This window comes from Dreissena polymorpha, chromosome 7 (assembly GCF_020536995.1).
Source record: "Dreissena polymorpha isolate Duluth1 chromosome 7, UMN_Dpol_1.0, whole genome shotgun sequence".
NCBI lineage: Eukaryota > Metazoa > Mollusca > Bivalvia > Myida > Dreissenidae > Dreissena > Dreissena polymorpha.
Window position 1 is genome coordinate 109,994,924 of NC_068361.1, and position 131,672 is coordinate 110,126,595.

At 36.8% G+C, this 131,672-nt stretch overlaps 1 protein-coding gene across 2 annotated transcripts; it reads right to left on the bottom strand.

Annotated features, from left to right (window-relative positions):
• Positions 1–32,306: 32,306 nt before the first annotated feature.
• LOC127838470 (dyslexia-associated protein KIAA0319-like protein) lies at positions 32,307–120,277 on the bottom strand. 2 transcript variants are annotated; one of them, XM_052366254.1, is made up of 26 exons: positions 120,197–120,277; positions 111,659–111,800; positions 110,896–111,022; positions 96,619–96,930; positions 89,596–89,745; positions 81,939–82,487; positions 79,023–79,121; positions 78,257–78,357; positions 77,456–77,543; positions 76,533–76,622; positions 74,946–75,078; positions 71,600–71,664; positions 69,174–69,334; positions 66,254–66,377; positions 65,398–65,530; positions 61,316–61,467; positions 55,139–55,290; positions 50,579–50,717; positions 49,038–49,108; positions 47,536–47,639; positions 40,298–40,443; positions 38,659–38,778; positions 37,877–37,973; positions 37,584–37,690; positions 37,062–37,088; positions 35,814–35,944 (listed from the first exon to the last, which is right to left on the bottom strand). In XM_052366254.1, exons 3-25 carry the CDS (start codon positions 110,972–110,974, stop codon positions 37,081–37,083), a joined length of 3,180 nt encoding a protein of 1,059 aa, XP_052222214.1. In that variant the 5' UTR covers positions 110,975–111,022; positions 111,659–111,800; positions 120,197–120,277; the 3' UTR covers positions 35,814–35,944; positions 37,062–37,080. The 2 variants fall into 2 exon arrangements, with proteins under 2 accessions (XP_052222213.1, XP_052222214.1); XM_052366253.1 differs by lacking the exon at positions 37,062–37,088 and having other exon boundaries at positions 32,307–35,944.
• Positions 120,278–131,672: the final 11,395 nt, after the last annotated feature.

Here is a 131,672-nt window from a genome sequence, read left to right on the forward strand (position 1 = left end):
CCTTGACCTTTGACCTAGTGACCTGAAATTCAATAGGGATCATCTACGAGTCATGATCAATGTATCTATGAAGTTTCATGATCCTAGGCATAAGCGTTCTTGAGTTATCATCCGGAAACCATTTTACTGTTTCGGGTCACCGTGACCTTGACCTTTGACCTAGTGACCTCAAAAGGAGTCATCTGCGAGTCATGATCCATGTATCTATGAAGTTTCATGATCCTAGGCATAAGCGTTCGTGAGTTATCATCCGGAAACCATTTTACTATTTCGGATCACCCTGACCTTGACCTCTGACCTAGTGACCTGAAAATCAATAGGGTTCATCTGCGAGTCATGATCAATACACCTATGAAGATTCACGATCCTAGGCATAAGCGTTCTTGAGTTATCATCCGGAAACCGTTTTACTATTTCGGGTCACCGTGACCTTGACTTTTGACCTAGTGACCTCAAAATCAATAGGGTTTATCTGCGAGTCATGATCAATGAACCTATGAAGTTTCATGATCCTAGGCATAAGCGTTCTTGAGTTATCATCCGGAAACCGTTTTACTATTTCGGGTCACCGTGACCTTAACTTTTGACCTAGTGACCTAAAAATCAATAGTGGTCATCTGCGAGTCATGATCAATGTACACATGAAGTTTCATGATCCTAGGCATAAGCGTTCTTGAGTTATCATCAGAAAACCATTTTTTACTATTTCGGGTCACCGTGACCTTGCTCTTTGACCAAGTGACCTCAAAATCAATATGGGTCATCTGCGAGTCATGATCAATGTACCTATGAAGTTTCATGATCCTAGGCATAAGCATTCTTGAGTTATCATCCGGAAACCATCTGGTGGACGGACATACGGACCCTCTCTTCTTCGAAGGGGGGGGGGCATAATAATACAGTAGAATGAACCAACAAAGGAGGCAACTTGTTATGTCACAATTTGGCAGTGTATAAAAAGTGGTACTAATTTATCTCGCTAAACATGGGTCTAAAATACGTTTAAAAGCTATTTTCTGATTGGATGAAACAGTCCGAAATCATCCAATAAAATAAAGTCGAGATATTTATCTTGCGGAACATGCAATGCCATGCCGCATGCAAGCTATTAATAAAGTAAATATCGTAAATCAAAAAGTTTGTTATGTTTTTTTTCGCGGTCATAGACAGTGTTCCTGGCTGAAAACGATGCAATATTACTTTTAAATCATTTATGCATTAGCTTTTAGCAAGAAAGAGGTAGAATATTAGTGAAAACATATTTTTTTTATTTAAACTTGTGCCTGCTACAATTTAACGAGTGGTTACGGAAATTACCGATTGTACAGATGTATCGACAGACATATGCAAAACGAAAGAAAAGCTTGCATATTTCAAGTTTATCAGCCTTGAAATTACCTAATAATCAAATGAGAATCGAAATTATTAAAATATAAACCAGTAATGTTCATTAACACCAAAATCTTTGGGCACAATCATCATATTTTTGGAAACCGTGACGTATTGTTTTTTTAGAAACCGACGATCGGTAATTTCCATAACCATATGAAAAATTTCATCACTGACAAGTTTCGTTTCTAATGTTTTTCTCAAATATTCTACCACAAAATTATTGTATACCACTACACAAATGAATGACAAGTAATAATTCCTTGATTTGGGGGAGGGACACTGTCTATAAATGCTAAAAAAAGCATAAAGGCTAAACTTAAGTGCATACAATATCGAAAAATAAATCATAATTCAAGTGTAGACAAGTGTTCGTTTTAACCGATATATTCATTCATCCACATTGCTCAGACACTCAATTATAATGGGAATTATTACGAATATCTGACAAAAATTTGCATTATTTATTTTTATCTTTAAACTTCCATTTCATAAATGTTTTTTTTTATAAACGTCGTCAATTATTAATTGTATATAGATTTCTCTATAGTTTGAAAAACAATTAGGCAAATATTTCTCATGTAAGATAAAACGCAAATAATTAATCAAATATTCCCTTTAAATCAGTATGTTGGTTTATCGGTCAATAACAATATCACTTTGAACATTGAATTATTTAAAAGTTATAACAAACATTAAATGTTCTCCGAACAAATGATTCATAACACATATAACAAATTGATAGGAAGATATGAACAAATCAAGGTTGCTAGGTTGCCCGCCTAGAATGGTCCTGTTAGTATGGAAGTACTTGATATATAAATTTATTAGCCTGTCGGTGTTGTAAAGACATAAAATATTTTATGAATGTCTCAAAGCATAGAATTATTTTGCATTTAGTAAAAGAAAGGCAACATATAACCCTTAAGTGGCTGACAAGAACTTGTGGCGGAATACAACTAAAAAGAGGCATTATGCTTCTTGAAAATAAAAGTAAACATCATTATATATGAATTTTCTGATCAAAAGTGTTATTTTTAGTGAATAGGGGAAATACATTTTCAAGAATAAACAATATAATTATAAATATTTTGGCGAAGTGCATTATAGTATAATCATAGTACCAGTTTTGGTCTAAAAATCCAGTAACATTTTTTAAATTTCATAACCCCTTGTTGCAAAAAAAAATCATGAAAAATAGAATTTTCAGAGTAACCTATTAAAATAAAATAAAAAATGCTTTATTAGACCCTAGATATTATTTTTGAAATCATTTTTCATCAATTACAAATGTTTAAAAAAATTGTTTCATGCTACTCATGGTACCAGTTTTTTTGTCGAAAATTCATTACATTTTTTTAAAATGCGTTACCCCTTGTTGCCAAAAAAATCATAAACAATATAATTTTCAAAGATATCCTTTAAAACAAAAAGAAAATGCCTTCTTAAACCTTAAATATTATTCCTTCAAGCATTTTACATCAATAAGGCCAACATTTTTATTAAAATGATTTTCGGATTTTTTTTCTAAAAGTGTCGGGTAGGAGGACGGAAAAAAAAAGAAAAAGATGGGTTACCAAATATGCACTTATTTTAAAAATGTTATGGTATGAAGGTTTTTTTACTAAGCAACCACAGTGATTTTTTTCTACTATGTTGATGTGCAAAATGATCATAATCAGACTGTAGGTCTTGATGTGCAGTTTTTAAATTAGTTTGAATTTTAAAAATATCTTAACTATCTATATATATATAAGTTCAAAAGTTATGCAATCTTTTCACTTGTCTATAATAAACTTTTTGGTGATTTTTGATGTTTTTTTTTTCACAAGGAATCCATATGTTGCATTAAAAATACTTTATCTCCACAAACAACCAATAAGCAATTGAGGTTTAAAAGAAACATTTATAGTTTATTGTCCAGTAAAAATCAATACCGCAGACAAATACAAATAGCATAATAAAACGCTTTTCAGGGGTTTCACTGGCCCCCAAAAAGTTGTCGCCACTTTATCGTGGTGTGAAAACCGCCCGTAATTCAAACTTAATCAATAAGGACAATCATTTAAGGAACTTTACTACATTAATGAATAATGGCATTTACTATGTTTTTATTAGTCTGAGAAGTATGTTAAAACATTAATAACAATAAGTACCTTCATAAGTCTTAATATTAAAAGCTTTATTTTTATATAACGAACATTTTTTTCCACTTAATGATAAACCAGATAACCAACATAATATAATAACGTTAACAATAATGTAACAGTATGCTGCATAAATGTTTCAGAATTTTTTATTAAAACCTAGAATCACACAAATATATATCATCTGAAAGGAAAAATAAATCAAACATCAGAAAATAAAGCATCTCAATTCAAATTGTTAAACAGTTTATACATTTGGTCATTTGGACATGATATACATCAACTTCTGTTTATTATCAAATTTCACAAATTCTAAAACAACACCTTTTGTTAAAAGGTTATCTGTTAGTTGTGGTGGTTGATTTCCAGGTTCAATTAAATGAATATTTTTTCACATTTTTTTCTTGACAGAAAGACCCGGGATAATTGCCACCTTCCATTCTTGTTGTCTGTAATAACACAAAACATATTTGTACATACTATATACAACAAATCAACACATAAATGTCACTATCTTTTAACATATCCGAAATATAGTACATCGAGTGAAGGACCTACTTTTGATTTCAGAAATAGTTGGTATCTTAATTAAAATATATCGTTCCCAGAACATTTTAATAATGGAACTGTTAAACACAAATGCCTGTTGAAACAAGTTAACATGTGTTTTTGTCATGGTATTGATTAAAGAAATAGCGTCCCTAATAATCGTTATAATTATTGATCTTCGTGACAGTTTATCCCAGGATAACATAATTGATAGTTCAATGTCATAAAGGAGCTGTTAATCCGATAATAACCCCCATAAACTTGACTATTTTATTTGGACATTCATGGTTTGAAATCGTTTTAGAAACTGTTGATTTTGCGATTTTTGAACTTTTGGTACGAACCAGTTCGGAACAAAACCAAAGTTTCGTACCCATTAAAAATAACGAAAAAACACATATTATATGCACAAATTCGTCACTACAACTACATTAAACAACACATAAAATTGTATTCTCTAAAATATAACCGTATTTGTGCGTAAAATATGGAATGTTTAAAGTTGATAGGCGTAAATGTGTTTCGCATTTCGAGCACCTGTTAAATTAAAATCGTTCTTTTCTTATTGCTTTCATAATATTTTTTAGTCATTTTAATACTATCAATTTTATAAAATTGTAAAGAAATAATAAAATTTTTACTTACAAATCGATTCCATTCAGGATTTTATTTGACGGTTGCATAATAATTGGGAAATTAGCAGTCTTTGCTGATGAAAGCGTTGTAGCGTTCATCAACTTCTTGCACAAACAACGATGGCGTAGCTGTTGGTAAATGTACACGATGAAGGAGGTTCGCGTTTTAATGTGGGTTATGAAAACTGGGTTTATTATGATGATTTATAAGTCATTTGAACATTTTCTAAAACCCGGCAAGCGTTTCGTGTTAAAAAGCCACCTTTTGGCATCCGAAAAAAAAAAGATTTAAATTTTTTTTTTTTGCTTTCGTCAAAAATTGGAGTCGGCGGGTCCGAAAATCATTTTATTAAAAAATTCTGGCCTAATTATTTATGTTTAAAAAAAATCTTTGGTTCATGCTAAATACTGTTTGATATACTGTAAATAATGTAACTACACATCCAAGTAGTGAGTCCATCAAACTATTGCAACCGAAACACCTGGTGTGCCAAGGCACCAGCCGAAGTCAAATGCCTTCTGACTGCCTACTATTTATATTTGTATGCATTTGTATATGTTTAAAAAAATGTATAATCTTAAATGACATCTTCTGACCATGCATGTTCTAGATTTCAAAATCCAGGCCCTGGTCTGACACATTGGTTACATTAACGTTAAACTGTTACCAGGCTTCTGAATTTAATTAGCCAGGTCACAGGAAAAGGGCAGTCTAATCAGTATCCAATTAAACTATTTGTCATTGTCAGAAAACCGCTCTTAAGCAAACAGCTTTTTAAGCAACTGCAGGCTGAACTGGATCTAAACTGGCCACAATCGCCTTAATGTCTCTTTTACTGGGATACAGTTCATATAACTTTAAAGGGATCTTTTCACGTTTTGGTAAATTGACAAAAATTGAAAAAAGTTGTATCGGATTCGCAAATTTTCGTTTGCTATATTAGGAAACAGTATTACTGAACATTTACCATGGTCTAATATAGCCATTACATGCATCTTTTAAACGATTTAAAAATTATAAAGCAATGCAACGCGAAACGATTGAATAATTTGGGGAGTTATGTTGTTGTTGTTTAATTGTGTGAAACTACGAAGATTGCTTATATTAGGTATCAAATACGTCAACCATTTATACTTGGCAGAAAAGTCGAGCAGGCTAATGCGTTTTTACTCCAGGACTAAGGGGTTCACTGGTTCAAGCCCTGCGGCGGTCTACATTTTTTTAAAGAATTATATTCTGGATTTTTAACTGGAGCTTTTAAGATCCAATGCTTACATTTATCAATATAAAGCATTTTATGACTAACTTCAAAACATGTTAAAATCTGTGAAAAGGCCCCTTTAACATAATATCTACTCCTATAAATATGAGGTCGATATACATGGACTAAACGGTAAATTACGTCTAATTATTTGGACTATGATATCAACTACTTAAATAGAAAGAAGAAAAAATTCATACAAACCAGTAATTTGAGTAAAGAGTTTGTAATCAATGTTGTATTTCAGGACAGCTTGGTGATATGCAAATCCCATACGAGCTGTTGATATCGGGTATCATAGCCATTCAATAAGTCGCAAAATGCTCGAACAAAATTTATAAAGCAAAATGTGACTTAAATTGATAACTAAAAATACCAGTATCATCAGTATGCCAGTTTTGCCTTGTCAATCTGTCGAGATCCAGAAAGTGCTTCATTTCACATTGAATATATCCTTCGAATTCCATTTATTGTTGCATTACTAAATAGCGAAACAAGCCGATTTAAGCTGTAAGAAAGTTTTGACAAGAGTGTTATCAAGTCTCTCATGGGCGAAGCCATTGTTGTAGAAAGTGATCCATTCACATCGAATATATCCTTCGAATTCCATCCATTGTTGTCATTAGCGGAGATTTAGTGAATAAATAACTCATATTTCATAAATGACAGCTTCTACATTGCGAAACAAGCCAATTTATGCAGTAAGAAAGTTTTGAATCGAGACTCTCATGGGAGCGGCCATTGTTGAATGTTGAAACACGAACGACAACTCTGCTAGGGGAATGTTATCAATGAAAATCAACGATTAATCTCCTACGCAGTGGCGAATGCCCAAGGGATGTAACTGAAAAATCGAGTTATCTCAATCGGACTGGCTCGGTATTTTACATAGGTCGCCATTGGGAAGAATTGTTCGATGGTTATCATACCTTAGACGATGCTGTTCCAGCATCGTCAAAAATGGTTTTTATGCCGTATGCAGCCACGGATCCAAAAGGAGCTACCCAAATCACTATAAAGGTTTTATGGTTTTCTCATGGGCAGACACTGTTTCTTTTTACCAGACTGCAGATGCTGGCAGCATCTGGATTAAGACCCATTTGAGCACAACCAGGCTGATGCATTTTATTCTGGCAATCTTAACAAACCAAACATTTTGTCTTCAAATTTTTCAGCAGACAGACAGTTGAAAGGATGAAAAGGATGGGTATAAAGGACAGTGATATAACAAGGTGAATACCAAGTGTTATAACAAGGTGTATACCAAGTGATATAACAAGGTGTATACTAAGTGATATAACAAGGTGTATACCAAGTGATATAACAAGGTGTATACCAAGTTTCATGATCCCATCTGATTTACTTTGTGAAAATTTAAAATACTAAGTAGCCTGATGGTGAAGAACGGAAGGTCACACATCATCAGTTTAATACCAATATTCATTCAAGTATCTTCAGTTTTTGAGTGAGTGAGTGAGTGACTGGGTATTTTCTTCTGAATGAAGGCAACAAATCCACCTACAAGATAATCTCCTGCTGCTTGCATATCTCTGCATACTCTATCTGCTGCAGCTGAGAGGGCATGCTGGGCATCTGAGTGGGCTCAGGATAAAACTGAAATACAATACGTTACACAGAATATCACAGAATATCACACAGAATGACTTAGAGAATATCCCACAGAATTTCACACAAAATATCGCACAGACTATCATCCAAAATATCACAATGAGAATTACACAAAATATCATAAAGGATATCATATAGAATGACTTACAGACTAACTTAGAGAATATAACACAGAATTTCGCACAAAATATCTCACAGACAATCACACAAAATATCATAAAGAATATCTTACAGAATAACTTACAAATTTCACACAGAATATCACACAAAATAACTTAAAGAATATCACACACAATATCTGACAGCATATCACCCAAAAGATCACAATGAGAATCACACAGAATTTAACACAGTAAATAACATAGAATATCACACTAGTAAATTGTTCCTGGAGAATTATTTAGGCCATACTCTGGAAAAACAAGCTAATTAAGGTCGACACTTTCTGCTTTCTCTTTTTTTTAATTAAAAGCATTTGCTTTCTAAAAGATGAAAAATCTAGTCTAGATGGAAAGTGTTGTCCTTGATTAGCCTGTGCCAACTGCACAGACTTATCTGAAACAACATTTTACGCACATGCATTAACCCCTGTTTTCACAAAGCAAGGCTCATTTTATATGGTATCACACGACAGTTGAAGAATTGAGTGATAGCTCAGAAAGAGTGAATTAAGGATTAAAAGCTTAAGGTGAGCTTGATGAAGATCGACCAAGCAGTATCAAAGCAATTGCTAGCTGTACGTTGCATTGATGTACATTTACGATATTTCTACCTGCACATTTGTTTGCTGTCGCTGATTGGTAGCCCAGAGTTTGTCTGAGAATTCATCTTGAGGCATGGCCGTGATTCTCTCCCTTGTCTGCTCTCCTTTTTTCCTACTGCCTCCGTTGTCTGTAGCAACAGGGGAGTGAACTCTTCGCTGCTTCTCTGGGGACTCTTCAGGCAATAAGGGGTGAAAGTCGCCTTCCCTATTAATAGCTGCAACATACAGGAAAGTTGTCATTGTTTCCATTATTGAAATCAGCTCAAAACAAGCCGTGAACTATTAAACATTAAACCCGGTTTGCAAAGATTCTGAATTTTAAATAGGCAGCCTAAAATCATTCTCCTGTTTAAATACAGTGGGATTTTAATAGTCAGCTGTGGTCTATTGGAGATTGGTCACTTGCTTCAAATATAGGAACTTCAGAAACAAGTTTTATATTGCTTAATCAACTGTTTGATATTTTTTTGTGTTTGAATTAATTTTCTTTTGTAGCATAGAATATAGGATCTGAAAATCCATAATTTGTTAAACATGTAAATTTCTTATTAGAGAATATATGGCATCATACAGAAGTCAAAGCCATAACAAGTGTGTGATTTTGATAACGCAACAGGTGAAAAAATACAGTACAGGGTTTACCCGAACTCTTTAGTTTAAAAAATATTAAACAATATAGCACTCTATTTAACAAATTTAAGAACTATGTTTAGAACTATTTGCAATTTATCTTTACACTTGAAGGGAAGAAATTAGCTGGAAGCAGTAGACTTCACTCTCCTTAAATTACAACTTCTTTCATTAAAAGGTAAAAAAACACTCTTGATTGGATAATCTGCCCACATGACCGACTTTCAATTTCCTATTGAATCCACTATGTATGCAAATATATTTGTATAAATCCATGACCATGCTAAATGTTCATGTCGGAACAATTTGCCAATGACTTCATTGTTTTGTGCAAAAATTCACATCATAGCCTTTACTTTTTCAATTGCTAAATGCTGTCCTAGTTGGATCAATGTCAATGATAAAATGTTGAAGGTGATGAAATATATCAGCTATGGATGTTAAGGCAGATAAGGCATCATTCTCCCAACAGTTCATACACTAATGAAATGCCTAGAACATATGGTGTCCACCTCGTAACTGGGAGGTCAAGGACTCGATGCACTGTGGAAGCATTCTTTAACCCTTTACCACTTTGATACGTATTTTCATGCATTTGTAGTCCCTTAAAAAGTAACATTTAATTAAATACCTTTCTTACTAAATTTAAGTTTTAAAGGCTTCATTTCCAACCCTTAGTTACTGATGAGCAGCAAACAGCATAAAACCTGACCAGACTGCAAGTTACTTACAGGCTGTTCTGGTTTTGTGCTGGTTGCAAAAGCCATTTTGCATTTGCTTCTTGTGGGGAAAGGTTTAAATCTCCTTAAATACAACCAAGTACTGATTCTTACCAAGAAAACAGACTTGAGGGTGGTTCAATAAGACTTAGGCTTACAATGCAATCAGCTAAAATAAGAAGGTTTAAACTAATTAAAGTAGAGCACCACTCACCAGGTGACTGATTGTCCCCAGCCTGGTTCAAGGTCAGGTACGCCGGGCTCTCTCCCACCTCACCCAGGGAGCGGGTGTTCACCCACTCCTCACGCTGCGACTTGATACGATCCATGAGGCTACGCAGCACCTTCTCTGTGAACTAAAAAGAAAAAATATGTTAAAGGATATGTAATGAGTATTTCCAAGAAGAATACAACATGTTATTTGGAAATAATGCTTAGTGTCAAGGTTGGGTATGCTGGGCTCTCTCCCACCTCCCCCAGGAGCGTTCTTTAGATATTCAAAAAGACGCCATGTACTGATTCTAACCAAGAGACACAAGAGCGTTTCAATAAGACTAAGCTACGGAGCACCTTCTCTGTGAACAAAAAAGAAGACATATGTACAAGGATATGTTATGAGTATTTCATAGAAGAAGAATACTACATGTTATTTGGAAATAATGTTAATAATAAAAATAAGCATATCATAGGATAAGAGTACAACATTTTAGTTAAGAAATAAAATTCATTATTTGTAATTGTTTAAATCAATGGAACATAATGTTCAATAGTTGACTTTTTGATGATAAATAATTGTAATGCAAAAACTATTTTAATTTCAATTTTAACAAGAGATGTGTTTGTCAGAAACACCTATTGCGCTGCTTTGAAGCCATAAATTTGACATTTGACCTTGAAGGATGACCTTGACCTTTCACCACTCAAAATGTGCAGCTCCATGACATACACATGCATGCCAAATATAAAGTTGCTATCTTCAATATGTCAAAAGTTATGACCAAGTTAAAAGTTTTGACGCCGCTTTGAAGCCATATATTTTACATTTGACCTTGAAGAATGACCTTGACCTTTCACCACTCAAAATGTGCAGCTCCATGAGATACACATGCATGACAAATATCCAGTTGCTATCTTCAATATTGCAAAAGTTATTCAATATTGAAAATTTTTAACCAAGGTTGAAGTTTTTCACAGAATGACAGGCAGACAGACAGGCCAAAAAGGATTATCCCCCCGATCATTCGATCCAGGGGCATATATGTTAGGCTAAATAAATACACATATTTCAAAACTAGAAAAACCCTTAAACTTACCCTTAAATGTTGAAAAAAGCACTTCAAAACATATAAATTACTTGAAAGTTGTAATAAATTTAAGTAACAGTCTATAACAAGGCAAGTGTCCATAAGGCACAAATGGCACCAAATCTCCTTTTTGTCTAAAATTTCTGCTTATGTCACAAATAAGCCATTTTATTGCCCAATTAGGGGCATAAAAATACTGAAGATAAAAATGTATTTTGGAAAAAACATAATATTAAAAATGACCGCCTTGAAAATAATGGAATATTTAAATGTAAAATATTCCCTTACCCGACTGTTTCCTTTGTTTTGGCACATTGGTCATGTCCTGCAGCACGGAGGGCATTCCAGGCAGGGTCGGTTCCCTTATCGGCGTCCCAGTCTCACCGTTTCCCATCCCATCCTGGCCCGTTACGACCAGCGAGTTATCCTGACTTGGAATGAAAGGTCCTGACTCGAGAGCCATGCTCACGTCTCCTAGGCGCCGGGTACCGGTCATGTACTTATCCTCAAACTGCTCCTTCAGGTTGCGCTGCCTCTCCTCCCGGTCCTCCATGCGTGTGTTGGGCGGCTCAAACACTTGTTTCTACAGCGCAATGTATAAGCATGTTTGATACCTTTCAGTTTTATGGATTTTTTATTTATTGATTCATTACAACGAATTGTTTTCCCAAAAATTACAGCCTTCTTACAGGCTGTTTCTTAATGGCAAAAAGTAACATTTGTTGCCAAAAATATGACTGTTTTCCAATGTAATGGTTTATCATGCTATTTTCCCAATCCGAAAGGCACTGGCTGTAAAATATAAAGAAATAAGACCTGTGTTTGCGAAACACAATGCCCCCTAATGCGTTTTAGGCACACAGCAGCTATTTTAGAGAAAACTGTTAAGTCCAATACCCATAATTTTGCCAAATATCTGTGGACTGGAAAAAAAATCACACTTCATCTTTTTTTCATGTTGGTTGACTCACATGCCAAAAATCAGCTATATATCTGAATGTGTTTCATCAAAAAACTTCGGGAAATGGAATGACAAACAGTCTTACTGCTATATGCCACCCTACCTGAGGGGCATACAAAATCAATGCATTAACATAATGAAATAAACTGTGAACTCTTCAATAATTAAAGATTTTAAAAGTTTAAATGTCAAGAGAATTTTGTAGATCTGTGAGCGTTCACACAATATTTACAAAAAAAAACAAGAAATTATTCTTCTAAGGAAATGAACATCAGAGAGTCTTTATAAACCAGTGGCCTTTGTTACAATAGAGCTAAAATAAATACCAGGGTTAAAATTCACTATATCACTGGAAATGTCATAGTCCTGAAAACAGAGGAAAACATGAGTATGCACAGTCAATTAGAAAATCATATTATATATATATTCTTTCAACCAGCTGTTTGCCAAAACATATCTGTAATTTTTCACAGATTAAAAAATCGGTCCCATTAAAAAGCCATGACCCTAAAATGACTCTGAACAAAAATAACAGCAAACAGTACACTTGAAAACACCTGCTAACAAGATCACGTTACAAAGTGTTCAGTCACCCTAATTTACTTCCTGGCAAGTTTCCATGCAGTAATTTGGCAAAGAACTGTTTATAGGTTAAGTAAGGGCATATAAGATCTTATGAGCAAAAACTACATAAATGCTTGATGATTGCACTTAGATTAAGCTGGTTTTGCTCCAGTTAAAAGAAGTTAGTACAATAACATGCATTTTAATGTCCTTGGTGCGTTTTCTGTGGGGTCACATAATGATTCTGCATTATTCATACTATTTATAACATTTTAGCTTCTGTTGTTTTTATATTTAATGATCTTATGTGTTTGATGGTCATTCAACTGGCTCTCAATCTAAAACAAGTAGATACAAACACACCCTAACTCTGCATGTCTTACGATGTAGCAAGGTTCAGTTATTTTTTCATTGGAATAAGTTGAAAAAAGGTCTTACTTAACAGATTATACCTATAATTTGTCTTTGTCATCTTTCTTGTTTTTAACTTGGGCTTTTATGTTTCAAATTGTGCCTAAATGTTTCAATTGAGCTTGCATGTTACTATTTAGGATTGCATGTTACACTTTTGGCTTACATGTTTCAAGAAGGGCATACATATTAACTAAATTTGGTCTTGCACGTTACAGTTTTAGCTTACATCTTGACTTCGGCAAAACAAGCTTTACAAAGAGCTTACATGATTGAATTTCAAAAAAGGAAGGACAACTTGTGGGGATATTATGTGGTAAAAATTTGTGAACCCTGCACTGGTAAGTTTTTTTTAAATTTAACAAGGCTTGCTTAAATTTTCAGTTTTACTAATATATTTTTTCTAATGAGTGATAGCATGACAACTGAGGCCCAGAAGCCAGCCAGACTTTGGAAAAAGCCAAATTACGGTAAAACATCAAAAGGTTCAGAAAAAAATCCAAAAAATTGGCACTCCTGGACAGTGAAAAATTATGGCTCAGTAAATACTTTTGTTTGGCCTGTAAAACTGCATTCCGGTCAGTTATAATTTAGAGATTACAATACCTGATGTCCAGTAGTGGATTGACAATTGTGGCGAAGAATGATTCAGGGCTTGTTTGACCAAACAGCTCATAACAGTGACAGCACTACCGTACAGCCAACGCGGAACAAACATATTTCGCGATCCGCGGCGGCAAGGCGCAACGAGTCGATGCCGAGTCGGCCGTTGAAGCCGCGTCAGTATGCGGCGGCAAGTCGCATTTCGCCGCGAAGCTTCGCATCTGTCCGCCGAGACATGCCAAGGCAATCCGCGACATGACGCCGAGTCGATGCCCATCTTCAAATCAAAATCATTTAAAAATGATTAGTTAGTCAAAGAATTTAAAAGAACAATTTTAATAATATTTAAACTCACAATTAATTTAATGTGCGCGGATTCAAAATAGATAAAATAGTTAATAAAAAAACATGCTGTTGTTTTTGTTTTTAGTGACTGCATTCCAGTTTCTAAAGAAATTGCTGTAATCCGGATAGAAATAATTATTATTTTTAAAGAATTCATGCAAATAAAAAAATTGAATTTATAAAAACAAAACACGATTATCACGGGAATGAATTAATAAATTTGCAATAATCGTTTACCATTGTCATTTTTAGAATCGGCTAAAGTACTTTGTGTGCGTCTATTGCGCAGTTTGATTATTGTCTTTATATTAAACGATCAACAAACATATTTGTTTTGGGTTTTATTTTTACAACAACATGTATAAGCATACAAGCATATTTAATGTGTCTGACCAAGTTAGATTGTTTCCCGCCCGTAGTGTATGTATTTCACACATAAACAATGTCGCGTAATTATGTTTTCGCACATACCAATGGTCAAGACTCCAGCAGATAATTGCTTGATGTTTTTGCTATTATATTTTAGCTAAGTCAATTAGCAGTTTGAAGCCACATCAATAACCAACATTTAATTGTTGTTTTGTTAATTATCAGCTTATTATAACTATTGTTTGACTATGCGTATATAAAGTCGTTTCATTTTTTATATTATAACAGTCTATTATGTAAAGTTGGAATACAACATTCATTTTAGAATGGACTGTTTCAGCTTAATTTGCTTGGTTTTGACCATGCAACTGTCAGTGGTCATAAAAACAAAGATCAAAGCCATACAGTATAGAGTAATCAATTAAAAATGGATGGGCCTATGCTCATGCACCGCATGGTCAAATCCCCTTTGCTCATACACCGCATGGGCAAACCCCCTTTGCTCATGCACCGCATGGGCAAACCCCCTTTGCTCATGCACATGCGGTGGATGAGCAAAGGGCGTTTGCCCATGCTGTGTATGAGCAAAGGGGCCTTGCTCATACGGTGCTGAAACAGTCCATTCCAGAATTAATGTCAAATTCCAACTTAACATAATAGACTCGGGGCTCGAAATTAACTTTTTTTCTACTTGCAAAACATTGCGAGCAGCTTTAAAACCAACTCGCAAAATCAAAAACAGTCTCGCAAATTTTGCAGGAAACATAAAAAAGTTTGGACAATAATTTAGTACTATTAAAACAAAATAAAAACTACTTAACATACACATTTTATTTTTGCAATCATACAAAGATATCAGTTCTTTGGACCAGGGTATTGTTTTCAAATATAAGTGTGTCGTGTTCACTCAGAAAACAAAGTTTAAGTGTCAGTTTGGGATATGTTTAATGGGTTTTCAAATATTGAAAAAATCAGCTATGATATCGTGTGTTGAGTGCGACGTCACCAAAATACAAATCAACGGTTAACTTGACTTTATCTTTCGTATTTTTATTTCCGTCTGTAGGCAAAAAGAAACTAATTATGTTTGGCTTCGACGCCATGTCTGTTCAAGTTCAATGATCAAATGTGAATAGTCGACTGTTTCACGTTCTTTGTACCAATACTATCCGCGTATCTGTACTATAAGTATACCAATCTACATACAAGGTGCGCGCTTCCGCATACAGGTATTCAGACGTTCTATAAATTGACCTACGGTTTAGCGTTCATGACGTCGAGTGCATTTATATTACTAGTTTTTTTTCTCCACTATTTCTTTACTCGCAAAAAATACTAGTGGCTTAAAACTTAACTCGCTATCAGTATTTTTCACTCGCATTTTGCGAGTGTGCGAGTGTTAATTTCGAGCCCTGAGACTGTTCGAACATCATTTGTCCGTCTATTTTGCGGGTAAAGCTTCTGATAGCGGTAATTGACTTTGATATTATAAAAGAGGCCCGCTGCAAGTTAACAAATAATAGGGTAATAAATCACCTTTAGCGGTTATTGCCTTTGATATTTCTATGACCGAAAAGTTTTGAGTCGCGAAAATTAAGAAAAAAAGGAAACAGGTGCACGTAACTATGAGAATGTGTGTAGGTAGCAATTATAGTCTACATTCATAACGACAAAGCATGAGCGCGTGACGAAGTCAATAAATCTTTATAGCTGATAAGGTATTAAAAACGACACTTAGCTGGCGAGTGTTGCTTTAAGAAGGCGATAAAAGGATTAGCAATCGTCTATTCAGGAATAAATGTACACTGAATTGCAACTTTTATAACAAACTATAAATATTTTAAACAAGATGTTGGCTTTTTTTCTTTGAATAAGAACCATACGGTTATACCGTACTGTCGGTTTATGACAGCGAATCTGCTTTTATAATTGTTCGGACGTTACGACGTCAATGACATGCAACAATCTTTATTCAAAATACATTCATATGAATTTAATACGAACTGTCGGATTTGCTGAATGAACGTAATATCGGTTTTTGACAGCGAATCAGCTTGAAGACTTGTTCGGTCGTGACGTCAATCGCATGTGACAAGCTTAATTTACGAATGAACGAGATGCATGAGTAAACAATTTTACTAGCGTTGATAAAGTCATTGGTTTAGTTTAACAATATGAAATTAAATCAATTTATATGATATTATTCTGTATTATTCATTGTAAGTTAATTATGTTATTATAATTAGTTATCGGCAATGACAATTTGTTTCATACTGTATGCAAACGACTGGGTGGGGTAACGACGTTTCAATACGTGGAGCTATCCTACTCGTCCCGGCGTCGGTGTTCCCGTTGGCCAATGTTAAAGTTTGCGTACCACCTCAAATATTTTCTATATCCCTTGACATATTGCTTTAATATTTTGCATACGTCTTTACCAACATGGCCCCAACCTATAAACAAGAGCAGAAAACTGTATCAATCATTTTGTAAGAATTATGGCCTTTTTTCCACTTAAAATTTGCATTTTATTGATAAATCTATGTTAAAGTTTGCGTACAACCTCAAATATATGTCCTTTGACATATTGCTTTCATATTTTGCATACTTCTTAACCAACATTATCCCAATGTATAAACAAGAGCAGACAACAGTATCAAGCATTTTGACAGAATTATGGTCCCTTTTATACTTGATAATTGAACATATGGTTAAGTTTTGTGTTTTGGTCTATTTTACTCCTAAAGTATCATAGCTATTGCTTTCAGACTTGGAAAATTCGCTTACTATCGTAAGGGGACTGTAAAGGCAAGTTGCATAACTCTGGTTGGCTTTTTAACAGAATAATTGCCCTTTTTTGTCTAAGTAACTTTGAATATTTTGTTAAATTTTGAGTTTAGATCCACTTTACTTCTAAAGTATCAAGGCTGTTGCTTTCTAACTTCAAGTACTTTCTTACTATCATGATGGTACTGTACCTGGCAAGTTGAATTTGACTATTACCTTTAAATGACCTTGACTCTCAATGTCAATTTTTTTTATTTTTTTTGCTTAAATTGCCATAACTTCTTTATTTATGATCACATTTGATTCATACTTTGACAAAACAACACTTACCTAACATACAACAATGGACTCCACCCAAACCATCCCCCACCCCCCAACCCAGGATCCTCCCCCCCCAGAAAAAAATAGAAAGATCATCTATTAAATAACCACGCACCCACATTATACCCCCTCTCAATATTGGCTTACATTATACTGTTAAGCACTCCAATAGTCGAGCGCGCTGTGTTCTGACAGCTCTTGTTTTAAGATGGAGGCTCATTATACACAGAAGCTGAGAGCTCATTTACGTGCACACAATTACTATTGTCCTAATAATACACAGAAGCTGAGAGCTCATTTACTTGCACACAATTACCATTGTCCTTATAATACACAGAAGCTGAGTGCTCATTTACTTGCACACAATTGCCATTGTCCTTATAATACACAGAAGCTGAGAGCTCATTTACTTGCACACAATTACCATTGTCCTTATAGTACACAGAAGCTGAGAAGCCATTTACTTGCACACAATTACCATTGTCCTTATAATACACAGAAGATGAGAGCTCATTAACTTGCTCACAATTACCATTGTCCTTATAATACACAGAATCTGAGAGCTCATTTACTTGCACACAATTACCATTGTCCTTTTAATACACAGAAGCTGAGAGCTCATTTACTTGCACACAATTAGCATTGTCCTTATAATACACAGAAGCTGAGAGCTCATTTACTTGCACACAATTGTGATTGTCCTTATAATACACAGAAGCTGAGAGCCCACTAACTTGCACACAATTACCTTTGTCCTTATAATACACAGAAGCTGAGAGCTCATTTACTTGCACACAATCACCATTGTCCTTATAATACACAGAAGCTGAGAGCTCATTCACTTGCACACAATTGCCATTGTCCTTATAATACACAGAAGCTGAGAGCTCATTTAATTGCACACAATTACCATTGTCCTCATAATACACAGAAGCTGAGAGCTCATTTACTTGCACACAATTGCCATTGTCCTCATTATACACAGAAGCTGAGAGCTCATTTACTTGCACACAATTACCATTGTCCTTATACTAGTAATACACAGAAGCTGAGAGCTCATTTACTTGCACACAATTACCATTGTCCTCATAAAACACTGAAGCTGAAAGCTCATTTACTTGCACACAATTGCCATTGTCCTCATGATACACAGAAGCTGAGAGCTCATTTACTTGCTCACAATTACCATTGTCCTTATAATACACAGAATCTGAGAGCTCATTTACTTGCACACAATTACCATTGTCCTTATAATACACAGAAGCTGAGAGCTCATTTACTTGCACACAATTACCATTGTCCTCATAATACACAGAAGCTGAGAGCTCATTTACTTGAACACAATTACCATTGTCCTCATAATACACAGAAGCTGAGATCTCATTTACTTGCACACAATTACCATTGTCCTCATAATACACAGAAGCTGAGAGCTCATTTACTTGCACACAATTGTGATTGTCTTCATAATACATAGAAGCTAAGAGCTCATTTACTTGCACACAATTACCATTGTCCTTATAATACACAGAAGCTGAGAGCTCATTTACTTGCACACGATGACCATTGTCTTCATAATACACAGAAGCTAAGAGCTCATTTACTTGCACACAATTGCCATTGTCCTCATAATACACAGAAGCTAAGAGCTCATTTACTTGCACACAATTGTGATTGTCTTCATAATACACAAAAGCTGAGAGCTCATTTACTTGCACATAATTGTGATTGTATTCATAATACATAGAAGCTAAGAGCTCATTTACTTGCACACAATTACCATTGTCCTTATAATACACAGAAGCTGAGAGCTCATTTACTTGCACACGATTACCATTGTCCTCATTATACACAGAAGCTGAGAGCTCATTTACTTGCACACGATTGTGATTGTCCTCATAATACACAGAAGCTGAGCGCTCATTTACGTGCACACAATTGTCAATGTCTTCCTAATACACAGAAGCTGAGAGCCTATTTACCTGCACACAATTGTCAATGTCTTCCTAATACACAGAAGCTGAGTGCTCATTTACATGCACACAATTGTGATTGTCCTCATAATACACAGAAGCTGAGAGCTCATTTACATGCACACAATTGTGATTGTCCTCATAATACACAGAAGCTGAGAGCCTTTACTTGCACACAATTGCCATTGTCGTCATAATACACAGAAGCTGAGAGCTCATTTACTTGCACACAATTGTGATTGTCCTCATAATACACAGAAGCTGAGAGCTCATTTACATGCACACAATAGTGATTGTTCTCATAATACACAGAAGCTGAGAGCTCATTTACTTGCACACAATTGCCATTGTCCTCATAATACACAGAAGCTGAGAGCTCATTTATGTGCACACAATTGTGATTGTCCTCATAATACACAGAAGCTGAGAGCTCATTTACTTGCACACAATTGCCATTGTCCTCATAATACACAGAAGCTGAGAGCTCATTGACTTGCACACAATTGTGATTGTCATCATAATACACAGAAGCTGAGAGCTCATTTACATGCACACAATAGTGATTGTTCTCATAATACACAGAAGCTGAGAGCTCATTTACTTGCACACAATTGCCATTGTCCTCATAATACACAGAAGCTGAGAGCTCATTTATGTGCACACAATTGTGATTGTCATCATAATACACAGAAGCTGAGAGCTCATTTACTTGCACACAATTGCCATTGTCCTCATTATACACAGAAGCTGAGAGCTCATTTACTTGCACTCGATTGCCATTGTCCTCATAATACACAGAAGCTGGGAGCTCATTTACTTGCACACGATTGCCATTGTCCTCATAATACACAAAAGCTAAGAGCTCATCTACTTGCACACGATTGCCATTGTCCTCATAATACACTGAAGATAAAAGCTCATTTACTTGCACACAATTGCCATTGTTCTCATAATACACAGAAGCTGAGAGCTCATTAACGTGCACACAATTGTCAATGTCTTCATAATACACAGAAGCTGAGAGCCTATCGAACTGCACACAATTGTCAATGTCTTCATAAAACACAGAAGCTGAGAGCTCATTTATGTGCACACAATTGCTATTGTCCTCATAATACACAGAAGCTGAGAGCTCATTTACGTGCACACAATTGTCATTGTCTTGATTATACACAGAAGCTAAGAGCTCATTTACTTGCACACGATTACCATTGTCCTCATAATACACAGAAGCTGAGAGCTCATTATCGTGCACACACTTGTCATTGTCTTCATAATACACAGAAGCTTAGAGCTCATTTACTTGCACACGATTGCTATTGTCCTCATAATACACAGAAGATGAGAGCTCATTTACGTGCACACAATTGTCAATGTCTTCACAATACACATAAGCTGAGAGCTCATGTACGTGCATACAATTGTCAATGTCTTCATAATACACAGAAGCTGAGAGCTCATTTTCTTGCACACAATTACCATTGTCCTCACAATACACAGAAGCTGAGAGCTCATTTACTTGCGCACAATTGCCATTGTCCTCATAATACACATACGCTAAGAGCTCATCTACTTGCACACGATTGCCATTGTCCTCATAATACACAGAAGCTAAGAGCTCATTTACGTGCACAAAATTGCTTTTGTCTTCATAATACACAGAAGCTAAGAGCTAATCTACTTGCACACGATTGCCATTGTCCTTATAATACACAGAAGATGAAAGCTCATTTACTTGCACACAATTGCCACTGTCCTCATAATACACAAAAGCTGAGAGGTCATCTACGTGCACAAAATTGTCAATGCCTTCATAATACACAGAAGCTGAGAGCTCATTTACGTGCACACAATTGTGATTGTCTTCATAATACATAGAAGCTAAGAGCTCATCTACTTGCACACGACTGCCATTGTCCTCATAATACACAGAAGATGAAAGTTCATTTACTTGCACACAATTGCCATTGTCCTCATAATACGCAAAAGCTGAGAGCTCATTTACGTGCACAAAATTATCATTGTCTTCATAATACACAGAAGCTAAGAGCTCATTTACTTGCACACAATTGCCATTGTCCTCATAATACACAGAAGCTGAGAGCTCATTTACATGCAAACAATTGTCATTGTCCTTATAATACACAAAAGCTAAGAGCTCATCTACTTGCACACGATTGCCATTGTCCTTATAATACACAGATGCTAAGAGCTCATTTACTTGCACACGATTGCCATTGTCCTCATAATACACAGAAGATGAAAGCTCGTTTACTTGCACACAATTGCCACTGTCCTCATAATACACAAAAGCTGAGAGCTCATTTACGTGCACAAAATTGTCATTGTCCTCACAATACACAGAAGCTGAGAGCTCATTTACTTGCGCACAATTGCCATTGTCCTCATAATACACAGACGCTAAGAGCTCATCTACGTGTACAAAATTGCTTTTGTCTTCATAATACACAGAAGCTAAGAGCTAATCTAATTGCACACGATTGCCATTGTCCTTATAATACACAGAAGCTAAGAGCTAATCTAATTGCACACGATTGCCATTGTCCTTATAATACACAGAAGATGAAAGCTCATTTTCTTGCACACAATTGCCACTGTCCTCATAATACACAAAAGCTGAGAGGTCATTTACGTGCACAAAATTGTCAATGTCTTCATAATACACAGAAGCTGAGAGCTCATTTACGTGCACACAATTGTGATTGTCTTCATAATACATAGAAGCTAAGAGTTCATCTACTTGCACACGATTGCCATTGTCCTCATAATACACAGAAGATGAAAGCTCATTTACTTGCACACAATTGCCACTGTCCTCATAATACACAAAAGCTGAGAGCTCATTTACGTGCACAAAATTATCATTGTCTTCATAATACACAGAAGCTAAGAGCTCATTTACTTGCACACAATTGCCATTGTCCTCATAATACACAGAAGCTGAGAGCTCATTTACATGCAAACAATTGTCATTGTCCTCATAATACACAAAAGCTAAGAGCTCATCTACTTGCACACGATTGCCATTGTCCTTTTAATACACAGAAGCTAAGAGCTCATCTACTTGCACACGATTGCCATTGTCCTCATAATACACAGAAGATGAAAGCTCGTTTACTTGCACACAATTGCCACTGTCCTCATAATACACAAAAGCTGAGAGCTCATTTACGTGCACAAAATTGTCATTGTCTTCATAATACACAGAAGCTGAGAGCTCATTTACTTGCACACAATTGTCAATGTCTTCATAATACACAGAAGCTGAGAGCTCATTTACGTGCACAAAATTGTCAATGTCTTCATAATACACAGAAGCTGAGAGCTCATTTACGTGCACATAATTGTCAATGTCTTAATAATACACAGAAACTAAGAGCTCATTTACTTGCACACGATTGCCATTGTCCTCATAATACACAGAAGCTGAGAGCTCATTAACTTACACACAATTGTGATTGTCTTCATAATACATAGAAGCAAAGAGCTCATTTACTTGCACAAAATTGTGATTGTCTTCATAATACACAGAAGCTGAGAGCTCATTTACATGCACACAATTGCTATTGTCCTCTTGAAAATAAAATGTTATGTTCATCGCCCTGGATCACATTTCATATCAATGAATACATTTCCCTCTTTGAAAAGGGACTTTATGTTTTAAATATAACTGGAAATATTGTTTCCAGTGTACAAATAAAAAACTTCATATAAGCAATAACACAAGTGGTTAGCATGTGGCTATGATATTAATTAGTGAAAACATCATTTTGAATGATAAATAATCTTTCTTTTTTTCTTTGACAGTTTATATGTACATTTCAAGAAAATTTTAACATACCGTGACAGTTTCGATCCACCATTGGTGAATCTTCATCAGACTGTGACTTCGCGTGAAGTGAACGTCACAAGGCAGGCTTACTGCTGGACTGATTCGCAGCAGTAAACAAAGGCCTGTATATCTGTTACCAATAATCATAACGAAAAATCAACTTTTATGAGAAAAAAACCCATAATTCACTATCAAATATACATATAACAAGGTATTCAACTCAAAATCACCCGTAAACAGGGTGCATCGCTTTCAACAGCCATTACTTTATCAATTTTGCAGCGATTTTCACGATCTCCTTCTTATTCAATGCAGAAATGAATTTCCTTTCTGGAAATATACATGTCTTGCAATATTTTTACAAATGCTGGGTAAAGTTTTAAGAAAAAGCACGATACACAACTGACGTGACCTTCTTGACATCGATCAGACACGATCTAAGACTGAAATCTTCATGTAGTAAAAGGCAGTTCACGGACCTCGATACCATAATTCAATAAAACGTATGAAAAAACATTCTTACCGTGCTTGCAGTTACATTATGCATCAAAACTAGCTGTCCAGTGCAGCTTGAAACCATTGTTTACATACATTTCAACTAACCAACATTTTAAACACACGAGTGATTTCATTGGTCCAATGTGAAGGTGTGTGTTTACCCCTGAAGATTGCATTCATGAATCGGGTGTGATCGCTGTCAAGTAGGTCACGCGAGTTGTGTATCATGTTATTTCTTAAATTTTGACCCAGCATTTGTAGAAATATTACAAGATATGTACATTTCCAGAAAGGACATTCATTTCTGCGTTGAATAAGACTGGGTTCATGAAAATCGCTGCACAATTGATGAAGTAATGGCTGTTCAAAGCAATGCATACTGTTTTCGGGTGATTTTGAGTTGGATACCTTGTTATACATGTATAATATATTTGATAGTGAAAAAATTATTTTTCAGAAAAGTTAATTTTTTGTTATAATTTGATTATTTATCATTAAAACAAGAGGGCCTAAAAGGTCCAAAGTCGCTCACCTGAGTTTCAAAGGAATTGACCTCAGCTGTTCTGTGCAGCCCAAGATGTCACTATAACAAAATGTTCTTACCTACTTTCATGACAAGTGAACACCCTGGCAGCCACGTTTTCAACAGACCAGAACCATTTTCATACACATCCAAGATATCATGCAAACAAATATATTGACAAAGTTTCATGAAGATTCATTAAGTCCATATAAGGAAAATGCCCTGCCCACTGGTGGCCATGTTTTTCAAGCAACTGGAACCATTTTCAAACTTGTCCAAAATATCAATCGGAAAAAACTTCTGACAAAGTTTCACGATGATCGTACTATAAATATGGCTTCTAGAGTGTTAACAAGGTTTAACTATAGCTATATACGGAAAAATGCCACGCCCCCTTGGCGGCCATGTTTTTCAACCAAACGGAACCATTTTCGAACTCATCCAAGATATCATTGGGACAAATTATCTGACCAAGTGTCATGAAGATCAGACAATAAATGTGGCCTCTAGAGTGTTAACAAGGTTTTAGTAAAGCAAAATATATAGCCATATTAGGAAAAATGCCCCGCCCCCTGGTGGCCATGTTTTTTTAAGAAACCAAAACCATTTTCGAACTCATCCAAGATATCATTAGGAAAAATCTTCTGACCAAGTTTCATGAAGATCGGTAAATAAATGTGGCCTCTAGAGTGTTATCAAGGTTTTACTATAGCCATATAAGAAAAAATGCCCCACCCCCTGGCAGCCATGTTTTTCAACCAACCAGCATGATTTTTGAACTTGTCCACGATATTATTGGGATGAATCTAAATCTGACAAAGTTTCATGAAGATCGGACAATAACTGGAAAAATGCCCCGCCCCATTGGCAGCCATGTTTTTCAAGCAAATATAACCATTTTCGAACTTATCCAAGATATCATTGAGACCAATCTTCTCACCAAAGTTCATGAGATTGGACAATAAATGTGGCCGCTAGAGTGTTCACAAGATTTTACTATAGCCATATTAGGAAAAATGCCCTGCCCCTTGGCAGCCATGTTTTTCAAGCAAACGTCACCATTTTCGAACTAATCCAAGATATCATTGAGACCAATCTTCCTACCGAATTTCATGAAGATAGGACATTAAATGTGGCCTCTAGAGTGTTAACAAGGTTTAACTATAGCCATTTAAGAAAAACTGCCCCGGCCCCTGGGGGCCATGTTTTTTCACTGATCTGGACCATTTTCTAACTCGTCCGAGATATCAATGAAACCAATGTTTTGACCAAGTTGCATGATGATTGGGCAACAATTGGGACTTCAAGAGTGTTCACAAGGTTTCTCTATAGCCATATAAGGAATACTGCCCCGCCCCCTGGCGGCCATGTTTTTCAACGGACCGGAACCATTTTTGAATTCAACCAACATATCATTTAGACAAACATTTTGACAAAGTTACATGAAGATTGGGCATCAAATGTGACATCTACAGTGTTCACAAGGTTTTTCTTTTTTTTTATCCTAGTGACCTAGTTTTTGACCCAGCATGATCCAGTTTCGAACTCAGTCGAGGTATCAATGGGACAAATGTTCTGACCAAATTTCATGAAGATCAGACAATAAATGTGGCCTCTAGAGTGTTCACAAGGCAAAATGTTGACTACACACCACGGACGACGGACAAAAGGCGATCACAAAAGCTCACCATGAGCACGTTGTTCTCAGGTGAGATAAAAAGACAAGACAAACAGTTTATTCAATTTTTTTTTATTGATTTGTATCGTAATTATGTAAAACAATGTCAAAACGAAACATGAAATGTATATCCCTTTTCCTCTTGACAGTAATGTACATATTTAATATAATAAAGATGTACCTTCCATTTATAGGCAATACAAAAAACCCAACAAGAGATCCATATTTACACTATGTTTTTTTAATTGTATGTTACACAACATTGAATAATAAGATTTCAAAAAGTGCAATAATGCTATTAGCCTAAAACAATAATGCATACATTTCTAAATCTGTCAACTTGGTAAGACTTTGTAAACAAAACAATTTACCAAATTAGGTTCTTTATAAGTAATATTAAATTAATAAATATCACATACAACAATTTATTAAAAAATAAAAATAGATTGTGCATTTTTAAAGACATGGATTTCATAAATTCTTTCAAGTAAATCAAATTTTAAATAAATTGGCTTGTCTTCTTAATTATTGATCAACGGGGACAAAAATGGTTAATCTCATGTTAATGCTATATGGTAAGAGTTGATTGGATAATCCAAAACAAACATTTTTTGTTTAAGTTCGAAGTTTACTTTCCTATGCTTATTTTTGATTATTTTGGTACACCAAACGTTCCAATATTTTTTTGCACTTTTAAGAGACTTGTTCACAGTTTTGCAACATTTTCACAAAAAGCTGTTGGAGGACAGCACACTAAACTTTTTCTTGTTAATATTGGGACCATTTTAATATGGGTCATCCTTGTTGAAAGTTTGAATGAAACCCCTCAAGACATGCCTGAGAAACTAGCTAACCAAAAAACTTAAAGCAAGCTCAGATGTTGACATCAGGGCAAGTAGAGTAACTTTCCTTTTCTTCTAAAAGTTTAGCAAAAAAATGTCATAGATTAAACTAGAGAGGTAACAAGGTTTTACTAAAGCCATATCATAACAAAAGCCAATACCTCTGGTGGCCATGTTTTTGGTTTTACTAAAGCCATATAATAACAAAAGCCAATACCTCTGGCGACCATGTTTTTCAATGGACGCGAAACATTTTGAACTCAGTCCAGATATCATTAGAACAAATTTTCTGACAAAGTTTCATTTAGATTGGACAAAAATGTGACTTCTTGAGTGTAATCAAGGATTTACTATAGCCATAAAAGGAAAAAAGCCCCAACCCTGGGGACAGTTTTTGACACCCATTACCATTTTTGAACAGAGCCAATCTATCATTAGAACCATAGCAATATAAGGAAAAATACCCTGCCTCCTGGCCATGTTTTTTCATGGACAGGAACCATTTTCGAACTCAAACAAGATATTGTGAGAAAAAAATGTTCAACCAAGTTTCATGAAGATTGGACGATAAATGTCACAAGGTTTTCCTAAAGCCATATAAGAACAAATCCCTCTCCCCCTGGCAGCCATGTTTTTCATCAGACCGGAACCATTTTCAAACTCATCCAAGATATCATAAGTACAATAATTTTAATGTTCTGACCAAGTTTCATGATGATTCTACTTTAAATGTGACTTTTAGAGTGTTAACAAGGTTTAAATATAGTGATATAAGGAAAAATGCCCTGCCCCCTGGCAGCCATGTTTATCAACCAACCAGAACCATTTTTAAAGATATAATTAGGACATATCATTTGACCAAGTTTCATGAAGGTCTGACAAATAAATGTGGCTTTAGTGTGTTAACACTTGGCAAATATTGACGACGCCTTCTTAGAATGTTAACAAGGTTTAAATATAGCCATATAAGGAAAAATGCCCCGCTCCTTGGCAGCCATGTTTTTCAACCAATCAGAACCGTTTTCAAAGATATCATCGGGACAAATCATTTGACCAAGTTTCATGAAGATCTGGCAAAAAATTGTGGCTTTGGTGTGTTAACAAGGCAAATGTTGACGACGCACAACAAGCAACAGACGACGGACAAAAGGCAATCACAAAAAGCTCACCATGAACACCTTGTGCTCATATGTGAGCTAATAAGAATGAATGTATTCAACCTGCAACTCCTGTCTCAGAGAAATGGTAAGTACAAATATTATATATATATATATATATTGTTGATAATCATCAACTGAAATCAGACAAGAGGGCCTGAAAGGCCCAAAGTCGCTCACCTGAGATAACAAGATATTATTGGGACAAATCTTATGACCAAGTTTTATGAAGATCGGAAAATAAATGTGGCCTCTAGAGTGTTAAAAAGGTTTTACTATAGCCATATAAGGAAAAATGCCCCGCCCTCTGGCGGCCATGTTTTTCAACCAACTGGCATCATTTTTCAACTCGTCCAAGATATTATTGGGGTGAATCTTCTGACCAAGTTTCATGAAGATTGGAAAATAAATGTGGCCTCTTAAGTGTTAACAAGATTTTACTATAGCCATATAAGGAAAAATGCCCTGCCCTTAGGCAGCCATGTTTTTCAAGCAAAGGTTACCATTTTTGAACTCATCCAAGATATCATTGGGACAAATCTTCTCAGCAAGTTTCATATTGATCGGAAAATAAATGTGGCCTCTAGACTGTTATCAAGGTTTTACTACACTGTAACTCCAATATAGCGCGGTCAATGGGGTCCAAGCCGCGAAACAGCGTTATAACGGATCCGCGTTATAGGTTTTTAGCTCATTAACTGCAGGGCGCTATAAAAAAACAGGTATAGAATAGCCTATAATATAGGTCATGTATATTGCCATGCTGTGTTGACGCAAATACATGCATATAAACCGAATCGTATCGATAACAGTATACATACCGCTTTTCTTATGTTCACATTTATCCGATAATCCAATAAAATTGCAACATCACTTAAAAAATAATAATCTTGAACATTAATGACGATATATGTTTAAGAAATTCGTAAACACAACCGTACGCATAGATCTATATGCCATTTTCAGAAGTGTTAAGAGTACAGTGCATTATGGTGCAGATATTTCATTGGACGAGCGACTTTAAATTTAGATTGAATGCAATACGACTCATGTACAAAAAATGTTTTATTGCGTCATACGCATGCAAAAAACGTGTTTCCCGGGGACTTTCTGATACCGCGCGAAAATGAAAGTGAAACTCTGTTAACAATTGCCGGTACACTGCGTTCGCATGTAAATAAATCGTCTGCATTATTTAATTTCTTATACACGAACTGAAAGATTAAATGACATAATACTAGAATGATAATGAAATGACAGAAAAAGTTGTTTTAAACAGTAGGCAGTATATTTCACAGCCGCTCATTTAACATAGTCAAACTGCAACCATATCAAAGTAAGAATGTTTCAATCGTTTTGAATTACTTGAATTGTATGTAACTATCCCGCTTGCACTTAACTTATGGAAGTTATCGCACTGAACCGCTCTGATGAGGAATACATGTAATAAACACTGACACGCGAGTTTTTCACACCTTTATTGACATTACACAACAGATTAACACCAATTAGCTGTCGGTGTTGTTTAACCTCGAGGAGATTATAATCGGTTCAACGGACGGTTGAATAAAGCAATCAACATGACTGTGATTGCCGCCATCTTTGAATTGTCTGAAAATACATGAAGTTGCATAATACGGATTTGAATCAGAAATCAAATGGAAGGTTGGAGAAAAAATGGGATCCAAGCACCCTCCGCGTTATATTGGATTCAGCGTTATAACGGAGCGCTTTATATTGGAGTTACAGTGTATAGCCATATTAGGAAAAATGAAACCATGAGCATGTGTGCTCAGGTGAGCTAAAAAATAATAAAGTATGTGTAATACTTTTCATAAAAAAAAAAATATGAAGAAGTTAGGAAAGAGATGAACATTATTAGACATATAAATGCTGACTTAGAAAATAATTTCTACAGTCTCTCTAAACACTCTTTGCAATATATCAGACTGAATTAAAATTTGAAATCAAAGATTTGGAAGATATGGAATGTGTTTTCATACCAACAACTGACAACTAAAAACGAGATACCCTTTATCGCTGCCACATGTTACAAAAGAACACTAATCGGGCATGGAGACTTTTATTTGGTGCCTAGTCAATGGTAGAGTATAGCTTTAGCATGTAGCAGAAAAAATCATTTGTCAAAAGGAATGTTGCTATCAAAATTTGCTATACCTACAACAAACAAATAATATGATATTTAAATAAAGAAGATTTCATCGTCTACTATCAAGTGGTTGATGAGTGACAATACAATCACGAAAAGGTTATTGCTTTAGTCAACATTACCCCCCCCCCCCCCATTAAATTGCACACTTGCAAATAACTAACTATTATTTTCAGAGTTACAGAGCATCTCAACCAAGTTACAAAGCAACTCAACCAAGTTACAGATGAAACTCAACCAAGAGCGAATCCGATTTACATACGCACCTAAACCAGTTTACAGTGGCAGTTAATTTTGTGAGATGAAAATGAATGAGAAACAAAGACTGAGCAAAGAGCAAAACTGAACAAAACATGCCAAAAAGAACATACACTGAAAAACATAACATACAAAATAAAGCAACTTCTAATCTCAGAAGATCAGCCATCAAACATTCCAAGGAATGCAAATCCGTACCCAGCAAAGACATTAAAAAATAATTGTAGATTTACAGTTATGACCTGTAATACGCTTGTTTTTTGCAGTAAAATAGTTGAATGGTACATGCAAATTACTGTTGAAAATACAACCTCTTTAGAGACACACTAACCTAAAAATTAATGGCACGGAAAGAATGGGGAGATTTATTTATCTTTTATCGATGCATAAACACGGTTGAAATAGGTTTTAAATTTTTGTTGACATTTATAAGTCAAAACAATGATTTAAAATATAAGCAAATCCTTGGAAGGCTATAACAACTGTATTGCAAATAAAAAACAATAAAAACATGAATACATCGCAAATAAAACATTGATGAGCAGCTACGATGCTCTAACACAGAAAACCATGAGAAAAACAACAACATAAGAACATGATAGTAAGCATTCAGAGAATATTTAACAACAATTTTATAAATACAACTTTATTATTTTTGATGCCAACTTTATACATAAACTGATGCATATCAAAAGGACTTTATTTTGCAATTCAAATGTCATTTTAACACTAAATTGAGACTACAATATTTAATGTGGACATTTCAAAATTTTTGTTGAAATGGCAGAAAATAGCCATGTAAAATTAAAGCAGATTGGGCTAGATTTATTGCAGAGAAAAATTATTTTATACAATAGTGCCATTGCCACAAAGATACACCCCTTTGTCACAAAGATACACCCCTTTGTCACAAAGATACGCCCCTTTGTCACAAAGATACGCCCCTTTGTCACAAAGATACACCCCTTTGTCACAAAGATACACCCCTTTGTCACAAAGATACACCCCTTTGTCACAAAGATACACCCCTTTGTCACAAAGATACACCCCTTTGTCACAAAGATACACCCCTTTGTCACAAAGATACACCCCTTTGTCACAAAGATACACCCCTTTGTCACAAAGATACACCCCTTTGTCACAAAGATACACCCCTTTGTCACAAAGATACACCCCTTTGTCACAAAGATACACCCCTTTGTCACAAAGATACACCCCTTTGTCACAAAGATACACCCCTTTGTCACAAAGATACACCCCTTTGTCACAAAGATACACCCCTTTGTCACAAAGATACACCCCTTTGTCACAAAGATACACCCCTTTGTCACAAAGATACACCCCTTTGTCACAAAGATACACCCCTTTGTCACAAAGATACACCCCTTTGTCACAAAGATACACCCCTTTGTCACAAAGATACACCCCTTTGTCACAAAGATACACCCCTTTGTCACAAAGATACACCCCTTTGTCACAAAGATACACCCCTTTGTCACAAAGATACACCCCTTTGTCACAAAGATACACCCCTTTGTCACAAAGATACACCCCTTTGTCACAAAGATACACCCCTTTGTCACAAAGATACACCCCTTTGTCACAAAGATACACCCCTTTGTCACAAAGATACACCCCTTTGTCACAAAGATACACCCCTTTGTCACAAAGATACACCCCTTTGTCACAAAGATACACCCCATTGTCACAAAGATACACCCCTTTGTCACAAAGATACACCCCTTTGTCACAAAGATACACCCCTTTGTCACAAAGATACACCCCTTTGTCACAAAGATACACCCCTTTGTCACAAAGATACACCCCTTTGTCACAAAGATACACCCCTTTGTCACAAAGATACACCCCTTTGTCACAAAGATACACCCCTTTGTCACAAAGATACACCCCTTTGTCACAAAGATACACCCCATTGTCACAAAGATACACCCCTTTGTCACAAAGATACACCCCTTTGTCACAAAGATACACCCCTTTGTCACAAAGATACACCCCTTTGTCACAAAGATACACCCCTTTGTCACAAAGATACACCCCTTTGTCACAAAGATACACCCCTTTGCACATTTTTTTGGGGTAAAGATTGGACAAATTCTTCATTGATTTCTCAGATTTTACCCTTGACTATATTCTTGACCAACAACGTAGGGACTTATTGGTTATAAAGTCAGCACTGAGCATTCTTGTAACTACCGCACAGTTATTTCAAAATAATCTATTTGCTAAAAACTCTGTTTTGACCTTTGACCTAAATTTGTGACCTTGACATTAGACTTAGTGACCTTGACCTTTCACATGACACTTTGTCTCATAATACTGATCACTTTTGCCATGTTTATTGAAAATCCATCCATGCCTGACAAATGTATGCACCAGACAATGTGTTCTGTACAAATTTCCTGAATTTGACCCTTGACCTTGAGATGTGAGCTTTACCTTGCACCTGTTTTTACTTTGAGACATTGATGCTTGATGGCCCCCATCCTGCCCTCAAAGGTGTTTTATAAATTAAATTAATACAGCCTTTTTTCACAAACAAATAAAGATAGAAAAATAAACAAAATAATAATGACTTTGAAATATAACAACAACAAAAAGATTTAGAACCAAATTAATCTCACACCTAATGCAATATGAATGTGTGCATAAACGTTGCATAATAATACACCATAAAAGAAAACCGAATCTCTGAATAAATAATTGTGCAATATCAATGAACAACATAATGTCAACACTGAAATGTTCAAATAAACATGTATGTGTCGGCTTAAACAAATAAGTGAATGACACTTTAGTTGAATTTCAAACTGAATTTCAAACCGCAGGATTTGAGGACATGAAACTAACATCTAACAAAGACTGTTTTCTGACACCTAACCATATCATTGGTCCCTTTTATAGTGATAATATAAATAATGCGGTTACTACAATCCACCAATGCATATGCATCTAATGTAGGTACCAATAAAATTGCATCAAATAAACCGTCAATTTAATCTTACAGGGCAATCTATTTGACATCACGAACTCGCTCATTGACATCACAGACTCACTGGTCAGATGCTCTGTTTGTGGATTATATGTGTCTTGTTCTGAGAAAACTGGGCATTATGCATGTGCGTAAAGTGTCGTCCCAGATTAACCTGTGTAGTCCGCAAAGGCTAATCAAGGATGACACTTTCCACCTAAACTAGATTTTCTGTAAAAAGGGACTTCATTTAAACAAAAAGTACCATTAAAGCGGAAAGTGTCGTCCCTGATTAGCCTGTGCGAACTGCACAGGCCCCTGATTAGCCTGTGTGGACTGCACAGGCTAAATTGGGACGACACTTTACCCACATGCATTTTGCCCAATTTTCACAGAACAAGACACATATTACAATGAGTCAACATATATACAACCCTTCAATAATCTTGTTAAGACTTTTGGCAAAAGCTTTTTAGCCTGTTCATGTATATTGCTTATAAATGTAAACAATAAATAGACAAACAGTGCTTTCTTCAAATATCCTGTTAGACATTTGTCTTTTTTAAAGACAAAACAGACACATTTTAAATAAAACATACTTAATGAATCCATAATTTCAATTTAATAAATAACATAAAAGCAGACAAAGTTGTGTAAGTTATGGAATGAGTAAACATAAAGCATGTAATAATAAACAACAAAAAAATATATAAACAAATGGTTTAGTGAACCTATTTATAATGGATTTCAATGTTGCCCCACATATGGCAAAAGGTTGAATATGCATGAAATGACAAAAGTAACATAATAAGAGTGATGCTTCATAACATGTTCAGACATGGTTGTGTTTGCATTTGTCAATTGTAAGATTTTGTTAAGCCTCTCAAAATAACAAATCATCACATATATATTTAAATAAATTGGGATTGTCTCCCATTCATGAATAGAAGGCAACTAAAACAACTAAGTAAAAACTTTGAAAACATCTTTGCACAAAACATCTCAGCCTCACTATGAAAAAATGAGGTTTAATCCATGTGCTTAAATTACCGTCCCAGTTTAGCCTGTGCAGTCAGCAAATGCTAACCAGCGACGACACTTTTTGTCTTAACTGGATTTTCACACAAAAGTGACTTCCTTTAACCCCTTAAGTGCGGGAACCGAATTTTGAAGGCCTTTGCAAACAGTTTGGATCCAGATGAGACGCCACAGAACGTGGCGTCTCATGAGGATCCAAACTGTTTGCTATTCTGATAATATTCTTTGAAAAAAATCGAAGAAAATGCTAATTTTAGAAATTCAGCAGACAACATTTTAGCAGACGACAAATTTCCCAGCATGCAAAGGGTTAATATAAAAATAACAATAACAATTTAAGCTGAAAGTGTCATCACTGATTAGACTGTACGGACTGCACAGGCTCATCTGGGAAAACACTTTACAAATATGCATTAAGCACCATTTTCCCAAAGTAGAAGGCTCATATCATCAGTGAAAACAACATTTGTACAAAACTGCATGGAAACACCACAATTGTTCACAAATAACCAGTTCAGGGGTAGCTAGAATTGCTGAAATTTTGGCACATTTAAATAATATGTTAAGATACTTATGAACAGGGGTGGCAAATTTAAGTTAAATTATCACGCAGGTTGCCGCAAATTGCCTCTGTTTGCCTCACCGATCTGAAATATATACCAGCACTGGCACGAGTTCTAAAATTGGACTGTTGGCAACTGGATTTGCCTCATTCATGCTTCTTAAAACAGAGGAATAACTTATGTCAATATAACAAATGATAACTGCGTGGAACCTAATGTTTGAGTTTATGATAAAGGCATAGTCCTTGTTTAGGGTGAATATCTATTTATGTTCAAATCTTAATTTATCATAATTAAAATCGAGCACACATCTTATCAAAATACTCAACAAGGAGTATTGCATCATTCGCTAAAATGATACCATAGGCAAAGTCGAAATGAATAATATAGTTACAAAGTTATTACAACTGTTAAATTAAAAGTTAAAAGTTTTAACACTGAAAGAGCCTTTGCATATCTGTCTGACCATAGAGCTAAATATGAACAAATAATCTTACATATAAATTTGCCACCCCTGATTTGAGGCACTTTGTTTACATAAATTATATTTACAATCATATCTACCATACAATCTTCAAAATACCTTACTGTTTAGCAATAAATATAATTTTGATTTAACAAATAACTCTTTGTTTCTTATTCTTCTTACAAAATGCTTTTCATTTAGCCTTATACACCAACACTCCATGCATCAACCACACAACATTATTGTGTTTTTTTAACAAAATTGTGTGCGTATTAAATGACCAACGAAACAACAAAAACATGGATTGTTCCAGGATATTCACATTTTACATCAGTTATTTGTAAAAACAAGTCAGAAATCAAACATCACCACAACCTTTATACAACAGCAGTTAAGATTTCACGTCTTCAGTGAGTTCTTCAAATGTTTATTCACTCCGTTCAATTTTCCAATATGTCCATTAGTCTTTTTATTGTTCAAGAATATAGTTTCTTCTTCACTTGAGAACTCCGAGTCCGACAGCATCAAACTGCTGTTCTGCATTTTACCTGAAATTATAAATACTCCTTTGTTGACCCTTTCCCACTCAGAAACAAAGTGAAAATGGCTATATGCAAACAGCATAAAACCAGAACAGCCTGCGAGTAACTCGCAGTCTGTTCATGTTTTATGCTGTTTGTTGCTCACCAGTATCTAAGGGTGGGATATGAAGCCTTTAAAACTTGAATTTAGTATAAAAGGTCTTTATTTAAACATAACTTTGTAAGGCACTACAAATGTGTCAAAATAGATATCTAAGTGGAAAGGGTTAATACAGACACACTGATAAATAAAAAGTTAAGTAAAGGCTTGATTTCCAGTTATTCGCCCAAACATAAACCATTGTGAAGGTTTGTTTTTCTAAGATTAGAAATTGTGACCTAGTTTTGACACTTGTGAACCAGATTTAAAATTGACCTGTCTAATGTTCATCAAGATTGACTCATAATGTGTCTTCTAGAGTAGTAACAAGATCTCTAAGATTTTACCTGATCATTAGGTTTTAGAACATGCATGACCCATATTTGAACTGGGCCTAGATATTTCCAAGACCGATTTCATCAAGATTGGATAAATAATGTGGCTTCAAGAGTGGCAAAGAGCTAAAAGTTGACACTGCACTACTGGACTCTAGTTAAAGACTGACCACAATAGCTCACCATGATCACTTTATGCTCAGGTGAGCTAAAAAAAGTAAAGATTTTAAACTTTTCTTACAAAAACCCATATTGTCAATTTAAACATGGCCAAAGTTGTAAATCACAGGACGAACATATCAATTACAAATAAGAGCAGGTTTTAACTTAGTATAATTTATGTAACTTAAAGTAGACTTTCATTTTCTGAACAAGTTAGCCTCAAAAGATTCATATTTGTAATGCAAAAATATGGTGTAGAAAAGGCTAGATATTGTAAATTTAAGGTCAGTAATAGAGCAATTTTTAGAAAGATTTTATTTTTAATGTAAAACACAGGCTAAAAACATTCTTTATTGTAAAGAAAATGCTAAAATAAAACAGTTTCTTTAAATAATAACTTGAAAATCAGTAATCAAAAAGAACAGACAAAACAAAGCGATTAATAGCAAAAAAAAACAAGAATGACCAAATAAACTTTTTAACCTACATTGCATAGCTTTGACAAATCACTCATCTAAAATAGAAACACATATAAAATATCTGAATGTCAGAGTTTTTAACTGGCCAATAAGATGCAGATCATTTTTACCCGACATCTCATTTAGAGACAGTTTACTTGCATGTTGTTCACTATTTCAGTCAGTTTAAGGCTTTCAGTCAACCTATTCTCACATTTACTGGGCCTGTCCCACTGCCCACTACTACATGCACATGCTTATTCTAGTATTTGACAACTGGCTTACATGAGAAAGTTATCTTTTTTTTTATAGCAAATATTTATATATATTTAGCAAGCGTAACACTGACCTTGTGTGGCCTTGTTGACATATATTTATTAAGTTCAACACAACATCAAACTGTAAATATTTATCTGAACAATTCATAACATATATGAATTCCAGCATTTCCTCATTTCTATACATTTTTAGCAAATGCTGCCCTTGACCTAGTTCCACCAATCAACAATAATCTATTTTTAGCAACAGTAAAAACTCCTGAAAACCCCAACCTGATTTGAGTTCCAGCGTCTCTTCATCTTTGTCTGCGTCTTGCAGCAGAGAGTAGCGATGTCTCTTCTTTGTAGTTCGACGACAGCCACTGCACCGGCACCTGCACCTATGGAGAGAAATAGTAAATCAACCTCAATCTGGGACTGCAGAGAACATTTGTCGTTTATTTTATTAGGAGCAATCAAATTGGCATGTTTTCAAGCAGTATATGACAACTCAGGAAGAACAGTATAAAACAAACTTACATAAAAACACACAAATTACACTGTTAATGTTTTTCTCTCTAAGTTACCTTTTTCTTTGCCAGCAGAAAATGCAGCCCCATATTGCACCAGTACAGAATATCACAATGAAAAAGCACACTATCACAACGTACAAAATACTCCAATCTGAAACATAGAAAATACAGTAATAATAACTGCACAATAACAAAAGTATGTATTACTTTCAGAATACTCAATGCAATATATGTTTATGGATTAAACGATTATAATATAGTACACAATTTAACATTACAGAAACTATATGCATGAAAAACCGAACATTGGAAAATTCTATTATTTTCTCTATTATCTCTTCAAGTTTCTTGTACTTACTGTTCTTTCTTTTAGAAGAGTATTGGTTAGGTAAAATATGTATATAAAAATAAGAGTGTTGAGCAATGTATTGCCGTTTGAAATCATTCAGCATGGGAACATACTATCAATACTGTATGAGTGATTATCAATTTTCACAAGGAAATGTGTCAGAAGTTTGAATTTTGATATTAATCTCAAAACTCCGTACTGTCCGAAGTCTCTTTACACTGTCCGACCTTATTTATTTTCCATAGCCTCCCCTGTTACGCACATGTAATATTTAAATTAGCAATATGAAATCAATGACAACATCCGTGGAATCTGGGATTCCCTGGTCTCGTCCCAGTTAAATCATCATTGCATAGGACTTTACAGCAGAGCTAGCTGCAATGTCTTGACATTTGGAGTTCTCATAGAATTGTCAGACTTTTAAGTATACATCCTATAGAATTTTGTAATTGCATCTGAGCGTGAAAGGGGAAGTAAGGAGCCCCACCACAGTTAGTCTCCCCGTAGATCCAGTACAGGAAGAGATTGGAGGTCCAGAAGGCCTCACAGATACACCGCTTGGTCTTCATGTCACAATGACCGTGCCCAGAGCAGTTCTTTTGGCATACTACAATGAAAGGGTAGGTATCTTGATCATCCATGTAAATTTTCCCAATTTTTGCCACGAATGTGTTTTCCCCCAGTAATTTACAGTTATACATGGGTTAGTTACCAACCTGTGCTTTTTATGCAGTTTTTTGTTTAATGATAGTAAATTAAGAAATTTTTTATTTCAATCTTAAGTTGATCTCTTCCTGAAATTCAAAGGTATATATTTTATTGCATAAATGTTGGGCAAAAAGTACAAAGGAGAGAATAAATATGTTAAAAAAATTCAAGGGAGACAAATAATATATTCACAAATCAAAAGGAGACAATGTTCACAATATTTAATCAAGACAATTAATATTTCAAAAATTTTAAGGGATATATTAATATGTTTAGAAAATTCAAGGAAACAATTAATATATTAACAAAATTCAAGAAAGAACATAAATATGTTTAAAACAAGAGCTGTCAGAGGACAGCGCGCTCGACTATTTGAGTGCTTGACAGTAAAACGTAAGCCATCATGGAGAGGGGGGGGGGGGGGTATAATGTGGGTGCGTGATCATTTAATAGATGATCTTTCAAAAATAAGAAAACAATTTTTTTTAAGTGGGGGAGGGTTGGGGGGGGGGGTGGGGGAGAGGGGGGGGGGGTATAATGTGGGTGTATGATCATTTAATAGATGATCTTTCAAAACTAAGAAAAAAAAAAAAAATTTGAGGGAGGGGGGGGGCGTGGGGGATGGTTTGGGTGGAGTGCATTGTGGTATGTAAGGTAAGTGTTGTTTTGTCAATTTTTAACATAGATTCATCAATAATATGCATATTCTAAGTATAAAAGGGGCCATAATTCTGTCAAAATGCTTGATACAGTTGTCTGCTCTTGTTTATAGGTTGGGGTCATGTTGGTAAACAAGTATGCAAAATATGAAAGCAATATGTCAAGGGACACAGGAAATATTTGGGGAAGTACGCAAACTTTGACATAGATTTATCAATAATGTGCATATTCTAAGTATAAAAGGGGCAATAATTCTGTCAAAATGTTTGATACAGTTGTCTGCTCTTGTTTATAGGTTGGGGTCATGATTGTTAACAAGTATGCAAAATATGAAAGCAATATGTCAAGGGACACAGGAAATATTTGGGGTAGTACGCAAACTTTTACATAGATTTATCAATAATATGCATATTCTTAGTATAAAAGGGGCCATAATTCTGTCAAAATGCTTGATACAGTTGTCTGCTCTTGTTTATAGGCTGGGGTCATGATGGCAAACCAGTATGCAAAATATAAAAGCAATATGTCAAGGGACATTGAAAATTCTTGGGGTAGTACGCAAACTTTAACATTTGCACGCAAACGGACACGGAACGCCGACACCGGGGTGAGTAGCATAGCTCCACTATATATATTTCATATATAATAGTCGAGCTAAAAATCAAGGGAGCCAATAATTATGTTTAAAAAAAAATAAGGGAGACAATTAATATGTTCACAAAAATTCTAGTTTCAGACCCCCAATCATCTTGGCATACCTAGTGTATCCACACTGGCAGCCTTGTACTCCAGCACATAGGGAGAGGACATGAGCTTCTTCTTGAGCTCTGTCAATGTGGCCACACCATCTCTGTACGTCCTCACATCACGCAGCACATTGATTGCATAAAATTGCACCCTGAGACTAAACAGAAAAACCAATGTGAAAGTTCCACATCATTATGAGCTAAAATGCAAATTTAGTTAAAAATAAATAAATTGTAACCTTGAATCTATTTCTGAATGTCTGAAAGTGTCAAGCACGAATCCCTTACATTTCACACCCATGCGAAAGACTAAAAAAAATTGATAAGACCTTACCCGATTTTACCATCCCTTGTCCTTCTTTAACAAAACAGTAGGAAATACCTTTTATAGAGTTTCATGGTGTTAAAAAAAAAATTAATATGACAATTCTAAATACAATAACATAGCAACTAAATTGTAACCCCTTCTATGAAAACTCATGGTAAAACATTCAATTAAAAGTGAAGAGAGCTCCTTAATCAATACAAACAAGGTGCACTGTTCGACTGGTTCTAAGAATCACGCTTGAAGTTTGTTATGTCACCAGCAAATATAGCAAGTTTGACTGGTCGTGAAAATCTGTTTTATTTTTTAGTTCAATAATCTATTGAATTGTAATAAAGATAAACCAGTCTGTACTTTTTAACAAGAGATGTGTTTGTCAGAAACACAATGCCCCCTATTGCGCCGCTTTGAAGCCATATATTTGACCGTTGACCTTGAAGGATGACCTTGACCTTTCACCACTCAAAATGTGTAGCTCAATGAGATACACATGCATGCCAAATATCAAGTTGCTTTGTTCAATATTAAACAAGAGGGCCAAGATGGCCCTAGTTCGCTCACCTGAGAGGAGACGGTTCATTTAATCTATACCAAACGTCAAACTTGACCTAGATATTGTCCAGACAAACATCCTGGTCAAGTTTCATTATTATTGAACCAAAACTCTGGCGTATGGAGTGTTTTGTTTTTGTAAGATTTTACCTGGTGACCTATATTTTGAGTTGACCCCCCTTACCAAACATCAAACTTTGCTTACAAAAATAAATATATTTACCAAGATTCATAAAATCTGAACAAAATTGTGACCTCTAGAGTGTTTACAAGGATTTTGTATAATATAAGGAAAATTTGGACAATCTAAAGGCAATAATTATGGCATTAATTATGTGATTTTGCTCATTATCAAACTTGACTGAGATCTTTCAGCAACTTTCATAAAGAATGCTCGAGAAGTGTGAATGCTAGAGTGTTTACAAACCGAATGTGGATGAATGGACGGCAGACAAAGACCAATTCTAAAACCTCACCTAAAAAGTGTGTTTCACCGATCTGAGCCATTTTCCAACTTGTCAGAGAAATCAATAAAACCAGTGTATTGACTAAGTTTCATGATGATTAGGCAAAAAATGAGACTGCTTTAGTGTTTGATCACAAGGTTTTTCTCTAGTCACATAAGGAAAACTGCCCCCCCCCCCTGGTGGCCATGTTTTTTTACTGATTGGGACCATTTGCGACCTCATCTGAGATATATATAAAACCAATCATTTCACCAAGTTTCATGATGATTTGGGAAAAAATGTGACTTCTAGAGTGTTCACAAGCTTTTTTTACTATATAAATATAAGAAAACTGCCCCCCCCCCCCTCCGGCAGCCATGTTATTCAACTGACTTAAACCATTTTTTAACTCAACTCTCGTATCAAGGTAACAAATGTTCTGACCAAATTTCATGAAAATTGGGCCAAAAATGTGACTTCTAGAGTGTTCACATGTTTTCACTATATACATATAGAGAAAAATGCCCGGCCCACTGGCGGCCATGTTTTTCACCGATCTGGACTATTTTCAAACTCGTCCGAGATAACAATAAAACCAATGTTTTGTCCAACTTTCATGATGATTGGGCAAAAATTGTGACTTCTAGTGTGTTTACAAGGATTCTCTATAGCCAAATAAGGAAAACTGCCCCGCCCACTGGCGGCCATATTTTTCAACGGACCAGAACCACTTTTGAACTCAACTAACATATCAATAAGACAAACATTTTGACAAAGTTACATGAAGATTGGGCATGGAATGTGACTTCTACAGTGTTTACAAGGTTTTCTTTTTTTTGACCTAGTGACCTAGTTTTTGACCCAGCATGACCCAGTTTCCAACTCAATCGAGATATCATTGGGACAAATCTTCTGACCAAGTTTCATGAAGATCGGACAAAAAATGTGGCCTCTAGAGTGTTTTTTACAAGGTATCTCTATAGCCAAATAAGGAAAACTGCCCCGCCCACTGGCGGCCATGTTTTTCAACAGACCAGATCCACTTTTGAACTCAACCAATATATCATTAAGACAAACATTTTGACAAAGTTTCATGAAGATTGGGCATAAAATGTGACTTCTACAGTGTTTACAAGGTTTATTCTTTTTTTTGACCTAGTGACCTAGTTTTTGACCCGGCATGACCCAGTTTCGAACTGAATCATGATATCATTGGGACAAAGCTTCTGAACAAGTTGCATGACGATCGGAAAAGAAGTGTGCCCTCTAGAAAATACACTGTATTATTATAAAAACATTAATAGTCAAAGGGGAGTAACTACTGTAAACTTATACAATATTTAGAAGAGTTGTCTCGCATGTTACATGACCTTAATTCATGAATGTTTACTAGCCTTTTCACTATATAAATATAAGGAAAACTGCCCGTCCCCTGTCAACCATGTTTTTCAACGGACCGGAACCATTTTCGAACTCAACTCTCATATCAAGAAAACAAATGTTCTGACCAAATTTCAAGAAAATTGGGCCAAAAATGTGACTTCTAGAGTGTTCACATGTTTTCACTATATACATATAGAGAAAAATGCCCTGCCCAGTGGCGGCCATGTTTTTTCACCGATCTGGACCATTTTCAAACTCGTCCGAGAAATCAATAAAACCATTGTTTTGACCAACTTTAATGCCAATTGGCAAAAATTGTGACTTCTAGAGTGTTTACAAGGTTTCTCTATAGCCAAATAAGGAAAACTGCCCCGCCCACTGGCGGCCATGTTTTTCAACGAACCGGAACCACTTTTGAACTCAACCAACACATCATTAAGACAAACATTTTGACAAAGTGACATGAAGATTGGGCATGAAATGTGACTTCTACAGTGTTTACAAGTTTTTTCCTTTTTTTGACCTAGTGACCTAGTTTTTGACCCGGCACGACCCAGTTTCAAACTCGACCGAGATTTCATTTGGACAAAGCTTCTGACCAAGTTTCATAACGATTGGACAATATATGTGGCTTCTAGAGTGTTTACAAGCAAATGTGGATGGAAGGACAAACGACGGACAAAGACCGGTCACAAAAGCTCACGTGAGCAATCAGGTGAGCTAAAAAGTTATGATAAAACTTTAAGGAATGTTAAAGTTATAGGAAAGAAAAATACAATGATATTCGACCTTTGACCTTGAAGGTTGACCTTGACCTTTCACTGCTAAAAATGTGCAGCTGTAGAGAAGTCAGTAAGATATTGAATGGAGAAATGAATTTTGTGTGTGTAATTTTTACCTTTGACTTTGCAGGATGACCTTGACCTTTCACCACTCAAAATGTGCAGCTCCACGAGATACACATGCGGCCAAATATGAAGTTGCTGTGTTCAATATTTAAAAAGTTATGATAAAACTTTAACGAAGGTTAAAGTTTTAGAAAAGTAAAAATACAATGACATTTGACCTTTGACCTTGAAGGATGACCTCGGCCTTGACTTTTCACCACTCAAAATGAGCAGCTACATGAGATACACATGCATGGTAAATATCAAGTTGCTATGTTCAATATTGCAAAAGTTATCAAACTTTAACCAAGGTTAAAGTTTTGGGACAGAATGACAGACAGACAGGACAAAAACAATATACCCCCGATCTATCGATCAGGGGACATAAAACATATTCCTTGTTTCTTTTTCATTTTCAAAAATACACATTTTTACTTTTGTTTTTGTCAGACACAAGGTCTGACAGTTTCGGGAAGAATACTGGACCTCAGCAAATGTTATAGGTAATGTCTGAGGTCAGACGTCTTTCTCATGGGTTGCATTTCAAACAAGTCCTGATTAAAATGTGATATTTTTTCTGAGACTAATTAAACAGATCATTGAAATTTGATGTTCAAACTAAGAAAGGCCAAAGGCAGTCATTAATCATCACTTTATTGGCTTGGTGGCGAGATCATTTGAACAACCAAGTTATTGCTTTATGTTTAAGGTCTGCATGTTATCTCGAAAATATGATGCCTGAACTGATAACAATTCCTTGATCCCACATACAAGTACTAAATTATTTAGCAATTTCTGAGTCCTACTGGTATTTCTTATAACAGTAATGCCATAATGGCATTTGTAATTTATAATATCCATGTCAATCACTTGTTACAAGGCATTCCAAGAGACAGCTATATCTCCTGCCAAGATTTGTTTGACCTTGAACTGGTGACCTTGATCCTTGACCTTGATTTTCAAGTAGGGATCAAATCCAGTGCCCATATTGACCAACCAATTCTTAGATGTCATAACAAGAAACCGTCGGAGACGGGTGCTGCTCCCCAAAGTTTTTTTTTGTCACAATAATCACTATATTTCCAGATAAAAGGAAACGTCTTGAGGGCACAGTAGTTGGGGGGACAATATTTTTTTTAATATTAAATTTCAAAGGGCCATAACTCTGTGAAAAATTATCCGACCAGAACCCGCTGATAATATGCACATCTCCTTTTGGTAGTGAAGCTTCCCATAAAGTTTCATTGAATTCCGGTCATTAGTTGCTGAGAAATAGCACGGACAAGAATTGCACTATATGTACAGTTAATGGAAAATTTCAAAGGGCCATAACTCTGTGAAAAATCATCCGACCAGAACCCGCTGATAATATGCACATCTCCTGTTGGTAGTGAAGCTTCCCATAAAGATTAATAGAATTATGGTCAACAGTTGCTGAGAAATAGCCCGGACAAGAATTGCACTATATGTACAGTTAATGGAAAATTTCAAAGGGCCATAACTCTGTGAAAAATCATCCGACCAGAGCCCGCTGATAATATCCCGCTGATAATATGCACATCTCCTCTTGGCAGTGAAGCTTCCCATAAAGGTTCATTGAATTCCGGTCATTAGTTGCTGAGGAATAGCCCGGACAAAATTGTGCACAGACGGACACACGGACGGATGGACGGATGGACAGACGAAGCGGCGACTATATGCTCCCCCCAAAATTTTTTGGGGAGCATAATAAAGATTAGAATTAGAACTAGAGCTTTGTCACCGATGTGAGGAATACCCCCCCATGCCGCATTGACACATACTATTTTGCGTGTCACAAAAAACAGCGGACACGATGCTCAATTTTTAAAACGCACTAAGTGACCCCTTGACCTAGTTTTTGACCCAGAAAGGCCCATGTTCTAACTTGGCCTTAAGATCATCTCCATTACAGTTCTGACCAAGTTTGGTGAAGATCTGATGTAAACTACATGAATTAGAGAGCAGATACCATGCTGAATGTTAAAAAACGCGCAAAGTGACCCCGTGACCTAGTTTTAGGCCCAGAATGGCCCATGTTCAAACTTGTCCCAGAGATCATTTAGATAAAACTTGTGACCAAGTTTGGTGAGGATTGGATGAAAACTACTTGAATTAGAGAGCGGACAACATGGTGAGGTTTAAAACGCACTAAGATACCCCGTGACCTAGTTTTTAAACCAGCATGACCCATATTCAAACTTGACCTAGACATCATCTAGATACAACTTCTGACCAAGTTTGATGAAGATTGGATGAAAACTACTTGAATTAGAAAGCGGTCAACATTGTGATGTTAAAAACGCACTAAGTGACCCAGTGACCTTGTTTTTGACCCGGCATGACCCATATTCAAACTTGCCCTAGACATTATCAAGATACAACTTCTGACCAATTTTGGTGAAGATTGGATAAAAACTACTTGAATTAGAGAGCGGACAACATGGTGAAGTTTAAAACACACTAAGTGACCCCGTGACCTCGTTTTTGACCCGGCATGACCCATCTTCGAACTTGACCTACACATAATTTAGTTACAACTTCTGACCATGTTTGGTGAAGATCGGATTTAAACTACTTGAATTAGAGACCAGACACCATGCTCAATGTGTAAAACGTACTAAGTGACCCTGTGACCTAGTTTTTTATCTGGAATGGCCCATGTTCGAACTTGGCCTTCAAATCATCTAGATAAAACTTCTGCCCAAGTTTGGTGAAGATCGGATGAAAACTACTTGAATAAGAGAGAGGACACCATGCTGAATGTTAAAAAACGCACTAAGTGACCCCGTGACCTAGTTTTTGACCCGGCAAAGCCCATGTTCAAACTTGACCTTGACATCATGTAGATACAACTTCTGACCAAGTTTGGTGAAGATGGGATGAAAACTACTTGAATTAGAGAGCGGACACCATGCTGAATGTTAAAAAACGCACTAAGTGACCCTGTGACCTAGTTTATGACCCGACAAGGCCCATGTTCTAACTTGGCCTTAAGATCATCTAGATGCAACTTCTGACCAAGTTTGGTGAAGATCGGATGAAAACTACTTGAATAAGAGAACGGACAACATGCTGAATGTTTAAAATGCACTAAGTGACCCCGTGACCTAGTTTTTGACCCGGCAAGGCCCATGTTCAAACTTGGCCTGGACATCATGTAGATACAACTTCTGGCCAAGTTTGGTGAAGATCGGATGAAAACTACTTGAATTAGAGAGCGGACACTTAATACGGACCGACAGACAGACCGACCGACAAGTTCACTCCTATATACCCCCCTAAACTTCTTGTGTGGGGGTATAATAAAGAAACATTCCTCTAGTGTTTGCATATGCACAAGGTACCACTGGTGATTATGTCATCAACAATTTTTTTTCGGGAAAAATGATGTAGATGGAGGTGGTTAATACCAGGTTTTCTCAGAATTAAAGCAATTCTTGACTATTCCAGTTTAAAGAATATTCTTCATCTTTAAACTTAAGTCTTAGAATTTGTTTGGTGAATACGGGCCCATCTGCAAGGAAGCAATCACCTACATGATATCATTGCAACTTCCATCATAGTTACTAAAGTAGTGTTGCACTCAAGCCGTCATTTCCAGAACAAAATTGAATCCTCCATTAAAAAACAACTTACTTCCCAGATTGTGGGTTCACACTCATGCCCTGAATACTGATCTGCAACTCCCCAAGTTCAGGTTGCTTAGGTAACAGAAGCGCTAACTGCCCCTCCAGATTTTTCTGTAAACAAAGCAGTGTAACTCTGTTGAACTATTTATTTCCTAGTTCTTAAATATGCAAAAATGGAGTCATGATTTTGCTCATTCATTCCAGTGTATCTTAAGAACTACCCCAGTATTAGGTCATGAACCACTGTGAGAAATTTTGAACTTGCAGTCACTCAATGTTGTTAGAAAATTCAAGAGCACACATGTAAAACAAGGCTATAGACCTTTGATGACCGCAGACAGTTTTATCTTGCATGCTATTAATTGGTTATGTGTTTCAGATAACTAGTTACAATTTTAGACTCAAATGCAATCCGAGGTTCTTGCGGTGCTGAGGTACTGCACACAATAATCATGATAACACACGATGTGTCTCTATTTTAGTTTATAACAACATAGAACCTGGTTCAACATGTACACCTGAGCCTTGCTTTGGGAAAACAGGGTTTAATGCATGTGCTTTAGTGTTACTTTCCCCTTTTATTAATTTTTTCTTTAAACAAAGTTTTTTCTTAGCGAAAATACAGTTAAAGCTAAAAAAAGAGTCGAACCTGATTAGCCTTTGCAGTCCGCACTAGCATTAAGCCCAGTTTGCAGTCCGCACTAGCATTAAGCCCAGTTTTTGCAGTCAACACTAGCATTAAGCCCAGTTTTTGCAGTCCGCACTAGCATTAAGCCCAGTTTGCAGTCCGCACTAGCATTAAGCCCAGTTTGCAGTCCGCACTAGCATTAAGCCCAGTTTGCAGTCCGCACTAGCATTAAGCCCAGTTTGCAGTCCGCACTAGCATTAAGCCCAGTAGTCCGCACTAGCATTAAGCCAAGTCCGCACTAGCATTAAGCCCAGTCCACACTAGCATTAAGCCCAGTCCGCACTAGCATTAAGCCCAGTCCACACTAGCATTAATCCCAGTTTGCACTAGCATTAAGCCCAGTCCGCACTAGCATTAAGCCCAGTCCACACTAGCATTAAGCCCAGTCCGCACTAGCATTAAGCCCAGTCCGCACTAGCATTAAGCCCAGTCCGCACTAGCATTAAGCCCAGTCCCCACTAGCATTAAGCCCAGTCCGCACTAGCATTAAGCCCAGTCCACACTAGCATTAAGCCCACAGTCCACACTAGCATTAAGCCCACAGTCCACACTAGCATTAAGCCAAGTCCGCACTAGCATTAAGCCCAGTCTGCACTTGCACTAAGCCCAGTCCGCACTAGCATTAAGCCCACAGTCCACACTAGCATTAAGCCCAGTCCGCACTAGCACTAAGCCCAGTCCGCACTAGCACTAAGCCCAGTCCACACTAGCATTAAGCCCACAGTCCACACTAGCATTAAGCCCAGTCCCCACTAGCATTGAGCCCAGTTTTTCCAGAGTGAGATCCTACAGTTACAAAAGATGACTACAATGGGTTGTACCTCGTTTTCTTGGGTGAATTCTGTGATATCAGCTTCCAGCTCCAATTCCATCAGGTCTTTCTTGTGAGGATCTGAAGACAGTACAATGTGAATGCAAATGCAAAAGTTAAATGCATGGGTTAATAGTCTTATTATAATATTGGACTTTTTTCAATCCTTTTTGACATTTAACACCCGATCACTGGGATATAAGTTGTCCGTTTACACTGGGCACATTATGCAGTCACAGCACATTGTCTTATTTCCCTCACAGGTGCCCATACTCCTGGGTGGAGAGGAGCAATCATTGGATTAATTTTTTGCTCAGGAAATATCTGTGGTCTGAGCGGGATTCCAACCAGGACCTTCCGATTCTTAGACCAGCATCCTACCACTACACCACGGTCCCATGTGAAGAGTTTTATTTTTATATTCCAGCCAATTTGATTTGATAACAACCCATCATATAAACATAAGCTTTATACAAGAACTATATTCACCCTTATTTATTTGATAAGTATTTTACGATTGTTATTTAATTCAATACGCTTGTTCTGATTGTTTGCTGTTTTTTAACAGTACATGTATTTCTGCCACACCACTGGAATCATTTAACTTACTCACACTTTTCTGTAACCAGCTCTTAGTTCACATACATATGCAAGTTACTGACAACTGCCTTTATTGCATCAGAGGAAGGGGGCAAAATGGCCATAGAAATGATTGCATGATCAATCACCAGGCCAGGAATCGCACCCGTTATTCTGGATTTGTAGGCCAGCACTCTACCAACTGAGCTAGCGGGCCCTGTTCATTAGCAATAGTGGTAACAAGCTTTTTTCTTTAATTTGGCCCAATAGTTTTTTAGTTTCAAACTCGGCTCAGATATCATTGGGACATTTTTATTTTTTTATTTCGACCTTGCGGTCAAGGAAAACCTATGAAAGCGCAAGCACTTATTTCCAATGGGGTCTTAGGTTTTTGCTGAAGAGACAGCATAAAAAGAGACAGTATTGAGTTACAAGGAATCCAGGTTCGATACCCTAATTCTTTGCGAATAGATCTCTTGGTTATTTTACATGTGCAGTGTATAGAACCGATACACACGAGAATTACCTGGGTTTCATACCAATACATCTCTAGTTGGGTGGGAAACACTTGGAAGTATTTCTGAAATTTCCAGTGCCCCGGCTCGAAATTGACAAAGCTTCTGACCAAGATTCATGAAGATCAGACAATAAATGAGGGCTTTTGAGTGTCAACAAAGCAAATGTTGACAACGCACCACAGAAAAAAGGCGATCACAAAAGCTGACAAGAGAACATGTAGATAACCCTTTAAAACGCACTAAGACGCATTGGAAAATAATGTCAAATAAAACCTTTCTTACTAGATTTGATCAATTTTATAGGCTTCATTACCAACCCAAGGATACTAATTAGCAGCAAACAGCATAAAACAAGTAAGCAAGTTACTTGCAGGCTGTTCTGGTGTTATGCTGTTTGCACATAGCCATTTTTACTTTGCTCTTGAGCAGGAAAATGTAAACAGAGTGACCCTACCTTCTTTGACCAGCAGAGAGGCTCTATCACTGCTACTGAATCCCCCCTCATCCACCACTGTAAGGTTGAACACATAATGCCCAGCCACAAGGTTCACCAGCTGCAGAACCGCCTGGTGGTCACTGCTGTTCAGCACATCCTGCACAAACATGTGGGGATTTAGGATAAAGCAGGAAATCATAAGAGCCAAGAAAATTGGTCTTAATGCATGTGTGTAAAGTGTTGTCCAAGATTACGGTAGACTGCATAGGCTTAATCTGGGACGACACTTTAAGCACATGCATTTAGCCCAGTTTTTAGATGGGCGCTTTAGCGCCCGTCTAAAGTGCTTAGTGTGAAATTCAGGTCGATACGGCCTAGGTATGATTAACCCAATACCAGCTTGCGTATCCGCGCAAGAAAGAGTTGTATAATTTATGCAAGAGGTTTGAGTTCTCCAATTATGTGTATTCACAAATGGAAACATTATATTAATATCGTGTTACTTTCAATATTTTCGAACGGTGTTTAATAGAAAAAAATCAATAAACAATAATCGTATTGTACGTGTCGCGGAGGAGATTGTTTATGAATGATTAAAATAGTTCACTTTCTGCTGCGTGTGCGTGACATAGTATTTTCGCTCAGCTCATTCATAAATCTGAGGCTGGCGATAAACAAAGGGGAGTCCGTGTGAGAATAACGCAGTAGTATAAGGTTACGCTTGTTTATATTCACAGGTCTCAATTAATAATACGTTGACCACGAGTTCAACAATTATTACAGGGATACGATAGACAACATACAAAAATGTTTCATTATCGCTGAAACTGTTAAAAAACATTTAAATATAACAATAATATTCTCTAAAAAATGTAGTCTTGCTGTTTTGAAATAAGGTTTGGAATTTTGTTTTCTAAATAACTTAATTCAAAACACAAGTTAAATTATAGAGTTTTTTACTTGTTAGTCGCATATTTACCGCATTATAATGTGTGTTATAATAGGCAAACCATACATTAGTAAAATTCAATCTGCCTTCGCACATAGAAGGAATGGGTCAATTAGATGCTGCGTTTCCTTTGCTTACTTCAGTTAGAGTTCAATTATTTACGTAATAGCAATCACAAGGCTCCGACTTCAAAGGATTTGCGGAGCGTTCTTACATAATTAAAGTCGAAGTCGCATGGTATTTGCGTTTTGCGTCCTATTTGGTCACGTGGTTCTTTTTCCCGGTTGTTTTGGCATTCATGATATGAGGCTATTAATAGATGCGCCTGTCGATAAACAAAGGAAAGTTTACGGGTTATAACAACGCAATAGGTTACGCTCTCGCATACAACTCAATGACGTAGTACAGGTCGTAAATTGAGAGATTCGGGAAAAAGTTGACGCTTATTTATATTCTCAATTTATAAAACGTTGAACATAAGTTCAAATATGACTTCAGCGATACGATAGACAACATTTTTTTTTCATAATTGCTAAACCCGAATATAACAAACAATTGATAATAATAATACGAATGCAATAGTAGAAGGTTAGTAGAAGGTTAAGCTTGTTTATATTCACAGTTTTCAATACATAGACAGTTGGATATGAGTTCATCAATTACTACAGGCATACTATAGGCAACCTCGAAAATGCTTTTTAATCGCTAAAACCGAAAACAACTTAATATATTATATTAAATATATTTATAGCAATAAATGTCTTAAAAATGTAGTCGGCGTATACGCTGACTTTGAAATAAAGTTAGCAATTTACTTTTCTAAATAATTAAATACAATTAAACAAAAGTTAAACTATTGTGTTGTGTTTTTCACTTGTAAGCTGCATATTCACCGCATGAAATGTGTGTTAGCATTGTCAAACCACACATTAGTGTGAGTAAATAAAAAACATACTACGGGAGAGCACTTCATATGTGTCCTCATATGCCTTGTTATGAGTATCTTTCTTCACTATCGAAATATATTGTATGTTTTTATTTTATTTAAACGCAGTTTTCTTTCGACACATTTAAATCACACGTCAATAGCGCCGTCATGCGAAAACGGGTCTTATGCGTTTCGGCAAGCGTTTGTTAAACCCAACATGTGCTTTTGCGCAGTCAGGCCATAGGGGATGATGTTCGCTTTAAAATCACTCAATATGTTATGTTTCTCCTTACCAGAAGGAGGGATAGCTGAGTGGGCTATTTATATGATGGACGCATATCTAATAAGACCCATTTTCGCATGACGAGGGTCATTACAAATCTCATTGCGAATTGAAAATGCCACATTTAAGAACAATGCTTTTTGATACAAAATTGAATTGAAAATAGCAAACTTATTAATAATGGCAGCCTATCCACACATTAAAGGGATCTTTTCACGCTTTGGTAAATTGACAAAATTGAAAAAAGTTGTTTCAGATTCGTTAGTTTTCGTTTTAGTTATGATATTTGTGAGGAAACAGTAATACTGAACATTAACCATGCTCTAATATAGCCATTATATGCATCTTTTGACGATTTTAAAACCTAAAAATTATAAAGCGTTGCAACGCGAAACGATTGAATAATTTGGAGAGTTCTGTTTTTGTCGTTAAATTTTGTGAAACTACGAAGATTGCTTATATAAGGTATAAAATACGTCAAGAATGTGTACTCGGCGGAATAGCTCAGTAGGCTAAAGCGTTTTTACTTCAGGACTCTGGCAGGACTCCAGGGGTCACTGGTTCGAAACCTGATCCGGGCAATGTTCTTTTCCTTTTTTTTTTTTTTTTTCTTGATTTTTCACTGGAGCTTTTACGATCCAATGTTTACATTTATCAATATAAAGCATTTAATGAATAAGCTAAAAAATGCCAAAATCTGTGAAAAGGCCCCTTTAAGGAATGATTTCCAGACGTGCTGACCAAGTACGGCAAACATTGTGGTATGATAATTAAACGATTTTCTCTTATCGTGACACTATACTATTTCGCTAATGATTGTTTTCTCATCTTGGAGGCGAAAGTGAAATTCTGCGAGATGGATTGTTACGCGTAGTTGTAACAGGGCCACAATTTGTGTCGTTTGAGCATACAGAGAGTAGTCCGGAATACCTTACACTGAACAGTGCTACATCCTTTGAATTGAGCACATACGCAGTGACGTAGCAAAAATTCAGAGGTTGTATCTCGAATCAGCTTATTAAATATTCGAAAATATTCATGCGTGTCTGTTGGCGTTATGTAAAAGTCACTTAGATGAAAACTGAAACAGCTACGCCTAAAATCGCATTAGTGCTCTATACCTATGTTTATGTTAGCGTTGTTGACACCGTGTGAACTGCTCGGGTAATAAGTAAAGCATAAACAGCAATGTTTATATACTTTTATTCCTCCATATACAAGATACGAAGATTGTTGTATATTTTGAATTTGTATATGGTGTCAAAAATCAAAAGTTTTGTACACGGAACTTTCATTATGAATTTATATTCTTGGTGTGATAGTCATTTGATATTAGAAAAAAATATTCCTTTGATATGATGGTGACTGCAAATTTTCTTTATATTAAGTTATCATTACCATTTTCATCATACTTTCTATGCTTTCAGAACTTCCAAAAAGCATGTTGTTTTTATTTTGTCTAAGTTATTTCTATGAAATAATAAGGATGATAAAAAGTGCACACAAAACTCGACCCGTGCGCTATGACACACACTTTATAAAGTTGAATGGCGTTAGTTCATTTCAAACTTGCGATTGATTTTCAAAAATGAATTGCGTGTTAAATTATGCAAAAGCGAACATCTTCAGTGCCTTCAGCGCTTTGATTGAAGAATGTCAGGGTGAATACATAGTGCCCGCAACAAGGTTCACCAGCTATAGAACTGCCTGGTAGTCACTGCTGTTCAGGACATCTTGCACATATATGTGGCAATGTAGGACAAACAGCCGCATACAATTATCGAAGTAATAAAGTATGAAAAATGTTACGAATTAGGGAAAGCGTCTTGTATTACGGTGTGATGTATATCCCAGAAAATACCCTAGTATAGAATTGTTAATCAAAAAGCAGTACCAAACTTAACCTTTGATGGATTTACTGATAGGAAAAATATCAAATGATAAACCATCCACACCCAATCAATATTACGTCAATATTATTATAAAGCGGAAAGTGTCGTCCCTGATTAGCCTGCACGGACTGCACAGGCTAATCTGGGACGACAATTTACGCAGAATGCATTAAGCCAAGTTTTCTCAGAACACGGCTCAATTTGTCTGCTATGTTCAAGGGCAAGAAACTCAGGCATATATAGATAATTACAGAAGAAAAAAGTGTCAAACACATCTACATTTCTAGTTGATGACATATTTCAAGTTTCATTTGAATCACTTAAGTAATGCAAACATGCATGCTCAACAAACTTTAAAGTTTACAGCAGATTAACCCACCCACTGCTTAACAGAGTGAATCTTATATAGTCTTCCTCAAATTTTGCTCCCAACGGTACAATAAAGCAAAATATTTTATCAAATCTTAAGGCACTGTTTTTAAAGTTCTTTTTAACTTAGCATTTAATATGTCCATAGAGAACTTACCCCTGCAGCGAGAGAGGCAGCTTCGCGGACCCAGTGATATCTGGTTATCTTATGATCATCCGATGACTTAGATCCATCCAATGTCACCAGACCCTGTGGAAGCTGCACTTCTACATTGCCACCAGCCCGCGCTATGGGTGGTTCATTGGCCACTGAAATGTTAAAATTATCTACTAAGAAATGTCACCTACCCGTGTGGTTCATGTAATTTTACACTGCCCTCTGTCCCAGCTACATGTGGCTCATTTGCAACTGTAATTTACCCTGTATATACTTTGTAATATATTCAACCTGTGGAAGCTGCACTTCTACCTAACCACCTTCACAGGCTATGGGTGGTTAATTGGCAATTAATAAAATCACATGAGCTACTCAGAAAAAGAAACCAACCCGTGTGGAAAGTGTATTCCCCCCCCCCCACACACACACCTCCTGTCTGAGTCATGGGGGATTCATAGACCGTTGAAATATTCAAATCAACTAATTTACTTAACCGACCCGTTTGGGAGCTGTTGTTCTACATAAGAACCTGACAGGGTTTTGCTGCAACTGGTTCTTTTGTGTTTATCAGAAACAAGGGCTGTTTGTAAAACATGCATGCCCCCCATATGGGCTGTCCGTTGTAGTGGCAGCCATTGTGTGAATACGTTTTTTGTCACTGTGACCTTGACCTTTGACCTAGTGACCTGAAAATCAATAGGGGTCATCTGCAAGTCATGATCAATGTACCTATGAAGTGTCATGATCCTAGGAAAAAGCGTTCTTGAGTTATCATCCGGAAACAATTTTACTGTTTCGGGTCACCGTGACCTTGACCTTTGACCTAGTGACCTGAAAATCAATATGGGTCATCTGCGAGTCATGATCAATGTACCTATGAAGTTCATGATCCTAGGCGTAAGCGTTCTTGAGTTATCATGCGGAAACCATTTAACTATTTCGGGTCACCGTGACCTTGACCTTGGACCTAGTGACCTGAAAATCAATAGGGGTCATCTGCGAGTCATGATCAATCTACCTATGAAGTTTCATGATCCTAGGCATATGTGTTCTTGAGTTATCATTCGGAAACCATTTTACTATTTTGGGTCACCGTGACCTTGACCTTTGACCTAGTGACCTCAAAATCAATAGGGGTCATCTGCAAGTCATGAACTATCTACCTATGAAGTTTTATGATCCTAGGCGTATGCGTTCTTGAGTTATCATCCGGAAACCATTTTACTATTTCGGGTCACCGTGACCTTGACCTTTGACCTAGTGATCTCAAAATCATTAGGGGTCATCTGCAAGTCATGATCAATCTACCTATGAAGTTTCATGATCCTAGGCATATGCGTTCTTGAGTTATCATCCGGAAACCATTTTACTATTTCGGGTCACCATGACCTTGACCTTTGACCTAGTGACCTCAAAATCAATAGGGGTCATCTGCGAGTCATGATCTATCTACCTATGAAGTTTCATGATCCTAGGCCTAAGCGTTCTTGAGTTATCATCCGGAAACCACCTGGTGGACGGATCGACCGACAGACCGACCGACATGTGCAAAGCAATATACCCCCTCTTCTTTGAAGGGGGGCATAAAAATAAAATCTAGCTAATTTGTATCCCCCGCCAAACAAACTATGTTTATGGATGAGTGGAAATCCTTTGATATACAGCATAATAAAACAAGAGCACCGCCTTGCGGGTGCAGACTGCTCAGCTATTTTTCTTTTTTAAAGGTGTAGGGACCTATCTCAATTTCAATCACAAAGGAGGGAGGGGTGGAGTGGAGAGGGGTGTATAGTGTGGGGATGTGGTCATTTATTACATTATCTTCCGAAAATGCAAAAAAAAAAAAAAAAAAATTTTTTGGGGGGGGGATTCTTGGGTGGGATGGTTGGACGGTATTTCAAAAATAAAATAATAAAAATGAATATTTGTGTTTTTTAACCATGTCTGAAAAAAACAAGAGATGTGTTTGTCAGAATGTGCAGCTTTATGAGAACGCCGCTTTGAAATATTTTTTTTGACCTTTGACCTCGAAGGATGACCTTGACCTTGAAGGATAACCTTGACCTTCCACCACTCAAAATGTGCAGCTTCATGAGAACCCCGCTTTGAATATTATTTTTTTGACCTTTGACCTTGAAGGATGACCTTGACCTTGAAGGATGAACTTGACCTTCCACCACTCAAAATGTGCAGCTTCATGAGAACGCCGCTTTGATTTTTTTTTTTTTACCTTGAAGGATGAACTTGACCTTAAACTTCCAACACTCAAAATGTGCAGCTTCATGAGATACACATGCGTGCCAAATATCAAGTTGCTATCTTCAATATTAAAAAAGTTATTGCCAATGTTAAAGTTTTTGGACATATATTTGACATTTGACCTTGAAGGATGACCTTGACCATTCACCACTCAAAATGTTCAGCTCCATGAGATACACATGCATGCCAAATATCAAGTTGCTATCTTCAATATTGAAAAAAATATGGCCAATGTTAAAGTTTTTGGACGGACAGACACCATAAATTTGACATTTGACCTTGAAGGATGACCTTGAAGGATGACCTTGACCTTTCACCACTCAAAATGTGCAGCTCCATGAGATACACATGCATGCCAAATATCAAGTTACTATCTTCAAAAGTGTAAAAGTTATGGCCAATGTTAAAGTTTTTTTCGGACAGACGGACAGACTGACTGACATACTGACGGACAGTTCAACTGCTATATGCCACCCTACTGGGGGCATAAAAAATTTTTTTTTGGGGGGGGGGGGGTTTAGTGTGAGGGTGGAGGGTGTGGTGGTCATTTATTAGATGATCTTTAATTAAGAAAAAAAATAATGGGGAGGGGGATTGAGGGGGGATTCAGGGGGGGGGGGATGGGGGATTGTTTGGGTGGAGTCTATTGTGGTATGTCAGGTAAGAGTTGTTTTGTCAAAGAATCAATTGAATCTAATAATCAAAAATAAAGAAGTTATGGCAATTTCAGCAAAATTTAATAATTTGACCTTGAGAGTCAAGGTCATTCAAAGGTCAAGGTAAAATTCAACTTGCCAGGTACAATACCCTCATGATAGCATGAAAGTATTTGAAGTTTAAAAGCAATATCTATGATACTTTAGGGGTAAAGTGGACCAAAACACAAAACTTAACCAAATTTTCAAGTATAAAGGGCCCATAATTCCATCAAAATGCCAGTCAGAGTTACATAACTTTGCCTGCACAGTCCCCTTACGATAGTTAGAAAGTGTTGCAAGTATGAAAGCAATAGCTTTGATACTTAAGGAATAAAATGGACCTAAACACAAAACTTAACCAAAATTTTCAATTTTCTAAGTATAAAAAGGGCACATAATTCTGTCAAAATGCAAGCCAGAGTTATCTAACTTTGCCTGCCCAGTCTCCTAATGATAGTAAGTAAGTGTACCAAGTTTGAATGCAAAAGCATTGATACTTTATGAGAAAAGTGGACCTAAACGCAAATCTTAACCGGATGCCGACGCCGACGCCAAGGTGTTGACTATAGCTCATAATTTTTTTTCAAAAAATAGATGAGCTAAAAATCAGTCTATGGTAATTGTTTGCATGCTTTGAGATATACCGGTAGCCCTGACAAGTTACATCATACAAACACGAGCTATCAGAGGACAGCGCGCTCGACTATTCGAGTGCTGGACAGTATAACATAAGCCATCATGGGGAAATTGTTCATATTCAATAATTTATTACACGATCTTTCAAAAACAAAAAAAGAAAAAAAAATAAAAAAATTGGGGGGGGGGGGGGATGAGAGGGGGGTATAATATGGGGTTGCATTTATTAGACGATCTTTCAAAAATAAAAAAAGGAAAAAAAAAATTTAGGGAGGGGGGGGGTAGGGTGGAGTAGGGGGGGGGGAGAGGGGGGTGGGGGAAATTTATTAGATGATGTTAAAAAAAAAATGGGGGGGGAGGGTATAATGTGGGGTGGGGTAATTTATTAGATGATGTTAAAAAAAAATTGGGGGGGGGGTGAGGTTGGGGTGTAATGTGGGGTGTGGTAATTTATTAGATGATGTTTAAAAAAAAGAATCCATTGTGGTATTCAGGTAAGTGTTGTTTTGTCAAAGTAATAATAAAATGTGATAATAAATAAAGAAGTAATGGCAATTTAAGCAAAATGTTCAATTATCTAAGTGTAAAAGGGGCCATAATTATGTCAAAATGCTTGATACAGTGGTCTGCTCTTATTTATAGGTTGGGGTCATGTTGGTAAACAAGTATGCAAAATTTAAAAGCAATATGTCAAAGGATATAGGAAATATTTGGGTTAGTGTGCAAAGTTTAACATAGATTTATCAATAATATGCATATTCTAAGTATAAAAGGGGCAATAATTCTGTCAAAATGCTTGATACAGTTGTATGCTCTTGTTTATAGGTTAGGGTCATGATGGTAAACAAGAATGCAAAATATGAAAGCAATATGTCAAGGGACATTGAAAATATTTGGGGTAGTACACAAACTTTAACATTTGCTGCATATTCTAAGTAGAAAACGTGGGGCCATAATTATAATAAAATGCTTGATAGAGTTGTCTGCTCTTGTTTATATGTTGGGGTCATGTTGGTAAACAAGTATGCAGAATATGAAAGCAATATGTCAAGGGACAATAAAAATAATTGGGGTAGTACAAATACTTTAACATTTGCACGCTAACGCTAACGGAAACGGTACGTAAAGCCGACGCCCGGGTGAGTAGGAGAGCTCCACTATATATATTTCATATATAATAGTCGAGCTAAAAACAAGAGCACTGCATAACGGGTGCCACTCTCGGCTGCGGGTGCAGTTGTGAATAAATGAAAGCTTGTCAGAATATTTTTCTTTAGAGGTCACTGTGACCTTGACCTTTGACCTAGTGACCCAAAAATGGGTGTGGCATGTAGAACTAATCAAGGTGCAGCTACATACCAAGTTTCAAAGTTGTAGGTTGAAGCACTTAGATTTAAGAGCCAATGTTCAAAATCTTGACAAAATGTAAAGGTTTTAGCACGACGCGGAACGACACTATGACGGACACGACGAGCTGGCTGTGACAATACCTCAGGTTTTCTCCAAAAACAGCCGAGCTAAAAAAAAATTAAGGACAATAACTCTTATTGAACAAGGGCTGTTTGTAAAACAGGCATGCCCCCCAAATGATTTATCAGTTGTAGTGGAGCCATTGTGAATACGTTAAGAGTATTATTGGCAATTTAAAGAAGAATTGCTCGCGTGACTTATGGAGTTGCTGATGAGAATCTGTTGTTTATTTATCATACACTTCAACCAGATATTTTTGAGATATAATATAAAGACAAGTCAAAAGTGTACATACGTTTATCAATAATGTATAATGGAAGCAGTTAGTACAAATAGAAGTTGCCTTTAGCATTCTTGAGTTAACATCCGGAAACCATTTTACTGTTTCAGGTCACTGTGACCTTGACCTTTGACCTAGAGTACTGAAAATCAAATTACAATAGGGGTCATCTATGAGTCATGACCAATGTAACTATAAACTTTCCTGATCCCTGGCTTAAGCGTTCTTGAGTTTTCATCCGGTAACCATTTTACTGCTTTGAGTCACTGTGACCTTGACCTTTGAACTAGTGACCTGAAAATCTGTAGGGATCATCTGCCAGTCATTATCAATGTACCTATTAACTTACCTGATCCCAGGCCTAAGCATTCTTGAGTTATCATCCGGAAACCATTTGGTGGACGGACTGACTGACGGAGGGACATGTGCAAAACAATATACCCCCTCTTCTTCAAAGGGGGGCTTAATATAGTGCAGGGTTATGCTTTTGGGGTATTGCACTTCTTCTGAAGGTATCAATACACCCATGAATTTCATCATAATATCTTATATTTTTTCTGAGAAACAGACGAAAAACAGAGTGACGAATAGATAGACTGACGGACGGACAAGGCCAATTCTTTATCCCTCCACCTTTGTAGGGGATAATAAATATCCAAAGAACTACACAGAGGTTTAACTTTCATTTACTTCAATGTATGGGCCCAACTCTATGATTATTCTACACATGCACACACACCCAACAACCCAATATAATACGAAATAAACATGCAATGAACCTGACACAGGTAAAACCTTAATAAACTTGCTATGGGCTCAGCTCGGCACACCCACCTTGTTTCACTACCACGGTAAGCACATTGGAAGAAGAGAGTTGCTCCCCATCTTTCACGGTGACCTTGAACTCGTATTTTCCAACCTTGATCTCACCCGTGGCCTCTGTGGTCACCTGGTCTGGGGCACGGATAATCAGTGTGGTAGGTCCACTGAAGAAAAACCAAAAATTTTAATGTCAACAAAAAGTACCTGGTTTTGCAGTACTCAATTTTTAATGCTGGAAGTTAAATTAATAATAAATAAAAAAATTCTGTGAGATAACTTAATCCTTATATACCTCACTCGTCTGGAACAGTTTGTTTTAACCCATTACCACTTAAGTGTGTATTTTGAAACATTTAGAAAGTTACATTTAATAAAATACCTTTCTCACTAGATTCAAGTTTTAAAGGCTTCATTTCCAACCCTTAGTTACTGATGAGCAGCAAACAGCATAAAACCTGAACAGACTGCCAGTTACTCGCAGGCTGTTCTGGTTTTATGCTGTTTGCACATAGACATTTTCACTTAGCTTCTTATGGGGGAAAGGGTTAATTGAGCCTTGAGTTACTCGCAGGCTGTTCTGGTTTTATGCTGTTTGCACATAGACATTTTCACTTAGCTTCTTATGGGGGAAAGGGTTAATTAAGCCTTGCTTTGACAAAATGGGGTTTAATGCATTTGCGTAAAAAGTAGTCCCAGATTAGCCTGAGCAGGCACTTTTACCTACACTGCATTTTCTTATAAGAGACCTCCTTCAAACGAAAATTCAATACAAGTCGAAAGTCAACACCTTGATAAGCCTGTTTATCTTGGAAGAGTTTGCCTACTTATACAATTATACCTATTTTCTTCAGTATTGTACTGTTATACAGGAGTCTTGTGCAGGGAAAACTGGTCAAAATGCAGGCTAATCAGGGATGACACTTTCTGTTATTGAGGAATTTTTCATTTTAAAGAAAGTCTCTTAAATGCCATTTGAAAGCCATTTTAGGCTAAACGTGTTGTCCCTGTTCAGCCTGCGCGTACTGCACAAGCTTATCTGGAACTACACTTTACACTACTTTACACTACACTTTACACTACACTTTACACACATGCATCAGAGAATCAGGTTGGAATAGAGAAATATTCTTTGATTTTTGGCATGATTTCATGTGTGACATCATCTCGGGAAAGGGAGGATATTATGATGAACAACATGGTCAATCAACTGTGGTGACAAAAATATTTCTGCAAAACAATTAATAATGGAGTGACATTATTTTTGTGTGATTTAATGGGTAGACCAATCAAAGAAATCAAGATCCGAACAAATATTAACTTTTTTAAATACAGAATTACTGTTAGCAAGAAATTTATAAATGTCAAAAGTAATCAACATATTCATTTAGAGGACCATATACTATTTTATTTAGAATACCTAGTAGACACAGTGTTCTGTGACCTAAACTGACACTTGACATTTCCTGTAAAACACTAATGCAGTAAAGCTGTATCAATATTTTATTTAGGTAGACTACTAAAAGGATCACAACTAATTGTTTAAACCCTTTATGTCCAATAAATGGCATCATTGCTGAATGGTCATTTGAATAGCACTTCATAACAGTGGACTAGTTCTTATTGGGCATGTACTATCTGCAGGATAAGCACATTTTTATATAGCTTATCACCCTGAGATAACAATATATTATTGGGACAGATCTTCTGACCAAGTTTCATGAAGATCGGAAAATAAATGTGGCCTCTAGAGTGTAAACAAGGTTTTACTATAGCCATATAAGGAAAAATGCCCAGCCCCCTGGCAGCCATGTTTTTCAACCAACCGGCATCATTTTTGAACTCTTCTAAGATATTATCGGGCAGAATCTTCTGACCAAATTTCATGAAGATCGGACAGTAAATGTGGCCTCTAGAGTGTTAACAAGATTTTACTATAGCCATATAAGGAAAATATAGCCCCTTGGAAGCTATGTTTTTCCAGCAAACATAATCATTTTCGAACTTATCCAAGATATGATTGAGACCAATCTTCTGACCAAATTTCATGAAGATTGGAAAATAAAAGTGGCCTCTAGAGTGTTAACAAGGTTTTACTAAAGCCATATATAGCCATATAAGGAAAAATGCCCGCCCCTGGTGGCCATGTTTTTAAAGCAACCAAAACCATTTTGGAACTCATCCAAGATATTATTGGGACAAATCTTCTGACCAAGTTTCATGATGATCAGAAAATAAATGTGACCTCTAGAGTGTTAACAAAGTTTTCTTATGGCCATACAGGCCTTTTCCGCTACGTTTTGGGAAAACGCCACAGTGGAATTTTGGGAACTTCGTGTCTTGAAAAAACTCATTTTGGGAAAAAAAATAATCGCAAAACTGGCTCAATTCGGAAAAATAATCGCATGTTAATAGTGTGTCTTAAATTTCAAAGAAGCCATTAACTGGTAAATAACGATTTTTTGATAACATATTATTAAAATTTTACAAAATATGAAGAACATGTGTGATAAGTGCAGGTTTTTTTTATCTGGTTTTGGGGAAAGTGCCTGGCCTTTTTTGAGGGAAAAAAAAATCGCGCGAAACGCCAGATTTTGGGGAAAATAAGGAAAGTCTTAAATAATCAATTTAACATATTTTACTGTTTTTAAAACAAATTCAAGGCAACAGATGATTTGATTATGCAATATTTTTCTATTTTATTCACTGGACCAGGTTAACTAATATATTTAAAGGTTAAAAAAAAATCAATTGGGAAAAAAACAACCAGATTTGCATTGGGAATGGGGCCAAACTTCGGATCCAGAATGACAGACAAACAGGCTAAAAACAATATGCCCCCGATCATTCGATCCGGGGGCATGAAAATGCCCTGCCCCTTGGCGGCCATGTTTTTCAAGCAAACGTAACCATTTTCAAACTCATCCATGATATCAATTAGACAGATCTTCTGACCATATTTCATGAAGATTGGACAATAAATGTGGCCTCTAGATTGTTAACAAGGTTTTACTATAGCCATATAAGGAAAAATGCCACGCCCCCAGGCGGCCATGTTTTTCAACCAAAGGGCATCATTTCTAAACTCGTCCAAGATATTATTGGGATTAATCTTCTGACCAAGTTTCATGAAGCTTAGAAATAAATGTGGCCTCTAGAGTGTTAACAAGATTTTACTATTGCCATATATAGCCATATAAGGAAAATGCCCCGCCCCTTGGCAGCCATGTTTTTCAAGCAAAGGTTACCATTTTCATACTCATCCAAGATATCATTGGGACAAATCTTCTGACTTAGTTCCATGAAGATCGGAAAATAAATGTGGCCTCTAGAGTGTTAACAAGGTTTTTCTATAGCCATATAAGGAAAAATGCCCCGTCCCCTGGCGGCCATGTTTTACAAACAACAGGCATCATTTTCGAACTCATCCAAGATATCATTGAGACCAATGTACTGACTAAATTTCATGAAGATTGGACAATAAATGTGGCCTCTAGAGAGTTAACAAGGCAAATGTTGACGACGGACGACGCACGATGGACAAAAAGCGATCACAAAAGCTCATAATGAGCACGTTGTGCTCAGGTGAGCTAATAAACCCCAAAAAAATCATGTGCTTCTCTTCAAACTTATACTGTTCTAAACCATTACTACAAAGTGTATGATGTTACAAGTTAGCATTATCACACCAAAGAACAAGAGATGTGTTTGTCAGAAACACAATGCCCCCTTTTGCGCCGCTTTGAAGTCATATATTTGACCTTTGACCTTGAAGGGTGACCTTGACCTTTCACCACTCAAAATGTGCAGCTCCATGAGATACACATGCATGTCTAATATCAAACTGATATCTTCAATATTGCAAAAGTAATGACCAAGGTTAAAGTTTTGGGACACACACAAACAATGAATGAATGAATTAATGAATTAATGAATGAATGACAGACAGGCCAAAAACAATATACACTGATCATTCAATCGGTGGGCATAAAAACTCACACATATCTTTTTGTCATGCATCTTTTTGTCATGTTTTGTATATTATAAAGCATACCTCAATATTTTATGTGCTAGCGAGTAATAGTTACAACACTTACGCAGTCTGTTGCCAGGCATAGGACACTATCTTCTGATCGTCTGTACTGTTGCTGCCGTCCAATAAGATGCTGTCAAGGGGAAGTGAGGTCTCCATGGTACCCATCGTCATGGCAACGGGAGGCTTGTTTTGTTCTGAGAAACATTAAAATTAATTGAGCCTCATTTTAAGAAAGCTGGGCATAATGCATGTGTCTAAAGTGTCCTCCCAGATAAGACTGTGCAGTATGCACAGGCTAATCAGGGACGACACTGCGCTCTAAAGGACTTTTTCCATGTACAAGAAGCATTTCCTAAAAGAGAATCCGGTCTAGACCGAAAGTGTTGATCCTGATTAGCCTGTGCAGAATGCAAAGGCTAATCTGGGATGACATTTTATGCGCATGCATTAAGCCCAGTTTTCAAGCATCTAGCAGGATGCTTCCTGGGGAAGTGAGGTCTCCATGGTACCCATAATCATGGCAACTGGAGGCTTGTTTGTTCTGAGAAACATGAAACTTATGGGGGTGCTTGTTTCATTACAAGAAGCAGAGACTTTTAGAAAGCTTGATTGGAGAAAAAGGAAAATAACTCTTCTTTTATCTAAGAAAGTAAGTTGAAACATTAAGGAAAGCATATTTTGTTTTGAAAAAGAGAAAGCTAATATTGACGAACAGGAAGTTGATTATATTGGAGGCTTATTTTGTTCTAGGAAAGAAAAAAAAACAAACTTAAAGAGGCTTTTTTTGTTCTAAAAAGGAGAAATTATTGAAGGCTTATTTCGATTGCTTAAACATAAGGGAGGCTGTTTCGTTCAGAAGAAGAAACTTTTTTAATAATGAAAGGCTTATTTGTTTTTGAGTATCATCAGTCACTTACCAGGTTTCACGTATACATGCACATCTGCAGTAGACACCTGGCCAGCACTGTCCGTGACCTTGAGACTGAACATGTAGTCTCCCACCTCTAGATTGCTGAGGTGTAGCTCTGACGTTCTGGTCCCCTGCAATGAATTTAACCTTGAGACTGAACATGTAGTCTCCCACCTCTAGATTGCTGAGGTGGAGCTCTGATGTTCTGGTCCCCTGCAATGAATTTAGCCTTGAGACTGAACATGTAGTCTCCCACCTCTAGATTGCTGAGGTGGAGCTCTGACGTTCTGGTCCCCTGCAATGAATTTAACCTTGAGACTGAACATGTAGTCTCCCACCTGTAGATTGCTGAGGTGGAGCTCTGTCATTCTGGTTCCCTGCAATGAATTTAGCCTTGAGACAGAACATGTAGTCTCCCACCTCTAAATTGTTGAGGTGGAGCTCTGACGTTCTGGTCCCCTGCAATGAATTTAGCCTTGAGACTGAATATGTAGTCTCCCACCTCTAGATTGCTGAGGTGGAGCTCTGAGGTTCTGGTCCCCTGCAATGAGTTTAGCCTTGAGACTGAACATGTAGTCTCCCACCTCTAGATTGCTGAGGTGGAGCTCTGACGTTCTGGTCCCCTGCAATGAATTTAACCTTGAGACTGAACATGTAGTCTCCCACCTCTAGATTGCTGAGGTGGAGCTCTGACGTTCTGGTCCCCTGCAATGAATTTAGCCTTGAGACTGAACATGTAGTCTCCCACCTCTAGATTGCTGAGGTGGAGCTCTGACGTTCTGGTCCCCTGCAATGAATTTAGCCTTGAGACTGAACATGTAGTCTCCCACCTCTAGATTGCTGAGGTGGAGCTCTGACGCTCTGGTCCCCTGCAATGAATTTAGCCATGAGACTGAACATGTAGTCTCCCACCTCTAGATTGCTGAGGTGGAGCTCTGACGTTCTGGTCCCCTGCAATGAATTCAGCCTCCTTCTGGGAAATCTGGGCTAACTGCATGTGCGTTAAGTATCTGCCAGATTAGCCTGTGCAGTCTGCACTAATATAATGACAACATTAATTTAAGGACATTGAAACCATTGCATAATACACAGGGTTGTCAATATTAACCGATTGCCGATCGAATTCATCGGTTAAAATCGCCAGAAAATCGGTTGTTTTTCCTGAATCTTTAAAATTGCTATCGGAAGTTTTGATCACGCAAACAGACAATAATTGACGAAGAATAACCGTAGTATAGTAGAGCGACGTCCATTCATTGAGTCCATTAACTCCGCCTAAGAGCTACTGTTTTCAATGAATTTATCAGCGAGTGCCCAATATTGATTTTTCCAGCTGTCAATCAAATTCTTTTTGGTAAGCACGTCAACCAATCAGCGCTCATGCAGCCGAATACACGCCTACCCCCACGTGAAATTGTATCAAATAGCTGTACACTTCACAGATTATTACTGACCGTATCTCAACGAATGTAGAGCGTAATTAACTAGTTGTTTTAATTAGAGAAAAGGTTTCCACATATTTAAAAATGCTCTTCGGTTTTCTACCAAAATAAATATATTAGTGACCTCTGCGTTACCAAGTTGTTATTCAGCATCTAAATATTAAAGTCCACGCTTTCCCCGAGGAAGAATGACGTGATGTTATACATGAAGTCTAATTTTGGCATGATTTTCATCTGTGCTTAAAAACACGAGAAATGTGTCTCTGTTGGTAGAATTTACTTAATTTTCCGTGAATAACGAAATCTGGAAATGATTTCGGATAACACATTTAATTATATGCATTTGAAAATACTTCAATTAAATAATGCATTTTGATATACAAATGGGCATAACACATAATGTAATAAGTAGGTAAATAACGTGTTTTGAGATTGCCAAACTATGCATATTTATAGGTCTGCATGCATGAATGACCTTACAAGTTATATCACGATCCGGAATGAAAAGTACTTGGTGAAATTTAAAGAAAGACGCGTTTCTATTCTCAGAATTTCACTTTCACTTTCGCAAACTTTTCTGAAAGGAGGTACATGTAACAGTTTAGATTGAGTCGTCGATTTGTCGTAATTACTAAATATAAACGATTTTCAATGCTCTCAAATAGCGTCACGTGTTTCACGCATGTTAAATGGGAATTCCCCAATCCCACAATTCAATTTGTATATGCACTTGCGTTAAATGGTGGACGACATTCATCGTCAATATTTGCCGTAATTTGGTTTTGAAAAAAAGAAATCGTAATTATACTTGATTATCCAGTAATGGATAGAATTGGGACATGCAAAGATCTATCAATATAATATGTTTTTACATTGTACAGTATACTAAACATGTGAAAATCTTAAAATTTTCTATTCTTTTTAGACCTCATTTTAACTTTTTATTCTCTGAGAACAACAGTATTTTGTCCCTGAAATGTCTAGAATTCGCTTTTGGTCGGGGGGCTTTGCCCCCCTGACTCCCTTACCAGGGCCTTGCCCTGGACCTACAAGGGGGCCTAAGAGGCCCCCTTGACTCCCGCCCGAATCGGTTACTTTTCCAAAATAATCCTTTGTTTACAATCATAATAACAACCCTGTAATACAGCCCAGGACTAATATGCTAGTTTTTAGCACTTAAGAATAGTGTTATTTTAATTGTCTAAATATAATGAATAAATTCTTTATTTAATCTATGATATATTGTTTTTAATTCTTGTTTTGCCAAACTGTGAACTGTGAGTCCCTTTAATGCGAACTTTATTGAACATATTTTGTCAACTGGGCTGCATATCAGCCCTCAGTTTGACACAAGATACATTGATCCACTTATTACTCACAGTTTAATGCATGTGCGTAAACTGTTGTCCCTGATTAGCCTGTAAAGTCTGCCCAGGTTAATCAGGGACGACACTTTCCACCTAAATTGAATGTTCTTCATCTCACCTGCATATCAGCGGCCAGTTTGTCGCTGGATACCTTGATCCACTCATAACTCACAATGCCCTTGTCATCTGTGCTAAGGTTACCACTGAGCACCACAGAATTTTGGGGTAGGTTGATCACGATGTCTGAACCTGCGTTGGCCTTTGGTGGGTAGTCTGTCTCTGAAGTGAAAGATTAATTCATAGAATTGAGCCTCGATCTGCGAAAATGGGATTTAATGCATGGCCTTGAAGTGCCGTCCCTGATAAGCCTGTGCAGTCTGCACAGGCAAATCATGGACCACATTTTCTGCCAGGGGTGTGATTGAGGCAAAGTCAGAGGGGAGGAAAATTCTGTTGACTGATTTTGACTACGCGAATGGCGCGCATAACGCAATGACAAACATAAAAACAGACATTAAAATAAACAACTTTTTGAACTTCATAACAACATTTCTTTATAAAAACCTGTTAAACTTCACATTTAACATACTGAGGATGCAAAGTAAACAGTTAAGTAAGTATTTATTGTGATCAATAGCAGCAGTTTTTCAATGTATTGAATTACAGTTAATAGACTAAATATAAACAAACACACTTGAGTGTTCTTCTGGTGTTAATGATGTATTAACTGAGTTAAATTAATATATTTAATTTGTTTACCTTTCAATACCTTGCATTTCACATCTTCACTCAGTTCACAGCTATTTCAGTTAACTGAACAGCGTGACAAACATAATAAAGCAGAATATGCATATGAATCTGATTATACACAGACCCACAGACATATAAATCAAATCATGTTTGTCTATTTCCATGTTCGAATGATACTCTTCTAAATTGTTTTACTTCGCGAGTAGACTAAACTCCAATTTGCAAACACTGGTTTCCGTGACACAAATTCAGTGGGCACATTTCTTAACAAAATATGTGTTGCTTGTATCTAAAACGTAGTCTTTTTTTTTTTGACAAACACATTTCATTATTCCTATCAGACTAGGTGATGTAAGTCGTTTATTTGATTGCTATTTGTTATTTCAATAATCTTAATTTTCTCTTCACAACGGCGCCATTTTCAAACAAATCACAGACCGCATTTTAAGAACACGATTTTAATTGGAAGATTGGGAAACGACAGCCAATTATATGGCTCGTTTTAAAAATGCTTAGGCATAATCTACCAGTGTAAAATGCGGAGAGATTTCGCGGGCCGCGGATATTTCGGGCCGCTTATGAAATGCGTCCGCGGAATCGGTGGTAGCCCCTCTCCCCCACATTTTTTAAAACGAAATTACGCAAATCTCAGAAGTGATATCCAGGACAACCCGATCCGAGGAAATCTGCGGATCCGCGGAAAAATCACACCCCTGTTTCTTAAAATGAAATATATCATATACCCAGAGGGTCATTCCAGATTAGCCTGTGGGCACTGCCAAGGCTGCATTCCAGATTAGCCTGTGGGCACTGCCAAGGCTGCATTCCAGATTAGCCTGTGGGCACTGCCAAGGCTGCATTCTAGATTAGCCTGTGGGCACTGCCAAGGCTGCATTCCAGATTAGCCTGTGGGCACTGCCAAGGCTGCATTCCAGATTAGCCTGTGGGCACTGCCAAGGCTGCATTCCAGATTAGCCTGTGGGCACTGCCAAGGCTGCATTCCAGATTAGCCTGTGGGCACTGCCAAGGCTGCATTCCAGATTAGCCTGTGGGCACTGCCAAGGCTGCATTCCAGATTAGCCTGTGGGCACTGCCAAGGCTGCATTCCAGATTAGCCTGTGGGCACTGCCAAGGCTGCATTCCAGATTAGCCTGTGGGCACTGCCAAGGCTGCATTCCAGATTAGCCTGTGGGCACTGCCAAGGCTGCATTCCAGATTAGCCTGTGGGCACTGCCAAGGCTGCATTCCAGATTAGCCTGTGGGCACTGCCAAGGCTGCATTCCAGATTAGCCTGTGGGCACTGCCAAGGCTGCATTCCAGATTAGCCTGTGGGCACTGCCAAGGCTGCATTCCAGATTAGCCTGTGGGCACTGCCAAGGCTGCATTCCAGATTAGCCTGTGGGGACTGCAGCCAAGGCTAATATGAGATGACCCTTATTGCTTTGTGTATAAGAAGTTCATCTCATTTATATGATGGCACTTATGCCAACGTAGGGGTTAAATAAAAAAGAAAACTCAACGTTACAATTACTTTTTAATTAAATCTATGCCTGCTTGTAAAAGACAAAAATCTTGAATGAAATAATTAAAGGGATTGTCAAATAATATTCCTCCTTTGTACTGGTTAGCCCATTAACACAAATAAATCAGAAATTATTTCATTTATAATCAAAAGGATTGTGTTAACAGTTTTAATTCAAAATACCTCAAATATCCAGATTATATTGTGAATGTCTGCTTAAGATGATAAGTTATTGGCTTTAAAGTTTCTATAACGACATTGAGTTTATGTACCTTTTATAACACCGACATTCGCTGTTTTAGAGTTTGTAGCACCATCAGAGTCTGTCACTGTCAATCTGTTAACAGTCACAAATATATTAATGACATTAGCTGACAATGTTCCAACAAAAATATTTCAATAAAGGATTTATCTCAATTTCAAATACACCCTAACCTTCATATTTAAAAACTTGAACGTGTCACAAGTAAATTTGAGGTACACTTACTTGAATGTGTAACAAGTTGATTTGCAGTACACTAATTTGAATGTGTAACAAGTTGATTAACAGTAAACTAATTTGAATGTGTAACAAGTTGATTTGCAGTACACTTATTTGAATGTGTAACAAGTTGATTTGCAGTACACTAATTTGAATGTGTAACAATGTGATTTGCAGTACACTTACTTGAATGTGTAACACGTTGATTTGCAGTACACTTACTTGAATGTGTAACAAGTTGATTAACAGTACACTCATTTGAATGTATAACAAGTAAATTTATGATACACTCACATAACAGTTGGATGTGTGAGTATGATGTGTGCTTACTTGCACAGGAATTTGCAATACACTCACCAAAATTTGTAAGAAGTGATTTTGGGATAGATGAAGTTGACCATATACTGGTAGTAAGTGAATAGGCCAAACACATACACAAGTAAATTGACTATTCACTGATTTGAATGTGTAAATGAAGTAAATTTAAGATACACTCACTTGAATGAGTAATGTGTGATTATGCCATGCTTTTACTTGAATGTGCCACTTGAGAATTTGCACTACACTCACATAAACGTGTAACAAGTAAATGTGCAATACATTCAGTTGACCGAATACTTAGTGACTTTGACATACACTTGCTTAACCCTGAAACAAGTGAATTTACCAAACACTCACTTTACCATTTAACAAGCAATTTTGCAATAGACATACTTGAAAGTGTAACAAGTAAATGTTCAATACACTGATTTTAATGTACAACAAGTAAATGTGAAATACACTGATATAAATGTACAACAAATGAATGTGCAATACACTGGTTTGAATGTGCAACAAGTGAATGTGCAATACACTGATTTAAACGTACAAGTGAGTGTGCCATACTGACAAAGAAGGTGTAACACATGAGTTTGTGCTACACTGACTTGAAAGCATAACAAGCAAATATGCAGTTAATTTGCAATACACTCACTTGAACATGTAACAAGTTGATTCACAATACACTCACTTGAACGTGTAACAATTTAATTCACAATACATTCACTTGAACATGTAACAAGTTGATTCACATTACACTCACTTAAACATGTAACAAGTTGATTCACAATACACTCACTTGAACATGTAACAAGCTAACTCACAATACAATCACTTAAACATGTAACAAGTTGATTCACAATACACTCACTTGAACATGTAACAAGTTAATTCACAATACACCAGTCTTGGACGTAACCCACTCGACTGTCGACCGAGTCGAGTGATTTTTGCGTCAGTCGAGTGACAATTTTAAGCCGGTAGCCCGATCGGTCGAGTGCAATTTTTCGTTTCCGAACTTAGTAACATGTCCGAAATAGATTCATATAGACGCTTATTCAAAACTGCATTTGTTATTTCTCTTAGGCAATCATTGATTAGACGCTTATTAAACAGTGTTGTAAGTCAACCTCGCGAGACGCTATAACTAGTATTATTACTGGGTGGAGAACTCGCAGCGATATATTTGTTTTAATGTCTTTTCTGCGATATTTTGAGGGCGCAACGTACAAACATCAACTGGAAAATGACAATGAAAGTTGCAACATAAATTATGAACAGTCAATGAAAAGAAAATTCCAACCGTTACGGAAAAATAATCGGTCATGGCTTAGTTTTGTATTGGGGACTTTGATTCAGAGCTAGCATTGCTGACTGGCTGGTAAGTGCATTTCATACGTAATGTACAAAAGCAACATGCAATTAAATATCATGCTCTAACTTACAAGTATAGTTTTTAACAGATAAAATTAATCTGTCAAGGAACGAATTCTGACATTAAAATTTAAATTCCAATGTGTTATCATACAGCATTTTAGATGCTGGTACAATCGGCGACAAAACAGATATGGCTTAGGCAATGGAACTACTGCTACAAATGTCGTTTTAGATTAACCCTTAAAGCGCTGGAGCTGAATTTTAAAGGCCTTTGCAAACAGTTTGGATCCAGATGAGACGCCACAGAACGTGGCGTCTCATCAGGATCCAAACTGTTTGCTATTCTGATAGTATTCTTTGAAAAAAATTGAAGAAAATGCTAATTTTAGAAATTCTGCAGACGACATTTTAGCAGACGACAAATTTCCCAGCATGCAAAGGGTTAAGAAGATTCAGAAGTTAGGGCAGAAATTTTACCTTCTTATTCTACTTCTTACGCACAGCAGCACAGGTATTATTGCTAGTTTGACATTGCATTTACTTTTTTCAGATATTTGAGTGGAAAATTCATATCATGTTATAACATTGTTTTTGTTTTCAGGCAGCCTTTAAGAGCATACCTGACATGTCAGACCTGGATGTCGGTGACTAAGACATTGATCATGATGGAATGGAGATGTCTGGAGACCTTGTGTTTATTTTTTTGTCAGACATTAACTGTGAATAAAACAGAATCAAGTGTTTACTTGTTTAATCTTTATTGTTCTATGTTTGTTCAATACAAACATAGTTACAAGTGTAAAGAATTATAACTTTTATTTCGGGCTAGTTGAAATTGATTCGGGCTAGTGAAATTTCCAAGCTGGTAGCCCGGCTGGGCTAGTGCCTAAAAAAAAATAATGCCAAGACTGATACACTCACTTGAACATGTAACAAGTTGATTCACGATACACTCACTTGAACATGTAACAAGTTGATTCACAATACACTCACTTGAACAGGTAACAAGTTTATTCACAATACACTTACTTGAAATCGTTATAATAACATTTGTGATAAACCGACTAAACAAGCAAGTCTGAGGTAAACCCACTTGAAGATGCCACAAGTGAATTTGTGGCACTCACTTGAATGTGTAATACACTCACTTGAATGTGTAATAAACTCACTTGAATGTGTAATACACTCACTTGAATGTGTAATACACTCACTTGAATGTGTAATACACTCACTTGAATGTGTAATACACTCACTTGAATGTGTAATACACTCACTTGAATGTGTAATACACTCACTTGAATGTGTAATACACTCACTTGATGGTGTAATACACTCACTTGATTGTGTAATACACTCACTTGAATGTGTAAAACACTCACTTGGATGTGTAATACACTCACTTGAATGTGTAATACACTCACTTGAATGTGTAAAACACTCACTTGAATGTGTAATTGCCAGGCACAAGGTCGGTCAGTGTGAGTATGGCCGCCTCCCCGGCGATGGTTTTATCCTGCAGAGGGCCTTGTACCATCTCCCATTGGTACTTGACTATCTTGTCATCATCCGTACTATCTGTGAGAAACAAAATATGAGCTTAATGCACGTGCATTAAGTGTCATCCCAGATGAGCCTGTGCAGTCCATGCAGGCTAATTAGGGACCACACTTTCCCCATTTATGGAAAATTTCCTTTGAAGGAATGCTCTTAACATAAATCCAGTGAAGGCCAAAAGTGTGGTCCCTAGTTAGCTTTTGCTGACTGCACAGGCTTATCTGGAATGAAATTATACTAGCATGCATTTAGCCCACTTTTTCCTGAACAAGGATAATATGATCACCTTATAACATGGCTGCAATCATCAAATGAAACAAGTGAGTTTTGTTCTCCAGCTCTAAGACACTGGCTGGTAAATGAATCAAAAAGATTTAAAGGCAAATAAGAAATTAAGTTTTACAAAAGTTATTACTGTAATTACTCAGTTTTCAGACCCTCTTTTGGCCAAAATAATTATATTTTGTGACTTAATTTTCGGACATGCCCATATTGGTCTATCATTAATGACTCAAAATTTACGGATGGTATATTTTACAGCGCTACTTTACCAGATTTTGGCAGTGTATTCGCTTATCTTTAGACACTTCCGCCATGGATTTTTAAAAACGGATTGAGGTCATAAAACCTGCCTGAGGGCAATGGACCATAACATTTGCGTAATTGGGTAAATAACCATGTATACCGGTTGAAAACAATCGCTTCACCCAACTGCATTTTAAATGATATCTTCCTATTAAGGAGGCAGTATGTTTAATGTTTTACTTGTTTGTTCTGTATAACTTCAGGCAAGAGTTAGCAAAGCTGTGAAGATGTATTTATTTCAAAGTAGAAACAAATTGTGCATTGATTTATAGCTTTTATTCTATATAATTATACTTTTCGGACATTTAAATTTTGTCTCTAAATTTTTGGACACGGGTAATTTTTGAATATTTTCCATATCTTAATTTTCGGACATGATTTTTTAAAATTATTTTTAAGTGTCCAAACACTTTAAGTAATTACGGTACATTTAATCAAATACTATTAGAAAGCATTCTGCTCACACAAAGTTACAATAGTTTTAACTTAGACAATATTAATTAAAAAAAAAAAATATGTTGATAAAGCCAGATAATCTAAGGCCTTTGCTTATGTTTTCCCTGATAGACTGTGAATAAGGAAAATAAGATATAATATTGAACCACATAATTTCGTTTTAATGTCCTATATGCATTTATACAATCAGGATAAGCTATTGAAATCCTGCTCCTAAGGAAATATGGATTTCATTCTCATTTCATATAAGAAAATGAAATAACAAAACTGGAAATAAAATCAACGTTTAATCAGGGTTTTTTTCACAATTTTGGGAATGGGACAGGTCCTTTTGGATAGGGAAATAGTTTTTCCTAAAATTTATGAATTCATTTTGTTAATTTTATGATTGCAAATACTTTAAAATTGATAGTAAAAGTGATTTCAGAACATACCAGAACCATCCAATATGGCAGAGTTAGGCAGTTTTACCACCAAATCTGATGGCTTCACAACTGCAACAGGGGGCACATTCTTCCTTGTAGCTGAAATGAAAATACGCAAGACCTTTAATATATCATATAACCCAACATAAAATGTCAAAATGGTACATTTTATTTTCATGAATTTGAGAAAATCCTCCTGAACAGCAAAATGAGGCAAAACAGAAATTGTTATAAAAAATCAATAAATTGCTGAATGCATACATACTATAAATATTATTTTCAAGGAAGCGCCCATGTACCATCATTGATGATTGCTTCGTTTCCTTATTTTTTTAATAACAATTCATTCATAGCTTAATCTAACCATTACATCTCTAAAAAGACTGGTCCATGGTCTCTTTCCATAGCAAAATTTTCCATTAACTTGTAGAAGCTTAGAAGACAGACATCTATTCGTTTAATAAGAATAATATGTTGTCCTCATTCAAAATGACTCAACAGGTTTTTGAGGGTTTACCAGATAACTTATCTGTATTTAAGCTGAAAAGATATTTAAAATACTTTCAACGCTTAAAAAAGGATATAACCCATTTTCTGAACTTTTCCAAATAAATCTATCTTTATTTTACACTTATTGGGATATTCTCTAAATTCAAATACTACAAATATGGCATCACATATATTTTCTGAGATTAACCAGAAAACGTTTACAATCTCTACAATCTATTTTCTGTCCCTACATTCAGTATTTTCACTATCATCTATGCCATGCCCAGTATTCTCACTATCATCTATGCCATGCCCAGTATTCTCACTATCATCTATGCCATGCCCAGTATTTTCACTATCATCTATGCCATGCCCAGTATTTTCACTGTCATCTATGCCATGCCCAGTATTTTCACTATCATCTATGCCATGCCCCTACTTACGAGGCAATACGCTCACATTCACTCTCGCATCTCCAAACTTGTCAGTGCCCGTCACTTGAACACGAAAGGTGTAAACACCAGCAATAAGCTGTGAAATAAAAGAAATTAGAACTTGTAAACCCTTTGCATACTGGGAAATGTGTCGTCTGCTAAAATGTCGTCTGCTGAATTTCTAAAATTAGCATTTTCTTCGATTTTTTTTCCAATGAATACTATCAGAATAGAAAACAGTTTGGCTCCTGATGAGACGCCACGTTTTGTGGCGTCTCATCTGGATCCAAACTGTTTGCAAAGGCCTTCAAAATTCGGTTCCAGCACTGAAAGAGTTAAAGAGTGCTGCTTGTACTGTGAATATGTGTAAACCAGCATTTTGGCTCCTTAGCGCACAAAGGAGATTTGTGACATTAGGTGTCACATGGTACCTTTTTGCACCAATGGGGCAATTTGTACTTTTTCTTATTCACGTGTCATTATGTTAGATTTTTTTGTAAGAGGTGTACAAGGTTTAAGATACATTACATATCCAGGAATGTGAAAATACCAAAATAACATTAGTAACTTGTCCAAGTAAACTGCAATCCACAAATAATGCTGGTTATGTAGAAATGAAACTATAGTTAAAATCAAGGTCTCTCTGAAAAATTATGACATAATACTGACCATTTGTTAGAAAAAAATGTTGGTGAAACAGTAAAATCAACTCAAATATTACAAGTCTGGCATGGCAAATAAACAAACAAGACTTGAATAGAAAGTCTTGAATTCCACAACCATGATACAACAGTAATGCTAAAACCTCACCTGCGTAAGGACCAGGGTGTTAGTGTTTTTTCCCGCCATATTGCCTGTATTCTCTCCCCCAGGATGAGCCTCAAGGGTCCAGTCATAGTGGTAGGGATTGTCTACAAGGTAACACACAAAAGATACAGGGTTGTAACAGTATACATGCCCTATCAAATTAGGGCTATAAACACATTTTTTACATTTTATGTAGCAAGTTTGCCAAGGCTAAGTTCAAGGGCATTTACCTTTGAAATATTGATTTTGCCACATCTTGAACATATGCCCGTACACTGCACTGTGATTACATATTTGTATTTGAAAGTTTTAATTTGATCGCTAAAGTAAAGTAGTTCACTCCACAAACTTTGATGCGGACAGACCAACAGAATCATTCCAATATACCACCTCTCAAACGTTACTTGCAAGCGTATACATATACATATATATAATTTTCAATGTTAAAGGTCAAAACTGTACAACAGGTAAAATGGTTCCCTCACAAGTCTTATATCCAAGCTTTCCAGAGTTTTTCTGTCAATTTTGTTGGTTTGGTTTTGAATTTTTTCATATAGATAAAGCATACTTTTCCTGAATATTCATACACTATTAAAATGCAGATAAATACAATTCCATTCTTATTCACACATTTGTTAAAAAACCTTTTGTTGTGTCTTCATTATGTTGCTTATTTATTTTGTGTACACTTCATATTTTCAAACCAGGGTCATTTAACACCTAGTTTTAAAAATTCCCCAAATCCCTGCAGATGTAAGTTGAGTATAACCTTTATCCTCCTCTGGTAGGGTGAAGGCTTTTAAAGTGACTTGGTTGTCTGGCAACTGGATGACCTTGTTTGGTCCTATTGAAACGGTCAGCAAGGTCACTGAAAGGTCACACACGCAAGGTTGAACAAAACTGACCGGAAAGACTTTAAATCAAGCAGTTAGATGACGTTATGTAATTATATTTTGATTTAATGACATATACAGTCATTTAAAAAAGTTGCAATTTGTTTTCAGTTCTCTTTATTTCCACATTTTTTATTTTAAAAAGAGGATATTTGTTGACTTCGGTGGATTATCGATTTTAATTCACAAGTGATCATAGAAAATGAAATTTTCATTAGTGGCGCAGCCACGAGTGAAAATATATATTTTCTATGATCACGAGTGAATTAAAATCGATATTCCACCTAATCCAACAAATTTTCTTTTTCTTTTATGCTTTTTTTCACAGTTTATATACATTGTTAAAGAGTTTAACTAAAGAATTTCGCTCGGATAATGACGTCATTTCGTAAAAAAAATGACGTCATTTCACAGTAAACAGTGAAAATTATCGATAATTTTCATAATTTTTACTGTTTGAAACAATAAAATTATCAGTTTTAATTCACTGATATTTCTCTATAAACCACCGGAAAGAATAGAATAAAACAAGGGTAACTAGAAATGGCGCGGCAGAGGCCGACGCGTATCCCCACGCCGAATGTTTGACCTAGATGTGCCCCAGGGTTGGTAATGGGGCCATGCATAGCTGAGATTGACCGTATTGTCATAAGAGAAGTTCATCATCAATTAGAAGTGAATTGGTGTAGAAATGAAGAAGTTATAGTAAAAGGCAATTTTGGGTGGGTGTGACATATGTGGGCAGGGCGCCCCAGGGTTGGTAATTGTGCCATGCATAGTTGAGATTGACCGTATTGTCATAAGAGAAGTTCAGTATCAATTTGAAGTGAATCGGTGTAGAAATGAAGAAATTATAGTAAAAGGCAATTTTGGGCGGGTGTGGTCTATGTGGGCGGGGCCCCAGGGTTGGTAATGGGGCCATGCATAGTTGAGATTGACCGTATTGTCATAAGAGAGGTTCAGTATCAATTTGAAGTGAATCGGTGTAGAAATGAAGAAATTATAGTAAAAGGCAATTTTGGGTGGGTGTGGTCTATGTGGGCGGGGCGCCCCAGGGTTGGTAATGGGGCCATGCATAGTTGAGATTGACTGTATTGTCATAAGAGAAGTTCAATATCAATTTGAAGTGAATCGGTGTAGAAATGAAGAAATTATAGTAAAGGCAATTTTGGGTGGGTGTGGTCTATGTGGGCGGGGCCCCAGGGTTGGTTATGGGGCCATGCATAGTTGAGATTGACCCTAATGTCATAAGAGAAGTTCAGTATCAATTTGAAGTGAATCCGTGTAGAAATGAAAAAATTATAGTAAATGGAATTTTTTGGTGGGTGTGGCCTATGTGGGCGGGCGCCCCAGGGTTAGGATTGGGGCCATGCATAGTTGAGATTGACCCTAATGTCATAACAAAAGTTCAGTATCAATTTGAAGTGAATCCGTGTAGAAATGAAAAAATTATAGTAAATGGAAATTTTTGGTGGGTGTGGCCTATGTGGGCGGGGCGCCCCAGGGTTGGGAATGGGGCCATGCATGGTTGAGATTGACCGTATTGTCATAAGAGAGGTCCAGTATCAATTTGAAGTGAATCGGTGTAGAAATAAAGAAGTAAATGTAAAATAACCTAAAAAAATGAGTGATAATTTCTGACGCGGCCCCACCCCAACCGCTATAACTTTTGACCCAGGGGTAAGATCAAAATTCCAAATAGTGCAGGGTCGCACATATGCTCATAGCTACCATGTGTGTAAGTTTCAAGGTTCTAGTGCTTTTAGTGTAGGAGGAGATAGTGGCCAGGACGGACGGACAGACAGACAGACAGACAGACAGACGGACGGACGGACGGACGGACGGACGGCGGAGATAACCACAATATCCCCACCTTTTTTTCAAAAAGCGTGGGGATAATAATATTTTTGTGTTAAATATATGGTCAATTATGGCAATACCATATGGTTGAATATTTAATGCAATATACCCGGTACTTATCAAATCTATGGACAAAAAAATGGACAAACAGACCAAATTAGCCATTAGTGTTTGTTGTCAAGTTATACCATGGGGAGGAAAATCTCTATAGACTGGTTAAAATGATTATAGAAATTCATTATTTCCAAATATATCCTGCAGATTTTATGTATAACTGGTTTACAATAGCCTAACTAAAAACAGAGAAAATATTGAAGTAAATTCCTTTTGAAAACAAAAAGTGACACAAAAAATCTTTTGAATTATTTTGAACACTACTTACAGAACACAGGTGTTCTTATGAGAAATAATAAAGTCCCAACTGACTGAAAAGTGAATGGGATGTCTGGACATTGGGTTTATCATGCAATTAGACTGCAAAAGTTGTCTGTCTCACACTGTTATTTTCAGTACAGCCAATTAATTGCAAAACGACAGGAATGAGCGATCATCAATGTGGAAACCATGCAGACAAATAAAAACCATCCCGTCCTCGAAAATTTGAGTCTGTTGTTATTACAAATGATATAAAAGTATAATAAAGAAGGTCGGCATAAAAGCTGATGACTGGTTTTATTACCCATGTTTTAATTATTATGTCATCCTTATGATGCATTATCTTGGTTGTTTAAAACTTGCAGAAATTGCTTAACAAATTCCATCATTTAAGTTCAAATTTTGGTCTTTTTTTTTCAAATACAACTTAAAGATAGTTTTAAGGCAAATAAGGGATTATTAGGGAAAAAATATTTTACATCAAGGGAATGTGCTAGGAAAATTTCCCATGAATACAGAATCCCATAATTTATGCGCTGAGTTACACGAAGAACTACCTGCTGGTGTTGTATTTTTCTTGATCTCTGGAATAGGCATCATTGTTGTGGTTCCTTGACCAGTGCTCACTTTAACAGTAGTTGTACTAATGAATTCTCTATCTCCTGATGATCCATCTGATGTCGCTGTTTTCTCAGTTAAATTCTTAATTAGGCCACTTCCACCTGTGTCGGTTGTCACGGGCATCTTAGAGTTATCCCCCTTGTCCACACACTTCCCCGACGAATCTTCCTCGAAGCCTTTCTCGCACATGCAGACACCGTTGCGGGCTTTGCTTCCCACAGGCAAAACACATACCTTACTCAGCCCACAAACGGTGACCCCATACTCGCATTCCAAGGGTGACTCAGAGTTATGGCCCTTGTTTGCTACTTCCACACATTTCCCAGACATGTCTTTGGTGAAGCCATTCTTGCACGTACAGACACCATGGCGTGATTTGGAGCCTGCGGGCAGAACACATTCCTTGTTTTGCCCACAAAAGGTGATTCCGTACTCACATTCCAATGGTTCACCTGCTTTTTCTGTAATCATTCCAATGAATGAATCTGAAAAGAGACAATGGGCAGAAGGTTATTTCTAGTTAATAATATTTAACACACATGTATACATTCTAACCACAAGCAACACAACTCCATTCTGAGGCAATAACACAAACATTATGTATACTATGCAAGATACTAGATGCATTATTTACCTCATATACTTCCCAAAGTAGGCAGAATGTACATGCAGATATCTCGAAAACCTTGTTTGCACATTCAAATATTATTCAGAATGATTAACATAATACATGGCACTTGAAATACTTGTATAAGTACAAATACAAGTATAAGAGGTAACCCCTACAATATTTTCTAATAAAAAATCACAAAAAAGTCCTTCGAGTCAAAGCCAGAACATGTTTCATTTCAATCACCTATGCATTAATCAACGTTCTTAACCCATTTATGCCTAGCGTCTAGAGAAAAGGCCTTGCCAAACAGCGTAGACCCAGATGAGACGCCGCATCAGGCGTCTCATCAGGGTCTGCGCTGTTTGCTTAAAAGAATTTCTGTAAGAAATATTCTAAATATAGAAATAAATATACTAGACATCCCTAATTTTGGAAATAAATTGGTCCAATTAAGAAGGATGGGAGGGTCCATTAGGCATAAATGGGTTAAACTGTGAAAGTTTAAGAAAAGCATGCCAAGCAATTAAAGAGGAGACAAAGTCTACAAAATTATGGCAAGAATGGCACTGTTTTGTGAAAAAAAGACTATGGGCTACAAGTCTGGCAAGTTGGGTTGCAGCCGAAATTCTTTCAAGCTTGCCGCTAGCTGATAGCATTTTTTCAGCTGTGAAAATATTATTAAAATCTGTCCAGTAATTTCAATTCTGGCTGCATAAAACTAGTATATATAAATGCACCCGAAAGAAATATGACCACTAAGCAGGCAGGTTCCTTTTTGTTCAAGAACAAAAAACAATAATTCTGTGTAATCTGACACTTAATTGGAACATAGAAGTTTCCCAGTAATTGATGAGGGAATATCAAGATATCTAGTTATTGTTTGATATATTCATAAAACCTGTTACAATCTGCAAGCACACAATAGGCTAGCCTCTGGATTGTTATGAAGATATGAGTCGCATTCTGAGAAAACTGGACATAATGCGTGTGTGTAAAGTGTCGTCTCAGATTAGCCTGTGCAGTCCGTAATCAGGGACAACACTTTCCACTTTATTACATTTTTCGTTTAAATGAAGTCTCTTCTTAGCAGACTGCACAGGCTTATCTGGGACAACACTTTAGGCACATGCATTATGCCCAGTTTTCTCAGAACGTGACTCATTTTATAGATTCATAAAACCTGTTACAATCTGCAAGCACACAAGCCTGGTTATCAGATTGTTATGAAGATATCATTTCGTAATTATACTGTCTGTCACAATCACTTCTGCCAAATATTATTATTGATTAACTGATCATGTAATTACAAGACCAAATAATAGACATTTCTTGGAATGCTGGTTATACGTGTGTATTAAGAAACTGTAAAAAAAAAAAGAGAGAATAAATTAATGATAAGTTTGCAAGAACCGGGAACTTATTCACCAAACTAGTCATAGACTTGAGAATAATTAACACTGAAAACTTAGACACAAAAAAAGTGCTTAAGGGTTTGCCTATAAGATGATCTAAAGGAAGGATAAGGTAATTTACCCATTCATGCCTAGCGTCCTGAAAAAAGGACATTGCAAACAGCGTAGACCCAGATGAGACGCCGCATGATGCGGCGTCTCATCTGGGTCTGCGCTGTTTGCTTAAGGTAATTGTAGTAAGTAATATTCTAAATATAGAAATAAATATACTAGACATTCCTAATTTTGAAAATAAATTGATCCAATTTACAAGGATGGGAGAGTCAACTGGGCATAAATGGGTTAATTGGGGAAGTTTAACCCTTTACCACTTAGATACATGTACGCATTTGCATTTTGTAGTAACTTGTAGTCCCTTAGAAAGTTAAATTCAATTAAAGACCTTTCTTACTAGATGTTTTTAAGACTTATCTCCAACCCTTACATACTGATGAGTAGCAAACAGCATAAAACCTGAAAGACCACGAGTAACTCGCAGGCTGTTCTCGTTTTATGCTGTTTGAACATAGCCATTTTTACTTTGCTTCTGAGAGGGAAAGGGTTAATACCAGTCAATTAAATTTAATCAAATTTAAACTAAAGCAATTCATGTAAATGACAATATGAAGAATATTCTGTATTCTTAGTCTTAAGTCTAATAATTGCTTTATGAGTATTGACGTTTATGCTTGAATATAATTTTTTTTATAAATATTATACAAAATAAATTAGTTTACACACTAGAAGAAATTTAATCAATTTAATCATTCTTTACTAAGTATACAGTTACAGTCTCATTTAGCTGGCGCAAAATATGCAAGAACAAAGCTGAATACTAATGAGCATTGCCCTGTGTTAAGGGGGTTCAATGCATGTGCGTAAAGTGTTGTCCCAGATTAAAGGATTTTTGCTAAGAAGACTTTCTTTAAACAGAAAATATCATAAAAGCGGAAAGTGTCGTCCCTGATTAGCCTGTGCGGATGCATTAAACCCCTTTTTCACAGAGCACGGCCCAAATATAGTAACAAATTCATTAGTCCCATGTTAATGTTGTCTGGCTACTTTGATGCTGACAGCAGTTGTCTATGTATAGAGCATTCATTCTCCATGCTTTGAGAAAAAGATCAATGGATGGATGAATAATAATGACAATATCAATGACATGGAAATGGGCAATCATAGAGGACAATGGTTCATTGAACAGGCATATAATGGGCCCGTATTGTTCTAAGGAAACTAACTGGTTGAATCCAAATAATCGTCTAGAAAATTACTAGACAGTCATCAACTGTGGAAAATGATCAATCACTTCGATAGAAATATCAATGCGACCTGTGGTATCTACTTTTAATATCAGTTTGATAAAATTAAATTATGTAACTGTAAATATTTTGTATGCTATTAAATAAAAATATCTATACTAATGTTTATTTATATATTTGTGAATTATCCTCATTTGTACGTTGATTTATATACCCTTAATAAGACACAGACTGTACTAAATACATTAAAATATCTTTGTGCATGAATTCTGTAAATATAATCACCCCTACAATGTTATTTTTCCAAAATGAAATTCCACCACCACAATGGCCTTGAGTTTATTTTTGTGTTTGTATTCATAATCTGTAATAGATGACATTTTGCCTACAGATTTGCCTGCAATTTATCCCCTGGCTGTAGACACACAAATCTGCACGCTTGCAATTATTAAGGCAAAAGGTTTGTACAGTCAGTTAGAAGTCACGGTAACCTGTCACTACCATTACATTTACATTTGTGTGTTGAGCATGAAACGATTGTGTCTTACATAGAAATGGTAAGCAGTTACATCGGTTTTTAAATCAACCTTCCATATAGAAATAATAATATGATTGACCACATGGTGTCCAATTACAAGTGAATGCACATTAATCAATAACTACCCCAACCCCCTGACATAGGTAGTTAAGAATAATCAACTGACAAAAGCTGTTGACCAAATAATGTTTTCATTGACAGTTTGCAATTAACTAATAACTGTTTTTGTCCATTTACAAAGGTCACCATATTCTTGTCATTGGAAGTTTCTAACAATGTGGTGTGGTCATAAAGCCACTTGATGAATCTAGTGGGATAATGATGTACGCCCGACGATCTGCAGAAACAATATTGTTGTCACAATCAATCCATCTTTTGTGGATGCTGGTGGACTGAATATGAAACTGGCATATCTGCATAAGGTTTCTATCTTAGGCCCTTACCCACGGTCTTTAAGCACAGTGGCAACCCTTTGCTTGAATTTCCTAGTTTAGGATACCCCTGTGCTTGAATTTCCTTATTAAGGATACCCCTGAGCTTGAATTTCCAAATCAAGGATACCCAGAAGTTTATCATTCAAAATCGGGTCACGTAATTGGACCCATTCCCAACGGAAACAAGAGCAGTGTTTGTGAAACAAAATGACCCCTACTTTGCCGCTTTGAAGCTGCACAGCGGCTATTAAAAAAAAAAAATGACGTTTGACCTTGAAGGGTGACCTTGACAATTCATCACTCAAAATGTGCAGCTCCATGAGTTACACATGCATGCCAAATATCAAGTTGCTATCTTAAATATTGCAAAAGTTATGACCAAGGTAAAAGTTTTGAGACAGACACACAACAAAATTAATTTTTTTAGATCTCAATATGTTCAACTCCCATCCATATAAGTTCAACCTTAGTAAATATAATACTGAAAATACTTGTATTCTCAATTATGAAGCATTTTTAGAACACAACAGCACTAACTTCCCAATTTTAGTCAAAACACCGCAAATTTTCCCAATCCAAAGGTACCCTGCCCCATTCCCAAACTGGTGGGAAAAAATGTCAAGCATAAGCCTGTGCTTGAATTTCTTAATCAAGGATATCCCTGTGCTTGAATTTCTTAATCAAGGATATCCCTGTGCTTGAATTTTCAAATCAAGGGTACCCCTGTGCCTGAATTTTCAAATCAAGGGTACCCTTGTACATGTAGTCATCCCGATTTTGTAAAGGCACAGGGGCAAAGACCCACAGTTGTTATAGGTTGGATTTTTGTTTTAATTTCATGTGTCCTTGTATTTTATGTTTTGATTACTCCAGAGCATTTGCATTTAGTAAAACCTTTATGAAATACTATTCATTGTTAATGGAATTCTGTCAAATAAGCAAGAATTATTACCCTATGCCCTACAGCATAATTCTCAATAGGCCCACAACATAGTACAAGTAGCAAGATTGCATTTTTATAGACATTTGTCGGCCACAAGACTACATGTAACTGTAACACTGTCACAGATTCATGGAAATTCTTCTACAGGCAATCTGCAGAGAGTTAATTGCATTTTTATGATCAATTGTAAGCCACCAGAATCATTGTGCAATGTCTTTAAATAGAGGGATGTTATAGCAGAATGCCTGTTTTATGAACATTTTACTGTTGGTTTCCAATTATTTAAATTATATAGAATTTTTTATCAACCGGAGGTCGTAAAACAATAAAGAACATTTAATCAGATAGTGAAATCCATATTAAACTATTGTGTTCTGACAATCATGTTGAGCCCATTGTGTAAAGACAATTCTCATGCAACAAATGTATGATCCTGTATTAATGCAAGACCAATCCAGGGCTTCCGCTGTCGTTCGCCAAATTCGCCGTTGGCGAAAATTTCGCAAATTCGGCGAATAAAATTCTCGGTTGGCGAAAATGCTCGGCGAAACGTTTTTAAAATTCGGCGAATAAAATTCTCGGTTGGCGAAAATGCTCGGCAAAACGTTTTTTGCCTGTCAAGTACCATCCCAGATAGTAAACTCTTTAAACCGTCGACTGTGCGTCAATACATCATCGTGTTATTAACCAGAAAATTTGATACGCAGTCTGCAGCAACACCGGTCAGAACCGGTCATCGAAACAAAGGAAACTTGCTGGTGCTTTGTGTACTGGCAGTGACGTCACCATCTATGTATAGAACGCTTGCTGGTGTGCAAACAAAAGGTGTTATCGAACATTATGTCAATACCACGGGCCTGGCAAAAGCATTTAACAAAAAACTATTTCTTCACAAAACACATGAAATCTTGTTTCAACAGGAATTTGAGAGCATTTCTGTTTTATAGTTTCATTATTATAATATTTTGGGAAAGGTAAAGTTTGATTAAGAAACCAACAATTTCGGAAATAAAAAGTATACCATTCACTCGTTGTAATATATTTCGGATATATTAAAAATTCGGACATTTAAAGATACGGACATTTATGTGTTGGTTTGTTGTTGATAGTTTGTAAAACTATGTTTTATCATATATCAGGCAACTAGAATGGATGGTGGCAATTATCTGGGCCTTTCTGTCAAGAAATATGCGGGAAAAACATTCATTTATTTTAGCCTAGAAATCATCCACCACTTGCAGAAAATGTTTTAACAACAGAAGCTGTCAAAGCTGATGTATATTATATCCAAATGACCAAATATATCTGTTTAACAATATGAAGTGAGAGGCTTTGAAAATAAAGCATCTAAAGTCTTGATCAACTGTTATGTTTTGCAAAGATTGAAATATGTGCTCAAGAATGAATAACTTTAATATTATGAAAATGTGCTTATTTTGTAAACAATGTGAACTGAACATGTGCTTATGATGTATGTATAAACTGATATTCTGTTATGTAGAATAAAAGTATGATTATAACATTGATGTATGTATATCTAGATGTATGCATATCTATAAATGTTTTTTGTTATAAACTGATATTCTGTTATGTACAATATTTTAAAAGGATAATTATAGTAATAAATATATTTAAGCTTCATATTGTAGTAATTTGTTTCTTACACCCCTAGACTTTCACGAGGCGGTCCCAAATGCTTGGCTAAAACTTTGGCTACAGTTTCTAAAATTTGGCTACAAAAAAATCCAATTGGCTAAAATGTTGGCTAAAGAAATTTTTGAGCCAGGGGAAGCCCTGAATCTTTCATACAATTTGGAAGTGTCTATAGTGCATTTTTTAAAAGTACACCAAAACTCTCTGCGATAATTGCCACTAAAGTACAATTTCCATGGAAATCTTACAACTCAATACATCATACACATTTCAGGGGCCTATGGCTTGTGGCCTTCTTCTCATTGACAATCCAGCAACAATATAAAAATGTTAATCTGCGTATATACACCATGTAATAATTATTATTCAAAATGATCACTATACCAACAGGCTAATATGTTCATATACTCGTTAAAGCTTTACCATTTTATTATCTTTAAGTCGCGCTCTGTGAAAGGGGGTTTAATGCATGTGCATACAAATTCATCCTAGATAAGCCTGTGCAGTTGGCACAGGCTAATCAGGGATGACACTTTTTAGTGTTTATGATATTTTTATTAAATGCAGGTCTTTTATTAACAAAAATCCAGTTTAGGCAGAAAGTGTTGTCCCTGATTAGCCTGTGCAGACACTTAACACATGCATTTAACCTCTTTTTCTCAGAACGCAATTCATTTGTGTAATGCTTATGGTACCAACCTTTCACACATGTCTTATTGTTGCTACTCCTGAAGTGGTACCCGTCCACGCACATACACCTCGTCACAAGACCTACTGTGACACACTCCTGTTTGTCATAGCAACCGTTGTCATCCTTGAGGTCACATTCATCGCTGGCCTTGGTCTCATCTGGAAGAGGAACATAACACAACTAACCAATGGTTACACATCATTGTAATTAATGAGCACTGAACTAATCAGTAACGCATTCCTTTTCTTATAGGATTTTTGTGTTGGACTGGGTCATTCAAATTATATTGGAGTTACAGTGTATTGGATTTAAAAACCATGCTTTATCATGTCAATCACCACAAACACCTTTTATAGAAAACACATTTTTTAACAAGCCATCTATGTTCATTAAGTCCAGCTGTCTGAAAGGCTAAAGGCAATGTCAATCTAAGCCGGTTGACCTTAAAACAAATTTTACATGCCTGATATGCCCAATTGGCTTTCAGGATAGTAACTGAATGAGTGACAGGAGATTGTGAATTTAGCGGTTCATTTTGCATTTGTTGGCCATTATCATGGTATTATTTAAAGCACTTTCTTAGCATGAGAGCAATGTCTGTGAGGAAGTTAATGGATTTTACAAAGCATGGACAAAAAGCTCAACTAAAAATAAAGCAGTCAAGGACAATACAATGCACCAATTATTTACTTTTCAGAAAAAGTATCATTGTTGTTGGCAAGTTCATTTATCGAACATTCTCATAAGACATGATAGTACGCCCTTGTTACTCGTAATAAATGCATTATATAATTAGATCATTCAAGATATAATCCATATTCACTTATCTGATGCTTTTAGGTCAATGCCACCTAACAAGGCAATTAACCATCATGTGTAATTAATGTCACTATGGTGATAAGGAGAACATGAATGACTTTTGGTTGTTTCTGTGAGTGCTTTACAAACAGCTGCATGTGTGCTCACACTGACACTCTGAACTTATTATCAATATTCTTGTTTGGCAAGGTGCCAAACAATTTTAATTATGTAAAATTGTCAACAACACAAGGACTCACAGTAAGATGTGTCACTTACTTGATCATTCAATCTCATAAACTGCACACTGTGTGTTTTGTGGGTTTATGTGATTGACAATATGGTATTTAATATTATTATAATCATATGAACAAATATATAAATAAATATTCCTTAAATAAAGATACATACAGGTAGAAAATAACAAAGTGGCAAAATTATATAATTGCATTCAATTGTGAGAAATATTACATATTAAAAAATATCCTGTACAGTCCAACAAGTGCACAGCAGCCAGTCAAAGGAAGTGCCCAAAGTGGCTGCTGAAGGCAGGTGGCTGCTATAGTCAGGTGATAGTATCATTCATATTCAAATTGATAAACACACACAACGTAGAAAACTTTCTACTTTCACAAACATCATCATTTTTATTCCAACTTATCTGGACTGTATTATTTAAATTTTATCATAAAATTGTAAAAAAAGGTTTTATTTACCATTAATATTTTGTGCCAGTTAAGTTGTTTACAAGGAATTTCTTTCACAACAACTTCAGGCTACTTATCTCCAAGATATAAGTGCATAATTTGTTTGTGTCTCCTTCCAAAGGAACCAGACCACATAAACTAATTTGTTGGAGACTTTCCCTGACAGCTTGAAAACTTTCCTTGTCCAAAATTAAGGACTTAACAGTAAGAAAACTAACATTAATACTTCATCTTTAATGGGAAAGAGCAAGTAAACTTTAACCAGCCAGGTCATACTTTTGTACAAAGATGACAAAAACCTTACAAGAAGACAAAACAAGAGCACTGCATAATAGGTGCCACACTTGGCTGCGAAAGCTTGTCAGTTTTTTTTTATAGAGGTCACAGTGACCTTGACCTTTGACCTAGTGACCCCAAAATAGGTGTGGCATGTAGAACTCATCAATGTGCATCTACATATGAAGTTTCAAAGTTGTAGGTGGAAGCACTTTGATTTTAGAGCAAAATATAAAAGTTTTAGCACGACGCGGAGGGCGGACGACACGACGAGCTGGCTATGACAATACCTTGGGTTTTCTCTGAAAACAGCCATTCTAAAAATCACATGCACTTATTTTATTCATTTTTGTCATAGTATGTTGTCTTTCAGCATATTAATGATTTTACTTCGGAAGAACAATTTCTTACATATTTTACACTGTAAAATGCATTTCCCATTGTAAAATGCATTTTCAATTTACTTCGTTTACATCTATGGAGAGATATACATAGGTGTGAAACCAGTATACCACCCTCTGCTTTGTTCCTGGGGGGGGGAGGCAGGTTTAATTAGCAGTTTGGACTCAAAAAACGAAGCAGAGGTTATTAAAATTATTACATTCCCAACAATAGCTGTCCCAGGATTATTTATTATGTGCAAAATAGCTGATAATAGCAGGTCTAAAAATTAACTATATGAATTTGTGATGTTTAAAAAAAAAGAATTTCTTTTACTTATATGCCAATTTTTTATTTTTTTTATTAAAAACCATTTATAAAGTGAGTATGGCATTTTAGACTAAGCCATTACTCAACTTGCATGGTGTTCAGAAAATGCAAGAACTATACCTGTGATTTTCTTGTGAATTTAAGAAACCTGATCAGTAAGATACAATTAGAACTTTTACTCCAGATTTTGACTCCTGATGTTGATCTATGCTGATATAACAAGGTACAGGACTTGTTCAAGTTATATGAAAACAAGGACTGTTTGTAAAACATGCATGCCCCCCATATGGGCTCTCCGTTGTAGTGACAGCCATTGTGTGAATATGTTTTTTGTCACTGTGACCTTGACCTTTGACCTAGTGACCTGAAAATAATAGGGGTCATCTGCCAGTCATGATCAATGTACCTATGAAGTTTCATGATCCTAGCCATAAGCGTTCTTGATTTATCATCCGGAAACCATTTTACTATTTCGGGTCACCATGACCTTGACCATTGACCTAGTGACCTGAAAATCAATAGGGGTCATCTGCGAGTATTGATCAATCTACCTATACAGTTTCATGATCCTAGGAATAAGCGTTCTTGAGTTATCATCCGGAAACCATTTTACTATTTCGGGTCACCGTGACCTTGACCTTTGACCTAGTGACCTCAAAATCGATAGGGGTCATCTGCTGGTCATGATCAATGTACCTTTGAAGTTACATGATTCTAGGCATAAGCGTTCTTGAGTTATCATCCGGAAACCATTTTTCTATTTTGGGTCACCATGACCTTGACCTTTGATATAGTGACCTAAAAATCAATAGGGGTCAACTACGAGTCATGATCAATCTACCTATCAAGTTTCATGATCCAAGGCATAAGCGTTCTTGAGTTATCATATGGAAACCATTTTACTATTTCGAGTCATCGTGACCTTAACCTTTGACATAGTGACCTGAAAATCAATAGGGGTCATCTGCCAGCCATTATCAATCTACCTTCAAAGTTTCATGATCCTAGGCAAAAGCGTTTTTGAGTTATCATCCGGAAACCATTTTACTATTTCGGGTCACTGTGACCTTGACCTTTGACTTAGTGACCTGAAAATCAATAGGGGTCATCTGCGAGTCATGATTAATCTACCTATCAAGTTTTATGATTCTAGGCCTAAGCTTTCTTGAGTTATCATCCGGAAACCATTTTACTATTTCGGGTCACCGTGACCTTGACCTTCGACCTAGTGATCTGAAAATCAATAGGGGTCATCTGCGAGTCATGATCAATCTACCTATCAAGTTTCATGATCCTAGGCCTAAGCATTCTTGAATTATCATCCGGAAACCATTTTACTATTTCGGGTCACCGTGACCTTGACCTTTGACCTAGTGACCTCAAAATCAATAGGGGTCATCTGCGAGTCATGATCAATGTACCTATGAAGTTTCATGATCCTAGGCCCAAGCATTCTTCAGTTATCATCCGGAAACCACCTGGTGGACGGACCGACAGACCGACCGACAGACCGACATGTGCAAAGCAATATACCCCCTCTTCTTCAAAGGGGGGCATAACAATAAAATTTAATATAGGTTTCTTGCAAGCACACCTTAATAAGTAAAAAAGGAGGCATAGAACTGCTTAAAAAATAGTCACATTTACATGTCTTGGTCTGTGAATGTTCACAATGACCTTGTGCATAAATGTAAAGTTTTATTTAAATTTCTAATGTAGATATAGAAATATGAAGCAGTTGCACTCAAATGTTAACATGATTTATTAAGTTCGAAAAAGGGGCAAAATGCTGTTTCATTGCAGGTCAGAGTTATGGAACTAGGTCAGTGACCTAAAACAATGGCAAAAAACACATAAGTGTTGTTTCAACTCAATACATGCACCATAAACAGTGATAGGACAAATATATACAGACAAATGGATAAGTAGAATAGATCGGACTATTCAGTGAAGAGTCAAGCTAAAAAGGTAAAAAATTGCACGGGTTTTGTGCCGATGGTCATACGGGTAACTGATACTATAATTGCAAAATGGAAGTGCACTTTGAAAACGGAAAGCAAAGGCCAGTATCAAATATTTAAACACTCACTAATCGCAAAAATAGCTTGATCCCTTACAGAGTATGCTTTTAGCCAAAATTAAATAGTAGGGTGCACACAAAATTGAATGAACTAAGACGATAGATAAGAAATCAAACCAAAGTGCATTAGTGTTCATTGACTTGCATTGGCTTCATTTATAACAAATTGCAACGCAAACTGGACCTGTCGTTATGCAGTGGACCACTTGTCCCTTCCTAGCACATGTATCTACAGTGGCATTTATTGATTAACACTCTAAAATTCTGCTATCTGTTTCAAGCTTCACTAGAAATGCCACAGCACTAATCACTGCCTAATAAGGCGCTTATATGTTTGTAATGACTGACCATTTTAATCATGATCACCATGGCTCAATACTGAGTTAAACAAGACTATTGCCAAGCAAAATAGTCCCCTACCGGCTCCACCATTGCCAGAAATTCCACAATTGTCAGGATTTAAATATATTTGACCTCTGACCTTGAAGGATGACCTTGACCTTGACCTTTCACCACTCAAATTGTGCAGCTCCATGAGATACACATGCATGCCAAATATCAAGTTGCTATCTTCAATATTTCAAAAGTATTCATAAAAAAAGCGATTTGGGCCACATATATTTGACCTCTGACCTTGAAGGATGACCTTGACCTTTCACCTCTCAAAATGTGCAGCTCCATGAGATACACATGCATGCCAAATATCAAGTTGCTATCTTCAATATTGCAAAAGTATTCATAAAATGAGCGATTTTGGCCACATATATTTGACCTCTGACCTTGAAGGATGACCTTGACCTTTCACCACTCAAAATTTGCAGCTCTATGAGATACACATGCATGCCAAATATCAAGTTGCTATATTCAATATAGCAAAAGTTATTGCAAAATGTTAAAGTTGGCGCAAACCAACCAACCAACAGACCAACCAACAGACCAACCAACAGACCAACAGACACGGCAAAAACAATATGTCCCCCACTACTATAGTGGGGGACATAAAAACCTGAAAATTATAAAGCGATACAAGCCGAAAACGATTGTATAATTTCGAAAGTTCTATTGTTATCTTTATATTTAGTAATATTACAAGGATTGCTTATTTTAAGAATAAACAAGGGCTGTTTGTAAAACATGCATGCCCCCCATATGGGTTGTCAGTTGTAAAGGCAGCCATTGCGTGAATATTTTATTTGTCACTGTGACCTTGACCTTTGACCTAGTGACCTGAAAATTAATAGGGGTCATCTGCCAGTCATGATCAATGTACCTATGAAGTTTAATGATCCTAGGCGTAAGCATTCTTGAGTTATCATCTGGAAACCATTTTACTATTTCGAGTCACTGTGACCTTTAACCTAGTGACCTGAAAATCAAAAGGGGTCATCTGCCAGTCATGATCAATGAACCTATGAAGTTTCATGATCCTAGGCCTAAGCATTCTTGAGTTATCATCCGGAAACCATTTAACTATTTCGAGTCACTGTGACCTTTGACCTAGTGACCTGACAATCAATAGGGGTCATCTGCCAGTCATGATCAATGAACCTATGAAGTTTCATGATCCTAGGCCTAAGCGTTCTTGAGTTATCATCCGGAAACCATCTGGTGGACGGACCGACAGACCGTCGGACGGACCGACAGACATGTGCAAAACAATATACCTCCTCTTCTTCAAAGGGGGGCATAAATATGTGCAATGTCATGTCAGCATTGATGGCTGAGGTGTTTAAGTGCTAGACTTTCGCTTAAAGAATCAGTGGTTGGAGCCCAGCTGTGGATTTCTTTTATTCTTTCTTTTTTTTACTGGAACTCTTTAGTTCTAATTTTTACATATATCAATTTAAAGCATACAATGACAAACTTCAAAACATGCCAAAATCTGTGAAAAGGTCCCTTATACATTTACCGGTTCTTAACTTGGAAAAAACAAGAGATGTGTTTGTCAGAATCACAATGCGCCCTTTTGCGCCGCTTTGAAGACATATATTTGACCTTTGATCTGGAAGGATGACCTTGACATTGACCTTTCACCACTCAAAATGTGCAGCTCCATGAGATACACATGCATGCCAAATATCAAGTTGCTATCTTCAATATTGCAAAAGTTATTCTTTATTGCAAACATTAAACCAAGGTTAAAGTTTGGAGACAGAATGACAGACAGGCCAAAAACAATACACCCCTGATCATTCAATCCGGGGGCATAACAAGTTAAACACAGAATGATGTCATTGCTGGTCAATGCTAAATGAGCTGAAGGTCAAAGAAAAAATGAGTAATATATAGAAAAAGAAACAGATTGGTAACAGTAACCACTGTGAAAGTAATCAAGTGCCCAGTGCATTCTAGGTAAGGCATACATATGGTTTCAAAGACAGCCTTTAGCCTGACAACCATCTGCTTCATGTAACAATCTGATGGCCCTAACACTCTGACAAAGTCCTTCTACCACTTACTTATTGATCTAATCTGTATGAAAAGCGTGTCCTTGTATTTTGATGTTGACTGCGGGACAGGTTCGCAGGCCCTTTCATCGTCCACGTTACACTCAATAGAGAAGCATTTCCCAACAGTAAACCAGGCCACATTACACAGCGGCTTGTTACAACAGCTGACGACACACTCCGCGCCATCGCCTGCCTGCTGGTCTTGTTCAAAGTAACCCGCGTCCAACAGACCGCGCGGAATAGCAGTGGTATGTAGCCTCTCTAGCATTATCGAAGGTGATAGCTTGCTTGGCTCACCGCAGAAATCACTTAATGCAAATACTGAAATCAGAAAATAAGGAAAATAAATACTGCATTGATGTACAAAATTAATGCTGTGAAAAGTATATTGCTATAAATCTTTCAAGACTCAAGAAGTTATTTGAAGTTTCAATAAATTAATTCAACAGTCACAGGGAATATAGTTAGTATAATTAAAGAAAACATGTTTTAAAATAAAAATCATACAACAATAACTCAACAAGGGCTGTTTGTAAAACATGCATGCCCCCCATATGGGTAGTCAGTTGTAGTGGCAGCCATTGTGTGAATACATTTGTTGTCACTGCGACCTTGACCTTTGACCTAGTGACCTGAAAATCAATAGGGATCATCTGCCAGTCATGATCAATGTACCTATGAAGTTTCATGATCATAGGCCTAATTATTCTTGAGTTATCATCAGGAAACCATTTTACTGTTTCGAGTCACTGTGACCTTGACCTTTAACCTAGTGACCTGAAAATCAATAGGGGTCATCTGCCAGTCATGATCAATGCACCTTTGAAGTTTCATGATCCTAGGCCTAAGCATTCTTGAGTTATCCTGAAACCATTTTACTATTTTGAGTCACTGTGACCTTGACCTTTGACCTAGTGACCTGAAAATCAATAGGGGTCATCTGCCAGTCATGATCAATGTACCTATGAAGTTTCATGATCCTAGGCCTTAGCGTTCTTGAGTTATCATCCAAAAACCATCTGGTGGACGGACCAACCGACCGACCGACCGGCATGTGCAAAACAATATACCCCCTCTTCTTCGAAGGGGGGCATAATTAAAAAAAGAAGACAACAAATGAAAACAAAATGAACACAATAGTGTAATATCCGTGTGCAGAATTACAGTTTTTTGTGTTAGAAACCCAACCTCAAAATGAGTAAAATAATCCAAAATTTTGATAACTGAGCTATTTAAAGTTCAAATATATCATATTTATAATATTGCCTGCAGTGTTTTTTTCACAGTGAGCATAAGTACTTTCATAAAACATTTAAATGAAAGTGCAAGTTTATTTTAGGAATTATAAACTACTTGGTACTAGCCACTGCATGTTGTCTGTATATTGACATATTTTTTTATATATGATCACATGCTTGAAATTTGATGGGAAACTTAACCATTATATATTACTTTGACTTAAATGTATGCTATGTACTGTCTTTGTGATGGTAAGTCTATAATATGTAATTCTACCTTGACAACCAGAGGATCCATTTGTCTGTTTATTTACTGTTTACGCTTTGAGTTATCAAATTTCATTAAACAATTATATACTCATCCTTTTGATGATGAACAATTCATGATTCAATTTGTATTTTTAATTTCATATTAAAGGCATTTGACATTAACCCTTTCAGTGCGGGAACCGAATTTTAAAGGCCTTTGCAAACAGTTTGGATCCAGATGTGACGCCACAAAACGTGGTGTCTCATCAGGATCCAAACTGTTTGCTATTCTGATAGTATTCTTTGATTTTTTTTTGAAGAAAATGCTAATTTTAGAAATTCAGCAGACAACATTTTAGCAGACAACAAATTTTCCAGCATGCAAAGGGTTAAATCTTCGCAATTTTGGAAGTATATAGAAAATTATTTGAATCATTCTAACATGTATCAGAAGTCATTAATCATCAAACATCTGATACATCATTCCCAATTGCAGAAAGATATTAACTGCAGATATCACATAATTTACAATCATGAACATAAAAGGAGATGAATTGAAAATTGGGATACATTTCCAAAACCCGGACAGAAATCTGCAAAATAAATGTTGAATTTACTTCAATACAGCATTTATACATACAGTATTCACATTGGGAGCAGCTGTTTGTCTGGCTTTGCTATTGAACTAATAACATTAATAGGCATGCAACATTTGTTTGAAAATGACAGTGCACATGGATGTTTGGTTCATTGCGTAACATGAATATAAAGCCTTGCTCGCTCAACAGACATGCGTAATTTGTAAACTTGTTGTACGCTTCATTCAAAAAATTTTTACAATGCAAGAACGAGTTTCTTACTGACAGCTTCTTGTGCAGAAAAGCTGAGCTTTATTGGCCGTTTGTAAGTTTTCCAAATTACCTTTAGCTATAAATTTCCACATATGGCTAAAGAACCAATTATTTTTGTTACAACTTGTATTCATAAAACATGAGAACATAGAATGAGACCAATTTTAATGCATTATGTTATATACATGTACCAGTAATTATGGATAAACAAGAGATTGCCAAGCAATATGGTCCCCTACCGGTGAAACTCCACCATTGTCAGTAAATTTTATGTTTTTTGTTGCCATAGCAACCAGAATTTTGACGTAGGCAGGGCTTTCCACAGGCCATTTAACGATCCCTCGCAGGGGCGCTTGAATTTCGAAATCAAGAATCCCCGGGGCGCTTGAAATTTTCCTATCAGTGTATTTTTCAGTAAAAGAAAGTGGAGATTGTCAAAATAAATCAAGGTTTCTCAATCAGTGTTTCAATATTCCCTGTTTTAAAAGGGCACTCGATACCAACTTTCACAAGAAATCGCCATAAACACCACATGGGGTAATGGATAATCCACTGATAAGAGAATAGCATGACGCGCGTTTCGATTATTCTAGCCACATTCCACAGTCATTTAAATGCTGACAAGGATCAGGTAACTTTCCAGGCGTCAAACTGTGATGTTCATCGTCCAATCGGTTACGCGAATGCTTATGAGGGCGGGGTTAACTATCGACCATTATTTTTGATTGACGTTGGGAACGAAGTAAGAGTTTATCGCAACTTGATTAGCAAGAAGTTGTACCATTTACATAATATAAAACCGGTAACTTGTACAGTACAGTAATTTTAAAGACGGTTTCGGGCATCATCATCACACCTTTTTACTGTAAACAAGTGTTACCTATGACTCATAATTAATACGACAAATTAATTGCAAGTGGTAAACAATTAATTACTTATAGTGAGTAAGTTGTGCAAATAACTCCCGGTTAATATTATGCGATAACAATTTAATTCCAGTACATGTATATTTCATCATGTCCATTTATAGAAATGATTCACCTCGTTTTTCTTACATTTATTCAACACATAATGCGCTTAAACAATTTTTCATTGAATTAATCGCACACTTGTAAATGTTTCGTCCGATAATCGATACTTAGAAGACTGATGATGGCAACCGACCGTAATCCTCGTGGACAACGTGAATTTCATGCATAATTCAGTCAAAACATTTATTCAACTCATAAAGTGTTGAAACAAATTATCGTTGAATTCATATCGCAACTGTTGATATTTGTTGAAATCTCAAATGGGAATAATTAAATTTGTAATCCGAAACCCATTCCCGTAAGTCGATGTTAACGCGTTTTTAATCCGAAACACGCTTCCGAATGTAAATGTTACCGCAACGTTAAAATATTCTTGCTTCAAATTAGTAGTGCAAATTTATTTTGTGTCGAATCTTTTTCTCAATTAAAACGAGCGCGAAAATTATGCAGCATGTACAATGTCGCGTCATTTGGATAGAAAGCGTTGTATTGAGCGTTTTAACAATCACACACCACGTCAGGGGATTGACGCATGTTCAGAGTCAGGTTGAAACGGATGTATTGGGGAATCGTTGGAGTCAGGATTTTACTATCTGTGCGGGAACGTTTTAAAACAATTAAACAATATAAAAATTATATATATTTTTAAATGACTGGGGGATTTTCTTGAAGAGTTATAGCGCACAAAATGACGTCTTTTGAGGCTGTTTTTCTTTGAGTTATAATGCACCACAGAACGTGAATTGACACGTTAAACTAAAAAAAAAAATGAACGTCGGCAGGGGACACCACTCCCGAACCACCCCTATCAGCCCCGGGGCGCCTGACAAAAATCCTGTGGAAAGCACTGCGTAGAAACAAAATGAAATGACGTGCATAATCTCCATATTGCCATCTATCCATGTTTCAAGTTTCCTGAAAAAATATGAAGAACTTTTAAAGTTATCGCAGGATCCAGAAAAGTGTGATGGACTGACAGACAGACTGACAGACAGAGTAGGGGACAATAAAATGTTAAGACAGGGGCAAGTCTTTGAAAGTTTGAGCAATTTCAATATGCCTTCTAAAGGGTTCTTAAGACATCAGGTGTATGACTGTAAGGTAATTGACAGAACATCATACATGTTTCTAACAAAGTATCAAAAAAATGCAAATGCATAATTAATATTATTTAAACTATAAGAAATACAGAAACTCATTTCATCTGAAGAAACTGTTGTCAAAATCTTATCATGTCTTTCAGTCAAATTCAAATTAATTTCCTAAAACTAAAATTTAAACAAGAGCACCGCCTTGCGGGTGCAGACCGCTCATCTATTTTCTTTTTAAAGGTGAAGGGACTCTCATTTTCAATCACAAAGGAGGGAGGGGTGGAGTGAAGAGCGGTGCATTGTGTGGGGGTGTGGACATTTATTACATTTTCTTCCAAAAATGCGAAAAAAAGGAAAAAAAAATCGGGAGTGGGGGGGTGGGGGGGGGTGGGGGGGATTCTTGGGTGCGATGGTTGGACGGTATTTCAAACATAAAATAATAAAAATAAATTTTTGTGTTTTTTAACCGTTTCATAAAAAAAAATTGGGGGGGGGGGGGTGAGGTGGGGGGGTATAGTGTGAGGGTGTGGTGGTAATTTGTGAGATGATCTTTAAAAAAAAAAAAAAAAAAAAAAATGGGGGGGGGATTCGGGTGGGGGGAGGGGGGATTCTTGGGTGCGATGGTTGGACGGTATTTCAAACATAAAATAATCAAAATAAATAGTTTTGTTTTTTAACCATTTAAAAAAAAATTGGGGAGGGGGTGCGGTGGGGGGGTATAGTGTGAGGGTGTGGTGGTCATTTGTGAGATGATCTTAAAAAAAAAAAAAAAAAAAAAAAATGGGGGGGGGGATTCGGGGGGGGGGGGGGGGGGGCACGGCGATGGTTTGGGTGGAGTCTATTATGGTATGTCAGGTTAGAGTAGTTTTGTCAAAGTATCAATCAAATCTAATCATAAATAAAGAAGTTATGGCAATTTTAGCAAAATTTAATAATTTGACCTTGAGAGTCAAGGTCATTTAAAGGTCAAGGTAAAATTCAACTTGCCAGGTACAGTAACCTCATGATAGCATGAAAGTATTTGAAGTTTGAAAGCAATAGCCTTGATACTTAAGAAGTAAAGTGGATCGAAACACAAAATTTAACCATATATTCAAAGTTACTAAGTCAAAAAAGGGCCATAATTCCGTAAAAATGACATCCAGAGTTATGCAACTTGTCCTTTTACTGTACCCTTATGATAGTTTGCGAGTGTTCCAAGTATGAAAGCAATATCTATGATACTTTAGGGGTAAAGTGGACCAAAACACAAAACTTAACCAAACTTTCAATTTTCTAAGTATAAAGGGCCCATAATTCCGTCCAAATGCCAGTCAGAGTTACATAACTTTGCCTGCACAGTCCACTTACGGTAGTTAGTAAGTGTTGCAAGTATGAAAGCAATAGCTTTGATACTTAAGGAATAAAATGGACCTTAACACAAAACTTAACCAAAATTTTCAATTTTCTAAGTATAAAAAGGGCACATAATTCTGTCAAAATGCACGCCAGATTTATCTAACTTTGCCTGCCCAGTCCCCTTATGATAGTAAGTAAGTGTACCAAGTTTGAATGCAATAGCATTGATACTTTCTGAAAAAAGTGGACCTAAACGCAAAACTTAACCAAAATTTTAAATTTTCTAAGTATAAAAAGGGCACATAATTCAGTCAAAATGCACGCCAGAGTTATCTAACTTTGCCTGCCCAGTCCCCTCATGATAGTAAGTAAGTGTACCAAGTTTGAATGCAATAGCATTGATACTTTCTGAGAAAAGTGGACCTAAACGCAAAACTTAACCGGACGCCGACGCCGACGCCAAGGTGATGACAATAGCTCATAATTTTTTTTCAAAAAATAGATGAGCTAAAAAAAAGAAGAAGTTTGCTAAAAATCTGCAGTTTTTTCATGAACAATTAAATTTTACCCAAACAGCTCCTCCCAGTACCGTATTTAAGTGACACTTCCGGCTATTTGACTTCTGGCTTGAATTCCAGTGAAGAATTCAATAATAATACCAGCAAGAAATAATAATACCAGCAAGAAACAATAATACCAGCAAGAATATTTCTCTAAGTCTATGAATAGTTTTCTGGCATGATTTGACTTGGGAATAAAAAGCACGTGAATATTTGTGAAATAATTAGGCCGCATAACTTCCTTGACACTTTGGCGGTAATTGCTTTTGATAAATTTGCATTTTAGCTGAATCCTATTTCAGAATCATAGATAGGACATGAATTACATTGCGTGTTAGCACAACCTGTTTCAAAAATTGCCAAGAACATTATTTAATGGTTTAACAAAAATAAGAATTATGGTTTCATTCGGGGTGAATAATATTTCAAAATTATATATATGAAGTCTGCCAATCAAATATGATACAAATACTTTGATAGTATATAGTAAGTAACAGTGATCTTGCTCTAGATCAGCATGTCACCTACATATTCATACACACACAATTTCAGCACAACATCTCTATCCTGAAAAGGAAATATTGAGTAGTTCTTTACTGATTACAGAAATATGTACTTGTTGCACACACAACATACCAGACTTATATACAGAATGCATATCAAGCTAAAAAGCTGGTCACAGTTATTGGTCATGGTAAGTACATTCTCATCAAGACCCTGACAACATGTGTTTAGTTTTTGTTCAATATTTGTAGTAGATATACAGATATGGAGTTGTTGCATGCAGACTTTAGCCAAAATATTACAATAAAAGGGGGCAAAATTCTGCTACATGTAAATTGCAGGTCAGAGCTATGGAACATGGTCAGTTAACTCAAACAATGGCCCCAAACACTTTGACATTTCAGTTGAATACCTGTAGTAGAATCAGTGATATGTTGATGTTTCACATTTAAATTAACCAGAGCAAGGGTCATGTGTGACATTTTGAGTTATTCTGCAAAGAGTCGAGCTAAACATTGTCATGTAAATCCAGGCCTTTCTCAAGGGCCTATCATCACAGTGCTGCCTCTATGCCCGAATTTCCCAATAGGGGCTGCCACTGTGCCTGAATTTCCCATTCAGGGCTGCCACTGTGCCTAAATTCCCCAATCAGGGGTGTCACTGTGCCTGAATTTCCCAATCAGGGCTGACACTGTGCCTGAATTTCCCATTCAGGGGTACCACTGTGCCTGAATTACCCAATCAGGGGTGCCACTGTGCCTGAATTTCCAAATCATGGCTGCCACTGTGCCTGATTTCCCAAATCAGGGGTGTCATTGTGTCTGAATTTCCCAATCAGGGCTGCCACTGTGCCTGAATTTCCCATTCAGGGCTGCAACTGTGCCTGAATTTCCCAATCAGGGCTGCAACTGTGCCTGAATTCCCCAATCAGGGGTACCACTGTGCCTGAATTACCAAATCAGAGGTGCCACTGTGCCTGAATTTCCCAATCAGGGCTGCAACTGTGCTTGAATTTCCCAATCAGGGGTGTCAATGTGCCTGAATTCCTCAATCAGGGGTGCTACTGTGCCTGAATTCCGCAATCAGGGTGCCACTGTGCCCGAATTCCCCAATTAGGGGTGCCACTGTGCCTGAATTTCCCATTCAGGGCTGCCACTATGCCTGAATTCCCCAATCAGGACTGCCACTGTGCCTGAATTTCCCAAACAGGGCTGCCACTGTGCCTGAATTTCCCATTCAGGGCTGCCACTGTGCCTGAATTCCTCAATCAAGGGTGCTACTGTGCCTGAATTTCCCATTCAGGGCTGCCACTATGCCTGAGTTCCCCAATCAGGACTGCCACTGTGCCTGAATTTCCCAATCAGGGCTGACACTCTGCCTGAATTTCCCATTCAGGGCTGCAACTGTGCCTGAAATCCCCAATTAGAGGTACCACTGTGCCTGAATTACCCAATCAGGGCTTCCACTATGACTGAATTCCCCAATCAGGACTGCCACTGTGCCTGAATTTCTCAAACAGGGCTGCCACTGTGCCTGAATTTCCCATTCAGGGCTGCCACTGTGCCTGAATTCCCCAATCAGGGCTGCCACTGTGCCTGAATTTCCCAATCAGGGCTGCCACTGTGCCTGAATTTCCCATTCAGGGCTGCAACTGTGCCTGAAATCCCCAATCAGGGGTATCACTGTGCCTGAATTACCCAATCAGGGATGCCACTGTGCCTGAATTTTCCAATCATGGCTGCCACTGTGCCTGAATTCCCAAATCAGGGGTGTCACTGTGCCTGAATTTCCCAATCAGGGCTGCCACTGTGCCTGAATTTCCCATTCAGGGCTGCAACTGTGCCTGAATTCCCCAATCAGAGGTGCCACTGTGCCTGAAATTCCCAATCAGGGCTGCCACCGTGCTTGAATTTCCCAATCAGGGGTGCCATTGTGCCTGAATTCCTTAATCAGGGGTGCTACCGTGCCTGAATTCCTCAATCAGGGGCGCTACTGTGCCTGAATTCCCCAATCAGGGGTGCCACTGTGCATGAATTTCTCACCTGAATTCCCCAATCATGGGTGTCACTGTGCCTGAATTTCCCAATCAGGGGTGACACTGTGCCTGAATTTCTCACCTGAATTTCCCAATCAGGGGTGCCACTGTGCCTAAATTTCCCAATCAGGGCTACCACTGTGCCTAAATTTCCCATTCAGGGCTGCCACCGTGCCTGGATTTCCAAATCAGAGCTGCCACTGTGCCTGAATTGCCCAATCAGGGCTGCCAAAGTGCCTAAATTTTCCAATCAGGGCTGTCACTGTACCTGAATTTTCCAATCAGGGCTGTCACTGTACCTGAATTTTCAATCAGGGCTGTCACTGGGCCTGAATTTTCCAATCAGGGCTGTCACTGTACATGAATTTTCCAATCAGGGCTTCCCAGTGCCTGAATTTCCCAATCAGGACCGCCACTGTGCCTGAATTTCTCAATCAGGGCAGCCACTGTGCCAGAATTTCCAAATCAAGGTTGCCACTATGCCTAAATTTTCCAATCAGGGCGGCTAATGTGCATGAATTTCCCATTCAGGGATGCCACTGTGCCTGAATTTCCCAATCAGGGGTGCCACTGTGCCTGAATTTCTAAATCAGGGGTGCCTCTGTGCTTGAATTTCCCAATCAGTGGCGCCACTATGCCTGAATATTCCCACACAGGGGTGCCACTATGCCTGAATTTCCCAATAAGGGGTGCCACTGTGTCTGAATTTCCCATTCAGGGGTGCCACTGTGCCTAAATTTTCCAATCAGGGGTGCCACTATGCCTGAATTTCCCTATCAGGGGTGCCACTGTGCCTGAATGTCCAAATAAGGGCTGCCACTGTGCCTGAATTTCCCAATCAGGGGTGCCACTGTGCCTGAATTTTCCAATCAGGGGTGCCACTATGCCTGAATTTCCCAATCAGGGGTGCCACTATGCCTGAATTTCCCAATCAGGGGTGCCGCTGTGCCTGAATTTCCCAATCAGGCGTTCCACTGTGCCTGAATTTCCAAATATGGGTTCCCTTGTGCTTTTAAGTCGAAATATTATCTTTTTCCGCTTTCTAAAATTTGTAATTTATGAAGAAATCTATGAAAAATGAAATTACAACAAGGGCTGTTTGTAAAACATGCATGTCCCCCATATGGGCTCTCCGTTGTAGTGACAGCCATTTTGTGAATATGTTTTTTGTCACTGTGACCTTGACCTTTGACCTAGTGACCTGAAAATCAATAGGGGTCATCTGCGGGTCATGATCAATGTACCTATGAAGTTTCATGATCCTAGGCATAAGTGTTCTTGAGTTATCATCCGGAAACTATTTTACTATTTCGGGTCACCATGACCTTGACCTTTGACCTAGTGACCTGAAAATCAATAGGGGTCATCTGCCAGCCATTATCAATCTACCTACGAAGTTTCATGATCCTAGGCATAAGCGTTCTTGAGTTATCATCCGGAAACCATTTTACTATTTCGGGTCACTGTGACCTTGACCTAGTGACCTGAAAATCAATAGGGGTCATCTGCGAGTCATGATCAATCTACCTATCAAGTTTCATGATCCTAGGCCTAAGCGTTCTAGAGTTATCATCCGGAAACCATTTAACTATTTTGGGTCACTGTGACCTTGACCTTTGACCTACTGACCTGAAAATCAATAGGGGTCATCTGCGAGTCACAATCAATCTACCTATCAAGTTTCATGATCCTAGGCCTAAGCGTTCTTGAGTTATCATCCGGAAAACATTTTTCTATTTCGGGTCACCGTGACCTTGACCTTTGACCTAGTGACATCAAAATCAATAGGGGTCATCTGCGAGTCATGATCAATGTACCTATGAAGTTTCATGATCCTAGGCCCAAGCGTTCTTGAGTTATCTTCGGAAACCACCTGGTGGACGGACCGACAGACCAACATGAGCAAAGCAATATACCCCCTCTTCTTCGAAGGGGGGCATAAAAATGGAATAGCAATAATAACTAAGGGCCCTTGCCCATTTGCAATTACAACATCATGGTGAAGGGCCTGAAAGCTAATGTTAAAGTTTAGAACAAACTTTTGCAAAATATATAAACTGTCTATCAAAACCTCTACAAAACAGGCAAGACGTCTGCATGATTTTTTAAATTGAACAAAAAGCCCCCTAGCTGGAGTTCTAGTCTATATCTCAATGTTTTAGAATGGACAGTCATATGTGTACTTGTAAGGAATGCAGTCACATAATTTGTAGTCCAGCCCTCTACTGAGCAAGCTAGCCGCTTAGTTATAGATTGGTGTTGTTTATGGAGATCAACAGTTTAACCACAAACTAATGGTATCATTATTGCTTGAAGACTATAATGCACTTTATAATTGTCTGAGTTTAAAATCACATTTAACTACTCTGGTAACAAACCTATATTGCTACATTCAGCCCTTGATAAAATCTATCCCCCAAAAATTACACTTAATAGACTGAAATAAATACTTGAATAAAAGCTGAATGCTGCGAATGCATGACATTTGAGAGTATAGTAATCATTAAGGAACCACATTTCTCTCTACATTGACATCAAATACATCATTATAAGTTTAAGCCAAGGAAAAGATAAATCCGTAAAACCTTTATTCCAGACACATTAAAGCTGTCTTGTGGTGGCAGACATGCTGTTGAATAAATTCTCAATATATTTAAGTGCCACAGACAACAAGAACTGTGAAGAAAGGGATCGTTTTTCCTCAGGCTACCAACATTCAACAAGGTTGAAATAAATAGGTGTCTTTAAGGAAATAAATTGTTGTTTTGACTTAAAAAAAATGATTAAGAAGATTAGACAAGAGCACCGCATAACAGGTGCCAACGCTCGGCTGCGTTTGCAGTTTTGAATAAATGAAAGCTTGTCAGAATTATTTTTTTTGGGAGGTCACAGTGACCTTGACCTTTGACCTAGTGACCCAAAAATGGGTGTGGCATGTAGAACTCATCAAGGTGCATCTACATATGAAGATTCAAAGTTGTCAGTGGAAGCACTTTGATTTTAGAGCCAATGTAAAGGTTTTTGCACGACGCCGGCGGATGGCTTACGTCACTACGAGCTGGCTATGACAATACCTCGGATTTTCTCCGAAAATAGCCGAGCTAAAAACCAGAAATACCATACATGATGTGTCAAATAATATCAAGTATCATGCTTATGATTAAATTATTTTGAGCAGCTTAACGTCTTTATACACTTTTTCAATATTTTCTTTAAACATACATGTACCTCAGAATAAGCAATGATTAGAAGATTATCACTCAAATTATAATCTAGGGAAGATTTATCAGGCTTTTTTGCAGGCAGTTCTATGCACAGCGGTCTCGCTGTGCCTGAACTTCAAAATCAATTTCGACGCGGCACTTGTTTTTCCGATCAAGTCTTTCTGTATGTTATTTAATATTGTAATATATGACCCTAATGAATAATTTGAGTAAATAAGTACATAATTAACAATAATGTTTTTTAATAGCTCTAAAGTAGTTAAGATTTTTATCTAGAACATGTAGCAATTATAAAAAAATGTACATGTGAAAATTAATGACCCCCACCCATCCTCACCAACCCTTTTCTGTGCTGCCTTGGCTGGCCAAAAATCCTGGGGAAATGCCTGTATATGATCACAAAAGGTAAAGGAATCTACTAAAACTGTGCATGTTGTAAAGCTAGACAACACTAGACATTTCCTAATAATTTCCTAATTCCAAGGACTTGTGTAGTCTTAACACATTTAATTACTGTTTTTAATAATTCTAAATCTTTTCATTTGCCAGCGAATAATCACAGAACTATATACACCTACAACATTGGGTGTGAAGGAGTAGTGGATGTGGTCTCTTCATAATAATCTGGGGGTCGCCAATTTAATACACAATATGGGAATGTTCTCAAGGTTTTCTCATAAGACACCAAGTACCGCTGGCACTGGTTTTACCCATGGAACAAACTTGAGAGTATCTTAATAAGCCTAAGGCTGTATGTACAAACAAGCTAAAATAAACAAGTTTCAACTTTTTTAAGTTTTTAACTTAAAGATTGTCACCCTTTTTAGGTTGACCTGGAGCATAGAGCAGCTCCCAGATATATTCCACTTTAGCTCTTGCTCTGATATCATCACAATCACAGGTAAATAGTTGCTTCATAATTAAAGCATTACCTGCATCACATTTCTTTATCAAATACACTAGTTTTGCACCAGACCCGCCCATAAATAGTCTGTCTACATGAATCCAGCGTTTCCCTGGGCAATTTATAGATAAACATTGCAAATGACCCATACAAAATAAACATACAACAAATGAAAACCTTGACTCTAGTTTATGCATCAAATATCTTTCTTATATGGCTGTTAAACAATGAAGCATGCTTTTTTGGTGCATGTTAAATAAAGATGTACTTGCATTTATGCCTCACACTTCACTGGTTTTACCATTTAACAATTTGTAATGACTTTATTGTAATTTCCCACATTATATGCACTCATCTTGTTTTCTTTAATTATGCGCAGGATATTGAATTTATGTAAACTTTTCTTGCTATAAAATACATTAAAGTGCATTTAAGTTATATATATATATATGTACTTCTTAAAACAAGCCACTCTATATCTCATGATTCAATTATAGAATATTTACATGGGGCAGTAGGGAAAAAACAGTTCTTTCATTGATTTGATACAGTTCTTTTATTGACATGACAACTTGTGCACTTTTTGGACTCTTAATCTGAATTTCTCAATCGAGACAAGGAGGTTTGAAAGAATCATTTGTTTAACATAAATTTATTTACAACTGTTTCCTCAGGATGGCATAAAATGCCTAAAATTGATACTAAAATATTCGCATTTGCACCATAACGAAAATTATATCAAATAGTCACAAGGCCAGTATCATGCCCCTCTTCATATGATCATTAATTAACCCTTTACCAGGTAGATACCTATTTTGACGCATGTGAAGTCCCTTAGAAAGTTACATTTAATTAAAGACCTTTTTTACTAGATTCAAGTTTTGAAGTCTTCGTTTCTTACCCTAAGATACTCATGAGCAGCAAACAGCATAAAACCTGAACAGACTGCGAGTTACTCGCAGGCTGTTCTGGTTTTATGCTGTTTGCACAGCGCCATTTTCACTGTGATTGTAACCGGGAAGGGGTTAAAACCAATGCATGAAAGTGTAATGTTGTACTTTGAAAAAGAATAAGAGTATTCGGTCATATTGATGTCTAAAGACAGATGGACAGTCAGATGTCCAAGGTGATTCATTTGAACACCTATTTTAACTTGGTGACAGAAAGTATAGGTACACAATAACATTGTTTCAGTGCTGCTCATTTATCAAATCATATCAAAACACATAAAATTATTTTAAACATACAACATGTGACTCACCTGAGCTAGCAAAAAATATCAGCACGCCAAGTTGTCTCCCCATGGCAACAACAAAACTAGTCATGGCAACCATTCTCATTCACCAATCCACAATCTTCATTTTGTAGATGTAGTTCCTGTGACTTTCCTTAGAGTAAAGAAAATTCTGCACTTGTTATCACTGACTAATAAAATCCAAAAGAAACTTCACAAAATCTATCCATTCTTGTGACATATTTAAATCCAAATCAAGATAATACATTAACTTGCACATCCTATTTTATAAAAGAAAACGCAGGCTAACGAAAGAAATAAAAAATAGTCCTCAGACTGGTTTATAAGTCTCCAAGGATGTTTGTAGTCTGGTTAATTTAAATCAAGACTTACTTTTTCATTTGTATTTGCTGTATTTCTGGAAAATCACACAACACAACACATTTTCCAAATAGTAAAACCACATTTACATCTATACAAGTCTCGACATTCTAAGGTTAATCACAATGACAATCAATAAAACATGTACAATCCAGTGTCCAGTTGGTGAAATACATAATCTAAGTAATTAAGAAGACTGGGTACATGTTATGATACTTTTACATCAATCGACCCATAGTCTTGTTCCAGTCATAGTTATTAAACATCAAGAACTGAAATTGGTAGTAAAAGATGTCATGTATTATATTTCCCTCTTATCCAATGACAGCATTTTACAAATGTGATCAATTGTCTAAATCCAGGCTTAACAATAGGTCTGCATGCAGTGTGATAATTGAAATTCACTCACTGACTGCATGCAATGGTTTGTTAATGCAGAATCCAGATACATGTAGATGTGCAATTTTCAAATGTGATCTCAACTGTCTTGTAGCCTTTCTTATTTACAGTCACGAATTCTAGAAGAGTGATGGTTGCATGGTTTCTGAATCCTGGAAAATAAATGAACACAAAGTTATGACATTGTATTGCTTTCAATGTTTCAATTCCAAGGCAATTGAGCCTTAAGTTATATACAAACAATGGCCTTGTATTTAACAAATACATTTTTCTTACATACCTATGAAATAACAATACCTTGTAAAGTTGCAGTATGGTTACCGGTAAGTACTATTTTAGATGAAGATAATTATTAATAACATCTTTTGTTTTCATACTGCTAAACAGGAAACAATATCCTGTTTATCATATTGAGGCACTCATTTATCAATAAATGTAAATACAGGGGTTCCTGCTGACAAGCACAATTGATGTACTGGTAATGTCAACACTGCTGAAGATACAAGCATATTGCACTGGAAACAGTTGTCAACAGCTTGAGAATAATAACATATGGCACAGATGATACATGTACATGGGCATGTCCAATATGAAATGATTGCATTGCTCATACTTCTATTGTATGATAATTTCCCATCAGATTACTGAAAGCTTTAGTTTACTCATGTACATTTCAGATATTATTGACCATGTTTGTTTAACGATTTAATGATTTCTATAGACCTCAGATTGTGCTTTTTTATGAAGGCAAATTGCAATTACTCGTTTTTTAGTAGCAAATAATCTGTCTATAAATATTTACCGAAAGATGATTTTCGTATCACCTCACGAGAAGATAATATTGAAACCCCTTTAAAGAATTTACACAGACTCTTCACCGTGTATTAAAACTAGAACTTTTAGAACCAGATAAGTGAATTTTTTCTAAAGCAATTGTTCACCTTGAAAAACGAGGAATCATAGCATGAGCAAAATATCAATAAAGATAACGTCCTTAGAAGCCATGATCTGAATGCATCCAAAATCATTTTCCAACTCAGCAATGATATCAAAAGAACACAGTTTTCAATTTTACAAGCAAATTTTAAAATGTGACTTCTAGAGCTTCAAATGGTCTAATCTATGGAAATTTGTTGGCCCCTTGGCAGACATGTTTTCAATGAACTGGAACCATCTTCAAACTCGGCTGAGATATTGTAAAAACAAATGACACTGACATACTGAGATATCATTACAACAAATGAACCTGACAGGCCAAGATATCATTGGAACAAATGACACTGACAGGCCAATATATATTTAGAACATATGAAAATGACTGGTCAATATATCATTAGAACAAATGACAATGACGGGCTAAGATATCATTAGAAAAAATGACAATTACAGGCTAAGATATCATTAGAACAAATTACACTGACAGGCTAAGATATCATTAGAACAAATGAGATTAACAGGCCAAGATATCATTGGAACAAATTACACTGACAAGCTAAGACATCATTAGAAAAAATGACACTGACAGGCCAAGACATCATTGGAACAAATTACGCTGACAGGCTATGATATCATTAGAACAAATGACACTTACAGGCCAAGATATCATTAGAACAAATGACAATGACAGGCTAAGATAACACTAGAACAAATTACAAAGACTGGCTAATGCTGCGTTTACATTATGTTCCTGGCAGCCACAGCAGTCCCGTTTGTCCGAAACATATCACGCTGTGTGATTGTTGCAATTTTTGACCTTTAATCCAAGGTTTGCTAGGTTGTGCTAAGTTTCCTCACGGTTTATCAAGGTACCCGTGACGTGCCGTCGATGCAAAACGTGGCCCTTCGAGGGTGCGCTAAGTTTTCATCCACTCTCTGCCCTAGATGTATAAATTTTGCTTCAAGGTAAGATGCGTTCTGTTAAGTTTCTGAATGTTGTTTGCGTTTGTCATGCAGGTCTGTACGTTGTACATGTTTGTCATTCATTTGTCACTTTCTGTCAAGGTACTGTGCGGATCAAACATGGACATCCGAGAGGTTTCGGGCACGATTGTGCTCTCGGTATAGAAGAAAACTCTCATGCAACAGTATTTATTATAACAAAATAATTCCAGTGACATGGATGTTAACGACGAGAATAATTTTGTGTTTGCCTGCTTATTTGCAGCATAAATAAAATCTTTGCGTTGTAAAGAGCTGAAAAAATCACAAACGTCCGGGAAAAGACGAAGAAGGAGGCCAAGGTCCCTGTGGGTTTGTCCATGGCTATGGGAAGCTAGAAGTCAGCAGCAAGGGCACTTTGATGCATTTCTAACAAGGGAACTCCACAACGCAGATATCAACACCTTTCAGAATTATCTTAAGATGCCCCCAGAACTATTCGACAAGATGCTTTAAAGGATATCTCAATTCATCTCAAGACAAGATACGAAGATTCTCTCTGCCCTTACACCTGGATTGAAACTGGCACTGACTCTGAGGCATTTGGCTACAGGGGACAATTACTCGTCACTCTCCTATGGGTTTCGGTGCAGTAAGGCAGCAATTTGTTATATGGTTCCTGAAGTATTTTTCTTCAGTAAAATTTGTTATGACCCTAGGGGTTGTTCTCTTCCTAGCACATGCACCTCCTTCTGCGTCTTCTTCCTCATTTGTAAGGGGCGGATCAACAGGAGCAGTGGGCTCTTCTTGATCGTGCGGTGGTAGGCATAGACTTTCAGGTTGCTCCTCAGCTTGAGCGTCCTTTGCAGCGCGGGGAGCCTTTGTTCAGCGCTTTCTTGGTGGCATTATACTGATCGAGTGTGAGGACTGAAATTTTCCTGAATAGCACAGCTTTTATATACTCATATTCAGACCGCGCGAATCATGTCAGACTGTACAACAACTCAACTGGCCGTAACGCACCTGCCTGCAAAACGCAATACACCATAACGGGTCGGAATAAACACATAGTGAAATGGCTGTCAATTATCCTAGCTTACCGTGGTAATCTTGACAAAACGTAACAAAACTTGATAGAAACTTAACATGTCGAAGAATGAATAGGATTCCCGTCAAAGTACAGACCCTTTTCGGGTTCTGTTACGGCCTGCTTTGTACTGTCAAGTTTGGTTGCGTTTACAAAGTTCTATCACGTTTCTCATTTCCCCCGTGGCTGCAGTCGCAATTTTTTTTATAGTTTAAAATTTTGGCACGGCAACCTTGGCAACCTTGTTGTGTCACATTTTGCTATACCGTTCCCCTATGTTGCCTCACGTTCATCCCGTTTCCTTCACGTTGGCCCGAAACGTGATTGCTGTGGTCGCTGGGAACATAGTGTAAACGCAGCATAACAAATCATTAGAACAAAATTAATGAAACTGACATGCCAAGATATAAACAAGGGCTGTTTGTAAAACATGCATGCCCCCCATATGAGCTGTCAGTTGTAGTGGCAGCCTTGTGTGAATACGTTGTGTCAATGTGACCTTGACCTTTGTCCTAGTGACCTGAAAATCAATAGGGGTCATCTGCCAGTCATGATCAAGGTACCTATGAAGTTTCATGATCCTAGGCCTAATAATTCTTGAGTTATCATCAGGAAACCATTTTGCTGTTTCGAGTCACTGTGAACTTGACTTTTGACCTACTGACCTGAAAATTAATAGGGGTCATCTGCCAGTCATGATCAATGTACCTATGACGTTTCATGATCCTAGCCGCAAGCATTCTTGAGTTATCATCCGAAAACCATTTTACTATTTCGAGTCACTGTGACCTTGACCTTTGACCTAGTGACCTGAAAATCAATAGGGGTTATCTGCCAGTCATTATCAATGAACCTATGAAGTTTCATGATCCTAGGCGTAAGCATTCTTGAGTTATCATTCGGAAACCATTTTACTGTTTCGAGTCACTGTGACCTTGACCTTTGACCTGACAATCAATAGGGGTCATCTGCTAGTCATGATCAATGTTCCTTTGAAGTTTAATGATCCTAGGGGTAAGCATTCTTGAGTTATCATCCGGAAACCATCTGGTGGACGGACCGACCGACGGACATGTTCAAAACAATATACCCCCTCTTCTTCGAAGGGGGGCATAAAAAACATACTTAAAGGCCAAGATATCATTTGAAAAAATGACACTGAGGGGCCAAGATATCATTACAACAAATGACAAAGACGGGCAAGATATCATTAGAACAAATGACACTGACAAGCCAAGACATCACAAAACAATGGCATTGACAGACCCAGATATCATTAAAACAATAGCACTGATGGGCCGAAATATCGTTTAAACAAATGACACTGACAGGCCAAGATATCATTAGAACAAATGAAATTGACATGCCTTGATATGATATGAACAAATAACAATGATAGGCTTATATATTATTAGAACAAATGACTCTGACAGGCTGAGATATCATAAGAACAAATGACAATGACTGACTATGATACCATAAGAATGAATGACAATGCCGGGCTTAGATATCATTAGAACAAATGACAATGATGGGCTTAGATATTATAAAAACAAATGACACTGACAGGCTGAGATATCAATAGAACAAATGACACTGACAGACCAAGAGATCATTAGAACAAATAACACTGACAAGATGAGATTTCTTAAGAACAAAATGACTGTTACAGGCCAAGATATTGTTAGCACAAACAACACTGACAGGCCCAAATAACATTAAAACAAATTATACTGACAGGCTAATGGCATGGGCAGACAAAGATATACATAGTTAGACCAAATAACACTGACAAATCGTGTTGTGAAAACATATCTCCTACTGGCCTTACGTAAGAGTACCAAACATGAACACCGACACAAAATGTGTCTGTGGACTAACGATACATGTGTTAACTTGCAGGAAATTCTTGTGGGTTGTTATTAAGACTAAAAGGTAATGGGAATACGATTTAAGAACATTAAATAAATATATAAAGTAAACTTTACCCATAAAAAGTTTTGATATATTTCTATTTTAATGGCACTTGAATTCTGCTAGCTAAAGAAGCTTTGCAAACAGTTTTTGTAATGCTGACAAGACCTCTTCAGATGTCTAAATATTAAATATATTTTTTTTAGGGGAGGCCTTACACCACTGTTTACATAACCATTGACATTATGTTGTTTCAACTTCAAAGGGGTGTTATATTTATATCAGTCTTTAAGAAATACCGTCGGTCCTTGCCTATTTCCGATGATAATTTGGAAATCCCAAAATGATTCTTATATTTCATAAGCTATTTTCAGAAAAGTTTCAAGGCAAAAGTTAGAATTTACCGAATTATTAATGAAGACTCCAATAATGTAAAATGCTTTTGTATTGGTTGCATTTGTTGATACCGAAAGTATCCAAAGATTTTTGCTGTCTCCTCAAAGTGAAATACACTCAACGTCATCACTATACGAGTACATTCCGCGAAGGGAATCAAGACAACCATGTGCGTTTTGGTTCTGGTCTTATTGGATTAATATGTACGTACGCAGTGCATAAACAAAGGTCATTTTGAAATTACCGCAGCTGTCAACATCAGCACAGGGTTTACAATACAATTACGTAACATTAATTAACAAGAGATGAGTTAGTCAGAAACACAATGCCCCCTATTGCGCCGCTAAGAAGCCATATATTTGACCTTTGACCTTGAAGGATGACCCTGACCTTTCACCACTCAAAATGCTATCTTTAATATTTCAAAAGTTATGACCAAGGTTAAAGTTTTGGGACACACACAATGAATGAATAAATGAATGAATGAATAACTGACAGACAGACAGGCCAAAAACAATATACCCCTGATCATTCCATCCGGGCGCATAAAAAAACACACACACAAAAACAAGTGTTTAATTGAATGTTTAACTTGCTCTCAATAGAATAAATAAAGAGAAGCTCTCAGAAGTACAGTATTTGATTAAGAAGAATTCAGTTTAATTATTTGTCAGTGACATTTATGAATAATAATATTAAATAGTTTATTACTATAATAATAATTTTTATTCTGTTTTTTAGATTTTAATTATGTTCAACTCCCATCCATATAAGTTCAACCTTAGTAAATATAATACTGAAAACACTAGTTTTCTCAATAGTAAAGCATTTTTTAGATAATCAACAACAAACTAATTTCCCAATTTTAGTCAAAACACTGCAAATTTTCCAAATCCAAAGGGACCTAGATCCATTCCCAAAATGGTGAAAAAAAAACCACTGGTTGTGCAAAATAAGATAACATTATAGTCAACCATTTAAGCATACATGCCAGAATTTTTTAGGTCCAAAGCGGGACATTCCATAAAAATTGTCGGGACATTTGACCAAAAAGCAGGACACCTAAAACGATCTATCATTCCACCTTTACTGTAGTCAGTATAGTACTGTTTTGTAAACCGTTTCAAACAAAGACAAAAACAAACACATTTTCAACATTTATTTCATTACAATACAACTATCGATAGCAATAAGCGACCACTATCTTGAAGACCACTGTGTGTGAATGCCTGAAAAAATCAATAATTAGCCGATAAATCGCTGATAAAGTGTCAAAAACAACACTGGTACACACGAGAAGTAGAATCGCATTGTTAATCGGGGGCAATAAAGGGATTAGCGGTGGTAAGTGTTAGCGAAACAGAGCTTGAATAGCGAATTATATTGGGAACCTATAGACCTTAAATCGTCTTTTACGAAGTTCGGGACAAATCGTCTCATATCGGGACCGTACGCCAGGACAAAGGGCCCAAAAGCGGGACTGTCCCGCCGAGATAAGGACGTCTGGCATGTATGATTTAAGTCATATTATACAATGACTGACAAAAAGCTAATGGCATTGTTCAGTCACTCTTGTTTCAAAGACCAAACCATTTGATTATGTCATTTGACATGTAATGAGTAAAAAAATGTTGGGAGTTGATACCTCGCCAATCACCCTTCACTCCAGGGATAGGTTTTGTTAAATTTTTTACTGCATGCTATCTTTCCAGCCATAACAGTATGAAAGTGGTAAGTGTTTATTTCGTATTAACATTCGCTTTATATCAAGACATAAGTCACTATGAATTTTCTGAGCGAGAGCTGTAATTTTTTTCATCTGAGAATTTCGTAATTCTTTGAAACCATTAAAATTCAATTTCAACCACTTGAAAATGTGTTGTGTCGCCTACGTCCTGACACAAGAAGGTGCAATATTTTACTGGTTCTGAGAATAACGCTTGGAACTTGTTACGGCACCAGCAAAGATAGCCAGTTCGACTAGTTGGTAAACACGTTTCATTTTAAAGTTAAATAATCTATTGAAGTAAAAGAAACAAAGAAACATAAACCAGTCCGTATTTTTTTTGAACATATTCATAGTTTCGTGTTCATGTTGAATCAAATTAGATTTTGGAGCTTTTTGTGTCAGACACAAGGTCCGACAGATTCGCATGGGTTGCAGGGCTTCCCTGGCTCAAAAATTTCTTTAGCCAAATTAGCCTTGCTAGAATGGCATTTTTTTTAATAATTTAGGCTACTTAAAGGTTTTAATAAAGAAAAAGTTGTAGCCAAATAGAATTTTCTTTAGCCAAATAAGTCAATTTGTAGCCATTGGCTAATTTGGCAAATGGCAGAGTAAGCCCTGGGATGGTACCGGTCCTGCTTATTAAAGTATTACTGACAACTGCATACATGCCAGAAGTCCCAATCTTGGCGGGACAGTCCTGCTTTTGGGGTGTATGTACCGGTGTTCTGATGTGACACAATTTGTTCCGACAATCGTAAGAACAAGAGGAGCAACGATTCAATCTGATGCATCGAAAACCAGTTTTAAATGCTTTGATTCAATTACGATACCAACCCTACTAAATTCAATTCGATTCTTTAACATATAGACATAGATACATAAAGTGCGCAGTACACCGACTATTTGATATGGGAAGATTTAGGTTTTATCTTTACCTGTAATTACGACACGCACGATTGGTTACTTATTACTTATTTTACGTATTGAATTTTAGGCAGGTATAAAACTCGGGTACAGTCTAAATTGGCTGGGCACGTGTTAGTAAAATTTAAATTGTATCTGTAATGCCATGATTTATATATCATTTAAAGTAAAATGTTCTACCCGCTAGCCTAAAAAACCTTGGACAATGAATTGACAAGCTCAAGTTAGTCAGTTACAATGGCCATCACAAATGCATTGTTAAAACTAAACATTTACAGTTAGCCTAGGTTTCAAGGATTCTCTTTATCAAACTTGAACTGCTAATGCTGCCGCTGGTGCTAATGGTGCAAGCATTAAATGTTACCACTTCAACACTTGAATTCATAGTCAAATTGCCATCATTGCTTAAGATTCGATTGGGAATCATATAGTTTATTTAAACCAATGTTCTATAGATACATATATTAAGTAAAATCTGACTAAAACTTTTAGTAAAAGTGACTTAGCCTAAGATTCGATTAAATATCGACCAAAGAGACAACTATCAACCGACGCAAATCACACACAAATGTTTGAACATGAAAAACATGCAGCACTTTAGATGTCATCATTTGGCATACCTTAAAAGTATCAATTAATTCACAATTCACAGAAATTTAGATTATTTTGTAAACAGATTGGCAAACTGACAGACAAATGTGTATAACGTCATCAGTTTTGTGGCAAAACACCAGTCGTGCAACAAGAGAAAACGGTCCCAAATAAAAACGGTCTCGTAGAATAATAAAACAACCTAAGCGCAGAGATTTGACTAGAACCAGCATATGTGCAGGCGGTGGTGCAAGGGGAATGACGTGTTTTTTGTGAGCTGAGGAAAGTAAATAAACTTGTGTGAAAAATCTGGTAGAAAGTGCGTGATACACAGACTTTAGTGCAACCTAAATGAACTGTAAATATCGCTCGATTGGTCATTGTCGGCTCGGGTACTACTTACATGTACCCCGGGTACTCCTAAGTGTTCTTACATGTACACCGGGTACGGTCAATATACTTAATCGTACCCGGTCGACATTAGACTGTACCCGAGTTGTATTCCCGCCAAAAATCCGATGTCGTAAAACGCGCTACCGGTTATCTTAAACAAACTTCTCTTTAAAAAAAAACTACATCAAGATGCCTTTTGAGTATGAGTTTCGATCATATAGAGGCCATATTACAGAAAATTGAAATACATGTGAATATAATAAATTTCAAAGAATTGGCCGACAACGACCGATTTAGCATTAAATTTCCCGGGTACGTTTTAGTATATTGACCGTACCCGGGGTACATGTAAGTATACTTAAGAGTACCCGGGGTACATGTAAGACGTACCCGAGCGAGCCGACAATGACCAATCGAGCGTAAATATCGTTATGTGGAAGGCAAATTCCGTGTTATTTTGAATGCGATGTGTGACCACGCTGCTTCAGATTCCCACCATTTTTAATTTGCTCACTCTGATTTAAATCCATTTTTATAACACGTATCTAGTCTTATGAACTGGTTTAATAAAGTCTTAGACTTTTAATTTGTGTCTTGCAGACCGCACATCCACGCATTTTAAGTAATTACATATTTTTAGCGTGTTACAATTTCAAGGCCACGAGACTGTTGTTTCGTATTCCCCTTGCGAAAGCTTTCATAATGTTTAACATTCACCTGCGCTAGCCATTTATCTATCAAGTCTACCTATCGTCTTGGGTACTACGAAAAGTCATCGGAGGAATACGGAACCAGGTGAGATTTGCGAATGCGTCGTTATGAAACGCGGACTTTGAAAATCGAGCGCAGAAAATCAAGAAAAACTCGCTACAATCGATCCGATGCGACAAATATCGAATGCCTATCGATAAAACTAATAAAGGGAAGTATTTCCATACCACCAGTATATACTTTTGATTTCGCTTTAAATCGTTTTATTCTATCCATCCGTCCGTCCGTCCGTCCGTCCGTCCGTCCGTCCGTCCGTCCGTCCATCCATCCATCCATCCATCCATCCATCCATCCATCCATCCATCCATCCATCCATCCATCCATCCATCCATCCATCCATCCATCCATCCATCCATCCATCCATCCATCCATCCATCCATCCATCCATCCATCCATCCATCCATCCATCCATCCATCCATCCATCCATCCAAACCCACCCACCCACCCACCCGAAACCCACCCACCCACCCACCCACCCACCCACCCACCCACCCACCCACCCAACCACCCACCCACCCACCCACCCACCCACCCACCCACCCACCCACCCACCCACCCACCCACCCACCCACCCACCCATCCCATCCCATCCATCCATCCATCCATCCATCCATCCATCCATCCATCCATCCATCCATCCATCCATCCATCCATCCATCCATCCATCCATCCATCCATCCATCCATCCATCCATCCATCCATCCATCTATCTCTATCTATCTGTCTATACTTTCTTACTCCCCTTGCGGGTATAATTGAAAGGTGCGCAGTCAGTGCCAGATAAAAGTGTTAAAAGTGAAAAAGTGAGAAAGATAAAAGTATGATTGATTTATCATATAAGGTGAAGTGATTTAAAGTTAAAAACTGATAAAAACATGTCTCCCAGAGTTCAAGGGGCAGAATGGGAAAGCAGGGACTGCTTAAACCCTTTAAGATCAGGATGTAAAACTGTAGTGGCAGGAAGGTTGTTCCACATCACAATAGCACTAAGGAAAAATGAAAACTTATAATAATTTGCAGTGGTATGGATCTGTCTGTAGGAGATGGGGTGCATGTGACGAGTGAATCTGGTAAGTCGCTCAATATGTGATGGTAGGTGCACAGCCACTGAACCTTGAACAATTTTGAAAAAAAGATGATTAATTTAGTGTCATTTCGTCTGTCTTGCAGGGTCTGGCAACCAAGTTCCTGATGCATGGAGGTGACACTGTCGTATGGGGAATAGTTATGCTTGACCCAGCGGACTGCTCGAAGCTGTATATTTTCATTTATTTTGTATATTTTGTAATGTGTGAGGACTCCATACAGAAGAAACATATTTCAGTCTAATATTCGTTGCCATAAACGCTACGTCGAATAAAAGAAATCCGAATGAACCGAGAGTAAACAGCTGCCGGCGAAAATGTGGAAATCCATTGTTCCAGCTTTGACAATTGCATTTTTAGCTACTACCTTATTTTGTATAAGTGGATCAAAATTTGACCTAGCGCAGAACATTGATGAACAGTACAATTTACATCCAACCATTACCATCCAGACGAACAGTGTAAACACCAGGTTTGTTGGGTTATTGCTGAACAACAAAAAATGCCCTTTTATATTACAGAATGCATCATACAATGGAAAAACATGTTTGACCTACTTGTGCCTCCTTTTGATAATGAATTCGTCCGACTGTCACCCAAACCCAGGTGCTCGTGGTCGTCCCCCCAAATATCCTTGTCTACAATGCGACAAGGCAATTAAACCGAACGAACCAAGTATAGCGTGTGATAGATACATGAAATCGGGCCACGCCGACTGCTTAAACATTGGTATGTCTAAACTAAATTCTCTCTCTGCTAGTGACGTTACATGGTTCTGTCCAAAATGTGAAACCTTACTGTTTGCCCAGGTCGTCTCTTCAGTCCATCAGCAGATATAGGATCCCCATCTTGTTGTCTACATTACACCTAGATGATGAGGTATTCACAGAGCGCGATACTCCTGTTGGAGTGGTATTTGACGCTCCCTGGAGGGGTCCTCCTGTGGGGGTGGCAGTACGTAACACCACCTTGAGGACCAGACTCTCAAAGTCCAACGACAAAGACAAATCGGTTACAAATAAGACCGCACCAGACTGCATTTCTATATTGACTGTGAACACTCAGAGTATTTGCTCCAAGAAAGATGCTTTGTGGGAAGAAATTGATAACATCAACCCTGATATCATAGCTATTTCTGAAACATGGCTTAATCCTGATATATTTAGCAGTGAGATTATTCCCGAAGAATATGAAGAATACCGCAAAGACCGCAAGGACGGTTATGGAGGCGTACTTACAGCCGTAAGAGGGACGCTCATCAGTAGTCAGCTTCCAACCACCAATGCGGAAACAGAAATTGTTGCAGTTCAAATCCAAGGAAAACACTCTGATTTAGTTTTAATAAATGCATATAGACCAACAGACAACAACACAGAATATGCTAATAAACTTTGTATTGAAATCGAACGTTTAACAAAAAACACCATAAAGACTGTATTTGGCTGACAGGTGATATGAACTTACCAGATATTGATTGGTCAAACAACAATTTAACAAGATATCAGTACAAAAAGGAAATAAGTGAAAAAATTCCTCTCTACCATCAATGATTGTGATTTAAAGCAACTTGTAGACTTTCCAACAAGAAATGAAAACACATTGGATTTGTTTGCATCATCCAGACCATTCCTTGTGAAAACCTGTAAGCCACTTCCAAGTATAAGTGACCATGAAATGGTACTGACAGAGTCAGAAATAAGTGCCAAGTACAAACGTCCAGTCAAAAGGAAAATATACCTTTGGAAAAAAAGCTGACATAGTCAATTTGAAACAAGACTTCCAAAAATTTACTGAAGAATTTACAACTCAGAACCAAGAAAGTAAAGATGTTAATTTTCTCTGGGATAAATTTTCAAATAAAGCACAAGAACTTTTAGATAAACATGCACCAAGCAAAATAACAACGCAAAGATTCAGCCAACCATAGATTAATAGAACCATCAAAAGATTATCAGCAAAGAAGCAAACTATTATCATCAAACTAAGCACAGTAAAAATCCTACAGACTTTGAAAAGTTCAAACAATGCAAGAAAGAGTGCCAACAAGAATGCAGGAAAGCTCATAACCAATATATTAGTGACATGATGGATGAGGATAATAAGAACAATCCTAAGAAATTCTACAGCTACATACAATCTAAACGTTGTGATTTTAATGGTGTATCACCACTTAACTAAAATGACACACTCCATAGTGACAGTAAAATGAAAGCCGAAATACTCAACAATCAGTTTACTTCAGTATTCACAACAGAAGACCTATCAAACACTCCAGCACTTGAAGATGAAATTTAAGAAGTACCACCTATTATTGTCAATAAGAAAGACATTCTTAAACTTCTAAAAGGCATAAATGTCCATAAAGCTACCGGACCAGACAATATTTCAGGGATCCTGCCTTAAAGTGCATGTATAGAAGCAGTAGATGCCATTGTCTTAATATTCCGAACATCTATAGACAGCGGTAAAATTCCGGAAGCATGGAAAGAGTCATTCATAACGCCACTGTTCAAGAAGGGGGACAGGAGCCAACCGTCTAATTTCAGACCTGTATCACTGACCTCCATATGCTGCAAACTTCTTGAGCATGTGATCCATATTAATGTCATTTCCAACTTTGACAACCATGATGTCCAAAGTGATGCACAACATGGCTTTCGCAAAGGCAGATCCTATGAGTCACAACTTATTCGCACAGTTCAAGATCTCCAATACAGTCTAGATGAGGAACAACAAGTAAACGCCGTACTCCTAGATTTTAGTAAGGCCTTCGACAAGGTGCCCCACCAACGTCTCCTCACCAATCTGAAGAGCTACGGCGTGCGAGGCAATCTTCTGCATTGGATAGCCGACTCCCTGACTGAACGAACCCAGTCAGTTGTCCCTGAAGGCAAGCACTCCACTAGAACGCCAGTAACCTCTGGTGTCCCCCAAGGTCAGTCTTGGGGACTGTATGCTCTACAATGTAATCGAAACACCCGACGATGCAAAAAAAAATACAACACATAGTGACCTCGATAATCTACAAGAAAGAGAAAACAAGTGACAAATGCAATTTAATGAAGACAAGTGCGAGGTCTTACGCATAACAAATAAAACCAAACCGATAGTAACTGATTATAAGATTCATGGAAAACTATTAGCAACAGTTAAAACCGAAAAATATCTAGGTTGCAACATCTCCTCTGATTTATCATGGAACACTCATACAAACATCATGACTACAAAGGCAAATAACACAATTGGCTTTATACGAAGAAATACATACAGTTGTTTTCAAAATGTGAAAGAAAAGTGCTATAAATCATCTCTTGTTCGACCTCAAATTGAATATGCTGCAACTGTTTGGGACGCTTATAAACCACCAAACACCAGGTGGAATGTTGGTAACATAGACAAAATAGAGCAAATTCAAAGAAGAGCAGCAAGATATGTAACAGGGGACTATCGGCGTACAAGTAGCGTCACATCTATAATATGCTACAACAACTATCCTGGGAAGTCTAAAACAGCGCCGTGAACATGCAAAAGTTACTATGATGTACAGGATAGTACACCATCTTATATTCATTCCAATTGATCCCCATCTAGTAAGTCAAACCATAACATACACCAAAGGTCATTGCTGGAAATACATGGTACCACCATCTCGACTTAAACTACACATGTGCTCATTCTTCCCGAGCACTTTCATAATATGGAACTCATTACCATCTACAGTTGTTGCAGCCACTACAATCGAGGACTTTAAGTCCTGGCTGCCTAGATAATCGGCCGTTTTATCTTTTTAACGCGCACTGTAAAAATACATGTATGATACAACGATTTTAAAGCATGGTTCTGTTCTGAACGACACATGTACATAGTTCACCAACTTCGACATTACTCGTATTCGAGGCTTGAAGCTTATTGGAAGAAGAAGAATACAACAACAACAACAACATAGCTGGATCAAATCCCTGGCTTCACAACCAACCATGTAATGATAACCCAGCCTCGTGGTACAATTATTTTACTGTTGTTATTTTTACTTTTTAAAATGTAGGTTATTAATTTTTTATTATGGACTTAAACTTATACAATATTTTCAAAACATAAAAGTAAATTATATTACTTTTCATAATATAATACTTAAACAACAAAAATAAAATCCTACCAAATCTGATAGGATTTTTTTTGGTGCTGGCAGAGAGTGAATGTGAGAGCAAGGAGCGACAACTTTGCGCGGAGATTGAGAATAATAACGGATACAGTACAGTTCCTAAATAAATTGTTCAGTATTTTAAACTATGAGCATGCATGACAACCATGAGATAGAACATCTATAATATCAGTGAATTGCACACAAATTACCATTCGCCAGTTGTCAATCAGCCGATAAGCTCATAATCAATCAATCAGATATCGATTGTCTACACCTTTTTGTCAGAAAAACACAGTATGCTTTAGTATCGAAATAACGTTTCATTTAGGATTTTGAGGTTCATGCAAGTTCACTTCTTATTTATAAAAATTTGTAATAGGGGAAAAAAAACTCTCTTTGAGAGACCATTTCACAAACAAAAATTGCTTATTCAGAACAATAAAAATTCAAAAATATTGATATAAATTATTGTTTTTGCAATTTATGAAACAGTATTTGTATCCAGTGCATACATTGTAATTATAATGGTAATATTGTTATTGAATTGCTTTATTTAGTAACAAGGCCTCGAAGTTATAAGGTCATTGAAGAAATTACCAAACCACCAACTATTGTTATTCGGTACGCTACTTATCCCATGGCAATGCTATGTGGTGTATGCGCGGAGAATAATTTCAAATGATTGCTCGATTAATTAACTTCAGGTAGATTGATACATGCAGAAATAAATATAATAGCAGGTTTCGAGGGCTTAGTAAGAGTTTGTGTTCAAAGAAAAAAATTCATCGCCATATGCATCAACCGACACTGACATGCATTAAGGCTGAAGGAGCCCAATGATTGAATGTTGAAGTATATTTACATAACCACAACCACAACCAACATTTATTTTAGCTCGATTGATAATGCAAAAATTGCAAGTCTATTGGCCTAGAAAGGCTGAATTAGTCGCTGAAAGATCAGGTACTACGTAAATGTTCCCTCGGTATTCTCCAGTATACTTCCATTTACACCGGTTTCGGAAAATACGCTTGAAGACACCCGATCATACTCCAGGGTACTTCGTAGTATATTTTCTGTATCCGGGTATTGTAGTATACCTAAGAGTACCGCTGGTGCTTTCCGTACTGTTTTACGTAGTACCTGAGAAGGCAATGACAAATCCAGTCTTAGCAATGGTTGGTGATTTAACAAAATGTTATATCACCAGATTTATCAGCCGACACAGACATAAAGGTCAGAAAGGCAAACAGATATGAATTTCGATGTAAATGTACACCCACAAAACAATTATTTTTATCTTTAATTTAAGTATTGTTTAAAAAAGGAACATTGTCACATACCAAAAATATTAGTTTCAATAGAGATCGATTATCACGCGATACTTGGTAGCTTTTTTCGGCAAAGAGGTGAAGGTCCACAGAAATAGACACCTGATATTTGTACAGAATGAGCAGATAGACCAAGATGCCTGTACTGGATTGGTAAGGTCCTATTTCAAAATAGTTCCGGTTTTATACCAATTTCGAAATACTTAGCAGAACTTTTATATATATTTTGAAATAAGCTGCAGGTGTGCATGTTTGTACTGTTGACAATGAAAAGTTTACACATAGATATACATGTAGAAGTGTTTGAGTTTTCGCTAATTTGTACACAAACTAATACAACAAACGATTTCAACTGTTGATGAATGCCTAACTACCGGTAATAGTATAATATAAAAATAAAGACGAGAAAAATACTGGTGAAAAAAGGTAATATTTGATGATAATATTATGTGCTTTTGATCCCTTTATTGGCCGTGCGAACCATTTTGCATCACACTCGCATATAAGCTAATTATTCGACAATATTCGTAATGAATAGTCTAACCACTTCTAGTACACTTGTTTCAATAAGACTGTGCTCAATTAAAAGTAAATGTGCCTTGGAAAAATTTAATTTTTGATTTGAATTGTAGTCTTTATTGTGTAATTCATATGTTATGATAGTAAGATATGTTTGATGAAGGATAGGCGGGCACTATAAACATTGTTAAAAGCTTACTAAGTGAATAGTTCTTCTTTGAGACTTTGAGCTTTTATGAGTACATACGTAGGGCTTAGAGTCACACATATATATTCTGATAATACAACTTAAATTATTGAGTGTTTTAAATATGGAAAATGGCCTTCAATATTCACATTTCAATAATAATATTTACTTTATCCTGACTTTAATATTATTAATATACTTAATTCCATTGTCCCAGTGTGGCATGACAAATGTTAAAATACTTGTATGTATGACCTATGCACTGTATTATATCTTGATGTTAAATGATGTCACTTCATAACAACTTATGGCCTATAATAACACATATTTATACAACAGTTTACAATAAAAATAACATGTAATGCAATTAATTATCGTAATACGTATATATTTCATATTATTTCAGGATGAATACCATTTAACACGCTTCATGGTTAAATAATCATTTAAACCACTTATTTGTTCGCTAATTGAAAGTACATTGCCAGTTAAAACATAATTTGGGATGCCATTCAGGTATTGATTCTAACAAGAGGGCCATGATGGCCCTGTATCTCTCCACTGTTTTTTCTTTGCGAAGAAAACGTGCAATGCGCATGGGTTGAAATGTACTCAAGCATGTGACTTTCTCTTTCTATCCCTAGTCCCACTGGGGGTTTAAAGTTGGAAGGGTGAGCATTTTTATATATGGAAAAAGTTACTACCGTGTTAACTAAACAGACTTAAAAGCCCGGGAATTGTTGCACAGGTCCTTTGCTTATAACGTAGGTAAATTTATCTCTCCAAAAGATATTGTCGTTCTTTCTATGTCACATATTTTTAGATGCTGAAGATCAAATCTACGCATTTGATTTGAAACAGATTCACAAGACCCATAGTAATCAAAATGCCTTAACCCTTTACCAAACGACACATTTTGGACTTTCCCAATTTGAAAGAGGTTGCAGACGTCAATTAAATTAAAATGGAATATGAAGGAAATGATCAGGTAGGGTAGAAATCATTGTGATAAAAGGAGAAATTGCTCATCAACCCACACATCCCTAAGACCAACAGGCCTGAGAATATTATGATAATCTAAAGATTATTTCTTTATATTTATAAATGTATTTAATTAAGTAATACATTTGACTTCTAAGATCAATTCATAACTTATATTAAGAAAATTATAAAATGGTCAGAAATATATATGGATTGTTGAGCAATTGACAATCATATCCACAATTCATGAGTCACGATTCACAAATGGAACAATGAATCATTAGTGATTAAAAAGGAGCATATACGATAGTTAAGAACATTGCACTTCATTAATTTCAACACCTTCTCTTGGATACAAAGTTTGAGTTTACCGTGCAGTATCATATATTGACTTTTCTTGAAATAATTATGTCCATGGAAGTTGTGTTTTTAAAATCAGTAACATATTATTAAACTGGTTTAAACACAACAAAAAAGACATGAAATTAACATGTCATCCAAAATATTTTCATCCGGATATATGGTCACTTTTGACATATTAAAATAAAACCCCACTTTTTTCAGTTTGTAAGAAAAACATTCATAACACATGTTCTTACTTCAATGCCTTTGTAAGCAGTCACCATCTGACCTAAAATGGCACTCAATGACAGGGTTTTATCTCATGTTTTCAAGATGTTAATGTTGTTGTTGGTCACAGCCAAACGGCCGCAGTAATCTCCACTGGTAAACGTCAAATGTTCAGTTTTGTGAGCCCCGGGGCTGGGTCAAATTTGAGCCCAGGGGAATAATTTGAACAAATTTGGTAGAGGACTATTAGATATCACAACATACCAAATTTAGTAGCCCTAGGCTCTATAATTAAGAACTAGAAGATTTTTAAAGTTTGCACACAATAGGCCTTATTTAAGCATATGTTCATTTTTGTGACCCCTGGGGCAAGGTCAAATTTGTTCCCAGGGGCATAATTTGAACAAACTAAGTAGAGAACTATTATATGTCACTACCTACCGAATTTGGTAGAAATAGGCCCAATGGTTATGGACAAGAGAATTTTTTAAGTTTGCACAAAATGGGCCCAATATAAGCATATGTTCAATTTTGTGACCCCTGGGGAACGGTCAAATTTGATCCCAGGGGCTTAATTTGAACTAACTTGGTAGAGGACTATAAGATGTCATTACATACCAAATTTGGTAGCCCTATGCCATACGGTTATGGACAAGAAGATTTTTAAAGTTTTCACAAAATAGGCCTTATACAAGCAAATTTTCGATTTTTTGACCCCCCAGGGCAGGGTCAAATTTGACTCCAGGGGCATAATTTGAACAAACATGGTAGAGGACTATTAGATGTCACTACATACCAAATTTGGTAGCCCTAGGCCCAATGGTTATGGACGTAAAGATTTTTAAAGTTTTCACAAAATAGGCCTTATATAAGCAAATTTTCAATTTTTTGACCCCCCGAGGCAGGGTCAAATTTGACCCCAGGGGCATAATTTGAACAAACTTGGTAGAGGACTATAAGATGTCACTACATATCAAATTTGGTAGCCCTTGGCCCAATGGTTATGGACAGTTAGATTTTTAAAGTTTTCACAAAATAGGCCTTATATAAGCAAATGTTCAATTTTTTGACCCCCCAGGGCAGGGTCAAATTTGACCCCAGGGGCATAATTTGAACAAACATGGTAGAGGACTATCAGAAGTCACTACATAGCAAATTTGGTAGCCCTAGGCCCAATGGTTATGGACAAGAAGATTTTTTAAGTTTGCACAAAATAGGCCTCATATAAGCAAATTTTCAATTTTTTGACCCCCCGGGGCAGGGTCAAATTTGACCCCAGGGGCATAATTTGAACAAACTTGGTAGAGGACTATAAGATGTCACTACATAGCAAATTTGGTAGCCCTAGGCCCAATGGTTATGAACAAGAAGATTTTTAAAGTTTGCACAAAAAGGCCTTATATAAGCAAATTTTCAATTTTTTAACCCCCCGGGGCAGGGTCAAATTTGACCCCAGAGGCATAATTTGAACAAACTTTGTAGAGGACTATAAGATGTCACTACATAGTAAATTTGGTAGCCCT

Excerpts from the sequence above, each read along its gene's own strand:
- LOC127838470 (XM_052366253.1), bottom strand. The coding sequence starts at position 110,974 with ATGAGAATGGTTGCCATGACTAGTTTTGTTGTTGCCATGGGGAGACAA. Across the intron at positions 66,378-69,173 it reads AACTGGCCGCTGATATGCAG|GGGACCAGAACGTCAGAGCT; the intron begins GTGAGATGAAGA and ends AATTCATTGCAG. Across the intron at positions 37,691-37,876 it reads TTCTGCTGGCAAAGAAAAAG|GTGCAGGTGCCGGTGCAGTG; the intron begins GTAACTTAGAGA and ends TTCTCTCCATAG.